A 143,422-nucleotide genomic window follows, 5' to 3' on the forward strand; every position below is an offset into this window, starting at 1 on the left:
CCGTACCAGACCTCTCATACCAGACCGGTCTTCCCTTGATCTCATCCCAGACCCGTACCATCCCAGACACGTCAGCTTCCTCTGTTCAAGACTGATTACCAGATCGCCCAAGCAACAAGTCAACCTGCAACAGGTTTCAAAAAAAAAAAAAAAAAAAAAAAAAAGGGTTCTCTATTTTTGATAAATCGTACTTCTGTCTCTTTCATTCCGCTGCATATTGTGTGATTTTACTACTATATTGTTGCAATGGGTGGTGCTGATAGTGAAGGACCGAGCCCTAAAGTCAATGAGGTCCAAAAGATTGAGGTTTCTGTTCGAAGTTCAGATGGTGGTTCTTTTGGTGGTCCGAAACTCAATGGTACCAATTTTCGAACATGGAAGAAGATTATGTCTGTCCATCTTCGTGGCATACACAGGATGGGGCATGTGAATGGAACAACCAAAGCTCCTAGTGAGGCAGATGTGGAAGCCTATGCTAAGTGGGAGGATGATGATGGATCTGTGATGGCTCTTCTGTTCAAAGCTATGACTGAAGATGTTTTACAGTTGGTGGAAGAGTGTGAGACTGCTGAAACAATATGGAAGACATTGGGAGATCTGTATACTAATGAGTCTGATTTTATACAGGTTCATGAATTGATGTGTAAAGCTGCTAGTATGCAACAGAATGGGCAACCAGTAGCTGTGTATTTCACCAAGCTGAAGAATGTATGGGCGGAGATTGATCAGAAGCGTCCTTGCAAGATCAAGAATCAGGAAGATCTTGTGTGGTACCAGAAGGAGAAGGAGCTAGAACGGGTTCATGTATTCCTGAGAGGGCTTGATGAGAAGCATAGCAGTGCCAAGGGAGAATTGCTCAGAATGACAGACCCTCCTAGTTTGACCACAACTTTTACATACATCCGCAAGGATGAGTCTCAGCAGGAAAGTGTCAAGCATGCACAGGTTGAAGTATCTAGCCTAGCCATTCAGGCCAAGTCACCGGCACCTTTCCTTCAGCAGCAGAGTTCAGCCCCACTTCATCAGCAAGGTTTCCCACAAGGCTTCACCAACCGCCCCCGTCCTCAATGTACTTATTGCAACGACCTTGGGCATGTTCGGGAGACTTGTTGGAAGTTGAACCCGCACCTTAAACCTAAGAAGCAAGGTTATCGTCCTAAAGGGAAAGCGGCTGCGGTTCAGTTGGTCCAAGAACAAGATTTCTATGGAGTGACTGGCCAAGATCATCATACAGCAGGTGGAGCTACTCCTACAGCCTCTATAGCTGGTCGAGGTAAAATTGGTATGGCTTTAAAGGTTTCTAACTTTGTTGGTTCTGATACATGGATTATTGATTCTGGTGCCTCCGATCATATGACTTATGACAAATCATACTTTACTGAATTGTCTTCCCCACCAGTGTCCTATGTAACCAATGCCAATGGTGAGGCCTTTCCTGTGTTAGGGTCAGGGTCAGTTCGTATTACTCCCACCTTAGAACTTCATAATGTGTTATATGTGCCTGATTTGTCTCACCATTTGATATCTGTTCCCCAGTTGAATACTGAGTCTAAATGCTCCGTAACTTTTTATCCTATGTATGTGATTTTTCAGGATCTTCTCACCAGGGAGATAATCGGTCGGGGGTATCTGAGGGGCAGGTTGTTTCATCTGGATCAGACATACGCAGGGGAGAAACCAGGAGTCCAGTCCCGCGCCGCTTTGACTTCGAGTTCTGATAAGCTAAGTGAAATTTGGTTGTGGCATCGCCGTTTAGGGCATCCATCTTTTAGTCTTATGAGAAAAACCATGCCTACTTTGTTTATTGGTGTGGATGAGTCTATTTTACATTGTGAAACATGTGTTTTGGCAAAGAGTCATCGTGCTAGTTATTCTCCTAGTATTTCTAATAAAAGTGTTACTCCTTTTGAGTTGATTCATTCTGATGTTTGGGGCCCTTCTAGAGAATCCACTTTATCGGGTTTGAGATACTTTGTGTTGTTTATTGATGATTGTACGAGATTGTCGTGGGTTGCTCTTCTTAAAACCAAAGATGAAGTATTTCCAGCTTTTCAAACCTTTCGCACTCTTGTTCAAACACAATACCATAGCACCATTAAAGTCCTTCGTTCTGACAATGGGGGAGAATATGTTAATCATGCTTTCCAAGAGTTTTTCAAAACCCATGGGATTGTTCACCAAACTACATGTCCACAAACACCAGAACAAAATGGCGTGTCTGAAAGAAAAAACCGTCATTTACTTGATATGGCTCGCGCCCTCCTCTTTAGTGCTCATATGCCTAAGTATCTTTGGGGCGATGCTGTACATGCTTCCTCCCATCTTATCAATCGTCTCCCATCCAGCGTTCTTCAGGGAAAAATTCCATTTGAGGTTCTTGCATCTCATGTCTCCTTACCTTCCTTTCATAATCTTCCAGCTCGTGTCTTCGGTTGTGTTGCCTTTGTTCATGTTCCTAAAAACCAGAGGTCTAAGTTGGATGCCCGGGCACTTAAGTGTGTCTTTGTTGGCTATGGAGGACATCAGAAGGGATACAAGTGCTATCATCCACCTACCAGGAAGTACTATGTCACTATGGACGTTACCTTCTTTGAGGACATGAGTTATTTTTCCTCTTCAGATACTGCTCTTCAGGGGAGAATTCATATTTTGAAGAGCTGTATCATGGAGAGGGGGAGGAAACAGAAGGAGGAGAGGAAAAAGTCACACAGGCAGGAGGTATTTTGACGGATCCAGTTGAGACCATCAGCTCTCCATCTCTTGAAGCAGTAGCTCCAAGCATCTAGGCACCAGATTCTATGGCTGAAAATGAAGTTGAAGACACAGCTGCCCCTCCTGCCATCAATTCTACCCCTGACCCACAGCTTCCTGGTACGGAAGATCACTCATTTGAGGTATGTCCACCCACTAGTACTAGTAGTAGTGAGTCTAGTATTGAGCAATATGTGTTACCAAATAGGACCACTCGGGGTCAGTCAGCCAAAAGATATGAACCTACTCTTACTGCCAAATCAAAATACCCAGTAGCTAATTATATGTCCACTAGGAGATTGTCTAAGTCATACGAATCATTTGTGAATCAAATATCTGCTGTATCAGTACCTAACAAAGTGCAGGATGCGTTGGGGGATCCAAAGTGGAGGAAGGCAATGGAGGAAGAGATGGAGGCGTTGCAGAAGAACAATACTTGGCAACTTGTACCTCCACCACAAGGCAAGAAGGCTGTAGGTTGTCGTTGGGTGTTTACTGTGAAGCATAATGCAGATGGATCAGTGAATCGGTACAAAGCACGTCTTGTAGCAAAGGGGTTTACTCAGACATATGGTATAGACTATGATGAAACATTTGCCCCTGTTGCCAAGATGAACACTATTCGGGTTCTGCTCTCATTTGCTGCTAGTTTAGACTGGCCACTCCGACAGTTTGATGTCAAGAATGCATTTCTTCATGGTGAGTTAGCCGAGGAAGTGTACATGAGCCTTCCACCTGGGTATGTAGTTGCTTCTCCTGGTGAGTTTGTCTGTAGATTGAGAAAATCTCTGTATGGTCTCAAACAGTCACCACGTGCTTGGTTTGGAAGATTTTCACAGTTTATGAGGAAAGTTGGTTACAGGCAGAGCAACTCAGACCATACCTTGTTTCTTAAGCATCAACAAGGGAAGGTAACAGCTCTAATTATTTATGTGGATGATATGGTAATCACTGGTAATGATACTATTGAGATGGATAGACTGCAGATACAGCTAGCCTCTGAGTTTGAGATGAAGGACTTGGGTGAGCTTAAGTACTTCTTAGGAATTGAGGTAGCCAGGGGGAGAGAAGGAATCTATCTGTGCCAGAGGAAGTATGTTCTTGACTTGCTGACAGAGACAGGTTTGTTGGATTGCAGACCTATTGACACTCCTATTGAGCAGAACCATTGTTTAGCTGAGTATCCAGATCAGGTACCTACTGATCGAGCTCGCTATCAGAGGTTAGTTGGGCGCTTGATTTATTTGGCTCATACTAGACCAGATGTTGCATATGCAGTGAGTGTGGTGAGTCAGTTCATGCATAATCCGAGTGAGAGTCACATGGATGCGGTTATGCGGATTCTGAAGTACTTGAAGTCAGCTCCAGGAAGGGGAGTACTGTTTTCTAAACACAATAACATTCTTGAAGTTTGTGGCTTCACAGATGCAGATTGGGCTGGAAATATCACAGACAGGAGGTCGACATCAGGTTACTTTACCTTTGTGGGAGGTAATCTGGTTACATGGAAGAGTAAGAAACAGAAAGTTGTGGCACGTTCTAGTGCTGAAGCCGAGTATAGAGGTATGGCTCACGGAGTGTGTGAATTGTTGTGGCTGAGAAATCTGTTACGTGATCTGGGTTTCAAGCTCAAAAATTCCATGCAGTTGTATTGTGATAACAAGGCAGCTATTGACATATCACAGAATCCAGTACAGCATGATCGTACTAAACATGTGGAGGTTGATCGTCACTTTATAAAGGAGAAGCTAGATGCCAAAATTATTAGCTTTCCTTTTGTTCCAACTGAAGAGCAACTTGCAGATGTACTTACCAAAGGAGTTTCCAGGAAGGCGTTTTATGACTCACTTAGCAAGTTGGGCATGGTTGATGTATATGCGCCAACTTGAGGGGGAGTGTTAGTGTGAGTCGTCGTTCCCTATTAGGAATAGACTTCATGGGAATATATTGTTGTAATTACTTACCTTGTATATGTTGTGTAGTACGTTGTAGTACGATTGTAATCTGTTTATATACACCGCAGAATGGGTGTAATATTTTATTTAGAAAATTCATTCTCTAAATCTTGTATCTCTGACTTTATATACCAGCATTGGTCTTTAAAGAAAAAACAAACATACTCATAAGTAAGCCAATAACAAAAAATCCACACATAAAAAAACGATCACGTAGATTGAAATTTTGCTTACATGTCCATCATATTCCTTCATTTCTAATCTGAATGAGAAATTACAATCACTTAGTACCTGGAAATCACACAGACAGATACAGATTATTTTGATACTTTACACTCATAACAAAATTCAAATCCCAATTTCACATAATCAGAGCCGAATTACTTACCGGAGTCTCTCAAATTCCTCGACCACGATTTATATGGGAACGAATATATACGAAAAGTCTTTTATACCCTCAATTAAATTAAATTAAATTAAATTTACCATTGTTAAATAAAATTAAGTAACCTTCTCCCAAAAAGTTTTTTAAGGCGCCGCCTCTGCAGGTTATATAACCTTTTCTCCCAACGAAATGTCCCAAAAAGTCTTCTTCTTCTCGTTACTTTTTCAGTCTTCTCTCTCCGAACACGGTCTCCTTCGTCCTTCGATTCTCACAAGCTCGCCAAATCCCGTGAGTTTTACTCTCTCTCTACTACTTCAATTTTGCTCCGATCGTTTTGTTTTTCCGGTCATCTGTTTCCTTTGGCGGTGAAAATTTTGGTTAGGGTAACGAATTTGGGGCCTTTGCGATTTTGTGTGCTTGCATCGAAAATCCGTCTCGGATTTTCTCGTGTATTGGATTTAGTAGGTTCGGTAAACTTGGATTTTTTGTTTTTTTTTTTTGGCAATTGAAAATTTTAATTGTGTGGAAGGCGGTATTGATAGGGTTTAGGGTTGAATTGCTATCAATTGCTTCACATTTGAAACTTAACATCTGGATTGTGTGATGGGGAAATCATCTTTGCCTCCTGGCTTTCGGTTTAATCCTACTGATGTTGAGCTGGTACAATATTATTTGAAGAGGAAGGTAATGGGGAAAAGACTCCATGTTCAAGTTATTGCTGAGGTGGATATTTACAAGTCGGCTCCTTGGGATCTTCCGGACAAGTCTTGTTGGAGAAGTGGAGATTTGAAATGGTACTTCTTTTCTCCTAGAGAGAAGAAATATGCACGCGGAGCTAGAATGAATCGTGCCGCCGACTGTGGGTACTGGAAGACTTCGGGAAAGGATAGGTCTGTTGTTTACGATAGTGAAGTTGTCGGGTGGATAAAAACATTAATTTTCCACACAGGTCGAGCTCCGCGAGGAGAGCGGACTAATTGGGTTTTACATGAGTATAGGCTTGAAGACAAGAACCTGGTTGATATGGGTGTGCCTCAGGATTCTTATGTGCTCTGTATGGTTTTCCAAAAGGATGGGATAGGACCGAGAAGTAATAAACAATATGGTGCTCCCTTCAGAGAGGAAGACTGGACTGATGATGAGGTTGAGACTGATGTAGTTCCATGTGTAAACATGTCTGAGCCAGACCTTGTTCAAGCAAACATCACTGAGCCCGATCTTGTTTATGGAAATGTGCCCGACCCATACCTTGTTTATCCAAACATGCCTCAATCAGACCTTGGTTGTGCAAACATGCCTGAGCCATACCTGGTCTTGCCCAGCAACTATAATAGTTCTGTTGCTACTCACACCAATTCTCATGTGTCTTGCGTTTCTGATGTCTTGCCACCTTCTAGCAATGTTCTCCAGTCTGTTTCCAGTAATTATGTTACAACAGAGAAACCTCATGTTTCAACTGATGATGATATCACGTCGATGCTTAATTGCTTTACAGAAGAAGGAACTTTCTCCATGGGTGACATTGACAAAAATGAGGAGCTTGATAATTTCATTTATTCTGGAGATGCTAATCCTATAGCTGATCTCGAAATACGTGATACTTATGAAGATCTGGGAGGTTTGAGCAAAGATGGATATAATATCCCCAATGGAGCTATTTCTGGAGCTCCAGGTGAGAATGAGCCATATCTGGAGCTAGTTGATCTTGACAAACCTTTCAATGACAATAATTCTCTGTTTCCAATGATTAGTCCACCTCGTTCTTTTCTTGGAGAGACACCTTATGAAGACTTGTTCTTTTCATGGAGAGATGACTTGTGAAGACTGGATGTGTTAAATAATGTGAACTTCCGAAATTATCATTGCTTCAACATTATGTTTGTGAACTGGTTATTTGAATTTGCATGACATCATTATTATTTCTAAAAAAAAGCGATATTCTGTCTGAATTTCAATTGAATTGGGCTTTTAGGTATGGAAAAGTTCTGAGCTTGATTTTGAATTGAATGAAACTGTTGATTTTGGAGTATGAGGTGTAGCTGTTGATTTTGAATTGAATGAAACTGTTGATTTTTAATCTGCTGCTGTTCTTGTAATTGTGTATTTCGATCATGAAATATATATGTATGCAAACTGTAGAATTAAGATGAGTGCTTTTGCAGCTTTGCTTTGGGTACTGTATTTGAAGTATCTATTGCTACATTTCACGGATTTTTCATAATGTTGTTAGCTGCAGTCCAAACTAAAGGGTTTAAATTGGTTGTCAAATTTTGTAGCGCTAACTTCCCAGCTTGGATGGTTTAAGTTTTTGGTTCTTATTTGTTTCGACTTTGATTTCCCACTTTAATTTAAAGATTTAGAATTGAAGATTGAAAGTTTTGAATTTGATGAGAAAAATTTAGTTTCTAAACAATGCCCCATTAGCAGCAATCAATTGGTGTTATTTGAAATTCTTTTTTTTATGCATTGTGTTAATTTCTGTCTATCTTCACTGTGTGATGGTCAGATAGAGCTAGGATTGAGTCAATAGGCAGTTCTTCTTTTATTGCTGTTAATGCTTGATTTGAGATATCAAATATTCAACTACCTGGGGTGTACATGAACTCTTGTTTGTCCTGGGTGTCTGTGTTTCTAAGCTTTTCAGAATCATTTTCAGAGAGTATCAGACAAAATTTAGTCAATGAGAGAGTGTGTAGTTTGCTTTGAGGTTTATCCCCTGCGGATTTGCAGTTCTTACCGTTAGGGTTGGGGCTTTTCAGAAGTTACCATTACCATCCATGCTTACATCGAGGAAACTTATACGGATTCTCTTTGCAGATGTCAAATTCTGAATTAGAGGACAAGATTTTCAGCTTGTTCAAGGATTTTATGGCCGGGTATACACTTAGCTCTGCTAGTGTGTTTAGAGCTCTACTATGAAAAATTGATTTTCATCAACATTTTGGTATGTTTTCTTTGTCTGTTTGTTTATATCTGGGTAATGTTTTACCTTCATTGTGGTAGGATTGCCAAGTTTGAAGAATTGGTGCCCATGGGAAGCACATTTCTCAATGGCTTTCAGCATGCACTGGGTAGGTGTTCTGGTTTATTTTTTTGGTGATGGTTTTATTTGCACTAGTCTGAAGTTTCTTGCCATTTTTATGATTGAAATTGTACTTTTTTTTTTAGAGTTTCTTCGACGTCCGGCGATAGATAAAACATCTGAGTTGGTTAAAAATATAATCCAATCTAACGAAACAAAGAGGGTTAAATCATACATTGAAGCTGGATGTATCAACACTGATGATGGCAGGCACAATATAACCAAGTGTAAGTGTAGTTGTTTTTGGTCTTTGGGTTCTTTATCATATAATTTGACGCCCTCCTAGTCTTGTATTAGCCTCTTATTCCCAACTAGGCTGTACAATTTAAAAAATAATTATAACTCACTCTACAATTGAAACGGGTTATAGGATTTTCTATATCTTTGTTTGACTCTATTAACTTTGACAGTTGTTACTTTTGTTACCTTCTCCAGCCGTACTTCATTTTATTATGACCTTGTTTTTTGGACACTTGGTCTATAATTGACTGATACGCCGTATTATTGATTACATTGAGTATATGAATATCGAATTATTGCCCTGTTTTGGCTAGCTTTCCAATGTTCACATACTATCCTACTTTTTCCACGCATTAGTACGACTCATGATTTGGTGCCTTTACTTTGAGTGTTGCAAATTTCTGATATGTTTTGGTCTGAACGCAATATTTCTTTTTACATGGGGAAATGCGCATATAGAAGTGCAATCATGCCAACTTGGACTTCATGACCATATATGTAAAGGTAATATATCTCTTTCCGAGATTTACCACTATCTGTTAATTCAGTTTTATGTCAGAAGTATTTTTGTTCAAAACGGCAAGTGAGTTTCTGGTGCCTCTACATCAATATTTGTTATATCTGTTTGTAAAATTAGGTTGTTTGTTTTTACTTTGATGTTGGCACATTCTCTTATTTGTTCCAATGTCACACTTGGCCTACTTGTGAAATAGGAAAAGGTATACTTAACGAACTGGAATGCCTACTGGAAGATGTAAGTGGTGCAATGCAAGATAAATCCTTGTTCCAGGATGACAATTTGGGTGAAAGGTTGAATGAACAAGCATGTATCAATGACAAGGTATCCTTCCTTCTTTTCTTTTTGAAGGACTGTGTTCATGCTATTTAGACTTTCAGTTCTGATATGTTCCTCAACCTTGTTTGGTCCTTTCTTCCCCTTGACTTTGGTAGTTAGTGTTTACCATTCACTAGAGTTTTCCCTGCGATAGCACTAATTTCAGTGCACCATTAAAGTAATCAGATAATTGCTTGCTTGGAATTTTGTTGAGACTTTAGTTGAAACATGAATCCCCTGCGCAAGTATGAGAAATTTGGCATAGCAACTCTTGATGTTTCTATTCATAAGCTCAGATCCCCTATACATGCCTAGAAGCAAAGTCTGCTGCACAAAGGGTCTGCCTGCCGAGAAAGTCCTTTCCCTCTTTTGAAATAATCAATTAGGTTTAATCGGAAGAAGTTTTGGCCTTAGTTTGGTACTTTGGTCAGAGGGACTTGTATTGTAGCTAGTATTTACTACGCTTTTATCATTATTTTGAGTTCAAGATACTTTGGCTGAACTTTAAGTTTTCTCGAGTTCTTTCCCTTTTCCCTTGCTTAATGTTAACTGGTCTAAATTATTTCAGTCGTAGTTCAGATATGTATATGTAAAACGCCAAAATACTGACTTAACATCTTATGTAGGAGGAAATTGCGTCGCCTTGTCCCAGAAGAAATGAAGTTACTGATTATGCTGTCCTGATGGCAGTCATTTATCGTATGGTCAAGCAAGAATATATGATGCAGGTATAAACTCCCTGCACCTTTCCCCACCATTTGTGTAATATGTTCTTGACTTTACAGATGTCTAAATGTCAAACGTTACTGCAGGAAAGAATTGTTTCTGCCTTAAGTCTCAAGTCATCTTCCGGAGAATTAGAGAGCTACTGCCTTATGTGGTCTTTGCGTCCTTACATAGATGAAGAAATTATGGGTCATGCTTGGAAACTTATACACTGAAATGTTATCGGAATCTGAGTGGTGACGTTAATTTACTAGAAGTTCTTACTGTAATCTCATGATCTGACGGTTATCATTTGTAGCTAACAGATTCTGTAGACTAACCAAACAGTTATCAGGGATTCTTTGTATTATTATTAAATCATTCTTCACATCTAGGTCATTTGTATTTACAAGTCATTAACCATCCCAAAGTTTGGTGGTGTGCTTCAAGTTTTGAAGTTCTGAAAAATAGGACCAGCTGCAACGAGGTCTTCCGTCAGGTTATTGTCGTTACCAATCTTGCAGTCTGTGAGGGTCTCAAAGTTGGTCGTGAATAGGCTAGCCAGCTTCAGTAGAGTTTCCTCATATGCATTCTTGTTTGACCACTTTAAACCCCAAATTAAAATTGGAGATCATATCAGAAGTTGGACCAAGACTAATCTGTAATAGATAAGGGAAATAGGTATGGAGAAATCTGACGTACAGAGTGTTCCTTGGATCCATTCTGAAGGCACTCCCTCAACCTCGGTGAGGATCTCTAGTCTGAATCTTCAGTTTTCTTGTAGTCTGCTTTCCATAGTGTATGTCATCGCTAATTTGCCGGGTGTAGGCTAGCTTAATGCGACTTCCTGATCCATAGCTGCCAGGAACAAAGTAGAGGCTTATATCATCTGCTGCTCTTTTTGGTGTTAATCTTCTGGTTATATCTCGAACTACATCATTTACAATTATCTCTATCATATAGAGCCCAACTGCTATACCCTGAAGGCCTGAACCCAAACAATTCCGTTTTGGAAATTGATCATAGTCCTATAACATTTTTTATGATGATAATTGAATTGCATACCTTCCTCCAGACCAACCAGTTTGGCCAGCCATGCAGTTGCACCATGTTTCTGCATCTTCTCAGCCAGCATTGCTGCATACTTGGTAGGATGCAACATCAAAAATGCTGCACCAAAGCAAGCCGAGAATGTTGCCCGTGGCTCCTTCACACCCTCTTCAGTTCCAGCAACCTAAAAATCACCAGAGAGCCTCATTAGTCTCCAATTTATTAACATACTTCAGAAGTAAAAATGGAAGAATAGAAACATTACCAGGGCAGTATAACCACTGAGGTGGGAATACACCAAATGCATCACATGGCAAAAGTATCACATTCTTTGGATGAGGGCCAACACATGGTATCTTTTGCGTTGGGAATGTACTGAATAGGGATACGCTGCTCGAGAATTCTCTACAACCAGAACAAACACAGCTCAGTTTACTTGTCTGGGGTATCAGAAGCTGCAGATGAGGATCAATCCACCTGTAACTTTTGCATTGAAACTCATACAGCTGATATTTACCTGTGATCTGTCACTATAATCCACCTCTCGTGTATGCTCGTCGAATGTGACATTTTCCAGCACTGCAAATGAGATCAACCCAATCATATCAAATATATATCAGTAGAACTCAGAAGATCAAACAAAGAGAGATCATGGTATTCATCTTCATTCTTACATTATACAAAAAGTGAGAATAATGTCTTACTCTTACCAGAGCCAAACTTGATGGCATTCCAGATGTAGCGCTCTCTCCCTGGAGAGATCAATGCACTTGGCATAGCAACCACCTTCGGTGTTTGATACACCATTCTCACTCCAACAGTGTTCATCATCTCCAATTAAGTACCTGTTGTGATCCGTAGATAGAGTTGTCTTTCTGGTGCCTAATCATTAGCAAATAGCAGAACATTACTAAGAATTGAAACCTAATGTCATATCTGATTTTCTGTCACAAACACATTGCAGCTGCCGGTGCCAAATCTCCAAAGAGTGCATCGATACTATACCTGACAATCCGAAGAAGAGGGCAACATCTCCATCTTTCCCCATATTGCAGCCAGAATGTAGGGAGAGGATGTGTTGTTTGGGCATGAGATAGTGAATTAAACTGAAAAGACCTTTCTTCATTTCCCCGGCGTATATGGCGCCAAGGATGATCATTTCCTTTCTAGCAAGGTTGATGTCTACGCTAGTAGAGGATGTCATGTAATGAGTGTAACGATTACATCGGAACTGACCAGCATTGTATATAGTGAAGTCTGGAGTACTGAAATTCTCCAGCTCTTCAGTAGGGATATGTTTGTAATTAAACGCTAGTAGATGCGCCTGCCACCCACTTAGGTGGATTTTGTTACATTAAACTGATACACACCTTTGGATATGTTTCTCAACCTCTTCAGGCAGGATGATAATACTCGAAAAGATTGTTCATTACTCTTATGCTTTACTTACATGTTGTGCATGAACAATAAATGATAAGCCCTGGTAGAGACAATCTGCACTTTGATACTGTTTTCTGGATCCCAATTTAGAAATTGAAGAGCTGCATTAATTAAAGATTCAGACCATTAGTTTCACTCGTTCTTTTAACCTACAAGGGCGTGAACACAGTCATGAACAATTTGACAAAAACATTAACAATATAACCTTGTCCAAAGAATTCAAGTAATCCACAGCTCTTTCTCTGTTGACCATGAAAGTTTGCTCATCCATTTCAATTTAGATGAACCACTACAAGTGAGTACCAAAATTGATCAAGTATGAAATCATATATAGAAGTAACATAGCAGTCAAAAAGTGAAAATGGGCACCTACTTTCCCCACCAAAGCTCTTGATCAGTGGACTCATCCTTGACAAGTTTGACAACACGTTTGTCTCTCGGACACCGACATGTTTTGGCTCCAGAAAGAGTTGTCAATGTGCCACTGCAAGTGATGAAGGACCTTTCTCGTGCTGTAGAGCCTGCTCATATAGCTCTGCACCACATTCATACCATAGCTCTGCTCATGATCTTGTTTCTCTGTTACTGCTTTCATCTCATCATGGACTTGAACAGAGGCAAATGACCAGCTGGGATCTTTGAAGTCATCTTATGTGTATTACACCGCCTGATGGTTGTAATTGTTAGTTTTCATGTCAGGAGAGATATTGGGGAATGGTATACTTCACATCCAAAATGTTAAGGCTTGAGTTGCAATATATAATCTCTGAAATTTTGAACTTATCACTAATTGATTTTGGTTTGGATGTCCTAAAAGGACTTTACACTGCTGTTGCTCCTATCTAGTATAAACTGTTACTTACGCCAGTAGTTTCAACATCACTAGGGAAAAATAACCAGAGGAAATAGCAGTATAGTTACAGAGCTTCAAGAATATGAAAAAAAGGGCTCAAAACATTAACTTCAGTACCACATGTAGTGACTCTGCTCTGCACAAGCCCCCATATTAGTGCAAATTTGGTAGTACTTTTAAGCTCTATTTTTTCTTTCTTTTTAATTTTCCCTCAGTTAAAAGCTCTGCAAGTTGGGTTTAAGTATTCCAACTTTCAGACCTAAAAAAAAAAAGAAAAAAACAGAAGTATTCCAACTTTTTCTTATGTGTTAACACAAAGTAGCAATTTGGACAAGGTCAAGAGATAAGACAGGAGGAACTATTTTTCATTATTAGATAGTTGGGAGCTACAAAGGATCATTTTGCTCATCTACTGAACAATTATAACACAACTGCTCCTACTTGAACAAAGGATCATTTCTACCAAAAGAAAAAAGAATACAATGACTACTCATCAACCTTATTTTCAACCAAAAGAGAAAAAAATAAAATGACTACTCCCCAATCTTATTTTCTACTGCAACAACCGTGCACAACTTCACTAGAAATTCGGACCAGCTGCGAGAATTTCTTCAGTCAGCTTGTTGTCCTTGCCAATCTTGTAGTTTGTGAAAGTCTCAAAGTTGTTCTTAAATAGACCAGCCAACTTCAGGAGTGTTTCCTGGTATGCATTCTTGTCCGACCACTGCAATCCAAATTAAAATAGAAATGACATCAGAAATTCGGAACGACACTAAGCAGTATAATGGACAGAGAAAAGGTTTAACCAGCAAGCTACTTACAGTGTTCACTGGATCCAGTATTTCTGAAGGCACTCCCTCAATCTCACTGGGGATCTCAAGTCCAAACACTTCAGTCTTCTTGTAATTTGCATTCAAGAGGCTGCCAGAGTGTATGGCATCAATGATTTTCCGGGTGTAGGGTAGCTTAATGCGCTTTCCCGATCCATACCTGGAGGAGAAAACGATATGTGGTTCAACTTTACTTTCACGAAGATATCAATTTTGTAATTGTTTATAATGATGTAACTTTATGATGAGATTTGAATCTCCATACCTTCCACCAGACCAGCCAGTGTTGACCAGCCATCCAGTTGCACCATGCTGCTGCATTTTCTGAGCAAGCATTGCTGCATACTTCGTTGGATGCAACATTATAAATGCAGCACCAAAGCAAGCCGAGAATGTTGCCTGTGGCTCCTTAATGCCCTCTTCAGTTCCAGCAACCTGAAAATAATTAATAATTGATTTAGTAAATGGGAGACGGTCACTTAAAATCCAATTACCACATAATTCACAAGTAAGATCGAAACAGTTGAATTTACCAGTGCAGTATAGCCACTGATGAAATGGTACATGGTCTGTGCCAGGTTTAACTTGCTCACAGGTGGGAGCACACCAAATGCATCACATGCCAAAAGTATCACATTCTTCGGATGAGGACCAACACACGGTATTTTTGCATTGGGAATGTACTCAATGGGGTAGGCTGCCCGAGTATTCTCTGCACCAAAAGAAACAGAACTCAGTAAATTCTAAATAATGCAATTCTATTCTGACCTCTGTTTTGTCGAAATAAATTGCAACAATGGACCAAATTTTAGAGGCAGTTCAGTTTAAAGAATTGAGCATTCTACGTCAATTTGATTGATTATATCACACATTCACACACAAACAGATTATTGTTAAGCAGATGAGTGAATTATTAATCAATAAAATGGTTATTAAATAGAATGGTGACTCAGTGACTTAGTAGAACTAAGTACGGAAGTCAGATAAGCTGTACCTCGTCATGCTCAAGTGCTAAATGATTTTATATTTTCGTCAACTCTCATTTAAATAAATGATCTTCTAAAACAACTAGATAATTCAAAGTCAGAAGTTCCCTGGCATGACTAGGTCAACAATACTCATCTTTCACAACATTTATAAGATCAAAATCTGGTTATTCAAACACAAAGGACTAATTCTTAGATGAATAAACAATTAATATTTACCTGTAACAGATTTGTCAGAATAATCCACTTCTCGAGTATGCTCATCAAACACAACATTTTCCAACACTGCCAACAAGGATCAAAAAAATCATGGTGAGATCACTTGAAGTTGCAAGACCAAACAAAGTACAATTGTACATATACAAGAGTTGGAATGACATATTACCAGCACCAAACTTGATGGCATTCCAAATGTCAGGTTCTTTCTCCCTCGAGAGATCAATACACTTGGCATAGCAACCACCTTCGATATTTGATACACCATTCTCAGTCCAACAGTGTTCATCATCTCCAATTAGGTATCTATTGTGATCAGTAGACAGAGTTGTCTTCCCAGTACCTAATTAAAAAGAAAAAAGAACTTATTAGAAAGAATTGAACTCATCTTCTTCTGTCACAAACATATAAAAGATGTCAAGGATGGCAAGAGAGAGTAAGAGGGCACATATCGTTCAGTAGCTGCTGGAGCCAAAGTTTAACATGATCATTTATACTATACCTGACAATCCAAAGAACAGTGCAACATCTCCATCTTTCCCCATATTGCAGCCAGAATGTAGGGATAGGATTTGTCGCTTAGGCATGAGATAATGCATGAGACTGAAAAGGCCTTTCTTCATTTCCCCGGCATACATGGTGCCGAGGATGACCATTTCCCTCCTACCAAGATTAAGATCTATGCTAGTGGAGGATGTCATATAGTGGGTGTAACGATTACACGGGAACTGACCAGCATTGTAAATAGTGAAGTCCGGAGTACCAAAATTCTCCAGCTCTTCAGGACTGGGTCGGATACACCTGTCACCAACCCAGTTATCGAATGTACACTAAGCTAATACACACATGCACCTTACCTATTTTTTCCTGGACTGGACTATTTAGGGACGATAATACTCAACAAAAAATCACGTCAACGTTAAGAGGACTTATCTGGCCGGCTTATACCTCAATGAAGGTATATAGAAACATATACTGCTGACAAATCAGAGTGTTAATAAGTCTCATGTTTTACTTACATGTTGTGCATGAACAAAGAATGATAAGCCCTGGCAGAGACAATCCGCACTTTGATTCTGTTTTCTGGATCCCAGTTCAAGTATTGGTCATTTACAAAGACCTGTAAACGAAGATTCAAAACCATTATCATCTGCCACAAAATTGGTGATCTATATCTACATATGGATCATAATTGCATATCTTAATCAAAATCATCCACGTCAATATAGCAGTAAATCTGGTCATACCATCTAATTAGCAAGAAACAAACTCTTGTACCTTGTGCTCTATTAAGCTATTCTATTTAAAACTTAATAAGCTTCATTTTTTGCACAGCAAAGGGGCCTAACCAGTTGTTAGCTTGTAAATCAATTATTACCAAATGAAATCAAATTGACACTAATTCTGATGCCATCCTAGTGGACCGATTCATTGTGCTCATGTCAGCCTGACCAGTATTGATCACAGTCTTGTATATATCCTTTTGAGACTTGTAGGCTGTGCCCGACTTGGCTGCTGAAAATGGTGAAGTTGAATAGAACAGCATAATAAATTCAGAGCGCCGCTAAAACGTGTGGGAGTAAATTATGCAGATAACATTGATCCCAGAAAAAAACAATTTGCACAAGAAAACAAAATTGCTCCTCCCAATGGATGTCAAAGCCAAGTTGGATAAAAAGACGAGTACGATACCATCACTCACAACACTATCTCCTAAAAGTAATAGATTGCAAGATAAGCCTCCTTAGATTTTCAGAGACGTGGTAAAAAGCAAGTAGATGTTCATACACTGCATGAAATAAAAATTAAGACCTTGTCCAAAGAATTCAGGTAATCCACAGCTCTTTCCCTGTTGACCATGAAAGTGTGCTCGTCCATTTCAATGTTCGGTGAACCCCTACAAATCAAAACACCAATTTTTAATCAGATTTTGTGATCATTATTTACCTGATAGTCAAAAAGTGAAACTGGGTTGTACGTGAGTGATTTACCTTCCCCACCAAAGCTCCTCTTCGGTGGTCTCATCCTTGACGACGCGTTTATCTCTTGGAGACCGACCTGTCTTGGCTCCAGAAAGTGTTGCTAATGCGCCTGTTGACGTAACGAACGACCCCTTTTCATTATTTATCGCCTGCTCATATAGCTCTGCACCAGATACAACCCAACATAGCCATGACATCAATAAACAACACAAACTCACTAAAAACCCTTTCGGTTACAAAATCATTTCAATACACATTATCAGTATCCAAAAATCGGTTGGTTTCTTTACTCAGAAAACAAAGAACACAGAAACAGAGGAATTGATGGATGTGTGTTACCAGCAGGAGAGAGGTTGTAGAGTACATGGGTGAACTTGAGCGCACTGTCACTGACGCTGATGGTGGGAGTGAAATGATGGTGGTGCGATGACACCTTCGGGGTATGATGGGGAGACTGCTGAGCAGGGTCTCCTCTCACAACCTTTGGTCCAGTCCCTCTCGTCAGCGACGCCAGAGAGTTACTGCCACAAACAAAACAAAACCAACCCACCAACTCAGAAACCCATATAAAGGGGTCTTCTTTCTGCCGGAAAAATATATTTCCGGGATATTTGCCGGACTTTGAATTGTGTAGTAAAATAAAAAAAATGATTATATTAAGATTCCTGGGAATCAGGACCACGCTAGGTCCCAAGGCTAACACATACGGAATCCCGCATCGTCCGACGTGTCACTTAACTAGTGGCCCTCCCAAACCATTACGAGTCAAATTTTCTTTTTTCAGTTGCGTCAGAAATTTAAAAAGCAAATAAAATAATGCACCTTTCAATTTTATATTAAAAAATGTCCAAAATGGTGGATGCACACGTCAAGGTTTGACACGTGGAAATACCTGATGGACTGGAGCTGCTGCATCTGGCGTTCCTCCTCGGAGAGAGCGACAGCAAAGTCTCCCTGAGTGCCCTTGATGGGTGTCGTCGGTGCCGACTTCTTCTTCTGCAGCGAATGAAGCTGGTCGATGGTCTGAGCCTTCACCGTCGCCGAGCTGTCGTCGTGGCACACCCCATTCCCGTTCTTCGGCGTCGTATGGATCTTCGCCAGCCCGTTCCTCGCCGCTCCGTTGCCGTTCGTCACCGCCGCCGGGCCGTTCCCAGTCGCGAAGCTGAAATCTCCGTCACCGTTAGACGCCATCTCAATCCACTGCAACAAAAAAAAAAAAAAAGATTAATTAACGTCATTTATGTATTTCCAAAAGTTCAAAACATCGCCATCACAGAGATATATCGGTGTACTTGAGTAGTGCATGAAAAATATAGGGGCTATATTTCAAACTTCTTGATGATAATGGTGGAGCAAAAAAGCCAGAGAAGAATTTAGGGATAGGATAGAGAGAGGGCGAACCAGAATTTGAGACGAAAATGAGTATGAAAGAGCTAATGGGAAATGGAAATGAGAGAGTGACCGATCATGCAAATGAGAGTGAGATTTTGCTGAAACGCAAATGAGAAGGTGATGAGGGTAAAGAGCACGTAGCGGAGTCGTTTATAAAGGGCTCAAGTTAACCTGAGGTTAAGCTAACGCTGGTCAAAGTTAACTGTGGTTGGGTTAGATCCTATCCCTCATGATCAAGGGTCAAGTTCTTCTCCCCCGGACGCGAAAAATTCCAAATCCCATTAAACAAGGGAGGATAAAGCCTAGGAATCCAGTGGTCCGGAGACCATCCTAAGCTGTCTACACCTGGGCAAAAGTTGTTAGATTTAGTTTCCTTATTTTTCGAATAATTGATCTTATCTAATCTTTATCAAGCTCTGTTCATTTATTTGTTATGACTAAATTTTTTACTACATTTACTCGAATTTTAACATCGTGATAAACGCGTCTCTCAGATACGTTTTTCCTGAATTTGTTGCACTGAAAGTTTTGAAACCGAATACAACAAAGATGTCTTTATTAAATCATACAGTTTTAAGTAACGTAAAAAAAGGATCGTCAGAGGATAAAAAACTAAGAAGACGTCAAGAAATCTTATCTTATGCTCGGCCATGTCATGCTTAAATCATTTTTACCTTTTGTGTGAATTATTAATACTCTATTTTGATGAGACAAAGTCCTGATTAGATATGCTTTATTTGGCTAATCCAAATACATAGAAACATTGGCTAATCCAAATACATAGAAACACATTGCATGAGCAGCATGACATAGGCTACATAAATGTAGAATTGTAGAATTCAAATCACACCTTGTCCAAAAAAAAGAATTCATATTACATATTTAAATGGTAATTTACATTAATTATACAATCTTTGTATTTTTTCTGCATACATGCTATTGAATAGAATCATAAATGCATTGTTAAAACTTCTCATATTGATCCAACTAACTAATGTAAACCCAAAGTAATAGTGTACATATACTAATGCAAAGGCCAGCAAACCCTAGCCCTAGGGTTTCAAGCAGACGGCAAGCAAGGTGTTCTATGTGTTGTTCTTAGGCGTGAAGGCAAGTGAGGTTCTCAATTCAACATATCAAAATTTTGATCTTGGATTGCGGTTTTCGAAATCGGTTGGATTCTTGCAAATCTAAGGCTGGGTTTTGATCTGAAACAGCATCGTTCGGGATAGCTTGGAGGTAGGTCAACATGTGTTTTGGTGCTCAAAGAGAATGACTGATTGGTGTTGGCTACAAAAGAAGAAAGTAGGCCAGGTTTTGATCTCATCGGCTCCGGTGACGATGGGCTAGACGGGCAGGCCGCCATGGAAGGCCACGATGACTGGATGGCAAATGATGCAATTTCGCCCTACTGCTAGCCTTGCTTTTAAGGCTCACAAGGAGGGTGCATTGACACTCTCATCCATTACTTAATGTTTTGGATTGGCCTGGCTCGAGAGTTTGACCTACCTGGGCGGTGTTAGGCTTTCTATGGTCTCTAAAGTGTCAGTTTAATTCATATCATGATTTTCATGGAATCGGTAATTATCTTGAGTTAGACTGGAGATCGCAAGTCTAGTGTACGTAAAGATAGTTTATGGGAGCTTTTTAAGATGTTTTTATTCTTCATTTGTACCACAATTGAGTGTAGCCATGTGATGTGTAGATGATTGATTTTTCCTTAGGTGGCGAGGCTATTTTTTAGTTGTACTAGGCTTGCATTCATGCAAGCATCCCTGGTTTGTAATGAGTTGCAATGCTTGGCTAGAGAGCTGGTTGCTTTCCCACCAATTGCTTTATTCAAATTTTGTTACTCTCTAGCCGATTTAACTGTTGATCTAATGTTGTCAACTTTTATTTCAAACAAAAGTATTGATCTAACTAATCAGAAGCGATAAGACCAAAGTACAGTGTATGACATATTATTTGGTATAATTCATATTACAAATTTTACGTGGTAACTTTCCCATAGGCCAAGGACAGGGTCGAACCATCATTCTAGGATTGGCAGTTTGAATGTCCATTATATTTTTATTATGTTGCCTAGCTAAACCCATCACCTCATGTGCCAAAGTATTGTCTCCATGAACTTTCCCAAATGGTGTTAAAAGATGCGTATACATGAGATTCCAAAACCACAAGCCCTATTGGTATTCTTTTTCGCATACAAATGTTAATGTATTGTCAAAACTACTCTTATTGATCCAACTAATCATAAGGGAAAAGACCAAATTATAATAAAAACCTCCCATTAATAATTAGAATTTAGAATGATGTTTCTCATAGAGTCATCGGTCATAGTTACTTCCAAATATAGTTGATCTAATTTCTGTTTCTTTTGGTCAATGAAAATATTTTTCAATTTCACAAACCTTTATATCTTTTAGTACTGTTGCACCGTTTTGATTGCTCCCAGATAGTTGAGTTTGGTAGCCGCGACAGAGCAGAACATTCTTCATTATGCAAATTGCAGAGCCCTGTTACACGCAAACGGCAAAGGATGTAGCACCTAGCCCCCACACCTATGAGAAAGTTAATCCCAACCGTCCGTGACAGTTGCCTATTTAATAAATTGAATTTAATTTGGAGTTCAGTTCCGGTAGATTTTGCCGCCAAATTCTCGTGAAATTACGAGATGAGTTTTACTTTTACCTCGCCCTCGATAAGTGTGCACAGGAAATCGAGAGTGCGTTTTCGCTTCGCTACAGTTGTTAGAGAATAATTCCCAAGTCGTTTACTGCTTTACCCAAAGCTGGCATGGAATGATTGGAATCACTGGAACACGATATTCACTCGGTGCGTTAATTAATTAAATTTATTAGCGTAGATTAGACTAAATTTATGTAGTGATAAACTAGTATAATATGTTCACCTGGTCAGTTGCTGACCAAAAAATTTATACTCAATAACTCTTAGATTTACATCCAAGGGTGGAAAACAAAACACCTCAACTTAATAATAATTCTCTCTACCATTGGATTTACATCCAAGGGTAGTTGAGCATTATTTTCTTGGTCAATAACTGACCAGGTGATCATTTTCGTATACATATTTTATGAATCTGATGTAATAGTAATTTTCAAGGTGTCTGTAGTATTTATCTCCAAACTAAAATTTTGTTACAATTGATTTGATTAGACATAAAAGGATTAAAAGTAAAGATAGATTCGAGTTTGACTGATATGTGTATATCGATCAGCTTGTTTTCCCTACTAGTTCCGCCACTGGTTTAGGTGGATTTTAATTTTTTTTTTTTAAAGAGAATCATGTTGTAGAGAAACTGAATTTGAGAGGAATTTGCTGTGTATTCTCATTGATAATATGAGCCTCTTTATATAGAGGATTACAATGCATAGAATCTCAATCATACAAGGAAAGCAATTCTACATTGATTAGGATTCCAGATCATTTTAATTAAATCCTATTACCACTAGGTCAAGTAACCTAGAGTTTGGGCTAAACACAAATTAGGTTTTCCTTGAACACTCCCCCTTGTGTTGCCCAAACGCTGTGCTTCTCTCGTTGCCTCGTTAAAAACCTTGTCGAGTAACAAAAACCCAGTGGGACAAAAATAACCTCGGTCGAAGGGGAAAAAGAGCACAACACACCCTTCACGATTCGAGACGAACATGTAGACATCTCCCCCTGATGTCTGCACCTCCCCCTGATGACTACGATCATGGGAGTTCAGATAATTTCCGCAAGCCAATTCTTGCCACATGTTTCTTGAACGTGGAATTGGGCAATGACTCAGTAAACAAGTCTGCCTCACTGTCCTCAGATCGAACCTAGTTCACTTTGATCTCGAGGAGTGTCTGTTGTTGCTGATTATGCTTGGTGTTGTCGCTTTTGATGTAGCCTTGCCTCATTTGTTCAAAACAAGTAGCATTATCCTAAATGCTCGTAGGCTCATCTGTGGTAAACTTCAAACCACAATTGTTCGAACATGCGTAATTATGGATCCAATCCATATACATTCACGAACCACTTCGTGAAGAGCAATGATCTCTGCATTGTTCGAAGATATAGCGACTAGGGTCTATTCTGTAGACCTCCAAGATGTCACGGTCTTTTCCCATGGTGAACACTTGACCGAATTGGGAATGACCTTTGTGTGGGTCAGAGAGATACCCAACATCAGCAAAATCTTCCAAAACACATGTCGTTTTGGGATGGGGATAATGGACGCAGGCCAATGTTGGCGGCGTACCTGGTGTGTGATGGGTCCGAATCCATCATCTCTTTGTAGGGATAGAACAAGCCCATATCATTCATACATCTTAAGTATCGAAAGATATCTTTTACACCAATCCAATGGCATCGCGTTGGCGCAGAGCTATATCTAGCTAACAAGTTCACTGCAAATGAGATAATGCGCCTATTGTATTCTAGTAAGACACTTCTGCCTCTAGCACATCTTCGCCATCATCCTTCAGACGAAGAGGATCCTTTTCAGGATCAAGACTACGGACGATCATGGGGGTGCTTGAAGGCTTGACCTAGTCAAAATGCCTAAGCATCTATCGACACGATGCTCAAGTTCCAAACCGAGACATAATCGTGTTCTCCCAAAATCCTTCATCTCAAACTACGGATTTCAAGTATTCAGTGGTTTCCCTTAACTCTTTAAAGGCTTCTAATGAAGATCATGTCCAACATGAACCGCGATAGAATCCGAAACTTGTTATAGAAACGCGTGGGCATATCCCTTCCCAATCAAGTAGTCACTTTAGTGAGCGTTTCAACCTTATTGTAAACGCGCTCCGTGGTCTAGAGCCTCTTGACTTGGGTAAATGAAGTTCGCCATGAACCTTCATGTATATTCCCTATCTAGATCCCTATAGAGATACGTAGTGACCATATTTGTAGGCTACATGTTCAGTTATTCGGAAACTACCAAACTGAAAAGGTAGTGGAGTGCAATGACATCCATTACGAGAGAATATGTCTCATCGTATTCGATTCCAGGGCGTTTTGTGAGAAGCCTTGCGCCATAAAGCGAGATTACCATCTCTTTTTCTCATCACGCTTTCTAACGAAGATCCATTAGTCAATAGGTTTTATGTCAGGAGATGTTAGCATCTCTAGCTCGAAGACCTGCCTCTTCGTTAGAGAATCCATCTTAACCTGAATCGCATTTTTCCATTTAGGCCAAATCTCTCTACGTTGGCACTCATTCATCAACGGAGCGTGGTTCGATATCATCTGACTCAACACACTCATGCGCAACAAAATACGCAACTATATCACCAATTATGATGGAGTTTCTATCCCACGTCTCATGTACACTAGTGTAATTTTCATAGAGCTCTATATTCTCAGGAATATGTTTTGACGTTGAGGCGTCCCCCAACGATAACCATAACTCGGAAGATTCTCATGAGACGGATTTTTAGTCTTGATGATTAAAGGATTGGAATGTGCCAAAGTATCCTTCGAACCCACGGGCCTCTCCACGCATCCTAGCTGGGGCCATGGCCTGTAACGCCAGAGTGCCACTCTCTTTGGCATTGGCGCCATGCCTACCTCCGTGTAGGGTGGCGCTACGTCCTCTCGTAGGGACGTCCTTCCTTGCAGGCATGTTTGCAGCATATTTGCAGCATATTTGTGTGATCTCGTCACTTTAATAGGGATCAAGATGAGACATAGTGGGGATAGACTACAACAATTCATGTCGTTCCTGTTGAACATTCGTGTTCTTATCTCCCCCTAACGACGGGAAGACTGTCTCATCAAAGTGACAACCCGCAAATCTAGCGGTAAAGAGATCGCCTTGCAAATGCATTAAGTGGCGGACGATTGTTGGAGTCCCAAATCCAACGTAGTTGCCCATTCGTCTGTAAGGACCCATCATAGAGCGCTGTGGCGGCGCAATTGGCACATAAATGGCTCACTCAAATGTGCGTAAGTACAAAATATGTGTACCCAGTCACTAGCTGTAACGCAGAGGTACATTGAGTGGTGGTAGGTCGTAGACGAATTAGCATGGCTGCATGCGATATCGCATCACCCCAAGCGGATGTAAGAAGATTGGTGCGCATTACCAATGTTCGGGCTACCATCGTAGTCGTGTCCGCGAGACCAATTGGGTGTGTACATGGGAATATGATGTCCAACATCAAGCCCATTGCAATATCCATCGAAAGTCTTCGATGTAAACTCACTAGCATAGTCAAATCCAATTGACTGAATATGATGATTTGGGGAGTGAGCCCATTGTCATATGGTATGTGCTAGGAGTGTAGCATAAGCAGCATTTATAGGTGGACAATGGCACAACATGTGACCAGTGTGTTTGCGTGTCAACCAACATCATAAAATATTTAAGCGTCCGCAAGTTGGTTGAATCAATCCACAAAATCCCTACGGATTCTTTGTAAGAACAGAATGAGTATTGTCATATCCTTTGCATAGGACGGTCTCAGTCCTAATTTCCCTAAGGAATGGGCTTAGTAAAACGAGCGAGAGGCTTTAGGAGCAACCAATGAGAATTTTGGTTAGGCCTGAGCGTCTGAAACTCTATTTTGAAGCAAGTTGGTGATTGCAGCATCACCTAGGGCGCCATCACCATGATGGACGCCATCCATGGAGTCACGGATAGGGACTACGCCAACCCTAGGCTGATGGTGGACGGAGGCGGTGCCCTAGGCAGCAGCGTCGGTCACACTTAGTCTAAGAATCAACTTTTGATTCATGCTTCGTTTCGCTCGAAAGAAATGATGTCCATGTGAAGTCTTTTGTAGACGGATCATCATATCATGAGTAGGATGATCTATCCTGTCGTGACAAAGCCAATATGTGTATAAATCCAAGAGATCTTCTCTCATAACTTTATTAGATTTAATAGCTCGAATAGTGACATAAAGTCTACTAGAGCGACACATAAACTTCTCTAAGATGCGCCTTTGTTCGCAATTATTAGAGGTAATGCAAAGGAACTCATTTCCGTTCTCTACATGCATTTTTGCATGGAATTCGTTGGCTATTCATAGGTGTGATTTTCCCTATGAGCGTAGAGAGCTTTTGCGACAATAATCAAGGTACCTTTTGGCAAGGGGAACTTGGGCTATTCCATGTCCTTGAATTAATATTGATGGCCTAGCCATCGTAGTCACAAAGTAATATGCTTAAAATCAAAATTGAGTCATAATGGAAAGAACTCGAAATTTTATTCATAAGCCAACGGAGTACATCATTGTTTCTATGATCAAAGAAAATCTAATCCAATAAAAAGTAATATAGCAATCGCCTACATCTCTTGGAAAATAAAAAGACTTAATCAAAATCGCCAGTTTCTGGGTCTTGATCCTTGTAGTCTTCCACCCTTAGATCTAGATCGCCATCTTGATCTTCTTGTGCCATGTAATTTGCTTCCCTTGCTTCACGATACGTCTTGTATGCGTTTGCAACATTCTGGGGTGCGGTACATGTTTGGCCCAATGTTCAGTTGATCCACATCGAAAACAAACATCATAATGGTCAGGCTCCCTTGATCGAGGCGCCATTGGGGCGCGATTTGGATGACCTATCCTCTTGGTGGCGTTACCACCATGGTCGGAGGCTCCGCCTCTCTCTCTCTCTTCACACGTTGACCTCCACGGTTCCGTGCACGCCTCTCTTGGCTATTTCCTTCCTCTTTAGGGCTAACATATGGACCAGAATGTCCAGAATTGTCCCTATCCTTAGGGTTTCGCTCCTTGCGTCCTCCATTGGAGGCGCGACTATAGTTAGACTTCGGAATAGGCTTAGTTCCCACGGGTCTAGCATTATAGTTCTTCACAAGGATATTATCGTGCTTTTCAGCTATGTTCAAGGTGCCAATGAGCTCATGAAACCTTGTGATACATCCTGCATTTACATCAATCCGATAATTCTTTGAAATCATCAGTGCAGAGATGGGGAAGGTAGAGAGAGTCTTCTCGATCAACATCGTATCAGTTATGGCTTAGCCACAAAACTCCATCAGAGACTTGATACGAAGAGCTTCTGAGTTATAATCAAGCACAAACTTGAAATCACAAAAGCGGAGGCTATGCCATCGCACTTCTAAATCAGGAAGCAGGGAGTCACGAACGTTGCCAAATCGCTGCTCAAGTTCTACCCATAGCTTTCTTGGGTCTTCCTCATTGAGGTATTCATTTTGGAGCGCGTCATTCATGTGCCTTGTCATGAGAATTATGGCTTTAGCTTGTTTTGCTTCAAAAGCAGTAGCTTGCTCAATGGAGAGCACGTTCTGACTAGGCTCTTGGATGGCTTCCAAAAGTTCATCAGCCTTAAGATGTTGGCGCACATCTCGGACCCACCTATGGTATCCTGCGCCAGTTGTCTCGAGTGGAACAAAGTTCAACTTGTTCAGGTAACTCATCCTGAAAAACAACACAAGATTAGGGTTAGTTTCGGAGCAAAAAGGCTATCACGAAAAACTATTAAATTTCTGAGCGTAGTCGCTTCCAAGAAATTAGGAATTTTCTGAGCGTAATCGCTTCTAAGAAAATCCGATTCCAAGAGGGGTTTTGGATTAGATCAAAACAACGATGTATGTGGTCGATCGTTTTCTTCTCAACAAACTCTAAGTTTGGAGGACTCTACAAGCTCCAAGCTTGGAGTGAGCACGAACCCCCACAGTTCGGTTTTTGGTCTCCCCTACGTAGAGAAAGGGGGGTAGGAGAATGGATTTTGGAAGTCCCCTAAAAAGAAGAAGAAGTTGAAAAACTTCACAAAAAAGGAAACTTTTAGAAAAGTTTACCTTAAAAGGATGGCCAGAAAATGTCGCCGAAAAAGTACTGTAGCTGCAGGAAGTATTGTAGCTGACAGGAAAAGTCGCCGGAAAAATGTTGACCGGCGTTGACGACCGTTGACTGGAGGTGCTGACGTGGCAGATTGGAGTTGATTGGGCGCTGACGCAATCGCTGATGTGGCAGTGCTGACGTGGCGCCTGAGATGGGTGACGTCAGTGGGCCAAGCTTCTGGGCTGGGCTGCTTCTGGGCCTGCTCTGTGTGGTTTTGGGCCGAACGCAGGGCTGGGCTGATCTGCTGCCTCCCTTTTTTTTTTTTTTTTCTTTCTTTTCTTTTTCTCTTTCTACCGGTTCGGTTGTAGTTTTTTCTGGTGGCCGGTTTGGATAGTTTTAGGCCGGTTTCGGTGGAGAAATTTCCGGTTCCGGGTTTCTGGGGTGGAGATGCTGCAGGGGGTCGAGTATGGCTGCAGGAGGTGGTGAGGAAGGCTTTGAACCGAGCAAGAGAACTTTTGCTACTTCCGGTGGCCGGTCCGGTGGTTTGCCGGCCAGTTCTGGGGGTGGGGCCGCCGGTTCTGGATTCCTGGAGTTGAGATCTTCAAGGTGGACGGCGGTGGTTTCTGGGATTTGAAGACTACGAATTTAAGATTTCAGGGTTAGGGCTTCGTGCTGATAACGTGTTGTAGAGAAACTGAATTTGAGAGGAATTTGCTGTGTATTCTCATTGATAATAGGGGCCTCTTTATATAGAGGATTACAATGCATAGAATCTCAATCATACAAGGAAAGTAATTCTACATTGATTAGGATTCTAGATCCTTTTAATTAAATCCTATTACCACTAGGTCAAGTAACCTAGAGTTTGAGCTAAACACAAATTAGGTTTTCCTTGAACAAATCAAAGGATTTCACTCATACGGTCATACCCCCATATGGTGACGCGAACCCATGATCTCGATCTTAGGTAGTGGGTACTCTAACCACTGATTTAGGTAGACTTAAAGCCCACTGATTTAGGTGGACTTAAGCCCAGGCAAAAGAGAAAAAGGTGAAAAAAAAAAAAGTCCTTGGTAGTTGGTATTTCATATTTTGTTCTGTAGAGTTTGGCTCAGGTACTTCAGTTATGGCATTGCCACTTCTTTGATGTTTCGTCTTTTCCTACATTATTTTCTAGAGAAAAATGCACCATCAGTGTCTCAACTCTTGTGCACCGGTCAATTTGATACCCACACTCTCAATGGTATCAATGTGATACCTGAACCCATATTTTGCTATCGACGAGGTACTCCCGTCAGATTTTGCTGATGGCTCCGTTAAAAAAGTCACGTGCCAAGCACGTGGGCCAAAAAAAAAGGGCAAACATGTCTTTTTTCCTAAAATGCATCCTACTCGATCAAAACCTCCACTTTTCCTCCATTATCAGAATCATCCAAAGCAACCAAGTCTTCCAATACCTATCTACACCAACAAATCGAAGACCTTTGCAAGCCCATCAGCAATGGCTCTTTGTTTCTTTGGCACCGGCCGACACAGCAACGTCTTCGACCCATTTTCCCTCGACATCTGGGACCCCTTCATAGGCTCTCTCATCAACTCCTCCTCCACTACCGGCGACACCTCCGCCTTCGCCCATACCTGAATCGACTGGAAAGAGACCCCGGATGCCCATATCTTCAAGGCGGACCTCCCCAGACTGAAGGAGGAAGAAGTGAAGGTTGAGCTGGAGATGAATTCTAGGTTTAATGAACCCAGATGAACAACGCATCCGTGGGACTCTTCTCCTCTTCCTTTCTTCTTCTTCTTTCTCTCTCTGAATCCACCGCATCTATTAGTTTCTGGACTCTGTTCTATCGATTTTTTGGATTTTAGATTTGGGTTGCTCGATCATTGTCCCATATTTGAAAAACACAATACCAATACTAATTCATAAACCTCAATCTGAAATTTGGGGTTCGGCATAAGCCACTGGCGAGGCACGTCGGGGACGCGGTGGAGGTTTCTACTGTAATCATGGCGATTTTGTTCATTTGTTTCTTGTGGAGAAGCAAGGCGGCGTCGATGGATTGTGTTGATTGCTAATTGTTTGGGCTTTGTGTCTCCCTGCAGCTGGCGATTTCTATGGCGATCTCTCTAAGGTATTTGATTGTGATTTGCTTTGTACCCTTTTGAAGGTTTGTGTGCAATTTGTTGGGTTTTGGTTGTGATTGGAGAACTAGGTTTTGGCAATTTGTTGGGTTTTGGTTGTGATTAGAGAATTGGATTTTGGTTTAATGGAGCATGCTTTAGCAAAGTTTGAAACTTTGGATTGAGCTGAAATCGAAATCGCATTGAACATTTTGTATGCTTAAACTTAGAGCTGAGGTGCTGGAGGTGGGAGAGGCAGGAGTCACGGCGGTTCTGGAAAACGACGACGGAGGAGATGGTGGTGACAAAGTCGTTGACGGAAGGGAATTGAATGGGAAGTTTGGTTGGATTTCTGCTCATTACATGTGGTCTCTTATATGTGTTTTCAATGCTTACCCATTCTCCCCATTAAATTAGATTTTCATTTTCATAGAAATTTGTGTGGTAAGAGTACAAACATAGAGGGAATGGTGATCATCCCCCATGGAAAATGGAGGGAAATCAAGGTCTGGTAGAGTCTGGGGTCATTTAAGTAATTTCATGGCATTTTTGGGGTCTAAGTGCTTGCCACGTCAGCTATCTAACCGAGCCGTCAACAAAATCTGACGGAAGTACCTCATTGATAGCAAAATATGGGTTCAGGTATCACATTGATACCATTGAGAGTGTGGATATCAAATTGGCCGGTGCACAAGAGTTGAGGCACTGATGGTGCAGTTTTCTCTATTTTCTATGAAAACGCTTCCATTTCTTTTTTCTTTCTTATGAGAATGCTTCCTATATTTTGTGATCCAGAAAAAATGCTTCCTATATTTTAATCAAGATATCAAACAAGTCTTAAATCTAATTCAGCCATTGCTACTAATTTTAAAATATAAAAGTTTCGTAAGCATAACTTTTCAACCATCACATCCGGTAAAAACACGGATCTAAAAGTTTTAAAAAGAAAAAAAAAATTCTAGAAGGCATAAGAGTCTTGAGAGAGGTTTTCTCAATTAATAAAGTTTAAGTATATTGATATACTATTTGAACCAATGAACTGAATGAAGATGAAAATGTGGTAAGAATATTTGATTTCTTAGGATTTGGGAAACAAACAAAAGCAATGGCAGGGACCGTGTGCGGGTAAAGTCGATGGGACTTGGTCTTTCTTACGAATCAATTCGATTATGGACTTGTAACTAGTTGCTGCTGTTTACGACGTCCTTGTCAGGCGCTTATCGTTCGATCACTTTTAGAACAAGTAGTGGCCCAAAAAAAACAACCACGTCGAATCCTCGCATCTCCTCCCTTGAGAACTACTTGAGATTTAACACTTAACCAGGGTCCCACACTTAACCCTTTAAATAAAATAGATATTACCAGATAAAATTTATATTTCAGGCAGTCATGTGTTTACAATTTTAGTTAATATTATTGGTCTACATGACAAATACTTGTTGTAGATCGGTCCCGTATTCACTTTTGCCTAGAAACATATGATTTTGAGTGTTTTGATCAATTGTCGAATAATTTTACGTTTTTATTTTTATTTTTATATTTTTATGAATGATTTTAAGTTTAATTCTTACATTTATTTTGATATTAAAACGAGTGAATTTACAGATCAACGATGGTACCTAATACATGTTAATGATGTTATACATCAATTTATATCAATTAACATCTACACCTACTATCAATTATATATTGCGGGATTAAACTTTGGCTTGATAGGAGATGTAAAATCAATATGGCTCGCGCCTTGTGGTCCATAAATCACCCTCACAATTATGATAGTAATCCATGCACATCATTGTTCCATGTACGATCTGCCTAGTGTGTATTATGTATTGCATGTGTACAGCAAGTAAAAAGTGCCTGTCGGCTCTGTCTATATATAGCTGGCTAGGAAATGGAATGGACCATTCCAAGAGGGATTGAGAAAAAACCAGCAGCTGAAACTTCTTCGGTTTTGGCAGTGGTTTAGACTTTAGACTTTAGTTCACCACCAACTTTTGCTTAATTGGTGTGGTTGGATGTGAGTCTAGCTAGCACTCCTCTGTGGATAAATAGTGTTCATCTGTTCTCATTCTTTTTCAATTTTTTTTTAAAAAGAGGGGAAATTGGTTACTACTTTTGGAAGCACGTCCTGTGGCTTACTGGCTTGTAACAGAGTCTTTGATTATTCTGGATTTGGTTTATCGTGAAATATCTTTCGTGAATCACGATGAAATATTAATCGGAATTGGATCCTCATGATAAAAAACAATGGCGTCTGATATTCGACTGATCTGCATGCACCTTTACTGTTTAGGGCTTTTAGGCTTTGGTTGTTGAAATTATACCTAAATAGAGTTATGAAGAAAAATTATACAGTCCCTGTAACTCCTGTCTTTGTTATGATTTTGGGTTATATTATAATATTTTAGAGCATTACGGTCGTGTTCATTTCGGAGAAGTTATACGATACATATCAAGTAGACTTAGTTAGATAAAGAGGTAAGTTAATTAGTTTGATATCAAAGTACAACATAATTCCAATATTGTAAAAATCATGAGTTCGATTCTCACTGACATATGTAAGAGTAGGGTGACTAAGTTTTTTTTTTTTTTTCTTCTTTTTCTTTTAAGTTCAGTACTCTCAACTAGTCTACCAATGCATGGAGTCCGTCTATCTCTTAATCAAATTAGTATACTTAATGTATTGTAGGTAATTAAACCCATTCATTGATGATTCAAATTTACAAAGAAGTGTTGTGCACTGTTATTATTGTAAGAAAATGTTCATGATAATGTGAACAGTTTTCTATTTTCAACTTAGACGACTTTAGTTGAATCACATCATGATGAGAGACCTTCTCGGAAGCTATGGGAACAACTTTCTTCCTTATTGCTTGCTACTTTTTCTTGACACAATATTGTGCTTAGACAGACTCAAGAAGAAAATAAACCTGCATACATGGCTCCATATCAGAATCCATTAATTTTGTTAATGGGTTTGATGTTATCTACGGGCAGAAGAATCAAACCCAAGTTTTGATTTGTATCCGTTTTTATTGAATATATATTTGCTAATTTGATTGTGCAGTTGTCAATCTGAAGAGTGACGCTTCTTTTCTAAGTTTTAGACCCTACGGTTTCTACATGAATTTTCTTTGGTTGGTAGCAAGTTAAGAAAAGGGAGATGGGAATTTATATGTACCTCTCATTGTCAATGCTTTCTTTTGCACAGACGATAATGTTGGAATCAACCTATATGAAGGTTTAAAAATGAAGGCGATTCACCTCGCTCAATGTTCTTTAAATTAATAAATGATAATTTATTTAGGGGTTGAAGAAATTAGCCGATGAAATTTCTCAAAATAATCAAGGTAAGGAAAATGATAAAATATATAAAACTTCGTCCAACAAAAAAATTGCATATGTACTAGTATTTAAAATCACCAAGTCAAAGTTTAGAAAGTATCAGTATATGTCAAATTCAGCATTAGGATGACAACTACAAGTATTCACCTTGTAAATTTGTGTATAGAAAAATATATTTCATTATCACATCCTTTGATTGCAAGTTTTGAAGAGATGGTTTAGGATTTGGAATAATTATGAAATTGAGTAATTGCATCTTCACATGAAGTGGAGCCATAATCAAATACCAGGAGATCATCCATTAAATCATATGAAGAGGAACCATAATCAGCTATTGCAATTGTCACATTGACATCTTTATCATCTTTATGGATCCTAACCAAATCAAGGTTATACACAAATTAGTGACATACTTTTTTTGGGTAAAAAATTAGTGATCAAAAATTATTTAATGGATTTGGCCAATAGGGCTTGCAGTTTTGGAATCTCATGTATACACATTTTTAACACTATTTGGGAAAGTATGGAAACAAAGATGGGAAATCCCATTTGATTGGCTTTCATGACGTAAACTTAGAAATTGGAATTGACACATCCACATGAAAGCACCATGAAAACCATAAAACTGAAGATTGTGAGTGTAACTTCCAATGAAATTGTCTGGTGATGTTTGGTTTGATTGGAAATGGCTCTTAAATTTGGACGAGAAAAATGGTAACCACTAACCAGGGGAGGGAATATGTGGTAGAGGCTCAAACTCATGAGTTAATGCCTGTGCTTTGTTTTTTTTACCAAATGATGATTGTTTTTCTTTATGCGTGACACTGATGGGTCAAATTATAGAGGAATGGAATCAATCCATAGTGTGAAACTGTGAATGTGGAGGGCATGGCCTTGATTTGTCTGATTTGGGGGGAGGTGGCTACTGTTAATTTCTTGGAGGGATAAATAAAACAGAGGAGAAAGACTTGCGTGGGGCACCCGCACCCCTAAGTGGTGCGGCCTACCAATTATTGTCTAGCAAGAGGGTCTTTTGGGTATTGTACATTTAGGAAGTAGAGGCAGTTTCGGAAAAGAGGAAAAATTTTATTTCTTCTGATTGGGTGGCCCTAAAGTCAAGCGGTGGGTAAACCCCTACCTAAGAATTTCTCAAGACAGAGATGATGGTGATGATGGGGAAGTTCCAAGCTTGAAGGAGAATGGACTGTATTCAGTGACAAAAGCTCAACAATATTGGGCCATAAAACTATGTAATATAAATGGAAATATCACTTGAGCTGTGGCCAGAACATTTTGTCTCGTCTCTTTACCACAATGAACGATTTTTAATTATTATTATTATTATTTATTATTTTATGTTTTTATGTTCAATCTGATATTGGTTATTGTAGAGGTATCAAGTAGTATTTTTCTTGTTTGTAATAGAAAAACAAAAAGGATTTTTTTTTAAGAGGCACGAAATTTTCTGCTACAAAGAGTAGGATTCATCAAATTTATTTATTGATCGGTGCCAAATGTGTTGGGTTGTCCAAGGGGTTTACCGAAGCGACCAGACCTTATTTAATAGATTTTTCTGAAGTGTCTCCAAAAATTCACTTCTACCCAGCTTTTGCAAATTCGAATTGAAATGTGATTTGAAGAAAAATGAAAAACTGACATCTTATTTGAAGAATCCAATTTGGTAAAAAATTTAATTTGATTTAAGTTTGAATTTGAGTATAGTCTAAAGCATAGGTGTCCAAGTACATAGCATGTGTTTTGGTGCTTGTAGCGGCTCCGGATACTCTTAAATGGTGCTAAACAAATTTAATGAATGAAATAGTATCCATTTTCATAGTCCAATTATTTGTGGAGATCAGATTCAGGGTACAGTCTGAATTCATTGGCAAATTCAATTGCAGATAAAATCAAGCACAATTGACAAATGAGTTTGTCCACAATTATAGCTAAATTATTTCCAAATAATGAATGAATGAAAATGTTCTCTCTTGCCAAAAGAATATATGATCGCATATCAGAGTCTAGAAAGTGGACTTTCTGCAATTGAAATTGATATACATGTCTATTTAGGGCCCTGTTGGTTTGAGTAAGAGTTGGAGTTTGTGGATTATTGTTTTGGGTATGAAACTTCTTGATTCGTGGACCCATATTTTGTTCATGTACTCTCAATTCTCATTTTTGGAGTCTTCGGTTTGTTCAAATGTCATGGCCTCTTGATGTTACATCGGTTTTACTTGGCATATCAATTGCCACCACCATTCAGAACTGAATCTCCAATTAGAAGAAGAAAAAAAAGTTTAAAAACTGAGTTTCCAAAGAAAACAAATGGCAGAAGAATGAAGAAGACCAAACTTTATGTCATACGATGTTCATAAACCCAGAACGATTTGTTTATTTTTTTTTTCTCTTTTTGTTGGATATAAAAGCCTACAAATTAGAAATAAATTTGATTTTTGGAAGCTGGGTATATCACCTTCCCACTACTTCACGGTGTTCTTGCTTCACTACAGAAGACTATGGCAAAATAAAATACATGAATAGAACACATCGATCAATCCCAAAGCTTCCATATATGTTATTCAAAGTTTCAAACCAACCAGAAGATGAGTCACCAAGAGCAAGCTTGATATAATTATTAAATTATCATAACAATTGCCCATGATTCGCACATAATAACATATAATCCCTACAAAATAAAAGCAGAGCATTAACATACACTTTCAGAACTCACAATGACCTGTCAATCCATAATATCAATCACCAACTAGGAAGAAGTGTATTGAATCCTTCTAGTTTTGTGGCAATGAAGTACACTGAGATACAAAAGAGCAAATGCTTAAGGAAATGGGAATTCCATTGAATTAACCGACGTGTATATTTCCAGGTGTTCCAATTCTAAAGCACACAATAAGACATAGTTAGGAGAACTTCAAAAAGGATCTTTAACATTTAAATATAAAACATGGTTTTTGCTTTCCTTATGCGGTTTATAGCAAACAAGAACAAACGATTAAGCCTGTGAGAATATCAAAGTCCAGCAATGCTTTACCAGCTTACCCTCCAACTTCGTGGTTAAGGCTTGGAGAGGCATTGCAACTTGTATAGAAATGCTGGTATGGTGGTAACTGCTAACTATGTCAAGTACGGTAATGCTTTAATTAAGGGTAAGACAATAGAGATTCCATCACTCTTACACAAACATATTCCAAAGCCATTGCACATGCACATCTTTCTACTATTAAGAAATTGATGTTGGCTTTCTATTTGGTTTACAGCATTTACAAACACTTTCAGGTAACTACTCTTTACTGGCCTTCATGGAAAGCAGAGTTTAAGTGGATTTGTGGCCACCTGAGTGAAAAACTGAAATTTATAATAGCAAATAGTTTATAGAGAAGAAATTTTTATATGTCACTCAGAATAGTAACTACTGTGAACTGAAACAATTCCAATAGCTTCATTGGCACACGTATGGGATCAAAACTGTGAGTATGAGTGTCCAGGCAGGAAATCAAATGCAGAATGAAAAACAGATAGTAATGAAGAAACAATAATTGAAGAAAAATGTGAAGATGAACACTATTCAGTATCACAAAGGTAAAACCATCCTGAATTTTTGATTGTATAATATTTCTTAAGAGTCTAAGAGGAACAGTAACACTTAATCCCATGCTGACCAAGATATAGGTACGTGGGATTCAGTTATCTATTTTAGAACCAGAAAGATTCAGTTATCTATTTTAGAACCAGAAAGAGAACATACCGATTCATTGTAAAGCTTAGGCAGCAATAACAGCTGAACCAAATGAGAGAAGTAACCAACCAGAAACAGAATATTTGATAGGATATCACCGCATAATAAAGCAAGATACATATCATTTCCATAGATGAGTGACAGATATCAATAGACAAAACAGCAGAGTTCAAGATATATATTAGCCTCCAGAAATGATACATTATATAGGAAAATGACAATATCAGTAAATGGAGTCTTGCAACCTAAGAGTGCACTCACTTCAACTGATCCACACAATTGTTCCGTACACCTACAAAATCAAACCAAAGAATAGAACACTTTCAGAACATTCACAGACCTATCAAATCAATGACCAACAAGCAAGAAGAGTCTTCCCTCCAATTTAATCGGAAGCTCAAGTGCCAGGATACAAAAAAAAACAACAGTTCAGAATATTGGGAATCAAAATCTCGAATGGCCCAGACTTTAAGAACTGTTTGTGAAATTTACTCTATATACTATATTAATAATTTTTATTGAAAACAAGTGTTAAGCAGATGTGCAGATTCTTCGTCTATATGATGACTAAATTCGTGCCGTTTGTCTTCTCAAAAAAAGAAAAAAAAGATTCGTGCTGTTTCGTTAGAATAGAAGATGATAACTTACCCAAGCAAATTATCGATGCAATTACGAGATACAAAGCATAAGAACTATAGCAGAACCAACTGAGAAGTAATAAAACCAGAACCAGATCTTGAATCCACAAATTTACCAGTCATTGTATTTAACTATCTTTAGCTGGACATTTCAAAAGCAAAAGCAATCACTTAATATCATATTCTTTGAAATAACAAAACCAGTTTTTCATCCATCCTTGTTTGATAAGTTCGTGGATAGTATATCACCACTAACAAATGATAATTCGGCAATAAAACTAAGAATCATATTCCACGGCCATTGCCACTTCTTGTTGATAAGACAAAAACAAGCAGGGCACTGTCCGTTATGCAATTTTGGAACTTGATTCAATCTAGCTAGTTTGAGGAACAGGCGACGCAAAGTTTCCATGATTGAGTTCCAAGGGTACATAACAATTTTTCCGATTCACTTTTCAGCTGAATAAGAGTAAGAAAATATGCTAATCTATCCTACGGCTTATCCGCTAATGTGAATTATTGGGATATAGTGGGATACATATAATAGGAGGGTAATATGAGTAAAGTGAATTGAAACAATTGAAAGAGACATTGTATCATAACACCAGATGATTATACTCTAAGAGGAATAAGCAAAATAGAGATCGACTTGTAAATTTGCATTACATTAACATAGATAACCAACGCTTAGTCTCTCATATAGTGGGATCCCTCACATAACCAAGGCATTGAAATAATCCCTTAAAACTGAAATGTGAAAGCATGTAAAAGCAAATCGTTTTATTTTTTTCATTAGTAAAGATCAGGATGGACCAGTCCACAACTATGTTAGAGATTCAAAGACATTGAGTAATCAATAACCTTTTCAGACAATAGGAAGAAAAATAACAAACTACTTTACAAGGCAGAATAGCCAAAGTGCACAAACCTGCTAGCACATGAAAGCAGAGAGAAATTAATTACTCCTCTTCAATACTTCTGCTTCTGTTGGGTTTTGAGTCTTTTTTCGATCACCACCCTCAGCCCTAGAATCAGGAAGCCAAAGCAGCGTCTCATCATAATCTATCATTTCACAGAGACCCATCTTAAGCGTATATCGATCACTACTACAAACCGCAACATTGTCAAGCTTCTCTTCATCATGATGAAACCTGATCAACTCCAGATTGCAACGTTTGTATGTCGACATAACTATCATTGTTTCTGTGCAGCAGATTGGTAGGCTAAGGTTAACATCGTCCATCTCAAACCTAAACAGCTTGGTCCAAGAATCACAAACACCATACTCCATCATGACCCATAATTGAACATGCAGACTACGATGCCCGGCTCCCCATCTCTGCCTCTTAAAACTCGACACACACAGGCACCCTCCAAAAACAATCCCTATGTCACTGAAAAAACAATCCCTATCTGAACTCGTCTCCCCCAAAAGAGGCAGCGGCATTTGCCGAAACTCTTCTTTGGCTAAATCAAAAGCAGCGATGGTGTTTCCGGGAGTGTCCAGCTCTGGCTCACGCAGTTTTTGGAGCCAATGGAGCGCCTCATTAGTAAAAGTCCCCCTCGTTTTACTCATATAGGCCGATGAGGAAAAGTGGGGAGGGCATTCAATCCTTCTCCAAGAGCCAGCTCTGGATGAAAAGATCTCTAGAGGCATGGTTGAATTCATAATGTGAGCGGCCACAACAACTTTGTAGTCGTCAGTGGCAGAAACATAGCCAAAACCACAGTGGTGGAGACATATAATGGTTTTTGATAAGTCCAAGTCTGTATTAGTCGAGGCAAAACCTGGGTTGGGCAATTTGCGGCACAGCCCAGTGGAGGGGTTCCAGATATAAAAGCCATCATGAACATTGACTGCAACAAACACCATACCATTGCATGAGCCCAGTATGTTGACGGCGTGGGCCGGTTGCTTGAATGGGCAGGCGAGCTTTCGGACAGAAGAATCGTCCCCAAACGACGAGTTTTCCAAGTTTAGGGATTCGAATTGAGAAGAGGTGGCGAGCAAGAGTTTTTTCAGCTTGAAGTACGATTTGGCGAACTGGGGATTTGAGACGACAAGGGACCTCCATCGCTTAGAAGCGCAGCTGAATTGGATTAATAGTTTAAGGGATAACCTATCGAATATTTGCATCAAAATTTCTATGGGGAGGTCTTCCATCGTCGTTGGCGTTGCCTTTGGAGAAGCCATAACCACCATCTGAACTGAACTGATCTGATCTGAACTAGGGTTTTAAATTGTGAGAGGAACCAAGACTTTTTTATTCTTTTAGCAATTCGAGATTCGTAATAGGAAAACAAATCCTTGAATCAAAGGTTTCGTGGTGTAGTTGGTTATCACGTCAGTCTAACACACTGAAGGTCTCCGGTTCGAACCCGGGCGAAGCCATTTAATGTTTATACCCATGGATGTTCCTCTTCTTCTATTTTTTGGTCAAAATGTATTTTCTCATTCAAGTCAATCTCCTAAATGAAGTCAAACTATTATCCTCAGGTAAACTTCGAGATCTTGGGATTTATCTCGAAAACATTTTAGTGTCCACTGAGATCGAATGTTTGTATGTTGTACTCATATTAGGATTAGGACTTCATCTTGAGCATGCAAGGACAGGTGCTAGTCAATTACAAGATTAGTCAGGCATACTTTGCTCTCCATCTTGTAAAGTTTTTAGCAACAATGCGAGTAATATATAACAACAATTAATGACTGATAGTTTTCTCTCTAACTATTCTTTGCCTATCTTCAACATCTAGAATCTTAGCTATAATTTTGGCAACTCACCATCCCATTACTCTTTTAAGTATTCCATTTTACCCTCAACCCACACCTCATTCACCATACATGCAACTCAGGCATCCAGCCTCATCGGGGCGAAAAGATCTTCGATCAGACAGCTTGACCAGTGGATTGGTCAGATCATTTGGTAGGAAAATGACTTGTGTATGAAACACGATAAATTAACTTGATGATGATGAGACACAAGAGCATCTAAAAAATTGAGGCAGCTGTGGTGGTTTTGGGCTCTCAAGCTGGTGGGCATGGCGGCGGCAAGGTAAGGTGATTTTTTCACCGTTTTCTTGGTGATAGAATTGATGTGGCTTGCCGCATGGTATCATCGACTTGGGGTGCTCGAAGACATGGATGAGGTGGTGGCCTGCCGGCTAGGTACCTGATGACAAGGAAGAGGAGTACTGTGGCAACGTTTCTCTATTTTTGTTTAGAGTTTTGGTTAGGTCGGTTAGAGTCTTGTTTTCAGTTAGGTTGGTGGCTAGGTTCTTTTGGTCAATAGTACATTGGTCCCTCCTTTGTTGAGTGACGGTTGGGTCAAATTGATGTGCCATGGAGGTGGTGTATTTCCTGGGAACGAGTTGTTTTATTTTCGATTTTATCTTATGATCAATGTGCTGACAAGTGATCCTTGCACTTGGTCTGGCTTCATTGGGATGCGGTGTGGAAGAGGGCGTTGGTTGTTATGGCGGTTGTCTATGAGGTGTTATCGATATTCTCGGGATTATCTGTAGCCAATGAGGTTGGGCGACATAGTTGTTAGGGGTTGGGCTCTTTTGGCTCTCATGGAAGTCATTTTTGATGACTGACCGGTAACTGGTTTGAGGAGAGTGGGGAATTCATGTCCACCACCAGTCATTCCCATATGTAATCTTTGGTTATGTTCAATAAAGGTCTCTTATTCTCAACAAAAAAAAAAGTATTCCATTTTACCCTCAACCCACACCTCATTCACCATACATGCAACTCAGGCATCCAGCCTCATCGCGGCGAGAAGATCTTCGATCAGATAGCTTGACCATTGGATTGGTCAGATCATCTGGTAGGAAAATGATTTGTGTATGAAACACGATAAATTAACTTGATGATGATGAGATACAAGAGCATCTAAAAATTCAGTTTTCTATTTCTAAAAACAAGAAAAGAACATACTGATTCATTGTAAAGCTCGAGCAAAAATTATAGCAGAACCAACTGAGAAGCAATTAACCAGAACCAGATCTTGAGTCCTGAGTCCACAAAGCTACCAGTCCTCATCATCTTGACCTCTCTTTTGCTGCACAATGAAAAAGCTGTCAAGGACTTGATTTCATAATCATTTCAGTAACACAACCAATACAACATCCATTTTTTCTTTGATAGGATAGAGGATACTATAATCATCTAACTAACAAATGATAATAAGGAAAGATAAACTTATGATTCCCACAAATGAACAATATATATTGACAGAGTTACATTAGCCTCCAAAAATGTGACCCTTTGGAAAAATGACAATATCACTAAAATGGCGCTTAGCAACAAAGTCCTCTGATGCCTAAAAGTGCACCCAGCCACCCACTTCAACATGGTCTACACAATTGTCCTTGTAACCGTTTTTGGTACAAATCAAACCAATAAGAACATGACTTTAGAACCTTCAAAAGCCTACAAAGCCAAGAGATCAGTGACCAAGCAGGAAGAAGACACCCCCTCCTTCCATTTCAGGAGCAGCTTAATGATATAATACAAAAGAATGAACGTTTAAAGAACATGCAATAAACTACAAATTTATGGAGACTGCATTGATCTAATTGAGTAAAGCGCATGGTCATTTATACATTGAACAGATTGTGAAACGACATCGTCCCGCCATTTTTTTTCTATTTTTGTTTATGTAATTGGTAATGTGCTCGAATTGATGAATTCTATGATTAAATCCTATAAAATCGTTCAATTTTCCAGTTCTAAACACAAGAATCAAATACATTGACTCATTATAGAGCAACTAGCAAACTAGGCAACATTTATAGAAGAACTAGAACTTGAATATCCTCATCATGATGTCTTTCGATTGAAAATCCGAGTCAAATAGGATACTAAAATCATCTTATTCGGACAAAGTGACAATTAGTTAAGCGAGACAGATAGTTAGATACAATACAACAATGTTATAACATATCATGTCACTTCAAAAGTATAACGCCCCAAACTACACCTCACTAGCTTAAGCACGTCACAATGCCATGAATCTCTAAAACATAAACCGAATACCTGATTTACATTCTAGAGAACCGCAAGACATTTTGTTTGACAAAGTTTTCGTAAAAGCACAGTAAAAACTTAAAAATAATTTTGAGGTGAAAATCTTTAAATTACTAAAGTCAATTTATTCGTCCAGAACTTGATATGAACGATAGCTCGAGGAATAAAGAATCTTAGATAATGAGAATTTAACTAAGTTCGACATAAGTTTAATTTCCAACAAATTCCCAAAAAACAAAATTCGAGAAATGGAAATCGGAATAGAACCCGGACCCTGAGTCCTGCTACGAAAGTTTATCAAGCTTGCTCTCACACACCCAGCTCAGTCTACTATTATCTTGTCACCAATGTACAGTACCTACAACCACACTGTTGTAGGGGGTGAGCATTCGTCATCGCTGCTCAGTAGGGTTTCACCTCAGTTAGGTTTAAAAACCAATGCATGAAACAATATTTTGGGATCCCAATATGAAAATATACTTTAACCATTTCATTTAAAGAATGACAAATTTTAGAATAATTTTCGACTCGAAAACTGATGAATGAAATTCAAATGAATGCGGGCCCTAAGAAATACTTGATGATCGGTCTCGTAGACCCACTACATGACCTTACCTCAAATCAGTTTAAGTGTAGCGAGAGCGTCCACTAGCTATTTACAAATAGCTACCTAGCTACACATGGAACTGGGTCGTCATTACGATTGAAGCACCGTCCGACTGGTGTAGCTAACCCTCCGGAGGTTAAGGGGATCGAACCCGATGAAGTCAATGCTACCTTTCGCCCTCAAGCCATCCACGACATTTCTCACGGTATGGTTAGTATGCATTGCGTTTAAACAAAACCAAACCGTATAATGTATCATGCATCACTGTACATAAAACATGAAACAACTAACCGAGTAAGGCCCCGAATCCCCTACCTGGATTCCGATGCTTTTCTTCACGTACTCCCAAAGTCTTAAATATTCTGTTCCTCGGATAACTGGAGTCCTAATTTCCGAACACATATTTAAAACCTCAACGTTTAAAACCTCAAGTAATTCCATTTAATTTACTATGGACACCCGATACTTATTTTAAACCATTTCTCCACATTCACAACCATTCTTTTAACATAACTCCATTCCACAATTGTGATATCAATTACTAATATTAGTAATAATCCTAGTAATAGATTCACCAACTCATCCAACTTTTCCCCCTAATCCAAAATAACTTCAAACTCACCACAACTACGACAATTTGTTGAACTCAATCATATAATCAGGAAGATTTCAATTTCATAGCATCAACCAAGAATGAAACTACACCAATCCAACTCACCATTCTCAAACACGATTTCACAATACGCATACAAACATGACAACTAATTCTAAAACTAACTTTACAAGGCTTTGCTCAGAACTCCAAACTGAACCCAACTAACCTTGATATCGATTTCGATCGAAAGCAGAATCCCCAAATCGGTGAGTTAATCCCTTGACGAAGAACATGGCACCGGGAAAACTCCTTCCCTTTTCTTCACCACCCAGACAATTCCTCACGTTTGTCAGGCGAGTGCTTCCACCGTCTAGTCTTCCTCTAACATTGCAAAATAAAGTCAGAACTGCCTGAGAATAAGCCAAACGACCACCGGAACCAATGTCCCCGGCGGTGGCCGAGTATACCCAAAACACACATTCTCCGAAACTTAATCGAATTCGAAAAAAAAACTTACACTACCACGTAGAGCACGAGGAGTAGACCAACTTTCGTATGCCATGCAAGCCAAATCGCCGATGGAGTCACCGGAAAATGTCCAGAATCGCCGAAAAAAGTTTCAAGCTTTCCGGCCTTATATTGTCCCCGTCCATCGCTGATTGGATGATCCGTCGCTAGGAGGACGTCGGCGCCAAGGAGTGGGAGTGATCGTCGGTGGTCCGCCGCTGAGAGATGGCCGGAGAACTGCGTTTTGGTCGAACCCTTCTCACGGGTTGTCGGTCTCTCTCTCGGGGCGAGAGAGCTCGAAGATGGGATGTTCTAATATGACTATTTATAGCTCAAAATGAGAGATTAATTCGACGGCTAGGATGAAGTGGTGGCTGAATGGATGGCCATGATCGCACCGCGTAATTTTTCTATTTTCCTTTAATAATTTCTTTAATTTTAAAACTTCCGAAAATCACTATAAATAGCTCGGAAGTCAGAAAAATTCCCTGAAAATTCCTACGAACTAGTCGTGTCGTGTACTTAATTTTCAAACTCTTAAATCGAGGATTTTACTCTGAAAATTTCTGCAAATATTCTTGAGCAACTTTTATAATTACAGAAATCGTAAATAAATAATTTATCGAACGATCTCAACTAAGCTCGATATGTTTTCTGGGACTCACAAAAAGCAACCACTAACAGGGAAATAAAAGAAAAGGTCCTTTTGCATTCTTATGTATAACCGAAATAATCAAATCTTATGTATAACCGTCATGAAAGAACTACTCCGATTCTCATACATATTACAGATTTACATAACATTCTTTTAACATTATACATCTGTTCCTGCAAATCTTAGATTGAAAACCAACCTGATATAGGCATATAGCTAGCACAGAATGCTACATTCATTTATTTTGCAACATTTCAAGCAGGTCATTTTTCCTTTGCTCTGATTCTATTTTCTGAGACTATGGCCATTAATAGTAGCATTTTTATGAGTTTTTTTTTTTTTTTTTTCCATCAAATATTTTGAAAGTTTGACTTATTCAATCTACTTCAATGAACATATAGAGCAAAGTTTCCAAGATTTAGTTCCAAGGGTACATAACTAATTTTTTGATTCATTTTCAGCTGATCAGGAGTAAGAAAACAAATTGATCCATCCTCTGGAGTATAGGACTGGGATATATAATACGAACAGGAGTATAAGTGAATTGAAACAATGGAATAGAGATCCCATCATATCATAACATCAGATAATTAGACGTACTCTAAGACGAAAGTTCAGTCTATGATGACCAATTAAAAGAGATACTTGTAAATTTAAGAGATTCAAAGGCATTTGAATATTGAGTACATTTCAGAAGAATATGAAGAAGACAAACAAACATTTTTCCAATAGCTCAAGTGAGGAGCACAAACCAGCAAGCACATGAATGCATAGAGCAATCCTTCCTCTTCACTTTCTGCTGCTGCGCTTGTGTTGGATTTTCAGTCGATTTACCTCCCCTCAGCCCTAGAATCATGAAGCCAAAGTAGACTTTCATCATATTGGATCATATGACAGTGACCTGGCTCAAACCTATATGGACCATACCCGTTTCGACCAAGCCAATATGTCGCACTACAAACCGCAACCCTGTCAAGCTTCTCTTCTTCGTTATGATCAAACCTTATCAAGAGGTCGTCCACCTCCCCATCCCAAAATCTGCATCCCCACATAACAACCCTTCTTTCCGTGTAGAAGACAGGTAGCACAAGATGAATCCCCGCATTCTTAAACTTAAACAGCTTGGTCCAAGATTCACCAACATCATATTCCATCATCACCCATAATTGAAAATACTCACCATCAAAACTAGATACGCACAAGCACCCTCCAAAAACAACCCCTACGCCTCTTAAAAACGATCTATCTGAAAGTGTCTCACCCGAAATAGGAAGCGGCATTTCCCGAAATTCTTCTCTGTCTAAATCAAAAGCAGTGATGGTGTATCTGGAAGTGTCTAGCTCCGGCTCACGCAATTCGTCGAGCCAATGTAGTGCCTCATTAGTAAGACTGCCCCTAATTGTATCGAACCAACGCATCAAGGAGAAGTGGGGAGGGGATTCAAACCTTTTCCAAGAGGTGGATTTAGAGGAGAACACTTGTATAGGCATGGCTGGATTCACCTCAGATGGAGCAGCCACAACAACTTTGTAATCGTCAGTGGCCGAAACATACCCAAAACCACAATGGTGGAGACATGAAATCGTTTTATTTTCTTCCGAGGCAAAACCCGGGTTGGGCAATTTGAGGAACAACCCAGTTGATGGGTTCCAGATATAAAATCCATCATGGAAATCAAGAGATACAAACACCATACCATTGCAGGAACCGAGTGTGAAGACGGGGCGCCCTGGTTGCTTGAATGGGCAGATAGGCTTTCTGATACAAGAGTCTTCCACAAACGACGGTGTTTGCAAGTCTAAGGATTCCATATGAGAGGGCGTGGAGAGCAGGAGTCTGTGACTGAGGGTTCTCCGCTCAGAAGCGAATGTGAAATGCGATTTGGCGAATTGGGGATCTGAGACAATTGATCTCCATCTCTTTGAAGTGCAGCTGAAACGGATTACTTGTTTCAGGGGTAACCTATAAAGGATTTGTGTCGTGATTTCTTCGGGGAGGTGTTCGTTCATTGTTGCCATTGCCTTTGAAGAAGCCGTAGACTCCACTCAACTCAACTCAACTCAACTCATAGAAATGATGAACCAATGCTTAAATACAGATAAGTCTGCGCAGCCCCTCACCTACCGGCCTGTATTGGGCCTCAACGTCCATAAAACTATTTTCCATTTTTTGTTTTCTGTTTTTTTGAAAGGACATTTTTTGTTTTCATTACTTCGGAAATTTACTTGGAGTTAAATTCAATGAAACAAATCAATTTAGCAATTCACACTTATTCATGAATCTTTACATCAATCAATTTAGCCATATTTGCAAAATTTGAAACCCAAATACTGATTGGTCGGACCAATATTACGTGGTTTACTGTCATTAATATCTTCTTTGTAAGTGTAACGATCCAAATTTGATTAACGGACGAGTATTTTAGTTATAATGTGATCAAAAAAAAAATTACCTAAATTTAGCGAATTATTTTAGATTTCACTTAAAAAAGAAAAAAGCAAAAAAAAAAAAAAAAGGCATTTTGGGTTTCATTACGTCGCCTCAAGCAACTGCTTTCACAAGCTCTTGGTACATAATACAAAAATAGACCAAATATACAGAAAAGTTAGGCAACAAGTAGGATCCATTGAGGAATGATCAACCTAGTCAACACTAAAACTTGATATGATTATCATTTCTTGTTTGAAAAAGGATATGAGCTAGTATCATTTCAATAACAGACAATTCATAAAAGCATTCAAGTTCTTTTATATATAGTATAATCATCTGATTAACAAAGGGAAATAAAAAAGGATGAATATAAGATGGTCATAACATACCATCTCTTCACTAGTTAATAACAAATAACTACCAAAAATAGATGGTCTCTAAAATGATGTTTCGAATCCTCAAAATTACGTCATTATCAGCAAAACGTTGCAAGATGACTTCCAGACTCTTGCTCTGCAGCTTTACAAACCCCTGCAAAGCACCAACCAAGCATAACATGCTTTCAAAACATTCAGTCTAGTAAACATGTATGCTCATTTAAAATTAATATTATATTCATAATTTAGTTCAGGCACATAAAAATTCAAAATTCTTAATTTATAAATCCAAAAGGCCTTACATTTTTTAGCATCTTTACTTCACTCTAGGCTGTTTCGGGCATGTAAATGCTGTTAAATATCCAGACCAAATTCAAAGTATATTCATGAATGGTAAATTGGTTTCCCATAAGGAATTTATGAGGGAACATCCATTAGTTCTAGAATAATGTATTCTAGTTTCCCACAAGAAATTTATGAGGGTCAAACATATTTTGGTTCTAGAGTTTGAAGGGCATGGACCAAGATGAATGAGGAAGATTCATGAAAGGAGCATTAATTGAAGGTGGTTGAATGAAGCATTAATGAATTCATCTAGAGGTTTCCTCCTTGGCTAATATAAGGAGAGGTCATTTGCTCATTTTATCCAATCTCATTGAAGAAAAACATCTTCATCCAAGTAGAGAGTGAAGAGTGTCCACTTTAAGTTGAGAGTGTTGTAGTTGTTAGGTAGCAAAAAAACTAAGAGAGAGAGTTTCCTTCAAGTAGTGTTCTTGAAGTTGTGTATCTCTTGTACCCATCTTCTCATAGTGGAAGTTCTCGTTTGCCCCGTGGACGTAGGCACTTTGCCAAACCACGTTATATCCGATATTCCATTTCCTTTACTCATTTACTTCTTTGCATATTTATCCTTTTGTGGTTGGAGTTGTTACTTCCATTCTATTGCTTTTCCCAACATATGCGTGGGTGCTCACGGACACTCACTCTAAGGCCTGACCAAAGATTACCATTGATAATTTGATATAACAACAATTTGATTATATTTATTTGTACATTACCATATTCATATTTGATATAAAATCAAACTTCTTGAATAACACCTGCCTATAGAAAACTTCCTAATACATGGAAAATGATTATCCCTATGATGCTGTTTTTCGCTTCAATGACAACAACCTACGAGCTTCAAGTTAAAGACAATAAAGTAGAAATTTATATAGATCTGTGGACACTACAAGTTACAAACAAGAACCTACAAGAGCTGCTTTATCATGGGAGTGAATGATTGACTAATAACCTAATAACTAGTAGTCACTACTGTGAAAAACAAACAATAGTGATTCAAATTAGGGTTAACTACTGTTTAGTCCCTGAAGTATGGCTTCGTCCTCATTTCAGTCCCTGCCTTTTTGAGTTGACCCCAAAAGTCCCTGAACTTACAATTTTCAGTCCAACCAGTCCATCTCCACCATTTTCTCCGGTTGCTTGAGGACGTGTCAGTCACTCCTTACCAGCTCAGCGCTACGTAAGGCATCCATTGCGTAAAGTGACGAGAATACCCCTGCTTCAGTTTTTTCCAAAATTTCCTTTGTCTTCTTTCTTATCTTCTTTCTCCACTGTTCTCCTTCTTCCACTTCTCCACTCCCATGCCTGCCCATCGACTCCTGCAGTTCACCATTTCCATAATAACACAAATCAAATCCATTTTCCATATCAAAAACTACAAAGAAACAGAACTTCAATCCAATTATCAACGTTCAATCTTAATAGCATATGCAGAGGGACCATGGCCTTTTCGGCGACGACGGAGTTGAGATTGGAGAGGAGATAGAAGCAGAGGAGCGGCTCCGGTGGCTTCTGGGCGTGAAAGGGTCTGAGTGTGGGAGACTAGGAGTGAAAGGGTCAGAGGGGTGTTGGTACGAAGTGGGTGTAGAATGAGGTCAGAGCCAGAGTCGCTGTGGAGAACGAGGTCACTGCCTTCTGGGGCGTTGACCTCAGTTTTGGGGTTTGTTCAATTTTTCTGGGTTTTGTGTTTAATTTGTGAGTTTTGGTGATTTGGGATTTTCAGGGTTTTGATTGGTGGTGATTTTGGTTGATATAGAGTGACAAATTTTTGAGATTTCATTTCTGGGTTTGGTGCAGAGAGACTTGGATTTGTTTGTTGTTTTGTTTTTATTTCTTCTTAATGATGGCAGCTCCGAGAAATGAGCTGGGAGGTTGCCGCTGCTCTCTCTGTCTTCTTGGGAGAGAGATGAGCTTGAGATGTAACAATGGAAGTGGAAATAGGATTAAGCCACAAATCTTGACCTGGCTCACCCCTGCTTCTTGGGTTCCTTCTCCACCTGGTGGGCCTTTAGCCGAGGTCTTAAAGCCCACCACCAGCACTGCCTCAAACCCGTTGTCTACGATCACCACAAACGGTAACCACGGCGAGTTTAGTTGCTCATTGGGGAATAACGGTGTCGTCACCATCAGGGGTTCTTCAGAAAACATTTGCTTCATTCTCTGATAGCAGTAGAAATAGTGCCCCAAATCTTAAGAGTTCAAAGGCCAAGACAGACTGTTTCTCTGTGGTCGAATCAGAGCAAAGCATAGTCATAGTTTTCTTTTCAGTTCTTCTTGTTGTTTTGGCTTAGTTTGGTGTAGTTCTTTGACTACAAAAGAGGATTTTCGATTTGGTTATTTGATTAAAAAAAGATTTAATCTTGGGACCTATGCAAACGATTATCCAGCTCAATTCATTTTGGGTTACTATCTACACCTTCATGTAGAGTTGCAGATAGGGGGAAAAAGAAGATAAGAAGGAAGACAGAGGAAATTTTGGAAAAAACTGAAGCAGAGGTATTCTCGTCACTTTACACAATGGATGCCTTACGTGGCGCTGAGCTGGCAAGGAGTGACTGACACATCATCAAGCAACCAGAGAAAATGGTGGAGATGGACCGGTTGGACTGAAAATTGTGAGTTTAGGGACTTTTGGGGTCAACTCAAAAAGGCAGGGACTGAAATGAGGACGAAGCCATACTTCAGGGACTAAACAGTAGTTAGCCATTCAAATTATAAGTTATCAAAAATAGTTTCGGTAGATTAACAGAAAAAATAACACACAACTTTCTATTGCACCAGAGAAGGATCATAGTTGAGAAGTAACAAACCAGCTAGAACTTGCATGCAACAAGCCAACAACAACCCTCCCTGCAGTTCTGCTTCTGGTGCTAGTGTTGATTCTTGTGTCTTGTGACCTTTCGCTTAGTCCATGATAATCATTAAGCCAAAGTAGAGGAGTGTGAGCCATCACAATTAATGAACCCATCTCAATCCTATATCGATCACAACCAGCCACTACATCCGCCCTCATCAGTTCGTTCTCCTTGTCCCTGTGATATGATATTATGATCTCAAAACTATGCCACTTTCCGTATGGATGACGGGTCGATGAAATCCATCGACATGGACCGAGGCTAACTTAAACAGCATAGTCCAAGATTCATGAACGCCATATTCCTTCATGATCCATAAATATAATTGAACTTCCTCACTACTGGTTCCATCAAACTTTGAGACACACAAGCACCCTCCGAAAACAACCCCAACATCAAGGGAGCTACATATACTGCTACCATCTCCATCAAGGGGAGGCAAAGGAATTTCCCGAAATTTTTCTTCTCCCAAATCAAATGCAACCACAGTTTGTCGGCGGTAAATGCTTCTTTGAAGCCAATGTAGTGCCTCATTTAAAAGAACCCCCGTCCACTTAGTGAAATTTTTCACGAGATCGGATCTCAACCTCTTCCAAGATTTGACTCTCTTCCAAGAATTTGCTCTAAACGAAAAGATTCCAACAGCCATGTCTGACCAGCCTGTTGAACTCTTGGAAAAAGTGGCTACAACAACTTTGTAGTCGTCAGTCGCTGATACATAGCCAAAACCACCATAGTGAGGACACACATCTGGCTTTGATTCTGAGGCAAAATTAGGGTTGGGCAATTTGAGGAAGAATGCAGTGGATGGGTTCCATATATAATATTCATCACGAAGATAATCAAGAGCTACACATAGCATGCCATTGTAGGAGCCCAACATGAAGATGCGAGGACTCCCTGGTTGCCAGAATGGGCAGGTCAGCTTTCTGCCAGAAAGCTCCGCAAACGACGCCATTTAAACATCTATGGCTTCCAGTTTAGAGGATGTGAAGATGAGGAGTCTGCGACTCAACGTTTTACTCTCGGAAGCGAACTTGAGTTGCGATTTGGCGAATTGCTTATCGAAGAGCATAGAACGCCAGCCTTTTGAGACGCATCGGAATCAGATAAGAGATTTGATCGGTAACTTGGTGAGGATATGCACTATGATAATGTCCTCCGGGAGGTGCTCCGTCGACATTGCCGTTCTATTTGAGATGTGATGTTGTAGACTGAGAGTAGTGAACTAAATGCGGTGGAGGAGTTTGAAATATTCTTTCGGAGAATTCTACAAATGGTCACTCAACTATGACTCATTCGACACTTTGGTCACTGAAGTTTCAAATATATCACTTTGGTCACTCAACTATTACACTGTCAATCACTTAAGTCACCCAAAGAATATTTTTTATAATTTTTTTTAATGAAAAAAATTAACAAAGTGACTTAAGTGATTGACAGTGTAATAGTTGAGTGACCAAAGTGATATATTTGAAACTTGAGTGACCAAAGTGTCGAATGAGTCATACTTGAGTGACCATTTGTAAAATTTTTCCCTATTCTTTCCCCCGATGAATTTATACCTCCCACTTATTGGGTCTGTAATATTGTTTTTGGACATGCTGGGCCTTTGTAACTTGCTAATAATCACATCTAAGCCCAATACCATATTTCTGCCTCTCTTTACTAAGGCTGGGCACGGGCCGGTTACTGACTGATACCGAGCCCGATACCGAAAATATTATCCGGGATGGGATTACGGTTTTTCAAGGTTGGTACCGAAGGTACCGAAACCGACGGGGATCGGGTCGGGCCCGGGCCCAATTCGAGATACCCGATTCCTTTTTCTTTTCTGTTTTTCCCCACACAGATGATCACATGATCTGTTTCAGACTGTGGATCTGAATGAACTAATTCAGTAATAATCCACTCAACAATACTATAAACAAGTGGAAACTGGAACAAGACCACCCCACATCATAGATACAGAATCTACTGCAACCAAAATATGTCATATCGAACGATTAAGCCGAAAACACATTATGCAGAAACAAGTGGTCAATTACAAATAGGTAAAAACATAGATTTTCTATAGTACCTTGAGTAGTGTATCCACGCTCACAACGATCCCTGACAAAAGGAAAGTTTTGCGAACCAAATATACCATTCTAATACCAGAAAGAATCATCATTTTGCTTGATCTCAACCAAGTCCAGAACTCAAAACCACAAGATTTGCATCAACGTAGCACATAATTCAAGTGGCAATTCCGATATAAAACATCACAATTCACAAATCTGAGGCCCTAACAACAATTTAAAGATCCGTCTGATAAAATAAAGAGAGACCCGTAGCTTGTAATAGATCCAAAGGAGCGAAATTATGAGAAGAATTCAATAACTCCTGAAGAAATTGGAAACCCTTGCGAAAGAGGACGAGATACTCAACCCCATATCTTCAACCCTCCCTCCACACCTTCGATTCTCCTCGATTTCAAATTCAAAATCAAATCGATTTCATATGGCACAGATCGAACAGATTAGCGAGTACCAAGCCTCCTTGATTGTTGATGATGACGAAAAAAGCCACGATTCCGGGTCGGACTGCTCCAAATCGAGCTCCTCCTCGGTTGTTTCAGATCTGTTCGAAAGTAAGGTCGAGGATGGTGCTTGAAGCCTTGAATCCTCACAATAAAGTAAGGATTGGGGATCGGGCTTGCTGTGTGAAGGGAAATTGGAAAGAAATTGGGGATCGGGGATTTAGATGAAGAACAGAAAAAGAATTGGAGAGTGGAGAGTGGAGAGTGGAGAGTAGAGAAGAGAGTGGAGATCGATAGATGTCTTTGGAAGTTTGGAGAGTGGAGACTGGACTAGAAGAATTGGGGATCGATCGGCTTAGGGCCTTAGGCTGTTTAGTTTAGGTCAAAATGTTTTGATCAAGTGTGGTCATTCCTTTGTGTTCCCACAAACTACCCAATCAAAACTAACCAAGTAATATAAAAAATTAAAGATTTAATTTAATTAATTTTACCGGGACGGGACGGGATCAATCGGTTTCGACTAAGCTAGTACCGGTACCGGGCCCGTTTCTACGGGACGGGCCCAAATAGTAAATTTCAGAATTTGGTCCCGGCCCATACCGACTGATTTTGGGACGGTTTCGGAACGGTACCGGGACTTCGGTTTTGGATGCCCAGCCCTACTCTTTACTCGATACGCACAGGCACTCTCCAAAAACAATCACTACATCTCTGAAATGGGCGAGACTTAAATTCTTCTTTCGCTAGATCGAAAGCAGTGAGAGTGCATGTAGAAGTTTCTAGCTCTGGCTCATAAAATTCGAGGATCCAATGGAGTGCCTCATTTGTAAAAGTCCCTCTAGGTTTACTGAAATAATCCAGTGCTGAGAAGCGGGGAGGGGAATCAATCCTTCTGTTCTCCAAGAGTAGAACAGAGATGAATCAGGTAGAACTTGGTCAGTAGGTTTTTGCATTGGCCAGTTGGGTCTCAATCTCAACAAGGTTTCTCTTTTCGTTTGGTACATAAGCCCAATTCAGTATCTACAGGGCCAATAACTAAACTACACCGATCAATCAACACTTCTATTTTTTCTTCAAACTTGTTTCAAAAAAATGTGAGCTTACTAGCTCATTCAAGCGTGTATAAATAGCAAAGTGAAAGTTCAATGAAGCACGATTGGACCTTTAGCAGCCAATGCACCTGACACTAGACAATAGAGATTCAAATAAAAATAAAGCCTTGATATCATTGTCATCTCAACAACATAATTGATAGAACCATCCCATTGTTCAATAGGATGCAAGATAAATATAAGAGTCATTAAATTTGCGACAAATATCAATGAAGTTACAAACAGAAGCCTCTGAAATGGGGATTTCTATAGTGGTCGCGAGCGCATCAATAATCCACACCTCAAGTAATGCAATGTTGAGCCTGCAACCAGTTCCAAATACTTGCTCTGCAACTAAACATTCAAATCCCTACACTTTCAAACATTCAGTCTATTAAACATTTACAGTCATTCAAAACTAATATTTCCGTGATTTTGTTCCGACACATAAACTTTCAATTCATGTTTCAGTGAGTGATCACCTAGAATTAAATACACAGACACACACATTGACATATCATCAAAGTTCTTGCAAGGCGTGCCTATAGAAAACCTCCTAATACATGGAAAATGATGCAACTGGGGTTAATAAAACTTCTGGTCAAAGTCTCTTCAACAACAAAAACCTAGGAAAGCTTCAAGTAACAGATAATAAAGCATAGGTTTATACAGATTTGTGGCCACTTCCAGTTACATGCTAGAACCTAAAAGAGCTGGTGTATGAACTTAGTTTATCATGGGTGTGACTGCCGAGTAGTGACTAGTCACTACTGTGAAAAACAATTTCAATAGTGATTCGAATCATCAGTAATAAGATAAAATAACAAACATAATGCAGCAGAGCAGGGTCAAAATGAGGAGTGACAAACCAGCTATAACATGAATGCAAAGCAACCATTCCTCATTTCTATTTGGGCTTGCTTTGGGGGCAAGTGTTGATTCTCGTGTCTGGTGACCTTTCGTTCAGCCCATGAGCATCATTCAGCCAGAATAGAGTCTCCTCATATTGTATCACGTCACAGAGACCCATCCCAAGGCTATACCGATCACAGCAATCCCCAACATCCTTGCACTGAAGATAAATCCTTTCCAATTTGTTTTCAACCCCCACGGCATTGAATTTCAACATAACTATGCTACTGTCCCCGTGGAAGATTAGCCGCTTGGTTCGATGATCAGCGGAGTTCACAGATTCATGAACATCATATTCCCTCATCACCCATAATTGAATGTGCTCCTGACTCTGTCCCTCATACCTACATACACACAAGCACCCTCCGGAAACAACTCCCACATCTATGAAAGAATAAATACTAGTGCCATCTCCCTTAAAGACAGGTAAAGGAATTTCCCGGAACTCTTCTTTTGTCAAATCAAAGGCGGCGATAACAAGTCTGTAACACTCGGGTGCACGGGGCCACGCAGCGTGGAGCCAATGGAGTGTCTCATTTGAATTTCGAAAGAGCCCCCTTGGTCTTGGTGAACGAATGATACACCGAGGAAATGGTTAGAGTGGATTCAATCCTCTTCCAAGAGTTGGCTCAAGATGAAAAGACTTCAACATACATTTTAGAATCCGCAAAGAGAGCTTCTACAACAACTTTATAGTCGTCGGTGGCCGAAACATAGCCAAAACCCCAATAATGGAGAGCTATAATCGTCTTTGATCGGTCAAAGTCTGGCATTTTTGGGTAAAAGGAGATAACCCCTTCTGAGGCAAAATTAGGGTTCGGCAATTTGAGAAACAAAGCAGTAGATGGGTTCCAGATATAATAACCATCATGAAAATCAAGAGCTACACATACCATGCCATTGCACGAGCCCAGTACGTAGTCGACACGCTCCGGTTGGTTGAACGGGCAGGTGAGCTTTCGGATCGAAGAGTCGTCGGGAAACGGCGTCGTTTGAGGGTCTAGGGATTCCAGTTTAGAGGAGGTGGCGAGGAGGAGTCTGCGACTGAGGGTTTTACTCTCGGAAGCGAACTTGAATTGCGATTTGGCGAATCGCTGATCGGAGAGAATTATGGAACTCCAGCACTTTGAGAAGCAGCTGAATCGGATTAGAGATTTGATCGGAAGCCTGGTGAGGATTTGCACTATGATAAGGTCCTCCGGGAGGTGCTCCGTCGCCGCCGTTGACATCGCCTTTGGGAGAAGCTGAGCTGCTGCAGTGAACTATGGAGAAGAAATGCGCTCCACAAATATATTTATACCTCGAGTTAATGGCCCTTCGTATTCGGCTCTGGATTCTTAACTTGCTAACTCCTAAGCCCAATAGGAACTTTGTTTTGGTGATGCTTAAATGAGCATTAGTCTACCTCCTACAATTCAAGCGCTGTATGCTGTTCTACCACACTAGAAAGAGTTCCCGCGCTATGCCGCAGGATTTGTTACTGTTAAGAGTTAACTATTTTCTATGCAAGGTTTATCGAAAATCTGATAGATTATGATACATACAAAAATTGTCAACACAGTAGCAACAGACCATGTGTGAAGGCCAAAGATAACATTTCAAATGTCTTGCCTACACAGACCCAGGATACAACAGCACACCAAATCCACTCAAACCAAATCCTACATAATATGCTCAGAAAATCCTAATCTTCTAATATCCAACCACATGAAGGAGACTCAAAATCAAAATAATTAAAATGGGTTCCCTGCAATTCTAATATTTGAACTTAAATTCACAAACCAGCAAATAACAACGGTAATATAAACTCTAACTCTAAAAGGGTCGGTCAAGAACCCTTTATGATTTCCAAAATTAGAAATTAAATACAATACCCTGTCTGCTTCAATGATCTTCCTTGGAGCCCCAGCCTGATAAGAATTGAACTGGGTTCTTCTCAGTGCCACCAAAAGCTTTGTTCACTCTTCTACTTGAAAGTGCAAGATTTAGGAGTTTGCAGATGATATGGACCACTCCTCTTCAGCTCATTTAAAACTAATAATATAGGACCATAAAGAGTGAATTCTTAAAGCAATCTGATTGGTGTGTTGATCCCAGAGGTGAATTTTTGGAAGGTAGAAGTGAAGACTGAGGAGGGGAAGAGAGAACTGTTGGCGTGAGTCACTCTCCATAATTGTAGGAATTGTAGTATAATTAGGATTGTATAGTTAAGGAGAATATCAAGGTGTAATTAGTTTCCTATTAAGATTGTGTATACTTTGTATATGTACTCCCTCTCTGGAGAAGATTAATACATCAGAAATTCTCAAACTGCCTCTTTGCCTTTGTTCTATTTGACCAGAAACTGGAGTCGCTACTGATGATAGCATTTTATACGGATGGCAGAATCATAAAAAAAAAAAAAGAGGAGGGGGGGGGGTGTGATGCCCCAGAAATTCGTATTTATTTTCCGAGGATTTTCCGGAATCTAAATTGTGATTTTTGGACGTTTCGTGGCTCGTGGATGGAGCGGAAGTGTTTCGGGCGAATAATTATTTGAAAAGTATGGTTTTAGGGGGTTGCCAAAGGTTGACTTTTTATACGTTGGGATTCTCCGAAAACTTCCTTCACGAAAGTTGTAGAGCGCGTCGTTACGAGTTCGTGGACATGCGGAACGCGTAAATCGGAGTTCGTATGAGGAAGTTATGACTATCGGAAGAAGTTTCCGTTTTAGTATATAAAGGGAAAATGAGATTTTTTTTCATTATTTCCTTTTCCGGAAACTTTTTAATTTTCTCTCTCTCTTCTCTCTCGTCCGCTCCCTCAGTATCGAAGAAAACCGCCTGACCCGACCCGAACCCGGCCGACCCGACCCGGCTTTTCCGGCCAACTGCGGCGGTCTCTGGCCGTGAAACTTGGTCAGCAGGGTCGTCTCCTCCGTCTGGTCGTCCCTCTGGTGTTCTCTTACGGCGATTCTCCATCTCGGTGGCAGTTCAAGGCGGTGCAGCCTTGTGTTTTCGGACCCGGCCGGAAAACACAACTCCGGCGACCTCATGACTTCAGGCTTCTAGGGTTGAGTTCAGAACAAGCTCGCTGATCGATCCATGGTGTTTGTTTTGATCGGTTGACGTGGAAATCGGTTCAACTCAGTTGGGATTACTGTTCACGGCTTGTGAGGTAGTTTTCGATCCCTTAAGCTTGTTTTCTGACTTCGAGCTAGTTATGAGAATTCACAAGCATGCTTAGATGAAGAACTTTGATGTTGGGAGTTTTGTGAAATAATGTGTTTTGGCTGGTGGCGGTGCACCACCGTCTGTGGTGGCGTTCCGGCGGTGTTCCGGCCACTTAAGGAACTGTTTTTGGTATTATATATGTTCTACTCGTTGATACGAGCGTTTCGATATATAATATGCAAATTTTGGAGTTCGTATGGAATTGTTATGATTTTTGCAATTTCATACCGATCGATTATTCTATCCGTGAGGATTTGAGCGTCCGATCGACTTGTGGTTTGGTCACATCGATCGTGGACGTATTCCAGAGACTTCGGGAGGTCTCGGATGTGGTTTTGCCTCGATTGGCGCCACTTTGGGGGATTTTAGTTCAAAACAGGGGTTTCGGACTTAAAATTGGTTATGAATCGTTACTGATTTGAGATCATTGGTGAATAGGTGCTTCTAGAAGGTGAATTGGACGAGTTGTTGGTGATAGTGTACTAGTTCGGTTCTGTATAGAAGACGCAGCGGGATTCTGAGGTGAGTAATCTCACGAAGTTCATATCACGAACGGGTTCACCATACTGTTTTGAGAGTTATTTAGTTAACTGCAAACTATAGATGGTATTAGTGGCACTTTTGAGTAGATGATTACGTGTGTATATATGTATATTATGGGATGTATATATATACATACGTATTCATGTATTAGTAGATATATGTTTACGTGAAATATATATGTTTTGGGTGGTTTGTGGATTTATGAAAACAATATGCATGAAATGATGTTTTTTTATTGTTTTGGGGTGTGGCTTTTGGAAAACAAATGATTTGTGGAAATGATTGATTTCGATTTGTTTTGAAAAGCGTTGAGATTTGAGAAAAGTGTTGAGATTTGGGTATGAAAACAATGGGCATGAATTGATGCTTTTTATTGTTTTGTGTTATGGCTTTTTCGGAAAACAATGATTATGGAAATGTTGATTTCGATTGTTTTCAAAAGCGTTGCGATTTGTGTAACATTTTGGGTCAGATGCGACTCCTTTAATGTTTTGCTCCAAGGGACATTGCGGCCCGAGGATCGAAGGTCTGAGACCTTGGGCAGAATACCAGGTGACCACGTCTTTGGCCGGACGAGTGGTTACGTTTTTCAGTTAGAGCTCTAATCTGTCTGCCATATAGGTAATTCATGGGGTAACGGGAATTGGTTATTTACAACTCATGACATTACGTATTTTTAGGGAACAAGGTGTGAGTTGCTTCCTTATTAATGGTTTTTAAGGGGACAAGGTGTGAGTTGTTTTCCTTATTAACGTTTTGATAGAAATCAAGGTGTGAGTTGCTTTCTATGGTACGATAATGGTACATTTGATAGAAAACAAGGTGTGAGTTGTTTTCTATGTTTTACTGATAGAAATCAAGGAGTGAGTTGTTTTCTATGTTTTACTGATAGAAATCAAGGAGTGAGTTGCTTTCTATGTTTTACTGATAGAAATCAAGGTGTGAGTTGCTTTCTATGGTACGCTTATGGTACAACTGATAGAATTCAAGGTGTGCGTTGTTTTCTATGTTTTATTGATAGAATTCAAGTGTGGGTTGTTTTCTATGTTTCGTTTTAAAAGGAAACAAGGTGTGAGTTGCTTTCTTTTATTTCGATTTGAAAGGAAATTAAAGTGTGAGTTATTCTCCTTTATTTCGTGTTTTAAGGAATCAAAGCGTGAGTTGTTTTCCTTATTTTTGGCGTGAGTTGTGTGTGGTTTGAGTTACTCATACGGGCTTGCAAAAGCTTACCGGGGTGTTGTGTGGCAACCCGGTGCACCATTCCAACGGTGTAGGGGTTAATCCTGCAGGTTAGGATAATCGAGGTTGAGGCAGCGAGCTAGCAGCTTTACGGTAGGAAGCCAATTTTGTGACTTTACCGTTATTTGGACTTCCGTTGTAGTGAGCTCTGAGGAGCATTACGTTTATCTTGTTGTTGACAATTTAATTCGTAAGCTTGTGTAATATATAACTCTTTGGAGTGAGTGTATATTAACTTTGAGGGTTCAGGGCATCAATAAGTGTGTAAGTTTAAGGGAAAAAGATTTCAGGTATTTTGTATTGATGACTGGACGTTCACGCATATATAATTATGGGGTTATATATATCGATTTTCGTGTGTGTAAAATCAGGGGCGTGACAGTTTGGTATCAGAGCGTAAGGTGCATATTTGGTGACAATCAATACTCCTCGAGTGATGGCCCGTCTGCAGCGGATCCCCATCTGATGCTCTTCGGTATTGATATAGTCATTGGGTATGCAATGAGTGTTGGATTGCGAGTCATCAGGGTAGTGTTAGCTCAGTGAACCAAGTGTAGGAGCTTAAGGTAGCTTCTAGGAGTTATAATCTTTTGAGGAATGAGGACCTTTAGATTTGACTCAAGATTTACGTAGGGGATAGAATTGTATCTTCTGACGTAGTAAGGTGGTTGATTTAGTCATGTTGTTGACTTATACTTGTAGTTGGAAGTTGTACAAGTATTAATCACAGGTTGTTATGCTTCTTAGGTGATGGATTCACAAGGAGGCCGAGCTAGGGGTCGAGGTAGACCCAGAGGCAGGGGTGGAGCCAGAGGTAGGGGCAGGATTCCTCCTCCTGTTGAGGAGATGTTTGAGAATGATATCGAGGCATCGAATGTTGAGCTGCCTGTTCCACCGGTTGTGGAGGTTGCGAATGTTGTAGATCCCACTCGTTTGTCGAAGTTGGCAAAGGAGATTTCGAGGTTGGGAGGAGTTCCATTCCAGGGAGGTACGGATCACATGTTGGCAGATCAATGGATCGAGAACATGAAGACCTACTTCGAGATGGTCGTCTGCGACGACGTTGAGAAGAGGAAGATTGCGGCGTTTATGCTCCAAGGCGATGCACGGGTATGGTGGAGCGGCACACAGAGGGTGATGGATGTGTCCGCCATGACCTGGGACGGTTTTGTGGAACTGTTCAGGAAGAAGTACTTTCCGCCTTCAGTGAGGGAGCAGATGGAAAGGGAATTCATCTCGTTAGTCCAAGGGACTAAGAGTGTGAGGGATTATGAGGCTGAGTTCTCAAGGTTGTATCGCTTTGTGAGACAGATGGATGCTGAGAGCTTAGCTATGAAGTTTCAGTGGGGACTGAATGCTTCAATCCGGCGCGATGTCGCTGTTCTGGAACTGAAGACTGTGGAGCTCATTTTTGCTAAGGCTATGGCCATTGAGCAGGAGAACTTGATTTTCCAGGAGCAGGAGTCTGCTGAGAGGGACTCTCGAAGGAAGGGAAAGGCAACTGTTGAGAACAGTGAAGGGACAGATGCTCAGGGTGGGTTCTGGAAGAGGCGCAGGACTCATCAGCAGGCGCCAGCTAGGGAAGCGGCTACACCTGCTAGGGTTGCACCTGTTGGGCAGGGAGCACCTCTGAGATGTTACAACTGTAAGGAGATTGGCCATACTGCTAAGGCTTGCACAAAACCGAAGAACTTGGCGTGTTTTACTTGTGGCCAGACAGGGCATTTCTCAAGGGATTGTACCCAGCAGCAGGGCAGGGGACAAGGAAATCAGCGAGGACAGCAGCCTTTGGGGCATGTCTGAGTGGATGCTAATTTTCAGCAAAGTGTAGGGAATGGAGGTGTCTTATCGGCCTTAAGACTTTTCTTGCTAAGGCGAAGTATGATAGTGGAGAACCTAATTCCTTTGTGTGCTGTGACAGGCTTTGCCTGATGTCCATAGTTAGACTTTTGCGTGTGGCTTCCTTTTGTAAAATACTGTTTTAGGTGGTATGTTGCATGATGCATTTTTCATTGTTGTAACAGAGGAGTCTTTTACAACTTTGTTTGTATGTGCGATACCATGTGACAATTGATGGGTAGTTCGGCCGAGGCTGAATCTCATCTTACTATGTTCGGAGATAGTTGGAATGCTTATTGTGATTTTGCAAATAGTTGACTGTGGTAAAAACCTAGAGTTTTATCGATTGATTTGAAATGAAATGTCATTTTAAATTTAGCAATGAGAATGTTGTAATTGATGATATATCGATGCAGATACTGTGAGGACAGGACTATGGAATCTTAGGTGGTTGTGCATAGTGTTGTAGTTGTGCATAATTGTTGTTGCATTAGTACGTGATTGAAACAGGTGAGATGTTTAGATTATCTCCAAGTGGAATGGTAGGATGCATTTGTATTGCGATATTAGGTAGGGTACCTGTATCCATTATTGAGCTAAGTATGTTGTATAGTGAGACAAGAACAGGTTGTTGCGAACTGAGATTTGGACTTGAGCTTGGTCTATGCGTACTTGTGGGTATGGTACGTGTAAATTTCGGGACGAAATTTCTTTAAGGGGGGTAGAATGTGATGCCCCAGAAATTCGTATTTATTTTCCGAGGATTTTCCGGAATCTAAATTGTGATTTTTGGACGTTTCGTGGCTCGTGGATGGAGCGGAAGTGTTTCGGGCGAATAATTATTTGAAAAGTATGGTTTTAGGGGGTTGCCAAAGGTTGACTTTTTATACGTTGGGATTCTCCGAAAACTTCCTTCACGAAAGTTGTAGAGCGCGTCGTTACGAGTTCGTGGACATGCGGAACGCGTAAATCGGAGTTCGTATGAGGAAGTTATGACTATCGGAAGAAGTTTCCGTTTTAGTATATAAAGGGAAAATGAGATTTTTTTCATTATTTCCTTTTCCGGAAACTTTTTAATTTTCTCTCTCTCTTCTCTCTCGTCCGCTCCCTCAGTATCGAAGAAAACCGCCTGACCCGACCCGAACCCGGCCGACCCGACCCGGCTTTTCCGGCCAACTGCGGCGGTCTCTGGCCGTGAAACTTGGTCAGCAGGGTCGTCTCCTCCGTCTGGTCGTCCCTCTGGTGTTCTCTTACGGCGATTCTCCATCTCGGTGGCAGTTCAAGGCGGTGCAGCCTTGTGTTTTCGGACCCGGCCGGAAAACACAACTCCGGCGACCTCATGACTTCAGGCTTCTAGGGTTGAGTTCAGAACAAGCTCGCTGATCGATCCATGGTGTTTGTTTTGATCGGTTGACGTGGAAATCGGTTCAACTCAGTTGGGATTACTGTTCACGGCTTGTGAGGTAGTTTTCGATCCCTTAAGCTTGTTTTCTGACTTCGAGCTAGTTATGAGAATTCACAAGCATGCTTAGATGAAGAACTTTGATGTTGGGAGTTTTGTGAAATAATGTGTTTTGGCTGGTGGCGGTGCACCACCGTCTGTGGTGGCGTTCCGGCGGTGTTCCGGCCACTTAAGGAACTGTTTTTGGTATTATATATGTTCTACTCGTTGATACGAGCGTTTCGATATATAATATGCAAATTTTGGAGTTCGTATGGAATTGTTATGATTTTTGCAATTTCATACCGATCGATTATTCTATCCGTGAGGATTTGAGCGTCCGATCGACTTGTGGTTTGGTCACATCGATCGTGGACGTATTCCAGAGACTTCGGGAGGTCTCGGATGTGGTTTTGCCTCGATTGGCGCCACTTTGGGGGATTTTAGTTCAAAACAGGGGTTTCGGACTTAAAATTGGTTATGAATCGTTACTGATTTGAGATCATTGGTGAATAGGTGCTTCTAGAAGGTGAATTGGACGAGTTGTTGGTGATAGTGTACTAGTTCGGTTCTGTATAGAAGACGCAGCGGGATTCTGAGGTGAGTAATCTCACGAAGTTCATATCACGAACGGGTTCACCATACTGTTTTGAGAGTTATTTAGTTAACTGCAAACTATAGATGGTATTAGTGGCACTTTTGAGTAGATGATTACGTGTGTATATATGTATATTATGGGATGTATATATATACATACGTATTCATGTATTAGTAGATATATGTTTACGTGAAATATATATGTTTTGGGTGGTTTGTGGATTTATGAAAACAATATGCATGAAATGATGTTTTTTTATTGTTTTGGGGTGTGGCTTTTGGAAAACAAATGATTTGTGGAAATGATTGATTTCGATTTGTTTTGAAAAGCGTTGAGATTTGAGAAAAGTGTTGAGATTTGGGTATGAAAACAATGGGCATGAATTGATGCTTTTTATTGTTTTGTGTTATGGCTTTTTCGGAAAACAATGATTATGGAAATGTTGATTTCGATTGTTTTCAAAAGCGTTGCGATTTGTGTAACATTTTGGGTCAGATGCGACTCCTTTAATGTTTTGCTCCAAGGGACATTGCGGCCCGAGGATCGAAGGTCTGAGACCTTGGGCAGAATACCAGGTGACCACGTCTTTGGCCGGACGAGTGGTTACGTTTTTCAGTTAGAGCTCTAATCTGTCTGCCATATAGGTAATTCATGGGGTAACGGGAATTGGTTATTTACAACTCATGACATTACGTATTTTTAGGGAACAATGTGTGAGTTGCTTCCTTATTAATGGTTTTTAAGGGGACAAGGTGTGAGTTGTTTTCCTTATTAACGTTTTGATAGAAATCAAGGTGTGAGTTGCTTTCTATGGTACGATAATGGTACATTTGATAGAAAACAAGGTGTGAGTTGTTTTCTATGTTTTACTGATAGAAATCAAGGAGTGAGTTGTTTTCTATGTTTTACTGATAGAAATCAAGGAGTGAGTTGCTTTCTATGTTTTACTGATAGAAATCAAGGTGTGAGTTGCTTTCTATGGTACGCTTATGGTACAACTGATAGAATTCAAGGTGTGCGTTGTTTTCTATGTTTTATTGATAGAATTCAAGTGTGGGTTGTTTTCTATGTTTCGTTTTAAAAGGAAACAAGGTGTGAGTTGCTTTCTTTTATTTCGATTTGAAAGGAAATTAAAGTGTGAGTTATTCTCCTTTATTTCGTGTTTTAAGGAATCAAAGCGTGAGTTGTTTTCCTTATTTTTGGCGTGAGTTGTGTGTGGTTTGAGTTACTCATACGGGCTTGCAAAAGCTTACCGGGGTGTTGTGTGGCAACCCGGTGCACCATTCCAACGGTGTAGGGGTTAATCCTGCAGGTTAGGATAATCGAGGTTGAGGCAGCGAGCTAGCAGCTTTACGGTAGGAAGCCAATTTTGTGACTTTACCGTTATTTGGACTTCCGTTGTAGTGAGCTCTGAGGAGCATTACGTTTATCTTGTTGTTGACAATTTAATTCGTAAGCTTGTGTAATATATAACTCTTTGGAGTGAGTGTATATTAACTTTGAGGGTTCAGGGCATCAATAAGTGTGTAAGTTTAAGGGAAAAAGATTTCAGGTATTTTGTATTGATGACTGGACGTTCATGCATATATAATTATGGGGTTATATATATCGATTTTCGTGTGTGTAAAATCAGGGGCGTGACAGGGGGGGTGATGTGGGACGAGATTTTAGCCAATTTCAACAAAGAATCCCGAAAAGAAAGAAGCGTCTTCACATTAAGAAGAATAATTTGAATATTGGAAATTGGTATTCAAATAGGCTTTTTAATTATGGAATTAATCATAAATTACTATTTTGGATATATCGGGATTCTCGAACAAAATCTTGGTTGAGATTCCAATTATATATTTGCGTAATATTCTTTAGTATCTAGGATTTTATTTCTGATTTTTATTTAATGAGGTTTAATTAGGTTTTCTAGTTTTAGTTTATAATAAATTATTCTTTTTGTTTTCTAGTTGTATTAGGTTTATGTTATGTACCCTATATATAAAGGCACCTCTTAGATTGTAATTTTCATTCAAGTTATCAATAAAAACCCAAATATTAGAGAAGTTTCTCTATCTTTCTGTGATGCCCTGGAAATTAGTAATTATTTTCCGAGGATTTTCCGGAATCTAATTTTTGGTTGTTGGACGGTTTCGTGGCTCGTGGATAGAGCGGAAGTGTTTCGGATGAATTTTTATTCGGAAAGTGTGACTTTAGGGGGGGTTCAAGGTTGACTTTTGATACGTTGAGATTCTCCGAAAACTTTCTTCACGAAAGTTATAGAGCGCGTCGATACGAGTTCGTGGACATGTGGAACGCGAGAATCGGAGTTCGTATGAGAAAGTTATGAGCGTTTGAAAAATTTGGAAAGTTACTATATTTAGGAGTTTCCCTTTCGGGAAAGTTACTATTCTCATTTGGTAAGTTTCCATTTTCGGAAACTCTCTTTTCTCTCCGTTCTCTCTCCTGATTTTCGACTGACCCGACCCAGACCCGGTGGATCCGACCCGGATTTTCCGACGAGCTCCGGCGACGGTAGACCACCAGACGAGCCCAGATCAGTTCGCCTCCTCCGTGCGCTCCTCCTTGTGGTGTTGGTTTGCACGGCGGTTCACCGGAAGGTAGAGATCGGAGCCGCTACAGTAGAAGAATAGGGACCCGACCGGAAATCCACTTTTCCGGTGACGTCTCGGCCGATCCTTCTGGTTTTGGAATCTCCTCCTCCTTCTGATCATCCTCATGCCAGCCTTGAAGGACGATTTTGCGTGTGGAGTAGAAGATCTAGGTTTGAAAATATGCGGTGCACAACGAATCTGGGGTTTGATCAGATGGCTGCGATTGGCAGATCTTGCAAGCTTGATCTAGGACGATCTAGGCCGAACCAGGCTTAGCTCCAGGTATGAAAGTTGCTCTACTCATCATGATGAACATTTCTGGTTGGCTTGATTGTTGTGGTGTTGAGTTTTGGCCGGTGGTAGTTGTGGTGGTTGCACCGCCGACTGTGGCGGCATTATGGTGGCCTTCCGGCCATGTAATGGTTAGTTTCTGGTATTGTATATCATCCACTCGTTGATACGAGCGTTTTGATATATAATACGCAATTTTTGGAGATCGTATGAATATATTGTGATTTTTACGGTTTCGGACCCTTTGATGCTTCGATCCGTGAGGATCCGAGCGTCCGATCGACTTGTGGTTTGGACATATCGATCGTAGAAGTGTTCCGGAGACATGGGGTGGTCTCGGATGTGGTTTCGCCTCGATTGGCGTTACTTTGGGGATTTAGTTCAAAACAGGGGTTTCGGACTTAAATCGTTTGTGAATCGTTACTGATTTGAGGTCATTGGTGATTAGGTGCTTCTAAAGGTGAATTGGAAGAGTGGTTGGTGATAGTTTTGGTTTGGTTCTGTATAGAAGACGCAGCGGGAGTTTCAAGGTGAGTAATCTCACGAAGTTCATTCACGAACGGGAATACCTTATTGTTTTGAGAGTTATTAGTTAACTGCAAACTATAGTTGGTATTAGTAGGCATTCCTGAGCGGATGACTACATATAGATATATATTTGCATGAAATATATATGTTTTGGGTGGTTTGTGGATTTATGAAAACAATATGCATGAAATGATGCTTTTTATTGTTTTGGGGTGTGGCTTTTGGAAAACAAATGATTTGTGGAAATGATTGATTTCGATTTGTTTTGAAAAGCGTTGAGATTTGAGAAAAGCGTTGAGATTTGGATATGAAAACAATAGGCATGAATTGATGCTCCTTATTGTTTTGTGTTATGGCTTTTCGGAAAACAATAATTATGGAAATGTTGATTTCGATTGTTTTCAAAAGCGTTGCGATTTGTGTAACATTTTAGGTCCAATGCTACTCCTTTAATGTTTTGCTCCAAGGGACAGTGCGGCCCGAGGATGGAAGGTTTAAGACCTTGGGCAGAATATCAGGTGACCACGTCTTTGGCCGGACGAGTGGTTACGTTTTCAGTTAGAGCTCTAATCTGTCTGCCATATAGGTAATTCATGGGGTAACGGGAATTGGTTATTATTAACTCATGACATTACGTATTTTTAGGGAACAAGGTGTGAGTTGCTTCCTTATTAATGGTTTTTAAGAGGACAAGGAGTGAGTTGTTTTCCTTATTAACGTTTTGATAGAAATCAAGGTGTGAGTTGCTTTCTATGGTACGATTATGGTACATTTAATAGGAAATAAGGTGTGAGTTGTTTTCTATGTTTTACTGATAGAAATCAAGGTGTGAGTTGCTTTCTATGGTACGCTTATGGTACAACTGATAGAATTCAAGGTGTAAGTTGTTTTCTATGTTTTATTGATAGAATTCAAGTGTGGGTTGTTTTCTATGTTTCGTTTTAAAAGGAAACAAGGTGTGAGTTGCTTTCTTCTATTTCGATTTGAAAAGAAATTAAAGTGTGAGTTGTTCTCCTTATTTCGTGTTTTAAGGAATCAAAGCGTGAGTTGTTTTCCTCGTTTGGCGTGAGTTGTGCATGTGTGTTTTGAGTTACTCATACGGGCTTGCAAAAGCTTACCGGGTTTGTTGTGTGACAACCCGGTACACTATTCAAACGGTGTAGGGGTTAATCCTACAGGTTAGGATATTCGAGGTTGAGTCAGCGAGCTAGCAGCTTTACGGTAGGAAACCACCTTTGTGACTTTACCTTTGCTAAGGACTTCTGTTGTATAGTTACTCTGTGCAGCCTTTACGTTTTATTTTGTTATTGACAATTTAATTCGTATGTTTTCTAATATATAACTCTATGGACGAGTGTATATTAACTTTGAGGGTTCATGGCATCAATATCTGTGTAGGTTAAAGGGAAAAAGATTTCAGGTATTTTGTATTGATGACCGGACGTTCACGCATATATAATTATGGGGTTATATATATCGATTTTCGTGTGTGTAAAAATCAGGGGCGTGACACTTTCTTACGGCTATGCCCGTAACTGCTAGTGGATTCTAGCTCATCTCATATGGCTTTCAACGCTTGACGAAGCCTCTTACTATCGTGTTCACGCTTCCCGCATCAGGGGGGAAGTAAATTCAATAATCAGCTTGACTCAAGCCAACACTGTTACTAAGCTGATGATGAACAGTGACGGGTCGTGATCTGCTCTAATATATATAGAGTATCACCTATAGGCTCAAAGATGATATGAAGTTTTGTTAATCGAGTCAACGTATACTTTCTCACATAATATGATAGAGTGATTCAATACGCATATGTCATGTCTGACTGTCCCAGATTAAAAGCATCTATAAAGTAAAGTTCTGCAGCATTTCTAAAACATGGAAAGACCACATTGATCAATCCAATATGATAGCTAAATATACCTGTTAGGCAACAATCGGTGATTGAGAAGTGACCAAGCCAGCTATGCAAGACTTGATACGATTATAAATCCAATAAAACGTAGATCACAAAAGTATCGAAGTTTATCAAAAAAATAATAGGATGGGGTAATCATTCATTGACAAAGAATAATCAAACAAGACAATCTTTTAATAAATTAACACTGCATCTACAAAAAATAATGATCTCCATTCTCCACAATGATGTCTCAAAACTGGATCGTGCAAATAATAAGGTGCACACACTTGGTCTGCAACCCTATATAGTAGGCAGTGTTCTAAAAAACGGCACTGAGGCGCTGGGCGGTAAGAGACCGAGGCGAGTAAGGGGTAATCGGCGGCCTTAGGCGGAGAGAATTTAGGCTGCCTGGGCGCCCGTCTGGGCGGTTCGGGCGTCTAGGCGGTTTTCCCTAAACACCGAAAGCATTCGATCCCCGCAGCTTTCGCTCTCCTTCACTCCTCCACCGCAGCTCCCCCGATCCTCTGAAGCTCCATTGCGGCCTTCCTCAGACTTCCTTTACTCTCCCCACCGCGCCTCTGCTCCACGTTTCCACTGCAGCTTCCCCACAAGCCACCCCCAGCTTCCCCCAAAATGAAGATCTGGAAATCTAAGAACTATGAGAGACTGTGGAGGGTGGTGGCTATTGGTTTTGTGCAAGAGAGGAAGAAAATATCATAATGAACACTGCTATTTGTTGAGAGAGAGAGAGAGAGACATGGCTGCTGTTTGTCGAGAGAGAGAGACGATGGAAGGGCAAGTGGCTACATACGTTTAACTCTCTGAGCATAATTGAATATGTTAGGCGTGTAGTTCCAAAAATATATATATATATATATATAATTATATATATATATGTTAGGCGTGTCATACACTCATACCCAAGGCTTCCATGTTTCCTATATTAATTATATAAATATAAAATATTCAATGAGTTGTTGGAGCTTGGAGATAGAGAGGGAGAAGGGAGGAGAGCGAGAGGAAGTGAGGAACATAGATAACTTTATTTTTTTTTGTCTTCCACTCTTCCCAATGTTGCCCTTTTAGTTCATTGGTTATAAAAAAATATAAAAAAATCCTATATAACTATATTTTAATTTTTATAAGTTATAATAAGTCTTCATATATTCATTTAAAGGGCTATATATACTCTTATATACATTTTATATGATATAAAAATAAATAAAAATTAAAAAATACAAAACCGCCTAGGCGCCGCCTAGCCGCCTGGGCGCTCCTCCCCAACCCACCGCCCGACTAGCGCCTAGCGATTTTTCGAACCTTGATAGTAGGGTTTCAAATTGAAAGAGATCGACTGAGCTTGACCCCAATATGAAAGGATCAAATAGGGTCCTCTCTTTAATGGGAAAATTAGGCGACTGAATTAAGACATAGAGCACTAAGGTAGGTAGAGTTGTAGAGAGAAGATAGAGCTAAAAGCCTAAAATAGAGAGAGAGAGAGAGAGAGAGAGAGAGAGAGAGAGAGAGAATGGGGTGAATAGTGAAGTATTGATAGAGATAAGGCTTTTTTACTCTTCAAAATATGCTAGGATAGAGAGGAGAGAGAGATGAGGTCTTTTATCTAATAGTATTAGTCCCCATTTTTAGTCAAAAAAAAAAAAAATGTTGAAAGGACAAGAATAGAGGGAGTTTTGAAAATCAAATTTGAATAAGTCGGGTGAACCTCTTACCGCCTTGCTCCACCATAGGTGACAGCTCGCCAGAATGTCACTGAAAAGTTTATCGAAAAAGTTACCTGAAAGTTCAGTCATCGATCAAGTTGATCAATAAAAATAGATTATTTAAACAAATGCAGATTGCCAATGTATATGTTGTCTAAGAGTAACTCTAACAGATTTCCTATATTTTGATTTTACTCTATTTTAGGGAAAAATGAGTCTCTTTTGCTCCAACAAATTCCCTATAATTATCTCCATTTTAGGGATAGTGAGGAAAGAGAAAACCAAATTCCCTAAATTTACAGCAATCTCTAAAATTTTAAGGAATGATTATGATAGAATGCTGTAAAATAGAGAACATATTGGAGTTCGAGAAGAAAAAAAAGTTAAAGCTTTGACTTTTGCTTTCCTATAATACAAAAATTATAAGGAAGTTGTTAGAGTTGCTCTGAAAAAGAAGAAAAGTGTGCAGCTAGCTAGCGTACAAGGCAATAGAAAAGGGTAAAAGAAACATCACTTTAGTATGGAGGCATCTAAATGTATACATAGTTGAGTTTCAAAGGAATATGAAAATTGAGTAACCTTTATTATAATAAATAAGGGCCAGAGTGGAAATTTAGATATATACCTATGTTAGATAACAGACTGCTAGCTAGTATTTTATTTTATTTTTTTATTTTTTTTTATGAGAGAAAAGTGAAATTAGTTAAGACGGCTAGAACTAGAGTAAACTCCCTTTTTTGGTCGATTCTCAGAGACTTTTTTTTTTTACAATTGAAATTTTTCTCCTCCTGTCACCTCTAGCTAGCCATCCCAAAGAGCGGGACTCCCAGAAAGGGGCCGTAAGGCTAAGACTGATTCTTCCCTCTCTTATGATATTAGATAGAACGTATTTGAAATGAATATGCAAATACATTTAAAACAAATTTGAAATAACTATGTGCATGTTCAAGGAAAACCTAATTTGTGTTTAGCCCAAACTCTAAGTTACTTGACCTAGTGGTAATAGGATTTAATTAGAAGGATCTAGAATCCTAATCAATGTAGAATTACTTTCCTTATATGATTGAGATTCTATGCATTGTAATCCTCTATATAAAGAGGCCCCTATTATCAATGAGAATATACAGCAAATTTCTCTCGATTTCAGTTTCTCTAAAACACGTTATCAGCACGAAGCCCTAACCCTGAAATCCTAAATTCGTAGCCTACAAATCCCAGAAACCACCGCCGCCCACCTTGAAGATCCCAACTTCAGAGTCCAGAACCGGCGGCCCCACCCCAAGAACCGGCCGGAAAACCACCGAACCGGCCACCGGAAGTATCGAAAGTCCCTCTGCCCGGTTCGATGCTTTCCTCCCAGCCAACTGCTACCAAACTTCACCAGCAGCTGTAGCCGGACCCCAGATCACCGGAGACGAAAATTCATCACCGGAACCGGCCTAAATTCGACTGAACCGGCCACCTGAGCTCACCAAATCTGAACCGGCAGAAAGAAAAAAAAAAAAAAAAGAAAAAAAAAAGAGGGGAAGAACCTGTGCAGCCCAAGCCGGCCAGCAGGCCCAGCGAAGCCCGCGTGAAAGCCAAGCCGCTAGCCACCAAGCCGCAAGCCGCTAGCCACCAAGCCGCAAGCCGCCAAGATATCTGCCACGTCAGCATCCAGCAAGCGCCCAGTCAGCCCTGCCGCGTCAGCAACTGATTTACCACGTCAGCACCCCGGTCAACGGCAGGTCAACACTTTACGGCGACTTTCCGGTGACTTTTCCGGTCAGCTACAGTAACTTTTCCGGCAACGTTTTTCCGGCAATCTTTTAAGGTAAACTTTTCTAAAAGTTCACGTTTTTGAAGTTTTTTTTTCATTTTTTTCTTCTTTTCTCGGGGACTTGCAACCTCCCTTCTCCTACCCCCCTTTCTTCTTCATAGGGGAGACCAAAAGCCGAACTGTGGGGGTTCGTGCTCACTCCAAGCTTGGAGCTTGTAGAGTCCTCCAAACTTAGAGTTTGTTGAGAAGAAAACGATCGACCACATACATCGTTGTTTCGAACTAATCCAAAACCCTTCTTGAAATCGGATTTTCTTGGAAGCGACTACGCTCAGAAAATTCATAATTTCTTGGAAGCGACTACGCTCAGAAATTTAATAGTTTTTCGTGGTAGCCTTTTCCGCTCCGAAACTAACCCTAATCTTGTGTTGTTTTTCAGGATGAGTTACCTGAACAAGTTGAACTTTGTTCCACTCGAGACAACTGGCGCAGGATACCATAGGTGGGTCCGAGATGTGCGCCAACATCTTAAGGCTGATGGAATTCTGGAAACCATCCAAGAGCCTAGTCAGAATGTGCTCTCCATTGAGCAAGCTACTGCTTTTGAAGCAAAACAAGCTAAAGCCATAATTCTCATGACAAGGCACATGAATGACGCGCTCCAAAATGAATACCTCAATGAGGAAGACCCAAGAAAGCTATGGGTAGAACTTGAGCAGCGATTTGGCAACGTTCGTGACTCCCTGCTTCCTGATTTAGAAGTGCGATGGCATAGCCTCCGCTTTTGTGATTTCAAGTCTGTGCTTGATTATAACTCGGAAGCTCTTCGTATCAAGTCTCTGATGGAGTATTGTGGCCAAGCCATAAATGATACGATGTTGATCGAGAAGACTCTCTCTACCTTCCCCGTCTCTACACTGATGATTTCAAAGAATTATCGGATTGATGTAAATGCAGGACGTATCACAAGGTTTCATGAGCTCATTGGCGCCATGAACGTAGCTGAAAAGCACGATAATATCCTTGTGAAGAACTATAATGCTAGATCCGTGGGAACTAAGCCTATTCCGGAGTCTAACTATAGTCGCGCCCCTAATGGAGGACGCAAGGAGCGAAACCCTAAGGATAGGGACAATTCTGGACATTCTGGTCCATATGTTCGCCCTAAAGAGGAAGGAAATCGCCAAGAAAGGCGTGCACGGAACCGTGGAGGTCAACGTGTGAAGAGAGAGAGAGGCGGAGCCTCCGACCATGGTGGTAACTCCACCAAGAGGATAGGTCGTCCAAATCGCGCCCCAATGGCGCCTCGATCAAGGGAGCCTGACCATAATGATGTTTGTTTTCGATGTGGATCAACTGAACATTGGGCCAAAACATGTACCGCACCCCAGAATGTTGCAAACGCATACAAGACGTATCGTGAAGCAAGGGAAGCAAATTACATGGCACAAGATGATCAAGATGGTGATCTAGATCTAAGGGTGGAAGACTACAAGGATCAAGACCCAGAAATTGGCGATTTTGATTAAGTCTTTTTATTTTCCAAGAGATGTAGGCGATTGCCATATTACTTTTTATTGGATTAGATTTTCTTTGATCATAGAAACAATGATGTATTCCGTTGGCTTATGAATAAAATTTCGAGTTCTTTTCATTATGACTCAATTTTGATTCTGAGCATATGACTTTGTGACTACGATGGCTGGGCCATCAGTATTAATTCAAGGACATGGAATAGCCCAAGTTCCACTTGCCAAATGGCACCTTGATTACAGTTGTCATAGAAACTCTCTACGCTCTTAGGGCAAATAGTACCCTATGAATAGCCAACGAATTCCATGCGAAAATGCATATAGAGAACGGAAATGAGTTCCTTTGCATTACCTCTAATGATTGCGAACAAAGACGCATCTTAGAGAAGTTTATGTGTCTTTCTAGTGGACTTTATGTCACTATTTGAGCTATTAAATCCAATAAAGTTATGAGAGAAGATCTCTTAGATTTATACACATATTGGCTTTGTCACGACAGGATAGATCATCCTAGTCATGATATGATGATCCGTCTACAAAAGACTTCACAAGGACATCATTTCTTTCGAGCGAAATGAAGCATGAATCAAAAGTTGATTCTTAGACTAAGTATGACCGACGCTGCTGCCTAGGGCACCGCCTCCGTCCACCACCAGCCTAGGGCTGGCGTAGTCCCTATCCATGACTCCATGGATGGCGTCCATCATGGTGATGGCGCCCTAGGTGATGTTGCAATCACCAACTTGCTTCACATAGCGTTTCGAACGCTCAGGCCTAATACTCAATGGTTGCTTCTAAGGCCTCTCGCTCGTTTTACTAAGCCTTTTCCTTAGGGAAATTAGGACTGAGACCGTCCTATGCAAAGGATATGCCATTACTCATTCTGTTCTTACAAAGAATCCGTAGGGATTTTGTGGATTGATTCAACCAACTTGCGGACGTTTAAATATCTCATGATGTTGGTTGACACGCAAACACACTGGTCACGTGTTGTGCCATTGTCCACTTGTAATGCTGCTTATGCTACACTCCTAGCACATATCATGTGACAACGGGCTCACTCCCCGAATAATCTTATTCAGTCAATTAGATTTGACTATGCTAGAGAGTTTACATCGAAGACTTTCGATGGTTATTGCATTGGGACTAATGTTGGACATTATATTCCCATGAACACACCCAAATGGTCTCACGGAAACGACTACGATGGTAGTCTGAACATTGGTTATGCGCACCAATCTTCCTATATCCGCTTGGGGTGATGCAATATTGCATGCAGCCATGCTAATTCGTCTACGACCCACCGCCACTCAATATACCTCTGCGTTACAGCTAGTGACTGGGTACAAGTATCGTACTTACGCATATTTGAGTGTGCCATTTATGTGCCAATTACGCCGCCACTGCGCTCTATGATGGGTCCTTATAGACGCATGGGCAACTACGTTGGATTTGAGACTCCAACAATCGTCCGCCACTTAATGCCCTTGCAAGGTGATCTCCTTACCGCTAGATTTGCGGGTTGTCACTTTGATGAGACAGTCTTCCCGTCGTTAGGGGGAGATAAGAACACGGATGTTCAGCAGGAACGACAGGGATTGTCGTGGCCTGTCCCCACTATGTCTCATCTCGATCCCTGTCAAAGTGACGAGATCACACAAATATGCTGCAAACATTCCTGCAAGGAAGGACGTCCCTATGAGAGGACGTAGCGCCACCCTACATGGAGGTAGGCATGGCGCCAACGCCAAAGAGAGTGGCACTCTGGCGTTATAGGCCATGGCCCCAGCTAGGATGCGTGGGAGGCCCGTGAGTTCGAAGGATACTTTGGCACATTCCAATCCTTTGATCATCAAGACTCAAAATCCATCTCATGAGAATCTTCTGGATTAGGGTTATCGTTGGGGGACGCCTCAACGTCAGAACCTATTCCTGAGAATATAGAGCTCTATGAAAATTACACTAGTGTACATGAGACGTGGGATAGAAACTCCATCAGAATTGATGATGTAGTTGCGTATTTTGTTGCGCATGAGTTTTTGAGTTGGATGATATCGAACCATGCTCCGTTGATGAATGAATGCCAACGTAGAGAGTTTTTGGCCTAAATGGAAAGATGCGATCCAGGTTAAGATGGATTCTCTAACGAAGAGGAAGGTTTTCGAGCTAGAGATGCCAACACCTCCTAACATAAAACCTGTTGACTAATGGGTCTTCGTTAGAAAGCGTGATGAGAAAAAGATATGGCAATCTCGCCTTATGGCGCAAGGCTTCTCACAAAATGCCCTGGAATCGACTACGATGAGACATATTCTCTCGTAATGGATGTCATTGTACTCCACTACCCTGTCAGTTTGTAGTTTCCGAATAACTGAACATGCAGCTTACAAATATGGTCACTACGTATCTCTATAGGGATCTAGATATGGAATATACATGAAGGTTCATGGCGAACTTCATTTACCCAAGTCAAGTGGCTCTAGACCATGGAGCGCGTTTACAATAAGGTTGAAACGCTCACTAAAGTGACTACTTGATTGGGAAGGGATATGCCCACGCGTTTCTATGACAAGTTTCGGATTCTATCGCGGTTCATGTTGGACATGATCTTCATTAGAAGCGCTTAAAGAGTTAAGGGAAACCGCTGAACACTTGAAATCCGAGTTTGAGATGAAGGATTTTGGGAAAACACTATTATGTCTCGGTTTGGAACTTGAGCATCGTGTCGATAGATGCTTAGGCATTTTGACAAGGTCAAGCCTTCAAGCACACCCATGATCGTCTGTAGTCTTGATCCTGAAAAGGATCCTCTTCATCGAAAGGATGATGACGAAGATGTGCTAGAGGCAGAAGTGGCTTACTTAGTACAATTGGCGCATTATTGTACTTATCCCAATGCACAAGATCGAACATCTCATATGTAGTGAACTTGTTAGCTAGATATAGCTCTGCGCCAATGCGACGCCATTAGATTGGTGTAGAAGATATCTTTCGTTACTTGAGATGTATGAGTGATATGGGCTTGTTCTATCCCTACAAAGAGATGATGGATTCGGACCCATCACACACCAGGAACGCCGCCAACACTGGCCTGCGTCCACTATCCCCATCCCAAAACGACATGTGTTTTGGAAGGTTTTGCTGATGTTGGGTATCTCTCTGACCCACACAATGGCCATTCCCAAACTGGTTAAGTGTTCACCATGGGAAAAGACCGTGATATCTTGGAGGTCTACAGAACAGACCGTAGTCGCTATATCTTCGAACAATGCAGAGATCATTGCTCTTCACAAAGTGGTTCGTGAATGTATATGGATTGGATCCATAATTACGCATGTTTTTGAAGTTTTTTTTTTTAGTTTTTCTCTTCTTTTTCTCGGGGACTTGCAACCTCCCTTCTTCTACCCCCCCCCCCCCCCTTCTTCTTCATAGGGAAGACCAAATGCCAAACTGTGGGCGTTCGTGCTCACTCGAAACTTGGAGCTTGTAGAGTCCTCCAAACTTAGAGTTTGTTGAGAAAGTTATGATCGACCACAAACACATCATTGTTTTGATCTAATCTAGTATCTCTTGGAAGCGACTATGCTCAGAAATCTCTAATTTCTTGGGAGCGACTAGGCTTAGAAATTATATATGTTTTTGTGATAGCCTTTTTCACTCCGAAACTAACCCTAATTTCTTGTTGTTTTTCAGGATGAGTAACCTGAACAAGTTGAACTTTGCTCCACTGTGTTGAGACACTAACTCCAAGCAATATAACCTAGATATTTTGAAGGATGATTCTCATTGAATAAATGAAACAACTACGGCTTATAAAGCCATTACAAGAAACAGAATAACAAAGAACAGCCGAAGTCTTCAACTAACCCTAAGATCGTGGTAAACTAGCTGAGGAAAGAGTCAAAACTTATCTAACTAGAATGAGCTCCTCATAAACAGGAGTTATTAACAAACTTGTAACAAAAGAAATCCTAACTAGCAACAAACTCTAACTAATCATCCATTTTGAAATCTTCAACGCTTCCAACAATTCCTCCCCTAAACTGAAATTGCTAAAAGCAATCAGTTTACACCTTCCATCTTTCGAACACCAAGTAACTCACGAAGCTTCACAAAAGTCTCCAGCTTCAATGGCTTGGTCATTATATCTGCAATCTGCTCATCTGTGCCACAGTGTACTAATTCTACAACACCCTATCTTGTGAGGTCATGCAAGAAGTGAAACCTCACATCTATATGCTTTGTTCTTCCATGCAACACTGGATTTTTTGATAACTTAATGGATGAACTATTATCACAAAATAATTTAATGCACTCATATTGAGATTGACCGAGTCTGTTGAGAATTCTCTTCATCCATATGCACTGACATGCACAAGCAGCAGCTGCAACGTACTCAGCTTCGGTTATGGACAGCGTCGCCACTGGTTGTTTTTTCTAGCTCCATGCTACAGCTCCTTCACTCAACAGAAATACATATCCAGATGTACTTCTTCTATCATCTGTATCACAAGCATAGTCGCTGTCGGTGTAAGCCCGTAGAACTTCTCCAGCTCTTCTCTTGTAAACGCTGTTGGTGTAGGCCCTTAGACCATCTCCAGCTCCTCTCTTGTAAAACACTCCCATCTCCAGAGTGCCTTTCAAATATCTGAGTATCCTTTTTGCAGCTAGCATGTGAGCTTCCTTTGGACTAGCCATATATCTACTTATAAGACAAACAACATACATCACATCTGGTCTAGTAGCTGTCAAATACATAAGGCTACCAGCCAATTGTTTATACATTGTTGCATCCACATCTGCACCTCCACCTTCTTTTGTTAGTTTCGTCCCAGGCACAATGGGATTCTTCACCAAATTGCAGCTCCTCATCCCAAATCTTTCAAGACTTCTCGAGCATATTTCTTTTGGCACAAGTGAATGCCTTCAGAGCTTTGTACGTTGAACTTCAACTCCTAAGAAGTATTTCATTTTTCCCAAGTCCGTCATGTCGAACTCGAGTTTCATGGAGCTCTTAAACCTCTCACACATGCCAACATCATTTCCTGTAAAAATCAGGTCATCCACATAAAGACTCACAATCAGAATCATGTCTCCATCTTCAGTTTTGACGAAAAGTGTATGCTTATAGCTGCATCTCTCAAACCCCTCCTTGATAAAATACCATTCGATTCGGCTGTACCAAGCTAGGAGCCTGTTTTAGCCCATATAGAGCCTTCCGAAGCTTGCAAACTTTATGCTCTTCACCTTTTCTAATGTACCCATTTGGTTGCTCTATATACACAGCTTCCTTTAGTTCACAGTGAAGGAATGCACTCTTCACGTCCAACTGAAACACAAGCCAACCCTTTTGTGCAGCCAAGGCCAAAATCATATGTATCGTATCCCAACGTGCTACTGGTGTAAATACTTCGTTGTAATCAACTCTGTGCTTTTATGCGTAACCTTTCGCCACTAAGCGCGCTTTGCATTTATCAATTTCTCCACTTTCATTCAGCTTGGTTTTATATACCCATTTAACACCAATTGTCTTCATCCCAACAGGCATATTCACCAACTCCCATGTTTCATTTTTTTATATAGCTGCAATCTCCAAATCCATCGCATTTCTCCACTTCTCATCTCTAGCAGCCTCCTCATAACTTGTTGGATCCTCAAGAGAAATGAACATAGCCTGATTCTCCACTTCTTCTTCTTTGGATAGACCTTCTCCACTTGTATAATATTCCTCTATCCACACAGGAGGTCTTCTATTCCTTCCCTCAGGTGAGTTTGGTGCGCTTGCTTCAGTAGACTCTCCTGAACCAAGTTCCATATTCTACTGCTCATCCTCGGTATCAACCTCACTATCTCCAGCATTACTGAACTCTTCATCACTGTCTTCCCACTCTAATATGTCAAGTCTGACTTCTTCTTCACTCCTCCCCCAATTCCTACTCTCTTTCTCATCAAATTGCACATCTCTACTAATCACAACCTTTTTAGTTATCGGATCAAAAAGCTTGTAAGCTTTTGACTCCTCGCTCATACCAAGCAACACACACTTACGACTCTTGTCATCTAGCTTCAACCTTCTAGCATCTGGAACATGCACATACCCTATGCAGCCAAAGACCTTGAAGTACTCCACACTCGGTTTAACTCCATTCCAGCTTTCTTCAGGTGTCTTATCCTTCATAGCCACGGTAGGGCTCCGGTTAAGCACATGGACTGTCCACTTAACAGCTTCCGCCCAAAATGGCTTTGGCATTTCCTTCTCAGATAGCAAACATCTAACCATGTTCACGATGGTACGATTTTTGCGCTCTGCAACCCCATTTAGTTGGGGTGTATAGGTTGCAGTAAGTTGACGCTTAATGCCTTGAACTTTACAAAACTCATTAAACTCCTTTGAAATGAATTCTCCACCTCGGTTTGTCCTCAAGCAACATATAGATAATCCTATCTCATTTTCAACAAGATTTTTATAGTGCTTGAAAGTAATAAATGCTTCACACTTCTCAGTAAGGAAATAGACCCAAATCTTCCCATTAAAATCATCGATGAACGTCAAGAGATACCTTTTGTTGCTGTGTGAAGTAGGAGTTATGGGGCCACATATGTTAGCATGTACCAACTGGAGCTGTTGTGAAGCTCTGCAATGACTCTTCTTTGGCATAGCTTCTCAGTGCTGCTTCCCCACCATACAACTCGTACATATGTTACTTGAAGCTTTGAACTGAGGCAGCCCTTTCACTAGTTTCTTGTACTGCAAGATTATGAGATTTTTGTGACTCAAGTGGCCAAATCTTCGATACCACAAATCAGAGATGTCTTCAGAGGCTACATTGAGACAATTTGGAGATTGTGGTGTCAATGTTGCTAGTAATACAAACATTCTGTTTGCAGACATATGTGTCTGCATAATAAGCCCTCTTCTAGAGTGACAGATTCTGCATACTCCACTTTGAATCAATATAGCCAACCCCTTCTCTTGTAGCTGGCCAATACTTAATAGGTTATTCTTTAACTCAGGAATATAGAAAACATCTTATATTACCTGAGTTACTCCTCCCACTTCAAGCTTGATCTTGCCTCTTCCCATCACTGGCATTCTTGAGTCATTTCCCAATTTCACCGTGTGCCTGAATTTATCATCCAAATCCACAAACCACCGTTTATTTCCTGTCATGTGGTTAGAATAGCCTGAGTCAAGAAACCAAACTACCTCCCTCTTCGAGTTGTTGAGCTCAACATAAGACATTAGAAAAAGCTCCTCATCTTCGTCTAACTCTGCGTAATTTGCAGCCTTCTCCCAACTAGGGCATTCATACTGAAAATGTCCTAGCTTATGGCATTTATAACACTCAATCACAACTTTGTTGAAGCCCTATTTGCCTCTACCTCGACCTCTTCCTCTGAAGCTTCCTCTTCCTTGACCTCTTCAACCATTCTTGTCATCATTGCTTTCTCCAGCTCTATCATCAAGTGTCACCTTTAATACTTGCTCTTCTCCAGTGTGAGCATGCATTCTCTGCTCATGAACAAGTAAACTGCTCTGGAGCTCATCAACAATCATTGTGTTGACGTCGTTGGATTCCTCTATGGCAGCCACAACATAATCGAATATATTTACCAGTCATAGACCTTAGTATTTTCTCCACAATCACCAACTGCTCTATTCGTTCCCCATGTGCCTTCATTTTGTTGGCAATGGCCAAGGTCCTAGAGAAATATTCATCTACTGTCTCTCCATCTCTCATTCCAAGTACTTCAAACACCCTTCGAAGAGCTTGCAATTGAGCTCTCTTCACTTTCGTGGACCCTTGATATTTTTGTTTCATTGAATCCCATATATCCTTGGTTGTGTCTCGATTGAGAATCGTCTCCATGATGCCTCTGTCAATGACTTGAAAAAGATAATTTTTCACCTTGAGATCATTCAACCTCGCATCTTCAATAGCCTTGCGTTGCCCTTCTATTGGTTCATCTTTATCAGCTATAGTTGGAATTCCACTCTCCACCAAGCTCCAATATTCTTTCGACCTCAACAGATTTTCCATCAACATAGACCAATGATCATAATGACCATCGAATCTAGGTATGGTAGGTTGAACAAAGCTGTTGTTCTCTGACGCCATGACTGGCTCTCTCTCAAACCCTAAGTGTTTCTCTCACACTCAGATTCTAACTCTCCCAATCAGGCCCTGTGAAGGGCTCTGATACCACATTGTTGAGACACTAACTCCAAGCAATATAACCCAGATATTGCTTCCGCCAGTGGTGAAACAGCATTCTGTATGATGTTTGGAACTGAGGTCGTCCTACCCATTGAGGTCACACAACCTACCGCTAGAGTCGAGGGCTACCGCTCTGAGACTAACGGCGAAGGCATCAACCTCGACAAAGACCTCCTCGAAGAGAAACGCCACAGAGCCATCTACACAACTTGCAAAACAAGCAACGAGTATCACGTTTTTATAACGCCAGAATCAAAGCCAGGAACCTCTAACTGGGGGACTGGTTCATGAAGGAAGTCATTCCACAGCCAACGGCACTTCGCCCAACTTGGGAAGGACCATACAAAATAGTGGAGGTCGTCAGCCCTGGCACCTTATACTTAATGGACAAGGATGGCGTCACCACGACCCACCCTTGGAATACGGAACACCTTTGGTATTATTACAAATAGTTATACCGCTACCCAAGAGCATCCTGACTTAGCTAAATTTTTGTTCCATATTTAGCTAAGGGAAGCTACCTAACGGGTACAACCCCGCTTTTGTAAACGCTGATCAATCAGCTATCAATGAAACGAGGAATTATTTAAACCATTGTCACCAAGTCCAGCACAAGAATTAACTGGCAAAGCCAACAACATTCGGCGGACCACGTCCACTACATCGTGCACTTAGAACACTTTTAATTCCTTTAATGTTTCGTTAACTGGCAAAAGCACAAGTCAAAACTCTAGCGGTATACCAACATTCAAACAACACAATCAGTAGACGCAATCTCACACTTGGCAAAATTTCAGAAGAAATAGCAATACTTCATATATCTAGGGTCAGGACTCCCCGCCCAAAAATATTGCCAAGTTACAAAAAAAAAAAGAGCCTCAGCGGCATTGTATTACAAAAAGAAAAAAGGAAAAAAAAAAAAAAAAAGAGAAGCTGGGGAACTAGCGGTCTTCAGGGATTGTCGGGATCGTCGGCAGCGATCTCTTCACCCACCGGCGGTTGATCAATAGCCAGGCGACTGGTCTGGTCCGAACCACGAGCAGTGGGGCTCGGTGTCATGATGTTCCCATCAGGACGAGTGTGCGCCGCCAGAACATTGGCCCGGGACTCTTCAGACTAAGTGGGCACCGGGGTCCGCTGAGGGTCATCCACCAGGACATGATCACTCTCTCCGCTACCAGAGCGCACCCCACCTGGATCAGAGGAAGGCCCTCCTGCCTGCACGGGCGGCCGACTTGGTGTGCTCACAGGCTGAGATGCCTTCACCTAGTCAATGGTGCCCTTCTGCTTTAGCAGCTCCACATTGGCAGCAGCACCCCGCTTCGCCGCCTCCATCATGGTATGCTGATACTCCGCAGACTGCTTAAACACCTCTACGATGGCGGCCTCAGTACGATCTTTCTCAGCACTCAGTCGGGCCACCTCAGCCTCCAACCTTTTCAGCTCCATGGCCTTGGCGACAGAATCCTTCTGAAGGATGTCGACCTTCTTGCCCTTAGCCGCCACCTGCTCCTTCAGCAGAGCCACATCTTGCTCGAGCCAGTTAATCTTGTCGTTCCGCTCAAGATTTTGCTCAATGGCTACATTAAGCTTGCCGCAGGCATCCAAGGAATCACACTCAGCCTTGGTCAGCCGCCGCTCCCCATCCGCCAGCCTGGCCTGAGCATCCGCCAACTGCCCCTGAAGACCTTCAAGTTCCTCCCGCAGTTGCCGCTCAGCCTCAGGCTGCTTTGAAACCGCCAGGAACAGCTCATGCAGCCAAACAGACAAATGGCTGAATGGCTATTGCTGAACAGTAGTCGGGCGGACCGTCCCATCCAGTCCGTCAAAGCCCAGCCTCTGGATTGGTCAGAAACTCCTCGTAGGAGGAGAATGAATCCAGCCCTTCCTGCAGTGCTTCCCCAGACACCGCTACGGTCACCTGCTGGGAAACCTGCTTCGTCTTCTTCTTTTGGCGGGCTCCAATGGTTTCCGCGTCATCAGCCTCATCCTCTTCTTCATTGTCGTTCTGTCGCCGCTTCCTTTGCAGAATTGCCCGTGTAGTACCAGCGGCGGCAGGCCTTGAGGCTACTTGCAGCTCCAACCCCGCAATAGTAGCGACAGTTTCCTGCCTCGAAACCCTGCGCTCCCTCTGGGACCCACGTTGGGCTGCGGGCGCTCTCTCTTTCGACTGCGTGGGGGCAGCAGGTACTTGGCTCCTGCCAACAACCCCGCGATCGGTTCCAACTCCCGCCTGAACCACGGGCGAACCATCAGGGCCAAGATGCAAGTGGTGCGGCATTGGCAGCACAACTGGAGCCTCTGACTGGCTCACCACCAGTGTTTGGGGGTCAACGACAGTGTGTCAGGTCTGTCCCGATTTGGGGCTGCTTGACTTTCTCTCTCCTCCTTCCAATAATAGAAACTTATTTAAAACAACAACTAGGAATAGTAACTTTCCTTTTTGGTCAAAACTTTCCCGTAAAAACTCCAATTAACACAAACTACATATCCACGAACTCGATTTTTCGTATACTATGACATTCTCAAGGAAATTCCCAATTTAACAGACAAAATAAAAAGTCAACTCCTCAGTCAAAACCAGTAAAATGTAACTAGTAAAAACTTTAAAGTACGAGGCATTATAATCTCCCCTCCTTATAAAATTTCGTCCTCGAAATTGTACCTGTCAAGGAAAAAGATATGGATGTTGTTGCCTCATTTGTTCCTCCGGTTCCCAAGTAGCTTCTTCAATCAGATGATTTCTCCACAATACCTTAACCAAAGGTATTACCTTACTTCGAAGTACTTGCTCACGACGATCAAGAATCTGTACTGGTTCTTCTTCATATGTTAAATCTTCTCCAAGTGTAATGGGTTGAGCTGGTAACACATGAGAAGGATCAGCTATGTACTTGCGAAGCATGGATACATGGAAGACATCATGTAATCTAGATAGTTGTGGGGGTAAGGCCAAGCAATAAGCAACAAGACCAATTCGTTCCACAATTTCATAGGGACCAATATACCTTGGACTAAGTTTCCCACGTTTACCATGCTGCATTAAAACACATCTCAAACCTTGTCTAGAGGCATCACTGTAAATTACATACTCCACACTATCATCAGGCAAGGTAAGAATTGGAGCACTAGTCAAACGACTCTTAAGTTCCTGAAAGCTCCACTCACAATTTTCAGACCAAACAAATTTGACCCCCTTTCTAGTTAACTTAGTAAAAGGAGTGGCGATTCTAGAAAAGTTTTGCACAAAACGTCGATAATAACCAGCAAGACCCAAGACACTACGAATTCTGTCACATTGGTAGGTCTTTCCCAATTCAACACTTCTTCAACTTTTGAGGGTCAACGCTAACACCTGTAGCTGAAATGACATGACCTCAGAATGTTACATGGTCAAGCCAAAACTCACACTTACTAAATTTAGCATACAATTGGTGTATCCTCAGAGTCTCCAACACAATACTCATATGTTCAGCATGTAACTCCTCACTCTTAGAATAAACCAAAATGTCATCAATAAACACTATCACAAAGCGATCAAGGTACGGGTGAAACACCATGTTCATAAGATCCATAAAAGCAGCAGGTGCATTTATCAACCCAAAAGGCATAACAAGGAACTCATAATGACCATACCGTGATCGAAAAGCAGTTTTGGCTACATCCTCCTCCTTAATCCGTAACTGATGATATCCAGACCTCAAATCAATCTTTGAGAATACTTTAGCACCCCTCAACTGGTCAAACAAATCATCAATACGGGGTAAGGGATATTTATTCCTTATAGTCACCCTGTTTAGTTTTCGATAATCAATTCAAAGCCTTAAGGTACCATCTTTTTTCTTCACAAACAACACAGGTGCACCCCAGGGAGATACACTAGGTCGTATAAATCCTTTATCAGTTAAGTCCTGCAACTGTATATACAACTCCTTCAGTTCCGCCGGTGCCATTCTATAAGGGGCTTGAGAGATAGGTGTTGTACCAGGAAGTAAATCAATGGTAAAGTCTATCTCTCGCACTGGAGGCAATCCTGGCAATTCATCTGGAAATACATCTGGATAGTCATCAACAATCGGAATTTGGCTAAGATCCAAAACTTCAGCATCTGTATTCACCACATGTGCCAAATAAGCTTGGCAACCCTTATGCAACATCTTCTTAGCAGTTAAGGCTGAAATTAACCAAGATGGAAGAACCTCCCTTTCACCATAGAAGGTGACAATTGGCTTACCCGGACTCCGGAACAATACCGTACTACAAAAACAATCTACCAGGGCATGATGCATCCGCAAGAAGTCTATCCCCAGGATTACATCAAACTCCACTAAATCAAAAGGAATCAAATCTGCCTCTAAACAAACTCTTTCTACAAACACTCCACAAAAATGATAAACCCACTCAATTCTATGCATTTCTCCTGATGGTAAAACTACATGCCATTCTCCAGGAAGAAGAGATGAGGGCACATTAGCAAAGAAAGCAAACCTCCTAGACATAAAAGAATGAGAGGCTCCGGGGTCAATCAAAATGAAAGCCGGTTGGCCAAAAATAATTAACGTACCCATAATGACGTTCGGTGCAGTGCGACCCTCCTGTTGGGTCATAGCGTGAAGACGGGCATAGGTCACTGGACGCCCTCTCTGTCCTCGACCTGGCTGAGTGCTGCTCCTGCCTGACAAACTGTTACGAGAACCTGTACTAACAGCACCCACGGTGGTCTGACCCACAGTCTGATCAGACGTAGTAAGGACTCCCTGAGTCAACTGAGGGAAATCCCTCCGGTAATGGCCCCACTGGCCATACTGGCAACAAGTCCCCACACCTGCCTGACACTGGCCCATATGGTACCTACCACAAGTGGCACACTGGGGATAGTCTCTCAGAAGCGGCTGTCTATTAGAAACTCCACTGGGACCAGCAGTGCCACCCCTGGACTGCCTCCTACCAAACTGTCCAGGCCTCCTAAAGCGTCCCCTGAAGTGCTGTCGAGAGCTAGAGTCTGAACTACTCGGTCTACTACCTAATGACGATGCAGAACCCGAACTAGATGCAATTCTCTTGAAGGGCCCCTGGCTGGGACCACCACTCTCCAAAGGTCGGGAACCATCTAGGTATCTGGCCTCACATCTCATAGTAGCCTCCACAGCTAGTTTAAAAGTCAAGAAATCCTGAGGCGCCAACCAGTCTCGATAAATTGGTAGGAGACCATTAATAAACTGCTCAACCTTCAACTTTTCTGTCGCCACTAACTCAAGTGCATATAGAGATAAAGCAATGAAATGCTCCTAATACTGAAGCACAGTCATCTCTTCAGTCTGCTTTAACTGCATGAAACTAAGTCGTAGACGATGCTGGGATGCCTGATTATAATACCGATTCAAGAACTCTGCCTTGAACTCTTCCCAAGTCATGGTAGTTGGGTCAAAACTCATATTCCTAGTACCCTGCCACCACAGCCATGCATCCCCGTCTAAGAGATCAATAGCCAAAAGAACCCTCCTAGCAGCTGGACAACCCAAGGACTCGAATACTCTCTCCATCCGAGTAATCCAATCTCCTGCTACGGACTCCATAAGAGCACTGGAAAAAGTATACGCCCCATGGCGTCTGGCACGCTCCACTATATAGTCAGTACTAGGATTAGGGAGTGCCGTTATAAAACGCTCAACCAACCGCTCCACGGTCCGTAGCAATCCACGAGGGACTTGCTCATCATCACCCTCACCAGCGAGTGAAGGGTCCCTACCAGCACCAGATTTGCGTCCGTGTCTCATTCCACCTAAAATTATCCATGATTTAATTACACCAAAGGTATTTACACCAACAACAATCATCTTACACACTTGATATGTACATCAGCACCGAAGAGTATATGATGGAGAACCACTGCAGTCTGGCCATCACTCGGGAGGTACTGAATACAATCAAGTATGTAAGAAACTATAACAAGATATCGGCCACAGAATCTAGTAACCTAGTGCTCTGATACCAACTAACAGAACCTGACCAAAGTTTCATCCCGAAACCCGGATACGAGCCTGTAGGGCCCACTTTAAGTGAAATCCTACCGAAAAATCGACAGAACCTCCCCTAAAATAGGCTACCCAAAATTTCACAAAACCTGGACATGAATAGTCTACCGAGCAATGCTACCGAGTAGTTCCTACTCTAATTTGGCTACCGAGCAATGCTACATAACTAAACCGATATCATACAAGGTAGGTTAAGTAATAACCTACAGACAAAATAGAAGCGCTGATTCCTATGCCTCAAATCCTCGGACGCAATCTCGGCAAATCTGAAATCTGGGCATTTGAAACCAAAGGGCCCAGGGGAAAACATTTAAAATCTATTAGAGTGAGTGGACGAAACTAAAATAATTTATGAAATCAATGTTTGAATACTTTCCCATTTTCTCGTTCATAAAATCCGACATGCAGCGGAATTTATAAAACAGTTCCAACTCATTCCCTTGAAAATCATCCTTTCAAGAAACGTCGTTCGATGACTAGAGAGGACTGCTGTCTAGTCATCTCATGCCATCTGGAGGGGACTGCCGCCCAGATGACACATCGGAAGGGACTACCGACCGGAATGTAGGAGGCGGTGGTTAGAGGGGACTGGCGACTAACCACAGGTAGTTAGAGGGGACTGCCGACTAACTACCTCATCTGGTGGGGACTGCCGACCAGATGACTAACTGGAGGGGACTACAGACAGGGATATAGTCTGGAGGGGACTACCGACCAGATTGTTACCTAGAATCTGCCGACTAGGTAATGTACGCATGCGCCGAAACTAGCCTCCTTGCCAGCTCCTTTCTTTAAATTCTTTTCTTTTCACAAAAACCACATTTACTCAAATAATAATCCATTATAAATTTAATACTGTGCTGCATGCATTATTTAAATAAAACAAAAGTCCACTCACAGGTGAGTCTCGCAGCTAATCCTGCTGTCTGCCCGTGTCCTCCTAGCTCGAGGGCTCAGTACGTCCTGTAATAATTGGCAGGATATAATTAACCTCAATAAGAAATTAATCTAAAAGTCAAAGCTTAATCCTTCAGAAATTAATACTCATTACTCATAAGAAATTTCCTCTAACAACCAATTCTTCAATTTAAGATTCAATTCTCAAATTTTGGAATTCCTTACCCTCAAAACTCTTTAACTCAACCGATTTTTATTTCGATTCATCAACCATAATTTAGCCACCAAATTATAAAATAATTCCTTCCCAAAATTTCCAAGTTCTCTCTTAATTTTCCTTTTCAATCCACAATCACTTCTCCAACTTTCCAACACATTAATTCAATACGAAACTATAACCAAGAACATTTAACCAAGAGTTTTGGATCATAAAAATTTAGAAATCAAAACCAACACCAAATTATTTCACCAAGAAATTTAACCTATAAAATTATAATCCACAATATTCAAAACAACCACCTCCAACATCAAAATTCCAAGGAATCTCACTATCCAAACAACTTCAATTCTAACACAAAACTCAAAGATTAAATCCAATTCCTGTCAACCCATTTAGCTCAAAATCATCTCCACAACACACCCAACAATTTCTATACCTGCAACAACAACTAAAACTAAGCAAAAGTAATCGGAACTTCAATCCCAAAAAATCCAGATTTCGTCAGTTACTGTTCATGCTACTGTTCACCTTCGAATTTCTCCTCTCCGGTCAATTTAAGCTGCAAGAAGTTAGGGATGAGGATTAGCGTCGCCCCAACAACCAAAACCCCAAAGGAATCCGGCCGGAAACCGCCGGAAAACAGAGGATAGGAGCCAAACTCCGGTTTTCCCCATTTCTTCAATTCTCTTCGAAACTCAAAAACCCAGGATACCCAAGGTGAAAAACTTACATATCTAGGAAAAGGAGGGAGAGAGGATCATGCCATGGTGAGCGGTGCGCGTTGGGGCGGCCGGACGGCGTCGAATTCGCCTGAAGAAGCTCAGCGGCGAAAAGAAGAAGAAAAGGATAGGGGGGTCAGGTCGTCTGTCCCGATTTGGGGCTACTTGACTTTCTCTCTCCTCCTTTCAATAATAGAAACTTATTTAAAACAACAACTATGAATAGTAACTTTCCTTTTTGGTCAAAACTTTCCCGTAAAAACTCCAATTAACACAAACTACGTATCCAGGAACTCGATTTTTCGTATACTACGGCATTCTCAAGGAAATTCCCAATTTAACAGACAAAATAAAAAGTCAACTCCTCGGTCAAAACCGGTAAAATGTAACTAGTAAAAACTTTAAAGTACGAGGCATTAAATGAAGCACATCAATCCCACATCGAAAACATGGAAGAGATCAACCTCTTCCCCATCTATAAAAGGTTTTCTCCTCTCTTCTCATTAATGACGCATTTACTACTCACCTACTGTTACTCTATCAACATAAATATATTGACTTACTTAGGCATCAGAGAAGAGAAGACCGCCCAGTGCGGTCTCCCTCTGGCGCAGCTTTGTATTTCACTTGACAGGTAGCGGGAGCTCCGAGAACGTTGCAAGTAGCAGTCCGCCCATCGAACTAGAGTTAAACAAAGGCTTGGGCTACCACCCAGATCTAGAGCATTAACACAACGAAAGGAGCACCACGTTTGGGCGACACAAGGGGCAGTGTTCAAGTAAATCCAGAACATGCATCTGGCCCAAACTCTAGGTTACTTGCTCTATTTGTAATACGATAATCTCGGAGAATCTTAGTAGATATCCTATCAATGTACGATTATGTTTTCATATACAACTCTATCTCTATGCTTGTAATCCTCTTTATAAAGAGACCCCTATTATCAATGAAAGCACAACAAATTCTCTCTCCAATATCGATTTCCTAAAACAGGTCATGAGTTCTGTGATTTTATTTCCAAGGTCCACAGATTAAACTTAGGTCGTAATATTAAACTTTTCTGTTTATAAATACAAGAATAGATCAACACATAATAACTGGGCCACTGAGAAGAGTCAGAAGATTAACCAGCTACAACCAGAACATGTGTCCAGAGAGTTAACCGCGATCAACCGGCTACAACCAGAACATGAGTCCACAGAACATTTTTGTCATAAACTGGTATTCTGCAACTGCAACAAGCACCTCTGCGATGCCTAAATTTCAAGTCGTCCAAATTACTGCAATCCTAGATTCCAATTCCCCTACAAGATCAAACTGTTTGAGCCCAAAAGCAATTTTAGGCAAAATCCTTTAGTGGATTCGAACCAGCGGGCCAATACCTGCGGCCCAAAAATAAAATCACTCGGGTTTGGGTTATAGCTTCGCCCATTCCGTGTTTCATAAGGAGACGAAACCTTATTGAAATCGAGTAGTAGAGACTAAACAGGAAACTTCAATTAAGAGTCCTTCTGAGACAAGGAGCAGTCGAAACCCTAGGGTATAAATACAGGGCTAAGCGGTGAAATCAAAGACCTCTCTCTAATCAATCAATCCCAGCGATTACAAAGCCTCCCCGGAGCAAACCTTCAACCTCGTTGAAACCTAGTGACCGCCCGCCAGTCCTAGTCTCCTCACGAGCCGACTGCTAGTACTACTGCCACCGACACACCCAGCGAAGCAAGGGTAACGCCCTCGCAACCCAGCGAAGCTAAAGTCACGCTTTAGCAAGACCCGTGCTTTCTCCAACTTCCCAGTGATTGCTCTACTCAGCCTACAACGTTGAGTATCGATTTTGGTGACCGAAGAGATCACACCCAAAGTCCTTATCCGTAAGGCAAAAGTCTTTTTCCGAAAGGCAAGAGAAGAACCCTGTGACGAGGTTGGTGCTCTCCTCGTCCACAGCGCTTGAAGAAGAAGTCAGGTCAAATGACTACCCCAACGACTACACCCCGCGGTGCTGGCACGCCTGCGCAATCACTCGCTCAAAAGAGACAGTTTGCAAGCCAACTGGTTTTGGAGCCAAACATTTTGGCGCACCCGGTGGGACCACAATAGTGTTTCTTTGTGAACGCAACCATTGGGAAGTCTAGCGATAACCCTTACCAAAAGGGCTACACTAACTGCTCAAAGCATAAGACCTCCAGTTACAGACCGCATTCTCGCGCGGACTGTCGTGGTCTCTCTGAAGAACAAGTGACGCAACGATTCTCTCATCAGCCCCAATCACCCGGTATGTCAACTGCACAAGATGAGAATCGCTTGACCGCTACTGAGGGTCAGAGCGTCAATGTTGATCAGGCCAGTGAGTTTGTTATCCCCGCCACTGTCGACACTACAGTGGAAGGTGGAGAAGAAGAGGCTTTTGTCTCGAAGCCTATTCCGGAAGGAGCGACCGCTGAGGTCAAGTTCGCGATCATCATGGAGAATGTCGAAAACCATCGCAAGAAGATGGATGCTGACTTTGCCAGGGAAACCGCAAAATCGGAAAAGCTTCTTCGCGAAATTGAGCAGCGGATGACTCTACATACGGAGAGTACCCGGCAGCAGATCACACAATCAGAAAGTGCCTTGAAGGCACACGCTGCAGGTATCGCTAGAGAACAGGATCAGCGTCATAAGGCAATTTTGGACGCTATAGTGGATCATACCAAGCAGACCGCGTCGAATATAACAGATCTTCGCAAGGACGGGGCTAACCTGGCAACTGAGGTGGCTATGCAGAGAGCCGAATTGAACCAGGCGAGAGATGTACTGAACAAAGCCCTAGGGGATCCTAATGCTATCCTTGGCTCTCTTGGCCAGCCATCCGGTTCAGGCAAGTACGTGCCACCAAATCAGCGCGAGAAGACTAATCAAAATGCTGTTTCTTCCTCAGCTACTGTTGCTACTGCTCCTGCGAAGAATAAAGAACAAGCCTTGGTTATTAATGGCAGCAAAGAAAAGACTGCTTCATCAAGCGGACATGCCACCAAGAAACACCAAGTCTCGAAGGGTGCAGGAACTGCGTCGGAACCTGTGACTTTCATCCAGTACGACAGCGACGGGGCAGAAGTGGTATATCAGGAACTGCCGGGGAGTTATTATGCGCTCGACCAGACTGGCGCCCCGATCAAGATAACAGCTTTGTCGAAGGAAGAGGTTATGCTTGCAGTAACTCTCCAGCAACAGGCTACTACCCGCATTGTGCATGTCAGGGAAGGATCAGCAATAGCAAACCAGGAAGCCTCTGGGCAAGCTACCCATCGAGCCACGATGGCACCTCCTCCGCCTCCGGGACCAGATTATGTGAGACGTGATGAGGTAGAGGAGATGATCAGATTGGCAAACCCTAGAGCCCAGCCGGATGGGGTCTATGAAGGACCTTTCCCGCCACACATCATGCTCGCACCTTTCCCCCGAGGTTATAAGAACATTATTTTCTCTACTTTTTCAGAGGAGGACACTGAAGATGCGGCAACACATCTGGCCAGGTTTAGGGTACAATGTGGCCAATACCAGAATGATGATGTCCTCAAGTGCAGGATCTTTGGCACTTCGCTGTCGGGCGCTGCCTTCAGATGGTTTTCTAAACTCAGACCAGGTACGGTGGTGGATTGGCCGGCAATGGAACTACTTTTCCGTGAGACATTTGGGACTGTTGAGCCTGAAGTAGACCTAGCCTCTCTCACTCAAATGGCCCAACAGCCTACAGAATCGGCAGTCGCTTATCTTCAGCGTTTTCAACTCCAGAAAGCCAAACTGAATGTCATTTTGCCCGAGAAGGAGTTAGTCAAGTTGGCGGTTAAAGGTTTGGAGCCCCGACAACGAAAGAAGCAGCATGGCAGCATGATTCAGTCGATGGGGAGCTCATCACAGAGGTGGGCAGTTTCGAGCATCTCCTCAGAGAAACAGATGCAAGGAAGAATGCTTCTAGAGGGACGTATGTGCCAGGTAAACACCGTACTGTAGCGGCCCTGAGCTACCAGCCGGCCACCTACGACCCTTATTACCATCACAATACTGGAGAAACGGTCCAGGACGATGAAGAGGACGAGGATAATGATATAGCAGCCTATGAGCTAACCGGGAAGAAGAACCCGTCCTTGAAGCAGTTGAAGATTTCAAAGGAGCCTGTTAAGCTCAAATCAATGGCCTTCACCAAGCCGGAGTTCGCGACATATACTTATGATGCCAATAAAGCTCACGATATCCTCGACAAGATGATCGCTGCGAAGATGGTGAAGACTGATTTTGGGCCGTTTCCGCGGCCAGAGCAGTTGAAAGGAAAGAAGTATTGCAAGTTCCATAATCTGTGGAACCACAATACCGCGGACTGTGTAAAACTCAAAGACCAGATTCAGGTATGGCTTAATAACGGTAGTTTGCAGGTAGAGGCTCCAGTCACAGCGGCGGCACTAGTTGACGTGGATCCCTTTCCTGACACCAGGATCAATATGGTCAATGTGGATTGGAACAAGCAGCAGCGACGGAAAACAACTCTGGATTTGGTTCCGAGCAAGCAGACTGATAGGTCTATCGCGGATGAAGTGCCAGCCAAAGGTAGAATTGAGTCAACCAACCAGGCTTGCCCCGTAATCCTATGCTCGCGATGTAAAGAGGACTGCGGTATCCAAATACCGCACGAGGAGGTCGAGCAGACGTTTCACTTTGGCTCCCTACCACCAATCAAGTGGGCTTCCTCGTCACGGAACTATCAGCCTTCCAGTCCAAGAGAAAGGGAGAAGACGAAATCACCACCATCCCCCAGAGACTCCAACTTATTCGTGAAGCTAAAAGCGGCCGCGGTTGGTCCAAAACAGGAAGAGTCCAGGAGCGATTGCAAAGATATGCTGACCAAGCCCTATATACCACCTGCGTCAGCTAACCCTATCAAGGAGGGCAGATGGTATACCAGGGAAAAAGGGAAGGCGGTGGAGATTAGCTCGTCCAGAAAACGGAAACTGCAGCGCAGGTTTGGAGAAGCCAGACGCGCTTTAGAGGCTTTAGATCAGGGCCTGACCAAACCTTCCCAACTGGTCAAGTCGCCCGAACAATACCAGAAAGAGATGGAAGCGCTGGCTGTGAAACCATTAAGACCTCCCCGTGGTTTTAACAAACAAACAGATTCACTAACAGGGGCCTCAAAGCCCAGTGTGTTTTGTAGGATTTCAGAAGAGCGCTCACCACCTCTTGCGCGAATGGAGAACTCGCCAACTCGGCGTCCGCATGTCAGGCGCCGGCTATTCCGTGAAGCACCAATGGTCAAAGCTTCAATCTTTGAGAGGCTGGGGGGCAAGGACAGGACTGGTGACACCTTGCAGTGGCGACCTAAGAAAATCCAAAGTATGGTCATCTCTGCCTCAGAGGAGCGCTTGGAACCGGAAAGCGCTAAGCCGGTGGTTGTGGAGCAGGAACTGGAATCACAAGAGCTTGAACATTACGAGGTAAAAGGCCTCACGGAAGAGTCGTTGGTAGATCGTTTGGCTAAGCAATTCCAAACTGATATCCCGGTCGAAGAGCCCAAGCTTGAGTTGGACGATGACATGGAAGGGACCGAGACAGCTGACGTTTCTTGCAACATGGTTTATGTACTCCCCGCGAGATATGCATTGCCAGTCGCTGCTCAGGATTGCGTGGGGACAGAAGAAAAGGGTGTACAACCATTGCAGGTTACTTCAGCAGCGGCAACGCCTGCAGAAGATGGAGTCCAGCAGGAAACAGAAGAGATTCCGAACAAGGGGTCACTCATGCACTTCTCCAAGCCAACGCTAGCTATGGTCCAGCACATGTGACCACTATACATTACGGCAGACATCAACGGTATCAAAGTCAGCAAAATCATGATTGACACCGGAGCAGCCGTTAATGTCGTCACTACTCGGACCATGCACTTGCTTGGGATTAAGCGGGAGAAAATCTAGTCCACGTCTCTTGCACTCAAAAATTTCGCAGGCACAGTGACAAAAACCTTAGGGCTATTGTTCTTGCGCATTAAGGTCGGCCCAGCAGAAGAGGTCTATGCCTTCTTCGTGACGGATTGCTATGCGGCCTACAGTGCCATTTTGGGTAGAGACTGGATCCACAGGAGTTACTGTGTACCCTCGACACTTCATCAAGAGCTGGTTATGTGGAATAGGGGCACAGATACGGCGGAGGTGGTCAAAGCAGACCCCCGTCCATTCCCGGTCTCCGCAAATTATGTAGATGCCAGATACTATTTGGAGCCTATCACTCCATTGCAGGTTAGTGGCATCGATGATAAGGGCCGCCCCACAGGGGTGACGGCCTCTGAACTGGCACAGTGGGGGCTCACGCTCGCAAAAGAAGGCTTGGAAAGGCCTGGCCACGCTGTGCCCAAACCCTTAACCGATTAATGGATTACGACCTCTCGGAGGAGGGGATAGAGGCCTTCCACTCGATACATGAACGACTGTCATCATACATGGTGGAAAAAGAGGCTTATGATCGCGTCGCGACCTTAGAGGTCGTTAATGAAGAACTTTCCAATCCGAAGGACGGAGATGAAGTCCGCATTCAACTTGCCCCGGCAGCACTGGACGATACACCTCCTAAAGTTAGAGACCCTACTGAGAAGGTCAATCTGGGCACAGTGAGCGAGCCTATGGAGGTATCTATCAGCGCTTACCTAGAGCCTAGCGAGAAACAGAGGCTCACTGACTTATTGCTAGAATTCAAGGATTGCTTCCCAGAGAAGTATGAAGACATGCCCGGCCTGTCACCAGATTTGGTTTGTCATCAACTACCAACTCTCCCTGACAAGAGGCCTGTCAAGCAGGAACCTCGACGAATGAATTCGGATACCCAGATTCTCGTTAAGGAGGAGGTATAGAAAATGCACAAGTCGGGTATTATAAGGGTCGCCAAGTATAATCAGTGGCTATCTAATATAGTGCCTGTCCGGAAAAAGAATGGCAAGATGAGAGTCTGCGTCGATTATAGAGACTTGAATCTCGCTACACCTAAGGATGTTTACCCCATGCCGGTCGCGGATATGTTGGTAGATGCTGTGGCAGGACATGAGTTGTTGTCCTTCATGGACGGTACTGCAGGATATCACCAGATTCCGGTCGCTGAAGAAGACAGACATAAGACCGCTTTCCGCTGCCCTGGCTTCGCAGGAGTTTTTGAATACGTGGTCATGACGTTTGGCCTGAAGAATGCTGGTGCGACGTATCAAAGAGCCATGAACTTGATCTTCCACGACATACTGGGAAAGGTCTTAGAGATATATATCGATGACGTAGTCGTCAAATCTCAGAAGAAAGAGGACCATATCGCGGATCTCAGGAAAGTATTCGAGCGCATGCGAAGACATAGACTCAAGATGAATCAGGCCAAATGCGTGTTTGGGGTCCAGGCAAGAGACTTTCTGGGGTTCATAGTTCATCAGCGAGGGATTGAGGTTCTCGATGACAAGGCGAGCGCAGTTATCAACGCGTCTCCCCCCCGACGAAAAAGGAATTACAGCCTCTGTTGGGTAAGATCAATTTCCTAAGACGTTTTATCTCTAACTCTGCAGGCAAAATCCAACCGTTCTCGCCATTACTAAGGTTACAAGGGCAGAATGAGTTTGTGTGGGAGGCTAAACATCAAGAGGCTTTCGACAGTATCAAGGCCTATTTGGCAAGCCCACCAGTCCTGGTTCCACCCAGAACCGGGATCCCATTAAAGCTATACATTTCAGCAGCTGAGGCCTCCATTGGCAGCCTGCTCGCTCAGGACGATGAGGGAGGTGTCGAGCATGCTATATTTTACCTTAGCCGTACATTGACAGACTGCGAGACAAGGTATACCCCTATGGAGAAGCTGTGCCTCACTCTGTACTTTTCAGCATGCAAGTTACGACACTACATGCTATCCTTTACTACGTGCATCATCGCTCAAACCGACCTGGTCAAATACATGTTGTCCCGGCCTATCTTGAGAGGCCGCATTGGCAAATGGGTATTGGCTCTCTCAGAGTTTTCGCTCCAATATGTACCACAGAAAGCTGTCAAAGGGCAGGCCATCGCAGACTTTCTCGCACATCACCCTACGTTACAGATACCCGCACTGAAGGAGTTAGAGATTGCCTGCACCAATACAACTCGACCAGATTTGGCGTGCATCCCTGAGTACGCGGTTTGGTACCAAGCTACGGTCTCCCTGCAGCCTTGGGTATTATTCTTTGATGGCTCAAGAACGGACACACTGGCTGGCGCAGGGATTGTTCTGGAAAACCCGGCTGGTGACCGCTTCTCTTATTCTTTCCAGGTAACATTCCAATGTACTAATAATCAGGCTGAATATGAAGCTCTTATCATTGGACTCGAAGTCTTACTGGAAATGGGCGTACGGGACGTTCAGATTCGCGGCGATTCTCAGCTCATTATAAACCAGCTCCAGGAAAAATATCACTGTGCGAGTTGGTTGCTCATGCCATATCTGAATCGCGCCATCGAGCTTCTGGACCAATTTACCGATGTCGATCTGGAACATATACCACACGAGCGTAACTTTACAGCTAATGAGCTCGCTCAGTTGGCCACAGGAATCACATTGAAGTATGGAGTGTGCGAGCGCATTTTGAAAGTTGAGCGTCGCACATTACCTTCGTGGCTTGCCCGACCTGATCCACCAGATGATCCCGTAGTCGCGGTACTAGAACCTATTGATGTGGATTGGCGAATCCCGCTGATTGAGTACCTCAAACAACCAGATCCCGGAGCTGACAGGAGGATTTGCTTCCTCGCATTGAACTACTTCCTTCAAGGCGATGAATTGCGACGACGTGGGGAGGATGGTATAGATTTTCAATGTGTCTATGGTCGCGAAGCTAAACGATTGATACGCGAGGTGCACACTGTAATGCCCTAAGCTGCACCTCACCAGCTTAAGCACGTCACAGTGCCGCGAGCCTCTAAAACATAAACTGAACACTCGATTTACATTCTAGAGAACCGCTAGGCATTTTGTTTGAAAAACTTTTTGTAAAAACACAGCGGAAGCTACAAATATTTTTGAGGTGAAAACCTTTGAGTTGCTAAAATTTATTTCATTCGTCTAGAACTTGAAATGAGTTCTCACACAAGAGGTACGAACTTCAAGGAAATAAGAACTCAACCAACATTGACACAAGGCTAACTATTAACAAGTCTCGGAATACGAAGTTCGAGAAATAGAATTTAGAATAAGGTTCAAACGACGATTTACCGAACTTGTTCTGCACACCCAGCTCCTTCCGCTATTGTCCCGTCACCAGTGCACAGTACCTGCATCCACACTGTTGTAGGGGTGAGCTTTCGTCCTCGCTGCTCTACAGGAACTCTACCACGACTAGGTTTGAAACCAGTAAATATATATATTTGGGATCCCAGTATGAAAATAAGCTTAAACCAAATATTTTTAAGGAACGACAAACTTCATAATATTTCTCAACTTGAAAACTTAGGCATGATGCTTAAATAAATACGGCGCCAAATCCAAATATTACCTGATGGCCGGTCCCATAGACCCACTACACGACCTTACCTCAAATTAATTTATCACCAGGTAAGCGTAGCGAGAGCGTCCGCTACCTAGCTACACACACGGATCGGGTCGTCATTGCGATCGCTCACCGTCCGACTTGTGTAACTAACCCTCCGGAGGTTTTGGGGATCGAACCCAAGGAAGTCAGAGCCACCCTTCGCTCTCAAGCCATCACATTTCTCACATGGTTTGGTTAGTATGCATTGCATTTGAACATGACCAAACCATACCAACTAACATGCATCATTTAATAACAATATAAGAAAATCACTAACCGAGGAGAGTCCTGAAACCCTACCTGGATTTCGATGTTTTCTCTCACGTACTCCGAGAGTCGCGAACCTTCTGTTCCTCGGGTAACTGGAGTCCTAAGTTCCGACATTTCGATAGTCAATATCTTTTGAACAATTAATTGAAATCTCGACGAGTACAAATCGTACAATCAAGTTTTCCTGGTTTGACCAGGAGTTGACCAACGTTTGACCAACATTGACCAGTTTGACCACATTTGACCAATCGAGATAGGTTCGATAATTAACTTAGATTATCGAACATTCACTTGAAATTACAATATTGACCAAACATATATTGAGTGCAACCGATTTACAAAGGCCACCCAATATATATTAATTTCTTTTATCTCTACTTATTATCACTTTAACACTCAACTTTAATTCTAATTCAAATTTCGTCGGATAACAATTCTGATAGAATTATTATGTACACCCATACTTCATAACTTGATCATTTCTCAAACTTTTCCCAATCATTTCGATTTACCTGCCTTAGCAACACCAACAAGACTTTAACTTACAAAACCGGCCAGAAACAATTCCAAACAACACTAACAAGACATCAAGCCTGATAATCACAATCCACTCTACATAGTCAGTTCCACGACCAATTTTCAGCATAACAACATCAATTTCCTACCCAATTCAAACATAAACTCCAAGCTACCGAAACTATAACAATCTGACAAAACTCCACAGCCAAGGAAACTGATTTCCACCAAGTCATACCAACTCAAGCTACTAACTTCGGATTTGCATGACAATAACCAAACTTCAATTCAACATTTTGAATTATACCTTCAAATTCCAACTGCAACCAAAACAAACTCCTTGCGGAAACTAGGCAGATGATGAATTGAGGATGTCAACGTGATCTGCCCAGCCAACTGCCCAATTCCTTGTCTACAGTTGCAGTCGAGGCCGAGACCAAGCCAAGGAGAGCCGAAAAGGTCGCCGGCGTCGAAGAACACGTCGGAGCCGTAGCTACCCAGAAACGTAAATCATCAAAACTTAATCTAATTCAAAAACTAAGTGTAGAAACGTGTAGAGCATGACGAGAAGATGAAGTTCCATACCAAATGCATCCCAAACGGTGACCGGAGTCGCCGCCGTAATTCGTTGACACTCGCCGGAGGTTCTTCATGCTTTGGATCGTCGATTCTCCATTCACAGTCGCTGCATGTACAATCTGAGACCACAGGGACGTAGGCGCCACCGAGACGAAGCTGTTGCCGGTGGTCCGCCGCGGAGAGGTGGCCGGAGAAGCAATTTCCGATCGGACCCAGTCGCGGGTCGCGTCCGTCTCGGTCAGAGAACTCTGGTTCTCTCTCTCTGTCTGTCGATCCTTCTGGTCCTTCCAACTGATCAAGGGCCTATATAAATAGCTTGGTCCAATTAACAAGGATGGCTAAGATTAAGCGGTGGAGGGAATGGAAGGCTAGGATCGTGCCACTTATCTTTCCATTTTTCTAAATTATTTTCTAGGATTCCACAACTTCGGAAAATCATGATAAATAGCTCAGTTATCCGGAAAATTCTCCGAAAATTTCCACGAACTCGTCGTGCCGTAAACTTTACCATCCACCTCCTAAATTGAGGATTTCACTTTAAGAACATTTTTGAAAATTTCCTCGAGCACTTTGACAATTATTGAGATCGATAAATAAATTATCGAACTATTTCACTTCAATTCGATAAACTTTTCCGGGGCTCACACACACGGGGATATGTGGAGCCCATCAAGCTGGACCTAAGATGCGCTGGCTTCTGCGACGTCATGGTTATTATTGGCCCAGCATTTTGAAGGATTGTATCACATTTGCCAAAGGTTGTGAGGACTGTCAAACGCATGGTCCAGTCCAGCATGTTCCTAACATTCCGATGCAGCCTATTATTAAGCCTTGGCATGCGCGAGGCTGGGCGCTGGACTTGATTGGGATGATCCATCCTCATTCTTCCCTTCAGCACAAGTTTATCATCGTCCCCACTAACTACTTTACTAAATGGGTTGAAGCAGAGCCTTTGAAGGAGGCTTCCGGTGCCACCATTCGCCAGTTTATTTTCCGTAACATTCTCTGCAGGTTTGGTATCCCTGAGGTGCTGGTTTCGGACAGGGGGGCAGCGTTCATGGGAGGCCCCGTCGAGGAACTGGTCAATGATTTTGGTATTCAATTCATACATAGCACTCCGTATTATGCTCAATCTAATGGTCAAGCGGAAGCTAGCAACAAGACAATCATCACCTTACTAAAGAAGATGTTGGTAGAGAACCCTCGACAATGGCATGACACTTTGTATGAGACACTTTGGGCCTATCGCACTTCTAAACGGAATCCCACCGCCACGACGCCGTATGCACTTATGTTCGGTCATGACGCTGTCTTACCGTTAGAAATTAACGTCCATTCTCTACGCGTGCAAGAACAGCTTCATTTGATTGGCGAGGATTACGTTCAAGCAATGTGGCAGGAGCACGAAGATTTAAGCGAGCAGCGCTTGGCAGCTTTGGACAATTTGGTGATGGAAAAACAACGTATCGCCCGCGCCTATGATAAGCGGACGCGTGGTCGTAGTTACAAAGAAGGCGACCTCGTCTGGAAGGCCATTTTACCCTTCGGTGAAAAGTTAACCGGTCGCGGTAAATGGACGCCGCGATGGGAGGGACCCTTTGTTATCCACCGGATCTTGGAGCGCAGAGCTTTTCACCTCAGAGACGTCGATGGCGACATCCATCGCAACCCTATTAACGGCCGTTTCCTGAAGAAATATTACCCAAGTGTCTGGGAGTTCGAAGATCCACCTGATCCTGTTCTTGCCCAAGCTGGGGGGCAACCTTAATCTTCATCGGCTCGCATCATTCGGCCTTTTCTCTGTGGCCTATAGTTCTTGTCTCTGCTTCCCCGATGAACATTGGGGGGCAACTCCATATCTAATAGGCCTTATCAGAGGCTTTATTATGTAACAGCCTATACATGAGGCTTTGTTTTATCATTATTGTATTCATTATCCAAGTTATCCCAGTTAACCTCAATTTTTTCAAATTGAATGTCTTGACAAAGTGTGTGAAGAATAGATGTGAAAAGCCTATACAAGAGGCTTTGTTTTAGACTAACAAATTTTTTGCAGATTTCTGTTTAAAGCAGGAATTTCATACATAAAGTGGCTTTGCGGCCAGAAGCATACAACAGAATAGAGCAATACAATTTCACATGCAATTACAAGGCCAAAGGTGGCTCTGACAGGAACGTAAAGTTTAAAAGTGACCAGATCTGGTTGCGAGGAGAAGGATCTGAGCGCTACCTCAGAGCACTCTTTCCCCCTTTACTCATATCTTCCTCCGATCTGAGTCGCCACTGCTGTCATCGGTACTAGAAGAAGGGGGAAGGAAACAATCCATCATATTCCTTCCTTGAGCCTTTCTTCCAGGCAGGAGTTGGGGTCCGGAGCGAGCGCGACTCACAACTACATCTACCTCCTGGGGAAAAACAGAAGCCTCGCACCCAGGCCCAGGAGGTAGACCGCGGGAGAAGAACAGTCGGCCTCAACGTGGCCTTCCGCCCTTCTGCCCCATGCTCCTCGCGGACAGTCTGAAGAGACAGCCTCTTCAGAATCTGATTCTGCCGCGTTAGGAGCGTGGCGTGTTCTTCGGTTTAACTGAGACTGGCAAGTTCATCCAGATTTTCAGAAACCAAAGACATGCCACTGGACCTGAGATTAGGCCATGAGGCCTACCCAGGTCTTGAGATTAAGCCATGAAGCCTAAGAATTTGTGGCTAAGGTTGAAATCATGGAGGGAAGATTTTAGAAACTGAAGAAAGAGCAACAGGTCTTGCGAGGGTATATGTGGGAAAGACATGGTGGTTTGGTTATCGTTGTTCTTTGGAAACCGGTATTTATAGGACCAACTCTACACCGCGCGATAAGCAGTTGAGGCACTTTCAACGCCATCAATGAGAGAATCAATGCAGTTAAATGCTATAATCTCGGAAATGGAAGATATTGAAAACGCGTGGGAAGCAAGGCAGTCTCCAAGGAGGTAACCGCCCAAATTGGGGTTATCTTTTCAACGGTTTTACTTATCATTAATTGTCAGACTGTAAGTGATATTTGGGCCGAGCGAAGCGGGCTAAATATTAAACATTAAATATTAAGTTTGTTCATACAAAGCAAAATGGGCCTGAAGTAAGAGGCCTAAAGTTTACGACCCGCATGGGTCAAGCGAAGTAAGTGTTCATCTAGACGAAAGCTGGTGTCAGCAGCAGCTCGCTCCGCTTGTCGGACTGCTTCGCGTGCTTGAGCCAAGTTCTGAGTCATCGCTTCGAAGGCTGCTAAGGGTTGCTCTATCTGAGGTTCCTCTTGCTCAAGTTGGGCCGTCACCACCACCAACTGGGCCTTTGCTTCGATCAGTTGGGCTTGCAGGTCCTGAATGTGGGTCTGAAGGTGGTTCTGCGAGATCCATAGGTCCCTGACGCGAATAGCTCGATCACCTAAGGAGTCGCGAGATGCCTCTGCTTGTTGTGCAACGCCGCGATAGTGAGCCTGAACCTGCCTAGCCTGCGCGGCCGCGATCGTTCTCTCATTAATCCGCGCAGGGAGATTTTGTAGGAGCTCGTATATCTCAACAAATTCAGCTTCGGTGATAGTGCGCTGGCGGCGAAGCACCATCAAATATTCTTGAGCTCTGGCAGGCGCATCCGGTAGTAAAATGTCAGGACCCAGAAGTCGCTGCAGACCGTCCCTCGCTTCGTCTATGACTCCCGGAGGAGCCACTTCGAGCACGCGAACAAGCCTTTCCAGCCTGTTAGGAGGTTCGGGATGAGGGACATCGACGATAGCATTAGCGTCAACAGCGGCCTCAGCAGGGACTTCTTGGGGCTCGACGATTGGGGCAGCGACTGGTTCCGGTGCTACATTTATCTCAGCTCCTACTTCTAGAACCTGGGGGGCAGGTTCTTGAGCCACCATGCCTTCACCAGCGGGCTCAGCTGGATCAGCGACAGCGACCTCCTCAGCAGGGACGTTACTCTACGATTGGGGAAAGTTTATCAGGATATACAGAGTCAATCAAGAGATGAGGCATGGATTTTGGAATAGGGGTTACCTGTGCAGCTGGAGGCTTGTCTGTAGTTGGTATTGTTGCAGGTTCTTCAACTGCCGCGGTGGGGTCAAGATTGAGCGATACGTCTGCCGGGGGTTGTACAGCGACCGGCTCCTCGGGCGGTGCATCTGGCAGGGGTGCATTCTCTTCCGGCTCGGGTGAACTGTCCTCTATGATCTGCACAGGAATTGAGGCCGAGTCGCCAACGGTGTTGATAGGAGGTGGAAGGTTTTCAGGGCCCACGGGCGCCGGCGCTTGTGAAGCAGTTGTTCCTTGACTAGCAGCTGAAGAGCCCTCCCCAGCGGTTCCAAACCGCCGGCGACGAACCTATAAAAGAGAAGGTTATGGAAGTTTGGGCGAAGGTGTGGATAATGCTTAGGATGAGCTTCTCGCTTCTTACCAACCGATCAGCCGGTGGTTCATCTTCTGCCCAGGGGTCAGCACGAGGGTCCGAGCGACTACGCTTGCGAGCTAGAGCAGCTGCGACCTGTCAAAATCAAGGAGTTAGGACTTAACCCACAGAACGTGATCCTGAGGATAGAGGATTTCTTACGGTTTGTGCATCGTCGTCATCAGAAGAAGAAGAATCTTCGGCTGCAGGTTCAGCGAGCACTGCTTTCTGTTTTCCAGATTGTCCGGCGGCCGGGGAAGCACTGGTTGTGCGGCGGCCAGGGCGCGGCGCACTCCCCTAGTACAAAGAGGTGTGAGTAAACAGAGAGAACAGTGAAGGAACTTGCAGAGGGTAAAGTTACAATACTTACCTCCGGCGGAGGTTCGCGAATTACGATTCCAGCCTGGGCCGGGCGAGGAACTCGCGCCGATCGGATCACTTGAAGGGGCCGGGGCCCAGTAATGTCTTCAGAGAAGCGAGCAAGCATGTCAACATCGACAGGATAAGGATTCCTCAGCTCGCCAAAGATAGTTGCAAAGAGTTCGTCGTCTGGTGGGGTCCAGCAATTGACGGAGACTTCCGCCCACCAAATCTCATAGCCTTCTTCAGTTCCGTCTACAGCGTCGATGACCTGGGCCCAATCAGGGAGATCGACTAGCGCGAGCGTGCTCTGTGCCGGCGGGGGCCCTGAGGGGGGCCCGAATCTGCGCCAAGAGGTGTTGTAGTTCCAGGCGTCGTATAGAGGGACTGGTACCAATTAGACAAGGCCGAACTGACGGGCAAAGTGATTAGGAGCATAGAGCTCGTAGCTGAGTTCTTCGGCGGCGATCCTGATATCCGAACAGGAGACCGCGCGACGAAAAGCCAGGCGAGCGCGGTCGGAATAGCGAGGATCGCCAGGAAGAAAACCATATTCGAGCAAAGATGGGAATCTTCTACTCAGAATTAGGTCACAGTACGGCATATCATCTAGCAAGTACAGATAAGAAAAACATTCAGAATAAGGGGGAGATGAGTACTTGTCCTCGCGGCAGAACCATCGACCTAAGAGTTGGTCGGCCGGTGGAAGTAGCGGGATATCTTCGCGGCGGAAGAGTTGAAAGTAAGTCTGGATCCAAAAATCTAAAATCCAGAAAGGACCAGATATGTTGGTCTCAAATGGATGCATCGTCGCTTGGTACAGCATGCGATAGAGGGCTCCCAGTACCGGTTGTCCGAGCCCAATGTTGCGGCCGTTGTAGAGGGCCGTTGCTAAGAAGGTCCAGGTGCCAGTGGGCTTACAAGAAGAGGTGCAGAATATGAATTTACATATCCAATACTCAAGAAAAGCGATTCCACCGGTCGCGTTGTGTTCCCGGCTGTAATACGCCAACCATCGCGGATAGGAGCCACTGTGAGCGCTGCGACCGTGTTGGGCCATAGTTGAGGTGAAGTTGACAGAGTCAAATTGGCCGTGCACATAAGGTTCGCCATCGATGGGCAAGCCAGTGATGGCGAGGATATCCAACAGAGTGATGCTCATTTGACCAAATCTAAAGTCAAATGTGTTGGTGGCGGTATTCCAAAAATAGAGGAAAGCAGCGAGCGGCGAGCGATTACCACCGCGAGGAAGATGGAAACACAAATCGATAGTGTGGGTGATACCTGCCGTGTTCCAGCGAGCTAGATCTCGTGCCCGCGTCTCGCGATACCAGGAAATCTCCTGTGCACTAATGGAAGATGGCCAATTCCCTATCTTGGCTCGATGGTTCTAGGCACCCCAACCGCTAAAGTCTCCAGGAGTCCTTCGGAGGACTGGAATGGGCCGGCGAATAGGAAGGCCGTATAGAGCGATGGCATCGTCCGGAATAACGCCTTGCGGTGCTGGGCCCAACCCGGTGTGATGGTCGGGAAAACAAAGGAGTAGGGGTCGATGAATTGAGGTTTCAAGATGAATGCGGGCACCGATGCTGGTGCCCCAAGTCCGAGCATTTTCATTTAATTCTTCTTCCTGATCGATGATGATTTTCTTAGGGGGAGCCATTTCTGGTTAGTTTGCAGAGAAGATGTTGGCACAAATGGTTTTTCTGGGTTTAAGCGACCGGAAGGGTTTCTGAAGTGACAAGGTTGCGGTTGTGAGTTTAAATAAAGGATTTTGTGAGGGAAACGATGCGACAGAAAGCGTTTCACAAACGAAAGGACGCGACCTTCATTAATGGCATCGTTTCAAGCGACCGGCACGTCTTTCTAAGTCCCCTTCAATCAGTTACACCCCAGCGGGCCTGATTTCGCGGCCTGGGGGGCAATGTTTGAGCCCAAAAGCAATTTTAGGCAAAATCCTTTAGTGGATTTGAACCAGCGGGCCGATACCTACGGCCCAAAAATAAAACCACTCGGGTTTGGGTTATAGCTTCGCCCATTCCGTGTTTCATAAGGAGACGAAACCTTATTGAAATCGAGTAGTAGAGACTAAACAGGAAACTTCAATTAAGAGTCCTTCTGAGACAAGGAGCAGTCGAAACCCTAGGGTATAAATACAGGGCTAAGCGGCGAAATCAAAGACCTCTCTCTAATCAATCAATCCCAGCAATTACAAAGCCTCCCCGGAGCAAACCTTCAACCTCGTTGAAACCCGGTGACCGCCCGCCAGTCCTAGTCTCCTCGCGAGCCGACTGTCAGCATCACGAGATCAACCCGGCGACCGTGCTTCCAGTCCTAGTCTCCTCGCGAGCCGACTGCTAGTACTACTGCCACCGACACACCCAGCGAAGCAAGGGTAACGCCCTCGCAACCCAGCAAAGCTAAAGTCACGCTTTAGCAAGACCCGTGTTTTCTCCAACTTCCCAGTGATTGCTCTGCTCAGCCTACAATGTTGAGTATCGATTTTGGTGACCGAAGAGATCACACCCAAAGTCCTTATCCGTAAGGCAAAAGTCCTTTTCCGAAAGGCAAGAGAAGAACCCTGTGACGAGGTTGGTGCTCTCCTCGTCCACAGCGCTTGAAGAAGAAGTCAGGTCAAGGGACTACCCCAACGACTGCACCCCGCGGTGCTGGCACGCCTGCGCAATCACTCGCTCAAAAGAAACAGTTTGCAAGCCAACTGGTTTTGGAGCCAAACACAAACCAAAGCATAGCACATGCTCAGAATATTCTCTGATCTTTCAAAGTCAAACCATGAAAATCAATGACCAACTAAACACTTGAGTTTAAACAAATGGTATTGTGCAACAACTTCCTCTGGAATGCCTAACTTCAACTGTCCAAGCATTTGTTCGTGCAACCCTAAATTCCAATACCCCTACAAAATCAAACCAAAGCATAGCATACTTTCAATATATACCTTAACCTATATAAAATCAAATCATGAAAATCAATGACAAACAGGAAGAAGATTCATTTAGGAGCAGCTAAAGTAGGATAGAATCTAAAAGACCAGATCTTTAACGAACTAACAGCTCCATCAAATTGACCGGTTAATTTATAACTTATAGAAGTTCCACTCCATAAGTACAAAATAGAATCAGAGAACACCATCTTTGTACATTTTTATGAAAGTTGAATGAAATAAGTTAAATGCTCATAAGATAATTGTATGTTTACTCAACATTTTATATTTTTATGTGACATCTGATCCTCCAAATCTAAAAATGAAAAACAACCTGTTAACGTTTGGATCCGTTGGGGATCTAATTAACGATAAAGAGAGAGAGAGAGAGAGAGAGAGTGACACAAGCGAAGTATAGTGGTTCACCTCCCGCCTTAGCGGGAGACTACGTCCACTTGAAAGCTTATACTAGTGTGTCGAGCCTTGCGGCCCAAGTGCATTACAAAGTGTGTAATGGAGTGTGTTGAGTTGTGGGAGGAGGCATTCCTTTTATAGATGAAGGAATGCCTCTCATTTACTTGTTCTTCGATGTGGGACAAGCAAAGTTACTATTCTAGTCTATTTAACATGTAGAAAGCTATGTTATGGGGGCATCTTGGCAAGGGCGGAAAGGTGACTTCCCGGTGGCGGATTTGCGACTTCCGGATACCGCCGCGTAGCCTGAACATAGGGCTACACGATGCATGTCTCGGTTGGGCCTTGCCATGTCTTATGGATGTCCCAAAGTAGGTGTTACTTATGCTTGGTGATGTAGTAAATACTCCATATTGTTGGAGGTATGTACAAGTCCCCGAAGTCCCCGAGTAAGAGGAGCTTCTTGGTTGGGGAGTTATAACCACGAAGTCATCAAGCATAAGTAACCGGGCGGCACGGAGCCCCTACAAGTCCCCGAACTCCGTAAGCAAGAAGGGACTTGTTAACCTGCACAACAAAGACAAAAAACAGGCATATGTAGAATGTTCGTTGCATTGGGCAACAAATGTGAGTTGCAATGATATGCGTTGGCATATATGAACGTATGGGGTGCGTGATACATGTTGATGTATACATACGAATGGCGCCGAGTACGATCAAATATGACGTACAAACTCGAGAGCGCGTATGGTCGTGTGAGCATATGGATTGCATATGATAAATGTAAGTTGTATGAGCGCTGCGAAGGTAAACGTTTGTAATTCGTGAATGATGAATACGTGAACGCTTAAGTTTGTTTGGTTGTCGCTCGTGTTAATGGAACGCGAAAAGAATTCAATTTGTCACGGGCGACAGATGGTAGAAGAATTCAATGTTCCATTAACGTGTTGTGTGTCGAGTAGACATGAGTGCAAAGCTCGAGGATTGCCGGGCAGGCATGAGCGGAAAACTCAGGGTTGCCGGGAAGGCATGAGCGGGAAGCTCGGGGGTTGCCGGGAAGGCATGAGCGGAAGCTCGTAGGTGCCGGGAAGGGATGAGCGGGAAGCTCGAGGGTTGCCGGGAAGGCATGAGCGGAAGCTCGTAGGTGCCGGAAAGGCATGAGCGGGAAGCTCGAGGGTCGCCGGGAAGGCATGAGCGGGAACTCGTGGTGCCGGGAAGGCATGAGCGGGAAGCTCGAGGGTCGCCGGGAAGGCATGAGCGGGAACTCGTGGTGCCGGGAAGGCATGAGCGGGAAGCTCGTGGGTGCCGGGAAGGCATGAGCGGAAAGCTCGTGGGTGCCGAGAAGGCATGAGCGGAAAGCTCGTGAGCGGAAGCTCAAGGGTTGCCGGGAAGGCATGAGCGGAAGCTCGTGGGTGCCGGGAAGGCATGAGCGGAAAGCTCGTGAGCGGAAGCTCAAGGGTTGCCGGGAAGGCATGAGCGGGAAGCTCGTGGGTGCCGGGAAGGCATGAGCGGAAAGCTCGTGGGTGCCGAGAAGGCATGAGCGGAAAGCTCGTGAGCGGAAGCTCAAGGGTTGCCGGGAAGGCATGAGCGGAAAGCTCGTGAGCGGAAGCTCAAGGGTTGCCGGGAAGGCATGAGCGGAAGCTCGTGGGTGCCGGGAAGGCATGAGCGGAAAGCTCGTGGGTGCCGAGAAGGCATGAGCGGAAAGCTCGTGAGCGGAAGCTCAAGGGTTGCCGGGAAGGCATGAGCGGAAGCTCGTGGGTGCCGGGAAGGCATTAACGGGTAGCTCGACGGTGATGCCCTGAGGCATGAGCGTTGCCGTTGCTAATTATGCTGGGCTGTATGTATAAGTCCCCGAAGTCCCCAGTCAAGGAGGGTGTTCTTGCGGGTTGATACCAAAGCGTAGCTTTGTGCCGTATATCAGGCATAATTAGTGCGAGTGCGTCGTCCATCTAGAATTGGTTGGAGCGAACGCTTTTGCCCTTTCGGGTGGGCCCCTGCTAGGCCCGCCAGGGAGTCCCCCACTCCTGGCTATAGACCTCCGTATGGTCGGAAAATTGTTTGATGAGGGGAACTGCGCGGAGCAGAGGGTGTTGGGTAGCGAGCCCAATCTTAGATACCCAAGCGTCGGGGTTAACTGCCGGATCAATGGCTGCCGTGGGCTGTGTTAACTAGTCCCTAGCTGTTTTCTCGAAAGAGAAACTTGACTGCAATGCCGCGTAGCGGTCATTGTCATGATGAGGCGTTGCCTTACCGCTTGGCGGTTGAATGAAAAAATGATAAACACATAGAGCAAGTAATAAAATTTTGTTTGAGTGTCCCATACTTATTTAATTTTGCAATTAAAATAGAAGCATGGCATATGTGTATAGCATGTACTTGTAATGTGGATGCTAATATCATTTTTGCATTTTTTGTAGATATGCTAACGGGTCATTGAGATCGGTATGTGAAGCATGGCATATCTAGCATGTGAGGTCTAGAAAGTGTTACCAAATCTACGAACTGTTGTAGGCATGCTTAGGAGTTATAAAAGCATGGCATTGGCATGGCACTAGCTCAAATTGAGAGAGCGTAAAAAGTAAGATATAGTTACTTATCTTATGCCGATTTGGAGTGAGTTGGAGTTGGCATTGATATGAGTACCCAAATCATGTTGGAGTTGTCCAAGCATGACGCTTCATTGCTTTGGCGGATAAAGTGTTCCAATAATGTACGTCAACTTGTAGTTGCGGTTGGATGCTTGATAGAAATAATTGAATTTCCTTGCAAAAAATGGATGATTAGTATGCGGATTTATAAAATCAATATCCATAATTTGCATCATGTTTGATTGCCTACTTAACAAGATAATTTTGTAATAATGTTAAGTGCTTGTAAAATGTATTTACCGGATACCAATGTCATCTAGACGCTAATGGTGCAATGTAATTTACAGTAATGGTAAATTAATATACTTTGATTGGCATAGTAGCCGATATTGATTGGTCTAATTTGTTTGTAAAACAGACTTTAGTTTGCCGAAAAGTAAAGGCATGGCAATACTAAATGTCAAAGGCCAATAGAGCTAATGCCTTACCAAACATGTACATGGAAATGTGCAGTGAGCAATATATGGACATGTGATTAGCTAACGTAGCTAGGTGGTCCAATTGAGGTATGCATATTTCTAGAATGCTAGAATTCCAAAGGTACTGCCGCATGACCAAGTATTAGTCAAAAAGTGTGCTAATGCCTAGTATATATTAATGGATGACAGAAGCATATTTGAGACAAGAAACTTGGTGTAGCATGTGATCTTGCAGACCTTTGATTACTATGAGCATGTAGGCATATACCCATTCACAATTGGATATGCATTTGTCACGGTTTGAAGGAACTAACGTGCTTTGACAAGTGATAGGCTTGTGCTATACTTGTGATTATACATGCAAGCAGCCAATAGAAGTTACCATGAATGCGCATGGACACGGTATCGTCATATGTATAGCATGTGCACATACAAAGCATTAAAGTATGGTATGAATTAAATTTGCCATGGCATAGATGCATGAGATAAAAAATGATTACAAACATTGCATGGCAACAAGTAATCTATTAAATACTCATGCATGTGTCTATCTTGAATTGACACTGACGTCTTGACTTGCTATAGTGTACTGCCATATAGTACTTTTGATGCATGATAATGAATATTGGCCATATGCTTTGGTTGGGTAGTGGGTCATATGTGAAGAATATGTTTAAAGTAGCTCGGTAGCATGTGTAAAGAAGCAAGAATAATGTGTGGCCTTGAATCGCTTAATCATGCTTCTGCAAATTGTGTGAAGGCATAGGCACGTGAATAGTCAAATAAAGGGATAAGAAAGACTTATGAGAGTTGGGTCTGCTGCAAAAGTGCAGATGAGCTCAGTGCAGCGAACAGAGCACAGCGGGAAAGCTCAGTGGTGAGGCTTGGCGGGGGTTGCCCGGAGGAGAATCTCAGCGGAGGTTGTCCGGAGTTGAAGCTCAGCGGTGTCCATCCCAAGCGGTAAATCTTAGCGGAGGAGCTCGGACGAGGTTGCCCAGCGGAGATTTTGCTCCGGCAAAGCTTAGTCAGCGGAGGTGGGTTGCAGCTGATGGAGCTCAGCGGAAGAAAGTGCCGCTGACTGGCTTTCCGCCGTTGCCGCCGACTGAGAGTAGGTGAGTAGGTGGAGCTGGGCTATGCTAGCGGTGATGATGGTCAGCGGTGGTGGAGACTCGGGAGTTTGGTGGACTCGGAACTCAGCGGAGCCATGCCCAGCGGAGGCTCCGAGCTCGGCGGTTCTTGGAGCTCAACGGAGCTGGCGTGCAATGGAGCTGGAGTGCAGCGGAGCTTTGCCGGCCGAGCTGGCTAGCGGAGGAAACTCGGCGGAGCGGAGCTGTGCGAGAGGTGATGGTTGGTGGCCTGTAGCTCGGCGGAGGATCTTGGCGGAGGTTTTGCCGGCTGAACTGGGGTGCAGCGGTGCGCCGCCGCTGAGGATAGCTAGCGGAAGGCCCGTTGGTGGACTGGGTTGTCGCTGACGGAGCTCGGCGGAAACGTGGCCGGCAGAGCTTGTTTCCCGCTGATGAAGTTCGACGGACCTGGAGCTTGGTGGAGGCTCCGAGTTCAGCGGTGATGGCTAGCTAGTTCAGCGGAATCGAGCTAGCGGAGTTCTAGCTAGCAGTGAGGCTCAGCTCGGGGACTTGGAGGCTGTGCAGCGATGGAGTCCAGCGGACGTGGCCAGCGGTGATGCTCGGCGGAGCTTGTTTGGCGGTGTAGCCTAGCGGAGGCCTGCCGGCGGAGGTGGCTAAGTGGCTGGCGGAGGTTTTGCCGCCGGTGTCTCCTAGCGGTGTTGTAGCTAGCTGACCTGGTGCTCAGCGGAGGATCTGATCAATGCTAGTGTGGCGGAGGTTGGCCAGCGGAGCGAATCCTTCTTGCTGAGATGGCTAGTGGAGCTGCAGTTGCGGTTTGGCGGAGCGGAGGTTCCGAGCTGGCGTTCAGCGGAACGGAGTCTGAGTTTGAGTCCGGCGGAGATGCAAGTTGGGTGGAGCGGAGGAGTTGCAGCTGGCGGAGCTGCAAGTTGGGCGGCATTTGGAACTTAGCGGAGGGGAGAAGAAGAGTTTGGCGGAGGTGGTTGGGTGCCCAGAGCAAATCTCTGGGTGTCCAGAGAAGTTTGCCGCCAACTTTTAAATTTTTTTTTTTTTTTTTTTTTTTTTTTGAGTTGAGTTGGGCGTTGACCAATATGGTCAGCGTTGACCAAGCCTTGATGTGCGTTGACCTGCTCCGCTGGGCGTTGACCGACCCCGCCGGGCGTTGACCAGCCATGCTGGGCGTTGACCGGACCCTAATTTGATGTTGAATGAGCGTTGACTTCGACGCTTATGGGTCAAAGCTCGTGGTAGGTGACGAAGCCTTTGTGTGTCGGCTTCCCACAGACGGCGCCAATGTTAACGTTTGGATCCGTTGGGGATCTAATTAACGATAAGTAAAGAGAGAGAGAGAGAGAGAGAGTGACACAAGCGAAGTATAGTGGTTCACCTCCCGCCTTAGCGGGAGACTACGTCCACTTGAAAGCTTATACTAGTGTGTCGAGCCTTGCGGCCCAAGTGCATTACAAAGTGTGTAATGGAGTGTGTTGAGTTGTGGGAGGAGGCATTCCTTTTATAGATGAAGGAATGCCTCTCATTTACTTGTTCTTCGATGTGGGACAAGCAAAGTTACTATTCTAGTCTATTTAACATGTAGAAAGCTATGTTATGGGGGCATCTTGGCAAGGGCGGAAAGGTGACTTCCCGGTGGCGGATTTGCGACTTCCGGATACCGCCGCGTAGCCTGAACATAGGGCTACACGATGCATGTCTCGGTTGGGCCTTGCCATGTCTTGTGGATGTCCCAAAGTAAGTGTTACTTATGCTTGGTGATGTAGTAAATACTCCATATTGTTGGAGGTATGTACACAACCAAATGATCTAGCAAAGAATTGCATCATGGGTAAGTGTGGGTAGGAATGGCAATATGGTTGATTGCACTGTTTGAAACTTTAAATAAGACCTGGTTTTGCTCTCTTTAGGCCGCTTTTAGCAAACCTGCAGGTATGAGAATACCAATTCTTACATACATCTAACTTGGGAACCACGTATAAACCAAGGCATCAACTTAATCCCAGAAAAAGAAGGATTATTTAATCAATGCAGATTGCCAAGTATTTAGCAAAAATTCTAAATGCCATCCCATGGTTAAGTTGTCAATTCTGTAACAAACTCCATTTTAGTAACTGAAGACACAGCAGAAAAAGCGAATCTACATGTGCAGATAAATTGAGTTTCGAAAATGCATATGAGGATTGAATAACCGATAACGTACAGCAGCAGAAAGTAAGCGAATGAGAGCAATCCAGTGCTTCTGAAGCAAATATTGAAATGTGAATAGAGTGAAAACTAGGAGTAACTAACCAGCAGTACTTGCACCGAGCAATTGTTCTCCTCTTGATTTCATCTTTGTGTGGACAAGCGTTGATTTGAAGTAGAGGAGGTGTCTCCTCCGACTGGAGTTGGAAGATACTTGGAAACTGAGATTTGGCGAATTCTGGATCGGAGATAATCAAACGCCACCGTTTCGAGACCGATCTGAATCGGAGCAGAGGATTTCCACTGCGATCTCATCGGGTAGGTCCTTTCCCGCCATTTCGAGAGCGAGAGGCGGTGGAGGCTATAGCAGAGTCACAGAGTGAGAAAGAGAGAGCTGTAAGAGAAGCGAGACCGAGAGAGAGAATAGAAGGAGTCCAGAGAGCAGAGAACGACGCCGTTTTGTTCCTTTACGGTTATAACAGGCTTTAAATACCCTCCAAAATCTGAACTATTTTTTACCAACCCCCCTCTCTCTCTCTTATCTTTGTTTTTGGGAATAAAACCTAAAATCACAAATCTAACCTCTCTCTCTCTCTCTCCACCGATCCGCAACTCTCCGTCGCCGCCGTTCCCCTCCGTCAGTCGCCGCCGTTAGTCGCCGTGTTCTCGTATTACTACTTCCGCTCTCAGAATTCTCACTGAAAGGCGCCGCACTTCGAATCTAGGATTCTCTCGCGGTAATCTCCCATCCGTTATTTCACTTTCAATTCAGTAAATTTTATATGAACATGATTTCTTTTTTTTTTTTCTTTCTTTTTCTTGTGTGATTGTTTAATGGAGATTGAGTTTGCGGTGATGTTGAGATTTCATAATATGCATCACTGTAGAACCGAAAATTAACCTGCATCACTCAGTATTGTGTAAGAACAACTTTGAAATTTTATTTATATTGAATCTTCATAGGTTAGGATTAGGAATATATGAGAAGTGTAGCTCAAGGTTTGGATTAGAATAGTATCTATAGTTTGTTCTTCCAGTTTGAGCAGAATAGTAATTTAGAAATATACTATACCCTTTGTAATCAAATCATAAAACTAACTGGAAGAGTACAAATAATAGGAAAGATGGACACTAGTGGAAGAAACTGTGAGGTTGAGGACAGAGGGTATTAGATAAGAGGAAAAAACATAGTGTTGGTAAACATGTTAGCTGCGACATCTCGCGGATCTATCTGATGTTAGGATTCTTAGAGGCATGGTTTCTAAATGTGGAGATCATGACTGGCCTTCCCCCCGGTGCAAATTATATGTCATGATTTTCTGTTTCGCTTGCTATGCCATATTGTGCAATTATAAAAGATTGATCCTTGAATTTGTATTGTAGTTTGGAGTAAGAAATAGTCTCTGATATATGTAGCTTCACTACTTTTATTAGGGCACTTAGCAACCTCATCATGTCAAATCCCTATTCCCTAGCCGTGAGCATGCCATGATTTCAAACACCTAATACCAAGTAACAACCAATGAAGAAAAATAACTGTAAGAAAGTAAGTTGAGGGTATACCTGATTTAAATCTTTTACTCTTTTTAAGCACTTATTTTACCCTTGCTAACATTTAAGGTGATTGGTTAGGACACTTCCTATCATATTGTGAAATATGTTTGTCTATCACTTTATGTATATTGTTTGCCAGTTGATCACACGTTTCTCACTGAGAAATGTACTTGGAGCTATGCATCTCAATTTTGTTATGGTACACTAAAGTATGGTTTCTGTGTGCTTCTTGAGCAAGATAACTGTGGCAGGAAACTAGAAATACAAAGCCAACCCTCTTATTAATGTTCTGGATGAACTGTCCAATATATAACCCTTGCTTTACCTAACTAGTTGTGAACTTAAATTATCAGTGTATGGCCCCCATGGACAGGAGCAAAGCATAGACAGACCGGGAGTGATACCTAAAAGTTATAAATAGAAATAAATTTAGGATTAGTTTATGCTAATTCTTTTTCTTTCTTTTTTTCACATCCAAAACCTATGAAGAATACTATTCACAGACTTGACAAATAAATTTTAAAAAAAAATAGAAGTTGTAAAGAATAGAGTGAGTTCCAACATGATAATTACATGATTGGTAAGATGATTAATTAAAGTTATAGGTAATATGAAAATCATGTAAGAATACTCGTGTAAAGACTGCATTCACCACTTAAGGGAAGATGTTCTTTTATAATGTGAAGCATGAATCTAAAAAAATTTGGTTCCCTCATAATGTATTTTCTCATGTTTGTGAAGTAAGAACATGTTAGACAGTTGCCTTGGATTTCTCATGACAAGCATTTTTAAGCCGAATGGTGTATGCTATCACATTTTAAAGCTTATCTGTGTTCTTTCCATTTTTTTTTTTTTTTTTGCAGATCTCTTTGCATCTATATTTTCATCACAGACTATACGGTTAAATAAAATTAATGGAGCTGATTAAAGATGCATTTGATCGTGTTACAAAGAAACAAAAGCTATCATGCTCCAAAACTCAAGAAGTTCTTGATCTGATTGACCAAGAAATCAAGCAGACGTTACAGAAAATACAATCATCTAATGAGTGTGAATCTCAGGTTGATTTGAAATCTACCATTGCTGAACTCAAAAACAAGTTAAAAGACATTGCACCACTCAGTCAGACAGAAAGCACCCAGAAGGAACTGAATCTGGCATTGAGCAAGTATCCAAAGCTTCTCGAGAAAACCTTCAATCCTGATATAGCCAAGGCTTATAGAAACATTGAGTTTGATGCTCACACAGTTAATGAGATAATAGGCAGTCATTTCTATAGGCAGGGCCTTTTCGAACTTGGAGACTGTTTCTTAAGGGAGGCTGAAGAACCAGAATCTGCAGCTGCTATGAAATCTCAGTTTCAGGAGATGTTTCAGATAGTTGAAGCAATGAAATGTCAGAACTTAGAGCCAGCACTGAAGTGGGCCATCGGTAACTCGGATAAACTCAAACCAAATGGATCAGACCTACTGCTGAAACTTCACAGTCTACAGTTCATGGGTATATTGCAGAAGGGAGAGAGAGATGAAGCTCTTCATTATGCCAGAACTTTCCTTGCTCCTTTTGCTTCTGACCATATGGCTGAAATTCAGAAGCTTATGGTATGTCTTCTATGGACTGGAAAGCTTGATAACTTACCATACTCTCACCTATTATCCAAGGCCAATTGGGACAAAGTGGCTGGGGAGCTAACCAGGCAATTCTGCAATATTCTTGGCCAGTCTTACGAGAGCCCATTGAGCATGACTATAGCTGCTGGGGTCCAGGGGTTGCCACCTCTTCTCAAGTTTATGAATGTAATGGTAGGGAAGAGAAATGAATGGCAAACTATGAAGCAGTTGCCTGTGCCAGTGGAGTTAGACCGTGAGTTTCAGTTCCATTCTATTTTCGTTTGTCCAGTCTCCAAGGAACAAGCAACCGATGAAAATCCACCTATGTTGATGTCATGTGGACATGTGCTTTGCAAGCAGTCTATTACAAAGATGTCAAAGAACAGCACAAAAACCTTCAAATGCCCTTACTGTCCTTCAGATATCGATTCAGCACAGTGTAGGCAGCTCCATTTCTGATGTATCTCCAAAATCTAGCTGCAACACTCTTACCCAAACTTGTCAAGCTTGTAGCTTATGTTTACGTCGTGTAGTTCAAATGTGTTGTTATCATGGAAAAAGACGGTTTGTCTAGCGTGCTGTTGATAGATGCCCTGGTTGTAAATAGATATTCTTTCTACTGGCTGGTGGTTTAATCATTCCAGTTCCACTGTGATCAATTTGAATGCATGTTCTGGTTTCCCGAAAGTAATGCACATGCTGGATCATCCTGCTGAAGAAGTTCTGCTTCTCCTGATGGGTCATGTAATGGGCTTAATTAAAGTGTTGAGCTGGATCTGTTTTGATATTTATGGATATCAAATCTAGGCCAGTACTACAAAGCCGTATTTGGCGACAGCTTTAGAGTTATTTCATCTGAGCTGAACTTTATTAACCCAGCTCAAGCAGAATGGCAGGTATCCTTGAATACTTTCTCACCTGTTACTATCTGTATCATTTTACAGAATAGACAATACATGTGTATCTTTTAGTATCTTAATTCACTCTTTTTTTAAATTTCTTGCCCTAAACAAATTTTGGATGCTGGTTAGATTCTTATCTGTTTTCCTCCTTGATTTTAGTGAAGTCTCAATCATCTTAGATTTCTTTCAAAGCTTAGATCTTTGTGATAGTAATAAAACCCGATACCTTTTTTCTTTGTAAAACTAGAGGACCGACTCTGGAATACTTAATTTTGTCACACATTATGGGAACTAGGCTATCCCCACACACATGTAATCATATCTTGGTGGTGAAATATTTAACCATAGGTACATAATCCATTAGTCCCTTAGATGTGCCTTTTTGGGTTCTTAATTATAATTCTTTTTTTTTTTTTATCGATGAGGTTAATTATAATTCAGTTGTGCTGCTTTGAGATGCGCATTTTGAAAAGCAGCAATAGAAAAAAACTAAGCCACACTGATGAATACCCTCCACTTAAAAGGGCTTCAAAAGTGGGCGCAATTTAAGGAAATCATCAGTAGTACCCCTAAAGTGGAATAAAGAGCTCCTGGCCAGAACCATGGAAGAGTCTTGAGAGAAATCGAAACCCTTTTTCAAGCTCAAGTTACTGTCACTTCCTTTTTACCTTTCTCTCTTTCACGCAGATTTAGGCTTCTAAAGTGTTCAGGACCTTTTGTTTTCACCTTTATCTTTTACTAACGTGTAATTAAAGTCATGTAAACTAATGTAAGATTGATTGTACTCGCGTTATGTGGAGTCTGCTAATACTAGAGCAATGAAGTGGTCCATAATCTAAAGCATGTGATTATTTGCTGGCTATGGGTTGCAGATCTTAAGCAGCTCCATAAATCGAAGCTTGTAACTGACTGAGAGACGAGACTATCTTAGCTACAAAATTTGGTTTTCTTGGATCCAACGACTGCACGCATGAACTTAAAGAAATCAACTACTTGACCAATTGGAAATCTAGACGGTACCCGTTACTCCAAACCTTAAGTTTGTTAGTTTAGATGTTGGATCTAAGCAAACCAAATCATATGGCTGAGACGCCTGAGAGCATCCTCAGATTCCCTAATTTGTGTCCTTATACGCGCGAGATTTGTAATACCAAGTATGTGATCATTTTCCGGTTTAATACGGGGATGTTGATGTATTCAAGTTGCTTTCTTGCATGAGTGTCAAATTTTCACTGCACATGATTGATTTAGGCCAGAGGAAATGGCCTATCAAAGTATCAATTCAGAAACTTAAATGTAGTGTTGATGATATGTGCAAGGGTCTTGATGATATGTGCAAGGGTCCCTTTACTACAGAGTATGAATTAATAATGGGGGTCTTGCATCCAAACTGCTTTGATATGTGTGGAATATTGTCCTTGGTTTTTCTTGAATGCCCAACTGCCCAAGAGTTCTACTTCTATCTTTCTCTTCATTTTCGGGTTTTTCTTTCTGATATTTCTGGTCAAGCGCAATTTAAGCACTGTTTGGATGGGTATGCTTATGAAATAAACGTGCAGGCATATTCTATCCAAGTTATTATCATCCCATTTCTTTCACTTGAGAAATGGGAATATTATCCTAACTACTTCGATAGGCATGTGGAATATTTTCCTTGGTTTTTCTTGAATGCCCAAGAATTCTATTTTGTCTTTTCCTCTTCTGGTTTTCTCTCAATATTTCTGATCAAGCGCAATTCAAGCAAACCGTTTGGATGGGTAATGAAATACCTGTTGAACAAACGTGCATGCATCGTATCCAAGTTTTTATCATTCCATTTCTTTCATTGAGAAATTCCATCGATTTGGAAAATGACCCCTCCTCTTGTACACAACTATCATGGATAAGGGAACATGTGCGTTGCATCTTCTTTCTCTTTCCCACACACGCATTACAAATAATTACATTATACTTTTAAGCATGTCTTTTGGTTCCAATAGGGTTAAATGAATCTCACAAGTGCTCCACACATGAGGTGGCTCAAAAAGGATGTAAATGATCGAATTTGACTACACATACATTGTACACCATCTAGTACCAACCTCCCTTTTACGAAAAAAAAATGGCAAAAGAAACAAACACCATCATTTAAACCAACTTGTTTATGAGCAAATGACAATGATTATGCCAAAACCCACCACTCCTAAATTCCTAAGCAGATGGAAGAACCAAGTTATTTGATCTGTTATAAGCGTTTTGGTCCTTGGCGTTATCCTTTTGCTTCATCATGTAAGCCATTAGCTATACCCTTTGCCTAATAAACCCACCAAAACCACTAGGTACTACCAAAACAAGTAAACAACAGCTCACACACACACACAAAAACCCATCACTTGCAACCTCATTATTGATCAGACCCAACAACCAAATAAAAACAAAATACCCAATAATTATTTTTTACAAAAATCCAAATACCACCGTTCCCTACCTCCTCTTAGAAATACATAAATAATTGTACTCAGATTTTTGGGTCTTTCTGGGTTTTGGGGGTTGGGAATACTAATAATCTAATAGAGACAAAACCAATAGTAAATGAAGGCCACAACACAACACCCAATTTTTCATTTCATTGTGGGGTTTCGTTGCCCTTTTCCACTCCTCGCTTGCCACTATCACTATCCGTTCCTTTCCAAAAGAGCCTGGCCGTCCGTTACCGCTTTGTCACTACTATGGGCCTGGGCCCTGGCCCGGGCCCACGTTTCAAATCATTTCTCTTTTCATATTATTTCCTTTCCCACCAATATCATATTATATTTCTGTTTCTTTTACAATTACAAAATATATGAAAATTCAAAAAAAAAAAAAAAAAAAATTCTAAACTAAAGAAGCTAAAATCTGGCGTTTTCGAAGCCGTGTAAGTCGCTGACTCTGTTCATGGACTTCCTCATTATAGCCACCTTAGCCAATCTCTCGGCGGCGCGCCAAGCCGAGGTCGGCGTCAGCGGCTCCGGCTTCTCCTCCAAGTGCCAGTTCCCTCTCTGCCTCTGGGCCACACTCTGGTGCTGCCTTCCACGGTGCAGCTCCGCCAGCTCAGCCTCCAAGCCGCGCAGGAACTCCTCCGCCGAAGCCGAGCTCGACTGGAGCAGCAGAGCTCGAGCCGAAGTCAGCAAGTGATGGGCGCCTGAGAAGTCGTTTCGCTCCAAGAACCGGCGCGATTCGGCCACGGCTCGAGCCGTGACGTGGAGATTTCGCAGCCGTTGGATGTTGGGGTTGGAGGAAGAGGTAGAAGGCGATCGGACGGCTTGCGAGCGCGGTACGAGGAGGGCCCGCTCTTTGGAAAATACGAGCTCATTCGACGACGGGTCTCTGTAGGTGGACCGTACGGACATCATCGCGTTTTGGGTGTGGGACCCGCCGGAATTGACCGGGACTTTCAATTCGACGAGCAGCTCTCGCTCTTCTCCGGCGTAGAGGTCGCCGAGCCGGATCGAACCGGATCCGAGAGCCGTGGGCCGGCCCGTGAGAGAATAAACCGCCCCGATCTCGGCGTTGGCTGAACCGGTTACGACGCTGAGCTGGAGCTTGACGTCTTTCACCACCACGCTTAGCAAACCCCCCACGCACTTGGCGAACGCGTCGTCGGTAGTCTCGGTTAATCCGACGGTGTGGACGGGGATGTCGAGGTGGGGGAAGCGCGTGGAGGACACGACCGGGGAGGAGCGCTTCTGATTGGCGGAAACGCCGCCGCCGTCCGAGAGGAGCATAATGCTAGCGACAGGGTTTCTCTCCCGGCGGTCTTGCAACACCTTGGCCGCCTTCTTGAGCGCGTCGTTGACACACATACCCTGGCCAACGCCGCAGAGCGCGTCAACTATCCGACGCGCCGATCTCCGGCCGGGCGACGTCATCCTCCGTAACGGCAGCAGCCTCTTGGAGGTGGACGAGAACGCCACGATGGAGAGCCTGTCGGCGTCGGAGAGAGAAGAAATTATCAACCGTAACGCGCGCTTGGTGGCCTGAATCCTGGCGCGGCTGGTATTGGCGCTGACGTCGACCACGGTCACCAAGTCAATCGGCGCCCTTCGCGACGACGACGTCGCTCTACCTTCCACAAGCTGCGGAGCTTTGACTTTCAAGACGACGGCGTAAGTCTCGAAGCTCCTCCCAAGCGCCACCACCGCCGATTCAGGCAGCAAACTAAACTCCACACTCTTGCGATTCCCGGAACAGACATTATTCCTATCAGGATTGACAAAGAAGCCCTGGAACTCAACGGCATCGTTTTCGTCCTCGTTTTCGTCGGACTCCGGAATGGGATTGAACCTGGCGCCGGAGGTGGGCGACATGAGCGGCTCGTCGTCGTTGTAAACCCTCAAGGGCTTGATCTTGACGTCTCTGAGCTTCGACTGGGGATTAGTATTGGTGCGAGGAGTGAGAGTTTCGAGCAGAGGCAGCTCTTTCCAGGTGGCGTGGCAGACTGGGCAGAGCATGAGAGGTTGCTGCTTGACATGGGTGGCGACGCAAGGAAAGTGAAAGGAGTGGGAGCACTCGGCTGTGAAAATGGCCGTACCTTGACCACTTTTCACGCTCTGCAAGCAGATTCCGCATCTACTCTGGAAAACGAGGTAAAAGGAGAAACCGTCATCAGCAAAAAAAAAGGTAACAGAAGAAATATAAAAGTGCTTTCACAATAATGTCAAAATAGATAAGAGAGAATCATATGCTTACTTTGTTGAGGCGGAGGGTGGATTTGAGGAGGGAGAAGCTGGAAGGCGATTTCGGGGAGGAGGGGTTGGATCGGTGGAAGACTCTGGGGCTGTAGGTCATTTTTTTCGGGGTTGTGGTGGTGGCAGGGACGTTGCATTGCAGTTTTGGGCTGTTGGGGAGGGAAGAATTGGGGGTGGTGGGTGCTGTGGCGGCGGTGGTGGTTCGGCAGCGGAGGCTTGGAGTCGACACCGGCTGGGATTGAAGGCGAGGCGTGGATGGGTTTGAGGAGGAGGAGAAGAAACCGAATTTGGAGGTGATTTTGGGGCTTTGGTTATTGTTGGTGTTGGTGTTGGTGTTTTCACATTGTTGCTGCTGCTTCTCTGTTACAACTTTGGTGTGTCTGTCTTTAGGGATAGACGTGCAGAAGGCCCTTCTCCACCCAGTCACCATTTTTTGATTCCTTGTCTCTGTTTCTGATTTGGGATTTTAGCAAAATGGAAGAAGAGCATGAACCGGAAATAGGGGTGGTGATAGAGATACTGGTATTGTGATGGTTAAAAAGACAAAACAAGAAGAGGATTGGGATTGGAAGCAGATGGCCTTCTCATCTTGGTCTTTCCCATGTTTCCATTTCCCTTAATGGGATTTGGATTTACTCGCTTATCTATCTCTATCTCTATCTCTATTGCTATAACTATTTGAAAAACTAGTTGCTATGTCCTCTCCCTATCTTTCTTCAAAATCGCCCCAAAAACAGAACACAGCTATTGAAAAAAGTCCTCTCACTCTTCTTAGCCAAATTCTAATCCCACACCACCCCTCTCCCTCATATAGAGAGCCACCTCCGTCCAGACTCCTCTCTCAATTATTTAGTAAAACCAATAATAATACTTTTTTTTTTCTTTTTTTTTTTAATATTATGATGGTATGGGATTCCATTGGGATTAACATTTTTTTTTTTTTCTGGATGACTGGCAAGTGGAGGTTGTTTAACCACTCAACAGTAACAAGTCAACGGGGCCCACTGAGCCTCTTGGAATTGGGTTATCACTGTCCCGTTTCCACGTTATGGTCACCGACCCAGTCCGGCCTCCCCAGAAATCCAATTTTTTTTTATTTTTTTTCACTGTAGTCACGGAAAAACAATCTTCATTGTTGTATTTATCATACTGACCGTTATTTGTTTAACACGATTTAATGACTTTGGCCTTACTCTATATTATTATTATTACTAGCGTTATACCGTGCGATATTTAGAGTAATACAAGAGGAATTTCTTGTCTTTTTTGTCTCAAATTACAGCATTAAGAGAATAAACGCTAAGAAACTGCTCTGAGCAATTTCTCGATTGAAATTTTGTTTTTGGCACACTTTTTTTTCTTTTCTTTTCTAATTTTCTATTATTTAATTTTATTATTTTACCATAATTACATTTTGGATGACTTTTATATGAAATAAATTTATTTTATTCAAATGACATATATGGCAATCTAAAATTTGATGAAGCATTTGACACCAAAATTTGGCTTCCATTTATAATAACAGAGATTAATCTTTTAATTTTCTTTCCGGAATGAAAAATATGTGTTCTGGTGGTCACTGATAGTAAGAGATTAAGCTCAATGAATAATAAACCGATTAATTTTTAGGCCAACTTGGTAACAGTGTGGTTATTTGCATGAAGCAGTTCTGACACCTATAACTGACATGGGGGAGTGGTCTCAGTTTTTTTGTGAAAGAGTACAGTGGTACAGGGTGGAAGGCCGGAGCTGCAACCAAACCCTAGTCTCTGGTCCGGTCTGGTACTGTGGTACTGGGGTCTGGTCCTATCCGTTGTGGTTTGGTGGGGTTAGGGTCCGTTGAGAATGATGGGTATGGGACGGGGTAGGACTGTAGGAGTATTAATGAGAGAATGAGGGTTAAATGGTCATTTTGGCAAATTATGGGGGGATTGTTTAATGTTATTCCATCGATCCCTAGAAGTACAGAGAAAAGGAACAGTGTTGGAACAGGAAAGCTGCACAAAATCAACAAATCTCAGCCCGATGTAATTGAAAGGTTTTTGTTGCTTACGAATTTATGATAGTAATTCCTTTTTCTTTTTTCCTTATTCAAGTTCATTTTGATTTGTGAATAAAATGGTTTTTGTTACATTTCTTTATAGAGACTAGATCCGTGTCTCCCTAAATTATAATTATAATTATACTTAACTTCTCTTCGATTAGATTATAGAGTCATGAATCGAACAATACAATTACTGTAAGGATAGTTCTAATTAGACCTCCAAATTTAATATTTGAATCTCTATTTTTTTTCAATTCAATAAACTCTTTCAATTCGTATAAGGAGAAAAACATATATATATATATATACAGATCCTATCCAGAGCGGAGCTCCGCTTTGAAATTAACGTGTGAAGTTCGAGTTTTTGGTCACTTTTCGGTCGCATATCCACATCTCGACCGTTCAGTTTTTAGGTACTGGTGTATAGATCATCTCTGCAAATTTTCAGCCAAATTGATGATCGTTAAGGTATCTAACTCGCTTAAACCAATGGACGGACTGAATCTGTCAACCTGAACCGTACTAGCTTTAAGGCAATTATCAATGCCTTAACGATCATCATTTTGGTTGAAAATTTGCAGAGACGATCTATACACTGGTACCTAAAAACTGAACGGTCGAGATGTGGATATGCGACCGAAAAGTGACCCAAAACTCGAACTTCACACGTAAATTTTCAAAGCGGAGCTCCGCTCTGGATAGGATCTGTATATATATATATATATATATATATATATATATAAATACTCTTATTACCTCCTCTATTAATATAATCTCAATTTTTCTTTTAGAAAATTGCATTAATATAACATTAGATTAAATTATTTTATTTATTCTTCAAAATTTCATTGTATTACGTATATAATTTTATAATTTACCTAAAAAAATTAAGTAAAAAAAATTAATTTATATATATGACTTTATCATTTAATACAAAAATAAATTTAAAATAATCTAATTCGAAATTTCCTTGAACTAAATTCATTGAATAATTTGGTGTAGTTTTACTAATTCATTGATTGATGGACATGATATTCCTTTAAAAAGGGGTTTTCATGTTGCTCTGCCAAACTCGAACTGCTCGGCGTCTAGGGTTGCAAATTTCTTCTTGTCCAGCGGCGCTCATGGTCGGTGTGGATTTGCCTCACCGGTAAGAGGCTGCTGTCGGACAGGGAATCTGGATGTGCCTGACAGCTTCTTGGAGAAGGTTTGGCTTGGTGTTTAGGCTAGATGGGTTTGGCGATAAGTCTGAACGAAGGGTCTTCCATGTTGTGGTTGTGTACAGGGATGGTGCCTCAATGAGGGACTTCTAAGTCGGACAAGTCGGAGGGGACTGGGGGGCGGTGAAGGATCCTGGATCGAAGAGCATGACGTGGTGCAGCGGGTTCCGTAGCGGCGCAGCTCGGCGTGGGGCTTTGCGACTTAGGTTACGGTGTAGTTTTAAAATAATACAAAAGTAAATTTAAAATAATCTAATTTGAAATTTCCTTGAACTAAATTCATTGAATAATTTGGTGTAGTTTTACTAATTCATTGATTGCTAGACATGATATTCCTTTAAAATGGGGTTTTCCTGTTGCTCCGCGAAACTCGAACTGCTTGAGTGCTCGGCGTCTAGGGTTGCAAATTTCTTCTCGTCCAGCGGCGCTCATGGTCGGCGTGGGTTTGCCTCACCGGTAAGAGGCTGCTGCCGGACGGGGAATCTGGATGTGCCTGAGAGCTTCTTGGAGAAGGTTTGGCTTGGCGTTTGGGCTGGATCGGTTTGGCGATAAGTCCGAACGAAAGGTCTTCCATGCTATGGTTGTGTACAGGGATGGTGCCACATCGAGGGACTTCTAGGTCAGACTAGTCAGAGGGGACTGGGGGGCGGTGAAGGATCTTGGATCGAAGAGCACGACGTGGTGCATCGGGTTCTGTAGCGACATGGGGCTTTGCGATTTAGGGCGTGGCAGCAGGGGTCGTCAGGATGGCATTGGGGAGCGACGGAGGAGACCGATGGATCTACACCAGAGCTGTACACGCGGCCAGTTAGTGTGGAAGATGAAATTTGGGCTTGGGCCAAGCTAATTTTTGATGGGCTTGAGTTTGAGCCTTTTTTCCTGGGGCTATCCTCTTTGGGATTCTATGGTGGGCTGGGATGTTTGCCTTAGGCCCATCCCTATTTTTTTGGTTTGTCTAATTACAATAAATTCCTTATATTTAGGAAGCTAAGCACCAATGTGCATTCTATGTATCTCTAGCGCCTCTGGAGTAGTACCAAATGAGGGTCTTCGCTACCTCTACGTATTTGAATGTATAATGAGTAGGATTATATGTATATGTACGTACCACTTGTGGGTACTACCACTAGCTTCTTGTCTGTCTATGGCCTTAAATGACTGCTGAGGGTTATGTAACGGCCTCTGCCTTGTGACAAATATAAATTTTCCCTAATTCAAAAAAAAAAATTAAGATCCAAGTTCAACTCCTTTTAGTTACATTTAATCTCTATATATTATTTATTTGAGAACCAAAGTCTTTTTCAGAACCATCCATATTTCAAAACAAACAAAAAAACTATGATATGGATTAACAAAAAAATATATATAATTGTCTACAAGTTCAGCCCCTCCAAGAATAACTTTCTGGTTTTGTCACTGAACAACCAAAGATGTAGACAGCTCCTCACAAAATTCTTCATAATTGAATTGATAGAGGCAAAAAAAAAAAAACAAATTGTTGAAAATACAAATTTAATTGTTCAAGGTTATTGGGGTAAAATTGAGGAGATGTATTTAAGCTTTTAAGTATTCAAAAAAGTGAATTAAAGGTTTGATAACTATGAGAGATCCAAATATCAAATTTGGATGTTCAACTAGAAACACCCTTAGTGTAAATGTGGCTAGTCTAGCAATGCATTTGTCAAGCTCAACATCAACAATTCAATTGAAGAGTATAACACTAGCGGCCGCATAGATTGTAACAAACAAACTAGAATTTAAAAAAAAAAAATTGTTGAAAATTACTAGCAATGAGATCGTTGAATTAAGTTCGAGTATTTTTTACACATTGTACAACATCATTCAAATTACATAATTTTCTTCCAAAATAACAAGGTGTGGTCTTTGTCAAAGTATCGAACCAAATAACAAAGATACATATTGACTTTTTAATGAAACATAAACAAATGCGGTTTTTTTTTTTTTTTTTAAGGGGGCTGGTGCGGCTACCCTTAAACATTGATTAATGAAACTGCAGAATACAATGGAGGGGGGGGGGGGGGGACGTAGAGCCTAAACCCCTGATTACAATAAGCATAAACATAAAGAGAACATCCTGAAATAATATCGAAAGTCTCCACTAAGGGTATGTATTCTGACAAGCACCAATTAGCAAAGAGTGCACAATTAGCTACTCTATTTGCTTTAACAAAGCGGTGACATAACGGAAAGATTACTCTATAACGAATAAGCATCATTACAAATATCACAGCTTTCCCACTATGTTGTCGCACGAAGATATATCCGGCGACACTCAATTTCATCCTGCCACTAGGAAGTTGCGTCCATTTGATATAAACAGCTCGCCGCCTCGCTAAGACAGCTAAGGCACACTGAAGGTGCATGCTGGGACCAATCCCACTTCGCCCTACCATTAAGTGATAGGGGCTTATTGTTGGCATAAAGCCACAATTAACTAAATAGAAATAACAATAAAATATAAAGGAAAATAAAATTAGAGCCAAAGCCCAAGCCCAGGCCCAGGCCCAATAACCATTAGGCCCAGTAAGGAACAAACAAGATTCTAGCCCAATCCATCGACACCACAGCCCCACTAACGCCGCCACCACCACAGCGCCACTATCCCCGCGCCTCTACCATGTTCCGACCTCCGTCCAGAGCTCAGCCACCCAAAGAGGCAGATCGCCAACCGATCTAAACCCAAGCAGCCAAAACACTAACAAAAAAGTCGAGACACCAGAACCACAAATCGACGCTGTAGCTGCACCGACGCTAAACCTCCACCCCATCCTTCCAAACCGCTTGTCCCCCGCCATCCCTTGCCAAGCACCGTTGCCTATCCAACCATCCAACCCACTCAACTTGAGATCCGATCGGGATTGAGGGGTTCAATCTCAACAGCGGCCCAATCTCGGCCACCACCATCGTCGCCATCCGAGAGAAGCATCACCACGAAGGCCAGAGCCCGTCCGGCTGCACGTGCCACACGCCGACGAGGCCAGAGACCCGCGTCGACGAGGGTGCACCGCAGGACGAGGAAAATTCTTTACGGGGAAAACCCTACTTTTTAGAGAGAGAATAAGAGCCTATTAGTATCCTCAAACCTCATGTTTTATTTTATGAGGTTTTTTTAAAATTTTCTCATATTGACTTTTTAAGTATTTCATTTATTATCGTACCAAGCTAAAATTTGCATATACAATTCTTCAATAAACTAATATTTTGATAGATATTAGGAGCAGATGGTTATGTTTTCGCATGCTAATTAAGTGCCAGAGCAAGTCTTAGGGCCCTCTTTGGTTGACTATGAAATCAAGCAGCAATTATTAAACAGTTCCGTCTTAGAGAAGTGATTAGGATGTAAGACTTTTATTCTAACAGAATGAACATGCATGTCAACCTAATTTGACGTTGAAATCAATAGTTGAATACTAATTGCGTTACATTACTCTGTTTGGGCGATGTCTACTTCGTCTAACTGATTTCCACGCAAGAGAAAATTAATTTTGATCGGCTAATTAAAGAATGAGAGTTTGGACATCTTGATGCGCGGAAAGATGTGTATAATTCAAGTACTTAGTTGGGGTGACATTGATGTTTTGAGGTGCTTAAATATTGAACATGCTTTCTCATTACTTTTTTAAAGAATTAGGCCAACCATTAATGCGTTTAATAAATTTGTTAAATTTTTCAATCGTACACTTTTTACTAATTGGTGTTTGTTTGAATACATATATTTGATAGGGACTCTTGATGTCATTTCGGGATGTATTCTAGGTGCTTATTGTGCTTATTGTAAGAAGGGGTTTAAGCTTAATGCTTTCCTTTGTATTAGGCAGTTTCATTAATCAAGGCTTAAGGGTAGCCGCACCAGTCCCTTACTAAAAATTAAATTAAATTAAATTTAAAAAAAACTAACTAGTAGAGGACAAAATATCATATTTACACTTATATAATTATAGTAATTCTGTCTTAGATGACAATATGAATATCTTTTTTGCAATAAAAAAAATAATTGGAGAAGCACTTAATTAAGTGTTGCTACATCCGTCCGTGTGTTTGATACAAATGTAAGACTAAATTATTTTTGATTTTATTGATTTTTTTTTTTATAAAAACAAAAGTCCATAGTTACAGCATCTCCAAATTCATTATTGGAGATAAGCCCGACTGGGTTTTTTTCTGCAAGAACGAAAAGAACAAATAATGCCCGCGCAGCTTCTTTCTTTTTCTTCTTTTCTTTTTTTTTTTTTTGAAAAAAAAAATCTGAAAAAGGATAAAAACGTTGTCAAAAAAGGTGGTGATTTGACAATTGACAGCGTCGTTGAAACCGTAACTCTGACAGACTTTGAAACTCACGTGCACCTCCTCGAAACCCTAACGCCGTTACACCCTCCGTAATAACAATCTCGTCGTAACATTCAAACCAAGTAATGGGGAAGGCATTACTCCTCCTTCGTCGGCAACCCGCCATTAACAACACAGTAAAAAAAAAAAATTCGTCTGCATGGATGTAAAACCCTTTGACCTGGGATTTCTTAATGACGTAATTAGAAAAAGGCCCTAGGTAATTAAGTGCTTAATTACGATCCTCGTTAACTGGGTTTCGGCTCAAACCCAGATGAAAGTTCTTTTTCAGTTGGTGTCTTCTGCTTTTTCTGCTCGCGGTTCACAGTGTTTTTTTCTTCTGCTTCTGCGGCGTCGTCTTGTTATTATTATAGTAATCGGGGATAGTTGGATCCACCGGCCACCGGCTGGGACTGGTTGAGTAAGGTGTAAGGTAATTTTTTGGAATAACATGCATAATTATTAAAAATTGGTGATTTTTAATTCTATTTTATTTATGTCCCATGTGGCACGTGAGTCTTCCCTGCTTACTAGCCTAGGCCTATGTTGCTTGTCAGGCTGACTCAAAGGTCATTTCAACTTTCAAGGCAAAATTGATTTCTTCTAAAACCAAAAACAGTACTAGTGATAATTACAGGTATTTTTTAACTAAGACGGTAACTCGGTAAGCTTAAGAAATTAATTTACTGCACACATTAATATTGTTCAACATAGTTGCCCAATTTCAATCATTCGATTTTATTTTGTTCTCTAGTTAACTCTTTCATTTTACCATTTTAAACATCTTTGTTACTCTTATGGAACAACATGATAGATAGATCAAATCATTAGACTTCTTCATAATACGATGTTTTTTAAACTTACAGAGTTATATTTTTTTTTTGATAAATTAAGTATTATGATAAATTGATCAGTACGGCATGCTTTCAAGTTTCAGAATCATATCTATTTCTCAAGTTTCAAAAATAGTAACATTTTTTCTTCTTCTGAATTTGGTCAAAAGACTTGTACCTACATATATTGAAGTTAGTATGGCTTGAAAATGAAGCTAATTAAGTTTGATAAGAAATCTTGGGCATGTAGTACGGAAAGTCTTACGTCTAGTAGGTTTTTATTTGTATTACTAAGTTTCCTCTTGTCTACTTTGCTTGTCATGTTGGGTTTATTCTAGCCAAATTCGGAAATAAATTATATGTCAAGTAAATGTGAATTTTACGTGCATGTTGCGTTTAACACCTGAACTATATATTTTATATTATATTAAAGTTAGAGCCTTGAAATTTTACTTACCATCACCCTAACATTGTTATATAACTATAATGTATAAAATTGAGCCCCCTTTCATCTCATGCATAGGCCAAAGATCATGCTCTTGTGCTTGAGGACATATTAGAAGAATTGGAAACAAGTGCAAATGGTAGCAACTAGCAACCTAATCATTTTTCCTCCTCCTTCTATATTAGTTTTTGTACCCACTATATAAGATGTCAATTAGTGTATCCCCCACACCCATACACAAAAATCCACGTGGGAAGTAGCCGTTGGTGGAACACGATACATGCTAAGGCCATTGTTGCCAATAAGAGAACCCTCTTCACTTATATTATTAGGGCTTTTAAAGGGCTCACCTGCGTTTGACCATACTCCATGAATAGACTAAAGTTCCTATGGGAAAATACAAATGTATAATGTAGCAAGGATTATGTTTTGGTGAGCTTTAATTTTATAATGAAGGTTTCCAATGTGACCACTGACCAGCACAAACCTAGCTACCCCATTTTGGCTTTTGACTTTATCTATTTAGTTTTTCTAGACTAAAGAGATGATTATCATTATAATCTTGGAAAAGGGATTCCCAATGTACCTGACTTGTGCGACGGAAAAGGCATATGGGTTGTCCTTCATATGTGATGTTCTTGAGTCTTGATTAGACAGAAGAGTCTTTTGATCCAAAAACATGGCGGTTTTCTCCCTGAATATTGATTATATTGCTACATTGAAGAACACGAGTTTGCATTTTAAAAATTTTAGGCAAACCGAATAACGACATTTGTAATTTCTGGATCGTTTATTTTATGACATCAACTAGTTATAGAAACTGAAGTATTGAAACAATGTTAATCGTAAGGGTGCGGCTATTGCCACTCTATCATTTTCTTTGTTCACCCTACAAATATTTGAATTATTGAAAGACTATATTACCCAAATGCAAAATGACTAATAAGTACACTAATTTTCTAAAATTTAAATTTTTAAGGAAAACTAAATACATATCTAATTAAATACAAAATTCTGATAACGTTAATCTTCACCTTCTCCATCCAAATTTCAATTTATTACAATTTTCTCTTTTATCTTTTTGTTGCGTCCTCATCGTTAATTTATTATTCAATTCACAAAACCATTAGTGTTAACTTCATTAAAATCTTTATAATACTTTTAGAAACACCGAAAGTAAAAAATTTAAAACACGAAAAAAAAAATCAATATTTTTTTCATTGCTCATAGTAGCACTTACTAATTTTTTAATATGGATTGAAATAAACGAACATTGAAACTGAATGGAAAAAATAAAAAAATAGAAGTAAATCAAATTATGATTTTATAAGGAAATTTTAATATATTTTAGGACGTCTTTTTAATTGATATAAATTAAATGAGAAATTTTCGTTAAACAAATTTTTTTTTTATATGATAGAGGATATTCTTAGAAAGAGAAATGGGTTGGGTAAGTAAATCTAATAATTGTAATTAAATTGTAGGGTGTAATGAGCAAGTAAGGTGAACAAAGAAAATTGTAGGGTGACAATAGCCTCACCCTAATCGTAAATGTTGTATATTATGTTCTTTTTAACTCCACCATGTAATTTAATTTAAAATTAGGGTCCTTGACCCATATCACTAAAATGGGATAAAATTAGTCCACTTAGAGTATTTCCAACAGACTAGCTAAATTCAATTTTTAGCTATATATAACTATTTTTAAAGCAAAAATCAACTCCAACAAACTAACCATACCAAAGTTAAATTCAGTTTTAGCTAAAATGACTAGCTATATTTAGCTAGAGAATCTTGCATAGCTAAAACAAAAGTTATGTTTCTCTCTCCTCTTTTGTCCACATGTCAGTTTATGATTCGATAAAATTTAGTATATTATTTACAAATTGTGAGCCCCTGAAAATTTCAGTTAATTTCCGAAAGTAATTTCTTGCCGATAAGATTTTTCCGCAAGGTTATTTAAGTGGAGGAAATGACTTTGGACATTGTTTTAATGTTGAGACCACTTAATGGGCCTTATGATTTAAGTTTGGACCAGAGTTCTTCGTTTTCGGCCTAGAAGGTTACTAAAGTTCATTGAAGCAAAAGATCGTCGAAGCAAATTTCAAAGGAAGGCGAATTGAGTTGTAGTGAAGATTTGAATTTTTAGTTTTAACGAAATCGAGAGATTACAAAAAGGACAAATGAAAGGAAAGTTAGCCCAAAACTCAGAAGCAATCAGCTAGCAGAATTGCATAACTCGTCGAAAGGGCAAATTCGACCTTTCACACACGCAAGTATATATAGAAATTGGAGACCCAAAAACCTAAACTCTCTCCTTTTTTCCCTTAGCCGCGTCCTCTCTCTCTCTCTCTCTCTCTCTCTCTCTCTCTCTCTCTCTCTCTCTCTCTCTCTCTCTCTCTCTCTCTCTCTCTCTCTCTCGTCCTCCCACTATAACACTGGAAAACCGCATCTCCGGCCACTATCTCGTAAAACCGCCACCACCCATCAACACAGAACCAAAATGCGACCTAAACCCAAGAGAAATCGAAGCCATGCATCGACCCGACCTCTCTCTTTCGCTCTCCTTCTCTCTGCCACCACCAGAGACTCCATCTCCAGCCACCATCTCACCACACCGCCTTCACCAATCGACGCAGCGCCCAAAAACGACCATAACCCGAGGCTCGCAGTCGACATGCACCGCCTATAGCCAGCACAAGCGACCACCATAGTCCCCGTCGCTTTGTCTAGCCGAAACTTCTATTTTCAGGCAGTCTCTTCAACACACAACCACCATCGCTTAGTCTAGCTGACATCGATCATCCTATTCCAGAAATTCTGTCTCCGATCGACGTTGCACGCTCATCGTCGGAGCCCACAACTCTGCATGTCTTTGCTTTCCAACCTTTAGTCAATCTCAGGCTACACGACTGTCATAGATGAAAACAACACGCCTTCTTCTACTAGAAACTGCATGGTTCAAGACTTTAACTCCGACCAGAACCACCATAGGCGCCACCGCCAGTGCGTGAGCTACCCAGTGACGCCGTGGGTGCAACCGGCTTACTCCTTTCATCTGGTAAGCTGGATTTCTCGTCACTCTCTTCATTGTCAAGGCTCCATTTTTATTTGCATTGAGAATCCTAATTCTATCAAATTGGACTGTGTCAGGTTTTTGAATCAGTGATTGGAAGCTTTGGAATAGAGAGAGCTATTGGGACAGTTTCGATTGATATCGAGGAAAGGTAAGAACCTCGAATCCTATTTTGGATATGAAATCTGTTGAGAGTTGAGTATTGATCATGTTTTGTCTGCTAGGGAGTCGAATGGTCAGTGATGTTGAAATGCTACTACGACAAAATGATCTCTACTTTGGGGAAAAGAAGAATGGTAAGGGACTGTGTATTTTGGAATTTGTTTGGCCATGTACTGTTTGTACTGATCTAAGTTATGGTTTTATTGAGTATGCGTGATATAAATTTGGTTGTGGTACTTGAGTGATTAAAGGATTTTGTGAATTAACAGTTATGTTGGAAACTTGGCATGATTATTAAGTATGAATCGGCTTATTGAATAGAGGAGAATTGTCTTGAGAATTAAAAAGATGAATTTGTTATCGACATCGAAATGTAAAATAAGAATGGAATCGGTGGTTTGGTCAAATGCATGAGAAAGTATGGACCGGATTTTGATAAGTGAAAGAATATGTGGGATATTCAATTTAAGGTTGGTGAATAGAAATATTCCAAACCTATCATATCCCGGATTTACCGTAGAATGAAATTATTCGGGAATGGTGGTTGCTATTTAATTGCTTAAGGTTTAAAGGCTAAATAAAATGAGGTCAAACTTGTTGACCGAAACTTTAATATGGAAAGAAATGTGATCACCATATCCCGAATAAGCTTACTACGTTAAGTGAATTGTTCGGGAATGGTTACTATTAATTATTGGTTAGAGATAAATTGGTAACTTGCAAAGGAATTGAACAATTTGAAATTGTAACATTGATTACTTATCGGAAATAGTTTTTATTAAGGGACTTGAGAGTGTGCACGTGGAATTGGATGAAGTATCGAAAGTCGGAAACAAAGCTAACTGTGGACGAGCACTCCAATTCCACGTAGGGTGAGCTATCCCTTCCTTGTTAGAGGCCTTTCTAACAAGTACAATAATATGTTCTAGTATAATAATATGTTGCCTGCAAGTACGTTTTTGGATGTTTATTAGTCGATGTCTCGTGATATCTGTGTTTCCATAACTGATAATTGCTTATTACGAAAATCGAGGCTAGACTTGCATGTTGAGATCCTGTACCCATCGTATGTTTGTACTTGTGACCTGAAAGTGAATGGGACCTAAACACGTAGATTTCTAGGGATCCCACGGTGTCGATAACCGTGAACCTCCAGAGGGGGCTGTGCTCCTCTGTTTGTCGAGGAAGGGTGAGTACCGACAGTGAACCAGTTATAGGAGACTCAGAGCCAGGAAATGGAAACTTTCGCTACTTGTTGTCACAAGGACTACAGAGTAGTTGGCCGGTTCTCGAAGGATGATGAACTGGGTCGGTCACCGATTTGTTTTATTATAGCCGGCAGGTAAGTATCTCGGAGCTCTAAGTTGTATAAAGCATGCTGCATATGTTTTATCAAAGAGAATAAATGTTTGTGGTTGCCTCTTTTTAAATCATTTTTGATAAACGTGCACGATATTATGTAGTAAATATTTTCAAGTATATTATTTTTTCATGGATGGGTCGGCCCCTACTGGGCTTGCGAGGACGAAAGCTCACCCCTACAACAGTGTGCAGGTTTCGAGCTTGTGGTCGAGGAGCTTACAGAGGAGGTACATGGCCCGGCTTGGCGCATTCTTCTTTAATTTTATCTAAAGAAGGTTTTGGTCCCTTATCGGATTTTAAAGTAACTTATTTATTTACTTTTTATTTATTTGTTTGTTTTCTACTCACTTATTTACAAAATTTTGGGAGATCCGCAATCCTGGGGCGTGTCTCTCATACTTATATTTACTTAGTGATTTGTTATTTTCAAATTGGGCCCCTATTGTAAGCCCAAATCTTTTAGCTCACTTTAAATTCTGCTTTGAAAATATGTTGTTCGGTTGCTAGAATGATTTGTCCAAGAAAGTGTTTTGTAAACCAACAATCTCTACCCAAAAGGCCTTGCGATTTCGGGTTGATAAGTTATCAAGATGTTATTTGTGACATGTCGGTTTCTCATTGGCTCGGAGTCGCGGCGCTGTGGAACCCCGCTCTCGGGTCACCACACAAATAGGTACTACTGGTGGAGCAATATTGTTAAATCAATAGCTATATTTCACATTTTTAGCTAAATTTAACTAAAAAGTAATTCCTACTGTTGGAGATGCTCTTACACCAATAAAAAAAAATTATTCCCACTAATCCAATTTAACAGTTAAATGACGATTTTGGGCTCTAAAAAATTACAAATTGTCACTCACACTCTCTCTCATCATTGATCTCTCTCTCTCTCTGCCGGCTACTTCTTCTTCTTCTCTCTCTCTACCGGCGCCGACTTCTTATTCTTCTATCTCTCTCTCTCTCTCTCTCTCTCCTCCTCCTCCTTCTCTCTACTGGCACCGACTTCTTTGTCTCTCTCTCTCTGCTGGCGCCGACTTCTTCTTCTCTCTCTCTCTCTCCTCCTTCTCTCTACCGGCTGCTTCTGTTGCTCAAACTCTCCTAGAGGTACCTTTCTCTGTTCCAACACTCTTCTGATTGTGATTATGAAAACCAAAAAAGTCAGAATCTTTTTCATTTTTTTTTGGCCTAGTTATGAGCTCAGTTTTCATGTTTGATTTGTGTCAAAGCTTTCAAAACACTAGACCAATAGAATGAATTACATGATTAGAGTGGAGATTTAAGAAGTTTAAGTTGAATTTCCATGTTAATAGTTTGCTTGCTAAATGGTTTGGTTCGGTTGTTCAGCTACTGAGTGTCGGCTAGGTCTGCAATCGGCGAAGAAGGAAGATGAGAAGGGATAAAACGTGGGTGCCTAGAGCATTTTTTGGGTGCCCAAATCAAAATTTATTTATTTTTGGTAAAATTGGGCAGAAGGCCCAGAAGGAAAAAAAAAATTATCGAGGGGGCAATAGAGGTCTGTTAAAGGTCTATTGGGGGACAATAAATGTTTTGAATTGATTAATCTCTTCGTTTTTTTCCTTAATCAAAGTTTTATTTGTCTAATGTTAGGGAGATTAGTTCTCATTCTAGCAACCAAAAGTTTTATTGGAGGGCAATAAAGGTCTACTAGAGGGTAATAAACTTTTCTGGCCCCAAATGAGATATCCGACAACCTATTTGGAGACAATTCATAAACTTTTATTGCCCCCCAATAAAGGTCTATTAGGAAGCAATAAATCTCTCTGGCGACTTATGAGATTTTCGACGACCTCTTTGGAGACCTTCGGCGAGGTTTTCAAAGAAGTCCGGTGGGTGGCGGCCGGGTACGAGACTCCGGTGAAGTCTCCTATGGCTTCTCCCTCTCTCTCTCTATGTAACAAAGGGGTAAGGGTAAAATAGTCTAAAAAATTAATATTGGGTATAAGGGAAGACCTTATTAGAGTCTTTATGGGTAAGGTAGAATTAAAAAAACTTAATACGGTAAGTGGGATAAATGACCCTAGAAAAAATTGACAAAAACCCTTAAAATTATTTTGTGTACTACAAAAAGCAATTTCCCTTTTTATCTAGGAGATTTCTCACATCTTCAGTATTATTGAGCACCAACACAATAAGTTTCAATTTTCCAACAGAGTTTGCACATGAATTTTGGACACCCCCACATGATAGATCCACACACACTTAACAAGTTGATCTTCTGAAAACCGTAGTTTAGCAAAAGTGTAGGGCTTCATATCTGCTTAGATCTTCTTTAAGGAAAAAATTAAACCTTCAGATCGATCAAACTCGGTTGCCTGCATTTTAAAAAGATATTCATGCACGTTGGAATCTCGATCTTATACAGGATCCCTTCTTCATTTATGAATTAATAGTTCAAAAATCATATTACACGAAGCTATTGAGCTATTCCAACAAATAATTGACCAGTATTTTGATTTTATGTTTACTTCTCAAATTTGAATCTTTCTTCTTCTTTTTTCTTAAATTGTAAAAAGGTCAAGGACCAACATTAGTTAGCATAATTGAGGCTATGTGGTGGATAAGCTTTAATGTTGCAAAAGAACTGGATATCATAGTTGGCAATAATCAATGAGAACTTTTTGCTAAACATTTTTCAGGTAGGCTCTTAATCACACAGCTGTGGGTTTCATAAGCATTTGATGAAGAACAGAGAAAGATTTATTTATCATCCTTTCCACCATTTGGTGGGAAAGCTAGGCCAAAAGTATGAAACATATCATCGAAAAGAAGAGACTCCAATGATGGGTTTAGCGTTTTAGCTAAATTACTCGGCCTAACATGTCCAAACCCTAGGGATGCATACACTGACATAATCATAACTGTTTATGATTTGAGGATCATAGTTTGTCTTTATATCCGTATGTGCACATAATCGTATATCAGATACTTAATTACAAATATTGTACATGTAATTTGTACTTTTAATTTGTGTAGTTGTAGTTCAACAAGATTAAATTAGGTTTTACTAAAATAGAAAATTCAATACGACGGAAAAATGTATAAATTGAGCTAAGTGTATGGTGAAGAGTATAAGCGATTGTCTCCATTCCACTCTTACTTATTTACGGGAAAATGCTAGCTCCTTTACAATATTAGACTAACTCTCTAAACATACGAGGAAATAGAAAAAAAATTTAAAAAAAAAAACACTCGAGTAGATCGACTGAAAAGAATTGATTGTTAAATTGAACGATAACGACTTGAAGTTAAATTTATTATGAGCAACTTTGCTATCTGGAGAGGAGCATCTCAAAATATAGGGGAAATGATCAAACACTATGGCTTTGTCACCCGCGCACCATGTACATTGTCGGAAGCAATAGCACTAAACTATGATGGTAAATGTGTTGCTAAAAGTATATCATACGGAGTATAGTAAAATTGAACCTGAATTCACTATAAGCAACTAATTGAAGCAAATAATTTAGAGCATAATCAAAACTAATTTGGCTTATAAGCAAACACTTTGTTTGCCACTACAAGCAGGTAAAGTTACATGGTGATGCATGCATGAGAGGAAACTTATGAGAGATAATCAGTTGCCCAATAAATTAAAGAATGGGATTCATAATAATCATGGAATGCGATATATGAAACTTGAAAGATCTTTCCCTTTGGTTGGTTGTTGTGAGGTTATCATTATTGGGGCACATGCCATGAACTTGCATTACTGCTACGATCCCTATCTCCCCACAAATCATAATTAGACATTTGAAGAGAAAATTAAAAATTAAAAACAAAACATTAAAATACATTTTTGTATACTAAATTGTCTGACATTTAGGGTCCCTTTTATAAGGGATGAAGATATACCCATTTCTTTCTTCACAGTCTTCATAGCAAATGTACGGTTACATGCATTGAACCTCAGATATTTTGTGTGATGACTGTTTATATCCTTGAAGGCTCAGAGTTATACATGGTGTTACCGGCAGGGGCGGAGCCACGTTGGGGCACGGTGGGTCCCGTGCCCCAGTCAGATCTTCATTATATATATATATTTCTGGTTTCATATTTGCATGAAAAACTGTTGTGAAGCAGTGGTGGAGATATTCAAATATTTGAGTCTGGTCCCAAGTTCGAGGCTTGGTACAAGCCACAACATGTTAAGTTTTTTGTTTATTCTTGCTTTTTACAACATTAGTACCATTCTAGCTTCTTAACACAAAAACATTAACACTTCCCTTTTTTGTTTGATTAATAAAATATGTAATTTTAAAAAAATATTGATCTTTCTAATTTTTATTTTATTAAAATTTTAATATATTCTAAGTTTTTTTTTTTTTTTTTTTTTTTTTTATAACTTTCGAGTGCCCCAGTAGAGATCAATTTCTGGCTCCGCCACTGGTTACCGGTGTATCTATTCATTAAAATCTTTGGTTTTTAAATATTGATGAATTATTTTTCTTTGATTAAAAAAGTTAAAGATGTGATACGCCTGAAATTTAGTTATGTGTCATTTCATATTGTATGAAAGTGTAAAAATTTTCTTATACCTCAATCTCAGTATGAAAAGTTCCACTGTCGTACTTTCTAAATCTCGATTAGGTCTTCCTGGTAGACTAATTAAGGAAAACTTAAGACCAAGAGATATATGTAATGTCTCTCTCTTTTTATCGACCTTTCTTTAAGTACACGAATTGAGATGACACATAATTGCTCAACAATTGTTGCCTGGTGAGTCGACGATGTCAAATTCATGTAATCTTTTGTTACTAATAAGCTTTCTACAAATAGAGTGTAAGTGAGTAGCATATGTTGTTACATGCTGCGATTACATAGCGTGGAGTACATGTGTATGGTCAATTAGAAGTGGAGCCCAAGTAACTCATGGATTTTGTGTTGAAAAATTCATACATACAGCAGCCGCACCACGTGGCCGTGCGGCTGCCCAATCAAAACCTACCAAACTTTACATGTATTTCGAAATTGTCCAAGTATCCATGCTTTTTAAAGTGAAATACCTAAAATACTCCTCTATTAAGAACCTAATTGGGCAGCCCTACCACGTGTCCTTTATGCATGCCCTATGCAAGACTTTCTCGTGTTGAAATTTTTTTACATACGACCGCTGCTAGTAATCAATTCAACTATTTGATGAAATTTCAAAAACCTAGATAAACGGGTTATTAACTTATCAT

At 41.7% G+C, this 143,422-nt stretch overlaps 9 protein-coding genes, 2 long non-coding RNA genes, 1 other non-coding gene and 1 pseudogene across 19 annotated transcripts; 4 read left to right on the forward strand and 9 right to left on the reverse strand.

Moving 5' to 3' along the window:
* The first annotated feature begins 5,250 nt into the window (after positions 1–5,250).
* On the forward strand, positions 5,251–10,537 carry LOC112186801. Of its 6 annotated transcripts, XM_024325320.2 has the most exons (9): positions 5,365–5,379; positions 6,587–6,763; positions 7,909–7,967; positions 8,095–8,162; positions 8,260–8,400; positions 8,876–8,917; positions 9,127–9,254; positions 9,875–9,976; positions 10,061–10,537. In XM_024325320.2, exons 2-9 carry the CDS (start codon positions 6,722–6,724, stop codon positions 10,187–10,189), a joined length of 711 nt encoding a protein of 236 aa, XP_024181088.1. In that variant the 5' UTR covers positions 5,365–5,379; positions 6,587–6,721; the 3' UTR covers positions 10,190–10,537. The 6 variants fall into 6 exon arrangements, 3 of the variants coding, with proteins under 3 accessions (XP_024181087.1, XP_024181090.1, XP_024181088.1); XM_024325319.2 differs by lacking the exon at positions 6,587–6,763 and having other exon boundaries at positions 5,251–5,379; XM_024325322.2 differs by lacking the exons at positions 6,587–6,763; positions 8,260–8,400 and having other exon boundaries at positions 5,251–5,379; positions 8,873–8,917.
* A 153-nt stretch (positions 10,538–10,690) lies between these two features.
* On the reverse strand, positions 10,691–12,714 carry LOC112183888 (annotated as a pseudogene).
* A 924-nt stretch (positions 12,715–13,638) lies between these two features.
* Positions 13,639–18,842, reverse strand: LOC112188193 (phosphoenolpyruvate carboxykinase (ATP) 1). The gene is made up of 13 exons (XM_024327265.2): positions 18,712–18,842; positions 18,203–18,510; positions 17,650–17,831; positions 17,320–17,473; positions 17,141–17,225; positions 16,348–16,448; positions 15,831–16,129; positions 15,498–15,671; positions 15,332–15,397; positions 14,660–14,838; positions 14,392–14,561; positions 14,118–14,286; positions 13,639–14,020 (listed from the first exon to the last, which is right to left on the reverse strand). Exons 2-13 carry the CDS (start codon positions 18,499–18,501, stop codon positions 13,877–13,879), a joined length of 2,022 nt encoding a protein of 673 aa, XP_024183033.1. The 5' UTR covers positions 18,502–18,510; positions 18,712–18,842; the 3' UTR covers positions 13,639–13,876.
* A 17,929-nt stretch (positions 18,843–36,771) lies between these two features.
* Positions 36,772–39,624, reverse strand: LOC112190752 (F-box/kelch-repeat protein At3g23880). Its single transcript, XM_024330231.2, has 2 exons — positions 38,266–39,624; positions 36,772–36,991 (listed from the first exon to the last, which is right to left on the reverse strand). The coding sequence occupies exon 1, from the start codon at positions 39,538–39,540 to the stop codon at positions 38,293–38,295; it is 1,248 nt and encodes a 415-aa protein (XP_024185999.1). The 5' UTR covers positions 39,541–39,624; the 3' UTR covers positions 36,772–36,991; positions 38,266–38,292.
* A 31-nt stretch (positions 39,625–39,655) lies between these two features.
* Positions 39,656–39,729, forward strand: TRNAV-AAC. Its single transcript has one exon. It is a non-coding gene; the product is annotated as a tRNA-Val (tRNA).
* A 1,287-nt stretch (positions 39,730–41,016) lies between these two features.
* On the reverse strand, positions 41,017–44,395 carry LOC112186111. 2 transcript variants are annotated; one of them, XR_002930639.2, is made up of 4 exons: positions 44,092–44,395; positions 43,801–43,955; positions 41,281–41,404; positions 41,017–41,167 (listed from the first exon to the last, which is right to left on the reverse strand). It is a non-coding gene; the product is annotated as an uncharacterized LOC112186111 (long non-coding RNA). The 2 variants fall into 2 exon arrangements; XR_002930638.2 differs by lacking the exon at positions 41,017–41,167 and having other exon boundaries at positions 41,176–41,404; positions 44,092–44,389.
* Positions 44,396–45,084: 689 nt separating this feature from the next.
* LOC112187781 (F-box/kelch-repeat protein At3g23880) lies at positions 45,085–46,800 on the reverse strand. The gene has a single exon (XM_024326707.2). The coding sequence runs from the start codon at positions 46,752–46,754 to the stop codon at positions 45,567–45,569; it is 1,188 nt and encodes a 395-aa protein (XP_024182475.1). The 5' UTR covers positions 46,755–46,800; the 3' UTR covers positions 45,085–45,566.
* Positions 46,801–54,470: 7,670 nt separating this feature from the next.
* LOC112189194 (putative F-box protein At5g15660) lies at positions 54,471–56,696 on the reverse strand. Its single transcript, XM_024328468.2, has one exon. It carries the CDS (start codon positions 56,494–56,496, stop codon positions 55,897–55,899), a length of 600 nt encoding a protein of 199 aa, XP_024184236.1. The 5' UTR covers positions 56,497–56,696; the 3' UTR covers positions 54,471–55,896.
* A 4,987-nt stretch (positions 56,697–61,683) lies between these two features.
* Positions 61,684–62,064, forward strand: LOC112183889 (DNA-binding protein HEXBP-like). The gene has a single exon (XM_024322205.1). It carries the CDS (start codon positions 61,684–61,686, stop codon positions 62,062–62,064), a length of 381 nt encoding a protein of 126 aa, XP_024177973.1.
* Positions 62,065–104,192: 42,128 nt separating this feature from the next.
* On the reverse strand, positions 104,193–106,406 carry LOC112187087 (calphotin). The gene is made up of 5 exons (XM_024325732.2): positions 106,268–106,406; positions 106,060–106,194; positions 105,907–105,993; positions 105,510–105,833; positions 104,193–105,433 (listed from the first exon to the last, which is right to left on the reverse strand). Exons 1-5 carry the CDS (start codon positions 106,382–106,384, stop codon positions 104,600–104,602), a joined length of 1,497 nt encoding a protein of 498 aa, XP_024181500.1. The 5' UTR covers positions 106,385–106,406; the 3' UTR covers positions 104,193–104,599.
* A 2,589-nt stretch (positions 106,407–108,995) lies between these two features.
* On the reverse strand, positions 108,996–116,308 carry LOC121051646. The gene is made up of 2 exons (XR_005806354.1): positions 116,066–116,308; positions 108,996–109,174 (listed from the first exon to the last, which is right to left on the reverse strand). It is a non-coding gene; the product is annotated as an uncharacterized LOC121051646 (long non-coding RNA).
* Positions 116,309–116,480: 172 nt separating this feature from the next.
* Positions 116,481–120,120, forward strand: LOC112187088 (protein RMD5 homolog). 2 transcript variants are annotated; one of them, XM_024325734.2, is made up of 3 exons: positions 116,481–116,697; positions 117,395–117,506; positions 118,378–120,120. In XM_024325734.2, the coding sequence occupies exon 3, from the start codon at positions 118,429–118,431 to the stop codon at positions 119,581–119,583; it is 1,155 nt and encodes a 384-aa protein (XP_024181502.1). In that variant the 5' UTR covers positions 116,481–116,697; positions 117,395–117,506; positions 118,378–118,428; the 3' UTR covers positions 119,584–120,120. The 2 variants fall into 2 exon arrangements, with proteins under 2 accessions (XP_024181502.1, XP_024181501.1); XM_024325733.2 differs by lacking the exon at positions 117,395–117,506.
* A 2,353-nt stretch (positions 120,121–122,473) lies between these two features.
* Positions 122,474–125,527, reverse strand: LOC112187671 (E3 ubiquitin-protein ligase WAVH1). Its single transcript, XM_024326561.2, has 2 exons — positions 124,734–125,527; positions 122,474–124,618 (listed from the first exon to the last, which is right to left on the reverse strand). The coding sequence occupies exons 1-2, from the start codon at positions 125,160–125,162 to the stop codon at positions 122,894–122,896; spliced, it is 2,154 nt and encodes a 717-aa protein (XP_024182329.1). The 5' UTR covers positions 125,163–125,527; the 3' UTR covers positions 122,474–122,893.
* Between the last annotated feature and the right edge of the window lie 17,895 nt (positions 125,528–143,422).

The sequence above is a fragment of the Rosa chinensis genome, chromosome 2, assembly GCF_002994745.2.
Source record: "Rosa chinensis cultivar Old Blush chromosome 2, RchiOBHm-V2, whole genome shotgun sequence".
Lineage (NCBI taxonomy): Eukaryota > Viridiplantae > Streptophyta > Magnoliopsida > Rosales > Rosaceae > Rosa > Rosa chinensis.

Bases quoted from the DNA above. Each gene is read 5' to 3' on its own strand.
- LOC112187087 (XM_024325732.2), bottom strand. From the start codon at position 106,384: ATGCTTGCTCGCTTCTCTGAAGACATTACTGGGCCCCGGCCCCTTCAA. The intron at 105,994-106,059 runs GTAAGAAATCCT...TGATTTTGACAG, and splicing joins ATGACGACGATGCACAAACC to GTCGCAGCTGCTCTAGCTCG. The intron at 105,834-105,906 runs GTAAGAAGCGAG...TCTCTTTTATAG, and splicing joins AACCACCGGCTGATCGGTTG to GTTCGTCGCCGGCGGTTTGG.
- LOC112183889 (XM_024322205.1), top strand. From the start codon at position 61,684: ATGGCCATTGAGCAGGAGAACTTGATTTTCCAGGAGCAGGAGTCTGCT.
- LOC112186801 (XM_024325319.2), top strand. From the start codon at position 5,281: ATGTCCCAAAAAGTCTTCTTCTTCTCGTTACTTTTTCAGTCTTCTCTC. The intron at 7,968-8,094 runs GTATACACTTAG...TCATTGTGGTAG, and splicing joins TTCAAGGATTTTATGGCCGG to GATTGCCAAGTTTGAAGAAT. The intron at 8,401-8,875 runs GTAAGTGTAGTT...CGCATATAGAAG, and splicing joins CAGGCACAATATAACCAAGT to TGCAATCATGCCAACTTGGA.
- LOC112187671 (XM_024326561.2), bottom strand. From the start codon at position 125,162: ATGGTGACTGGGTGGAGAAGGGCCTTCTGCACGTCTATCCCTAAAGAC. The intron at 124,619-124,733 runs GTAAGCATATGA...CTCGTTTTCCAG, and splicing joins CCACCCTCCGCCTCAACAAA to AGTAGATGCGGAATCTGCTT.
- LOC112190752 (XM_024330231.2), bottom strand. From the start codon at position 39,540: ATGGTGGTTATGGCTTCTCCAAAGGCAACGCCAACGACGATGGAAGAC.
- LOC112188193 (XM_024327265.2), bottom strand. From the start codon at position 18,501: ATGGCGTCTAACGGTGACGGAGATTTCAGCTTCGCGACTGGGAACGGC. The intron at 14,839-15,331 runs GTAAATATTAAT...CTTTTGGTGCAG, and splicing joins TTCTGACAAATCTGTTACAG to AGAATACTCGGGCAGCCTAC. The intron at 14,562-14,659 runs GTAAATTCAACT...AATTATTTTCAG, and splicing joins TCAGTGGCTATACTGCACTG to GTTGCTGGAACTGAAGAGGG.
- LOC112189194 (XM_024328468.2), bottom strand. From the start codon at position 56,496: ATGTCAACGGCGGCGACGGAGCACCTCCCGGAGGACCTTATCATAGTG.
- LOC112187781 (XM_024326707.2), bottom strand. From the start codon at position 46,754: ATGGCAACAATGAACGAACACCTCCCCGAAGAAATCACGACACAAATC.
- LOC112187088 (XM_024325734.2), top strand. From the start codon at position 118,429: ATGGAGCTGATTAAAGATGCATTTGATCGTGTTACAAAGAAACAAAAG.